The sequence below is a fragment of the Crotalus tigris genome, unplaced genomic scaffold (genome assembly GCF_016545835.1).
Source record: "Crotalus tigris isolate CLP2741 ecotype Arizona unplaced genomic scaffold, ASM1654583v1 scf7180000018125.1543573, whole genome shotgun sequence".
Classification (NCBI taxonomy): domain Eukaryota; kingdom Metazoa; phylum Chordata; class Lepidosauria; order Squamata; family Viperidae; genus Crotalus; species Crotalus tigris.
In genome coordinates, this window is record NW_024096837.1 from 609,543 (window position 1) to 753,721 (window position 144,179).

The following is a 144,179-nucleotide window of genomic DNA, read 5'->3' on the forward strand; positions in this document are numbered from 1 at the left end:
GACAATTGCCCTTATATCTAAAATCCCAAATGGAAAATACAATCTTCAGAACATATGTTGTAGGTACAAATGCTAGCTGACTGTGAAAAAGACAGTCTTGCTTTCTTCTACTGGAAAGGATATATTTTTATACAGTAATAGTGACCAGCTATGACTGGTCTTTTAATGCTTATTTCTAGGTAGCCTGAATGGCATCATTTGTATATAAAAAGTGAGGTAAGTTGAGAAAAACTCAAGGCATGCAAAAGTAGAAAATCCTGAAAAAAAAAAAGTAGGAATACCTTCTCAAAATAGCTGAATGAAAACTTATTGCATAAGAAAATAGGTGATGAAAGGAGATACTATAAGTAATAATAATTGGATAATTGAAATGGCAATACCAGGAAAAGAAAAAGTATTGGAGATCACAAATTATCAAGATCTGAAAATTGAAGTTGAAGGATTAGGGCGTAAACTGACAATGCTGGTCCCAGTGGTTATTAGCCCACTAAATGCCATACCAAAAAGCCTTGGATGACAGAAAAATCTGCACATTGACAACATTTCCATATGTCAATTATAAAAGGTCACACTGCTTGGATCTGCACATACAGTACTATATGCTATGCTAATACATTATGACATCCTAGGTTCTTGGGAAGAACTCAGTGCATGTAAAGGCAGCTGTGGCTTCTTATTGTCGTGAACAGATAACAGTGATGGTGAATAAAATGCCAAATCCAATCTAAGCGTCTGACTGACTGTATGGCCAACCATAATAATATAGAGATTGATGGAAGGTGGCATGAATGACTCATTTGCTGAAGGATTGAATGCATTTTGCCCCTATCACAGTATCTTTTATGCTGCTCTGATAAGATTATTCTTATAGAACAGTAAGTATATAAAGGTCTTTAAGTACCCAATTACTTACTATGGTGGACGGTTCAAAGCCCCAATATTGCGCTGTGTCAAATACATATTAAAAATTATGAAGATTATGGTTATGCCTTAGTATTTGGTGCTAAAAATGACAACTGGAAGGGAAAGTAAATATAAAGAAAGCAACCTGGGGTAACATGAATTTTGCATCAGGTGACTGATAACCAACACTTTGCATGTGTGAATAAGTCATCACAGAAATAACTTATCACTTCAATCACATTGTTTGTCAATAGCTAATTCACACACAGCTTCTCATAAATCAAATACAAAAAAAAAATCAAATGTGAGAACTAGTACTCAGTTACAAAGGGAGGAAGTTTTATGCACACAAAAAGGCCATCATACCCCATTTGCCCTGAATACTAGTATTTCATAAATGTCTCAGTACTGACCTTGAAGTCAGTCCTAACAGTAATTAAGGTCTGCCTTGTATTATAGAAACTGATTATCATCTTCAGAAGGCCCATTCTAAATGACACCTGTGCCAAGGCATGAAGTGGACATTTTCAGTGGTAGTATTCTCATGTATGGCTGGCACTATCTTTAACTTTTGATAGTCAGGCAAAGATATCTTTATTTTTCTTGGCATTCTGATTAATGTCTTCTTTTTCAAACGGGTGAGGAAGTATGGCCCCTTTATGACCAGTGGATCAACTCCCAGAATTGTTCATGGCTGGCTCAGGAATTTTGGGAGTTGAAGTCAACAGGTCATAAAGGGGCCATAATTCCCCATCCTCATTTTAAAACATATTTGCTGGTTAGAAATTTTTAAACTACTCTGACTTCTGTTTTATTATTGTTACTGTTTTATTACTTTAGTGGAATATGTTTTGTATATTTTACTTGTGCAGGTTATTTTTGGTAATGTGAATATATTGTAAGTTTCCCTGAAGAAGTCTAGTTTAGAAGGAATGCATACAGATTTTAAGCATACATTTTGATACAATATGAGCAAAGATACCACTATTTGCGGTGTATATTTGGATTAACTTTGTAAGATTTGTTCAAATAGATGGTGTTCAAATGTCATGCCTCATTTTCTAAGACGTATTTGCATTAGTATTCTGGAAAACATTTTCATGTTTGAGCAATTTGATCAAAATATACTATGATTTGAAAGCAGGGTATTTAACCTCAAATTTAATGCATTTTTAGTTCCAAATATTTTACTTGTACAATCCATTATTGTGAATCACATTTTTTAAGGATTCTTTTTCTGACATCAACATTGAATAACAAGTAGCATTCCTGCTGTGAAAGAGCAGGGGCTTAATTTGTGACAGGATTTTTTCATAAAAACTATTTAGTTGAAATCCTGAAAAGTAAGCAACAAGGAATATGCATAAGATTCAGATTATTTTGTATATTGCTTATCATAGAGCTCTCTCTTAATATATCTTCTAAAGCCAAGTACAAACTTCAAGTAACTTTGACCTCTTTATGACACTTTTTGCAAGTCTAAATTCAGGGAATTTCAGATTAGTTTCATTATACAACTCCCTCTCCTTTTGTAATAATGCTTAAAACTATCACTTGAATTGTGGTATCATTATTGGAAGACTAATGTTCTTACTATAAGAATTTGGGGACTCTTTAGATTTGCTGACAAGGCTACTTATTTATTCTGTGTATTACAGTTGCTTGCATTCCACATATTCCATAGATAGAAGGTGGTTTACAACATTTGAACAAGTATAACATCCTACACCATAAACATTTCATTAAAAACACAAACATCTAAAACAAACCCTCTGATATTATATGATACAGCTTGGCTTTTTCAAAACATTCATTCATATTACTCTAATTTAGAGATGCTGCTTCAACTTTCTGCTTCTTGAAATAACAGCAGCCAATATTCTCAGCAGCTTTTGCCAGGAAGTAGGAATTGTATTCAACCTAGGGAGCATATTAACACACAGCAGTTCCCCATAGATGTGGGTGGGTGAAGAGAACTTTTTGCATTATGGTAATGGTGTGGGATCCTTTTGTAATGTTGAGTGAGTGCTAGGTTACCAGAACAGAGCAAACATAGTGAAGTATTTCAAACATTGCACATTTGCTATCAAGGCAAGTATTTTTCAGTAGGCAAAAATATGATAATCAGTTGTATTATCACAACTAGTCAGTGCATTTGGGAGTTACATTAAATTTAAAATTCTGCAACACATGTATTCACAAAATGAAACTATCTGTATTACTGATCTTTAGATAATGGGTTTTGAACTATATTGCTTGAAAATGTTTCTGGAAATTAATAAACTTCATTTTAAATGGATAGGAAGAAACATACAGCAATCACAGTTCTGCCTATAATTTGTATAGAATGTGAAAATTATTAGAAATTATGGAACTAATTAATTTTACAAATCTCCAGACATTTTAAAAAGTGCTAAATATTTGTCAGAAAGGAAAAAAAATGCTTGAAAACACTGCAATTCAAAACCAAGCTGATATTAATATAAAATCTGCATAACAATCGTACTTTTTTTTTAGAAGACTAAGCAATATTACAATATACAAAAGGAAGACAAAAGAGTGAGAAATACTGCCTAAAGTTGTTAGAGGCAAGCAATAAGATATAAGAAAATGAAATATAAATGTAGTTTATACTTAAATTTTTACTAAACTCCTTATACTATACTATTCTGTTCTTGCAAATGTATTCCCTTTTCAGGTTTTCCGTAAGCTGCTTAAGACCTGGCTTTTCCGGCAGGCCTGGGTTTATAAAATCTGACCCCTGGATGACTGTTCTTGTACTGTTTGTTTTGTTACGTTTTATGGTGTTTTTATTGTTAGCCGCCCAGAGTCCTCCGGGAGTGGGGCAGCTTATAAATTTTAAAAATAAAATAAAATAAATAAAATAAATAACTTTCTTGTATGTTTCTCTTAATATAACCAACTCACTTCCACATAACAAAATGGAAAAAGCATGGATGATCTTATAAAGCAACTAGATTCTTTTGATGCACATTCATTTCTTCTATAGTCTTTAAGCAGTTGTTCCCATTTTCTTTGTCACAAGTTATATGAAAAAGTAAGTTTACTCCATTGAACTTTTTGTCCTTTACAACATATTTCAGCATACGGATATTTGATTTTCATTTCAACACCATAATAAAGGAAATATAACTGCACCACTTAATTTTTATAATCCATTGTGTAATTTAAATAAATGTAGATGCAAATTTTGTATGTAGGAAAAGTAAGTACTGCACAGCCCTGCATTTATCATTACCTCAGATCCCTAAAATTTGAATTAGGTGTACCAGATCAGAAGCAAATGATTCGAACATTGTTGGAGAAGATCCAGGAGGAATCTGTCTATTAAAACCTCGGACATTTTGTTTGATTTTTCTGTTTGTGTTCTACTGTGCCTCGATCAAAAAAGCTCTCTGAGGCTTTGGAAAGAAGACTAGAGAGGTTTATGAGTTTGGGAAAGGATTTAAAAAGATCATCAAACAACAATAATTGATTCTAGTGTCTGGAAGATCACCCATAAGTGCAGAAGATTTGTAAGTACTGTCAACTCTCACTGGCCAGGTCCAGCAAATTCAGTCCAAGAGCAGAATGCAAGATGCTGAAAAAACTCCAAAATTTCATTATGTCACCTATAAATAGCTGTCACCAGTAATGATATCAAAGTGCACAAATCTACTATTGGCAAGAAGCTGCACAAATTAAATGTACATGAGAGGTGTGTCAAGATGAAACTTTTGATGTCCATAAAGAACATCAAGGCAAGATTAAAATGCTCATCAACACCTAGGCAGAGACCAGGACTTGTGAAACAATGTGCTCTGGCTAGATAAGACAAAGATACAGTTATTTGGCCACAGTACCAGAAGACCAGTTTGGTGAAAACCAAAGATTTCATCAGAAGAGCCAGATACCAAATGTAAGGCATGGTGGTGGAAATCTTATGGTTTGGGGTTGCTTGGCTGCATCAGAATCTGGGCCACTTACCATGGGAGAATCCACTATGAATCCCTCATTGTACCAGAGGATGCTTGAGGATAATGTGATACCATCTATCAGAAGATTGAAGTTCAACTGAAGATTGAAACTTACAGACCTGGCAATGTGACAAAGATGCCAAACATTCTAGTAAATCTGATAGTGAGATGGGTGGCATATAAAATAAATAAACAAACAAATAAGTAAATACATAACATACATACATAACTCTGGATAGTATACAAAAATTTCAACATTAATTTTAAATTACACAGTCATATAAAGGAAAAAATAAGAACAAATAAAAAATGCTTGTTTTCTTTCACCCTAATTGGAGTATATCATACTACTATCACCATGAAATCACATCTTCAGTGAAATTACAGTTTCCTCTTTCTTTTAGTTTCACAAAGTTTCTTTTCTTTCACTGTATTTAATAAGCCATGCTCTAACTGCTAGCATGACTTTTTTCATCCCATCTTTCTACTTGATTAGAGATTTTAGTTTACAACAAATAGTGTCTGTATGCATAGAATAAAAATAGATTTTTAATGGCATAACACCAGCATTTTTCAAAACTGTCAGGAACTACCCTCCTACATTAGCATGGAATGCTACAATTGCCATGTGCATCTCTATATTTGGTAACCTACTTTACTCCTTTTTTCTCTTACTAAGAAGCAAATAGATAACTAATTCAGCCTTTAGAAGACTGAAGAAAAAAATATCTAGTTAAAGTTGAATATTTTTTCCCTGAAAATATTGCCCTCTGCTGGTTTTTCTTTTTTTTAATTTAGAACAGACATATTTTAATAACTCTTATGTTGCAGAATGACATCAGGCTTAATCAGTTTTATTGGAAGGTGACAAAATAATTTATGAAAATTTTGAAAATGCTAAATTCTTCCACGTTTTGGTTTGTTTAGGATGTTATATTTAGGTACTTCCATATTTTACTTATGCTCTGAAGTGCTACTACAGATTGGCCTGGGGTTATGATTGCAGTTGGGACCGAGAACTCCATTACTGAGCAACATAATTGTAAAGTGTGGTCACATGACCACATCATGTAGCAATTCCAGGAAGATCAGTTGCTATTGTTAAACAGGAACCATGCAGATCATTAAGCATTCAGTTCATCTGACTGAAACTTCCAAAGTTGTAGTCATGTTGCCTGGATTGCTCTCACATGGCCAAGGGGTCACTGCATCAGCTAGAACTCTGAGGACCCTAACTAACCCTAACACTAACCAGGTGTATTGAGTAGCAAGGAAGGTGCAAATTATCTCACTGTAGAAAATACTTTCAAAGAAAGAGATTTCAAAGTGAATATCATTGGAAGTTTCTCAGTTTTAGGTCTGAGGTCTGAACTGAATAAATGGAAGACTCAGAAGTGGAAAGTTGCATTTTCATTTCAAGTGGTTTTGTACAGATTTTTTTTTCAATGGTGTCTTGATAATTATTATATATATTATAGGTACTCATGGGGAAAGGCAATGAATATAGCTCAATTACTCAACAGTGTCATAAAGTCAGGTCAACCCTTAGCAATGGCAAAGATAGACTTTCTGTAGGATGATTTGTTCTCAACCTAGTCCCTCAGGTGTTTCAATGGTGCACCCATCACTCCTGTAATCACACCTGTCCACCTTGCTGGTTGTCCTCTTTTTTTTCCTTCTAAATTTCCCAGTATTAGCACCTTGACCAGAAAAAACTAGGGTTTGCATAAGGCATATGAAGTATGATCATTTGAGCCTGGTCATTTGTACCTCAAGTGAGAACTTTGGGTTGAATTGTTTGATGATCTGTTTTCTTAGCTAGATTACGTTATTTAAACTATGTGGTAAAAATGCATTACTTCAATGAGCCAGGAGCCCTGGAGGTGCAGTGGTTAGAATACAATATTGCAGCAATCTCTGCTCCCATCTTGGAGTTTGATCCTGACAGGGTTCAAGGTTTGACTTAGCCTCCCATCCTTCTGAGGTTGGTAAAATGAGGACCCAAATTGTTGGAGGTAATATATGCTGACATTGTAAACTTCCCAGAGTGCTGTAAAGCATTATGGGGTGATACTGTGTTTCTCTGAAAATAAGACCTGGTCTTATATATTTTTTTTGATCAAAAGACCCATTAGGGCTTATTTTGGGGGGATGTCTGGAGGGGCTTTCTTCGGTCCCAGCTGCCCCACTTTGCCCCGCAGATTACCTGCCCTGCGGCAGCTGCCTCTTCTCCACCAACTTTTCCGTAGCTTGCACGTCTGGCAGGCGGAGGGAGGCGGAAGAGGAGGTTTGTGTCACCCAGTCCTTTGACTGCCTCCGCTTGTCCGCGCGGCTCTCCTCACATGAAGGCGCATTCCACTGGCACTGCCCTCACTCCCAAGTGTCTGCCCCTGGGAAACCCTGTAAGCCATTGCGGCCGTGGGCAAGCAGATGGTGGGAGGGAGCAGGCAGGCAGCTTTGGTGGGTGTCTGGCAGGTGGAGGAAGGTGGCAGGGAGGCTTGTCTTGCCTGGTCACAGTGCAAGCCATAGAAGAGTTGGTGGAGAAGGAGGAGGCTGCTGCCGCCAGGTAGGTGATCTACAGAGTGAAGCAGAGGTGGCCGGGACTGAAGAAAGCCTGTCCAGCAGCAGACATGGCTATTGCGCAGCGGTGGCAGAGCCTTTCACCATCACTCCCTCCTGGCTCTGAAACATTGGAGAGGGACTGGATAAGGTGACCAAGCCTTCCCTGACCATCCTCTGTAGCATGGCAGTCTGGCTCGGGAGTAAAAGGGAAGAGGCAAGTGGGCAGCCAGGTCATTGAACGGGCTAGGGGAGGTCGTTGAGCAGGGAGTCACCTGATTGCGGGGGTCCTGAGGTACTCCCACCTGCCTTGCCTCACCTCGTGGCAGCACTGGTGTGATGTGCTCTCTCCTGCCCCGTTGTGGCAGTCAGCAACCAGATGGTGGGATGGCTTTTAACTAGGGCTTATTTTGGGGGTAGGACTTACATTAGGTGCACGCCAAAAAATCAGGCTAGGGCTTATTTTCTGGGTGGATTTTGTTTTCAGGAAAACACGTATATAAGTCTAAGTGCTATAACTATTCTGTCTTAATTCCTCCCCCAAAGCAGAGTGCACACTGTACTCTTATCAGAAAGACTGGAAATTAACATTTGGAAGGCCTTTTCTGTAACAAAGCAGCTTTCAGCATTTTCTAAAAACTTAAAATATATAAATTGTAAGACTATAGCAGGAAGCATTTATGTATCTAAATTATATAACTGTGTGCAAAATGTTAAGTCCCTTTATTTATCAATCAGAAAGTGGAGAATGTAGTATATGTCTTCCCATCTTCTTCTACTAAGCAATGTCTTGAAAACTGGTTGAATCAAAAGCATTTATTGCTACAAAAATATTGCTATTTTATTCTATCCATTATCTGTACTTACCTCAAGTGCGTAGATTAAATGAACCACAAGCACAGAAATTGTTTCAGAATTGCACTCCTCATGATTCAAACTTTCTGTTGCTTGTAGGAGGAAGCTAACAATGATTAAAAACTATGACTGCTTCTTTTATATTCAATGACTGCTTTTGTTTTTATTACATCACTGCTTTTACAGTGCATTTATATATCTGGCATTTTTAAATACACTGTTAATTTCTCTTGAGGTTACTCTTCTGAGGTCTTAGACATATATTTATTTTTAAACCATTTATAAGGCAAGAAGTGTCCTCTCTTTTTATTGAACCAGTTCTACCACATATTAAAACAAGCAAAACTTGCATAAGATAATTAAATTTAGCATGGTACAATATTTGGCCTGTGAGGTATAGGAGTTAAGTTTTAGTCTTGAGTGTCATATTAAAGCCATTTTGGTTGGGCAGCAATCTGAACTTGAAGGAAGAAAGGGAATATGGAGCACTTGGATACATTTCCATAGCACCTTAAAGAAACTACAGCTTTTTCTGCAGCAGCTTAGGAAAAGCCAAATTTAATATACACCTGCTGATAGGTATATGTTTGGTCCAAATGCTCCACATCACCATTAAAATGTTAATCATGCCCATCTCTGTTAACCATCCTTTCCCCATTCCTTGAAGAAAAGACAATTTTTAAAATAAAAATTTTAAACCTCATTATATTTGAATTGTGATGACTGCATTTGAAACAAAAATATGTTTAGAACAGCTAAATATTTTGAAAATATTGCAAATGGAAATAATTCTATCATTTCAAAATTTCCTTGTCCTGAAATGATAAATGGAGAAGATCAGGAAGTGCTGACATAAATAAGTTTATGGCAGGCAAATAATATAGTGAAATGTTAATACTCTACTCCGGATGACAGTAGCGCATAGCAACTCTTCAGAATATACCCTCTATTGGTAGTTCCATGTATGTGCAAGCACACAGAAAAATGTTCTAATGGTGATAATAGACACACATCCAGTAATGCACAATTTACTTTGAAATCTTTTAATAAGTCACCTAATTCTGATAAAAGAAATTTTACAACAATAATGCAGGGAGAGAGATATAACCTCTGAAGTTTATTTTAGAGCAAAATTAAATACCAATATAAGTCATAGACTGCTTGTTCCAGCAATTAGAAAATGAGATTGATGTAAAGAAATCAGGAAAAATAGCAAATGTATCTAGCAAAAGCATGGTTTAAAGAGTGTCAGATGACTTATACAAATAAGGCTAGATTTATTTTTTGACAAGGTTTCTACAGTACTTGATGCTGATCTTGTAAATTCTCTACAATATTGTTAAAATTCTCAGTCAAGTGTTATATTCCAGGAGAGATTATTTTTTCCTAAACCTCAGTACAGTACTTTAAAAAAAGACAAAAACAAATACGAGCTTTTATAGTTAGAAATAAACACTGGCACTAAGTAAAAGAAACACTGAATCATAAAGTAGCTGAACCACATTTTTGTCTGTGTCTTGTGCAAGAGAAGCTTGTTTGGCTACTTGATGATTCAAGATAGTATGCTAGCCTAATACTGGGTCAATTGAAACAAACTACAGTTAAGAACCCTAGACAAATGTGTGATGCAATGAACTTCTTTACCCAAGTAATCACAATGAAGGAAAGACAAAAATTGTGTTCTTTTCATTTCATCTGATGGTGGTTGAAACAAAACGGGTTTTTTTAATAACTAAATGCATTGAAAATTGGTACAAGGAAAATATTGTACAGCCTCCCTGTACAATAATCACTTCCATATGGCAAAGTCCCCCTTAGTGTTATTTTCTTTACAGCTTATGTTTATTGTGGAAATTGGAATAACATTCACTTCTCTAAATACCAATCCAGAAAATGGGCACTTTATACAGGTAGTTCTTCCGACTTACAACCACAAACAAGCCCAACATTTCTGTTGCTAAGTGAGACATCTGTTAAGTGAATCACTTCAGTTAAGTTAGTAACACGGTTAAGTAAATCTGCTTTCCTCACTGACCTTGCTGGTTAGGTCACAAAAGGGGAATCACATGACACTCCAACCATCATAAATATGAGTCAGTTGCCAAATATCTGAACTTTGATAACGTGAGCACGGGGATGCTGCAATGTGAAACACAAATGGTCATAAGTCACTTTTTTCAATGCCGTTGTAACTTCAGACGGTCACTAAACCAACTGTATTTGGGGATAAATCACAGAATTTAAGACTTGTCACTGGATCGCTGGTAATCAGGATGGTGAAATGATGTGACCGAAACCCGAGACCTCTTCTCCCTCCCTCCCCTCTCCCCTTTCAGCCAAAAACGCTCCGAATGTCTCCAGGTTCCACCTGCCGCGTTGCTCGCCGCTTTTAACGCGGCCCCGGCAGATGCGGTTCCGCCGCTTCCTCTTCAGCGCGAACTGGTTTTCCTGGGCGAGGAAAAGGGAAGGAGGAGCCGCCGCATTTGAGCCGTGCGCCGCCGCTTTATGTCCTGTTCCCTTGGCTGAGAGTTACAGTTGCTGGGGGTACTTGTCCTACCCAATCCGGGGCCGCCTTCTTTGCAGCCTATGGTCGGAGAGATTGGATCAGCCGCGATAGGCGTGGATTCCTTTTTCGACTTCCTGTCATGCTTTCTCTTGCTCTTGGGTTGCATCATTTCTAGCCGGTCGCGGGGTGCAGCTGCTGCTAGGCCTAGAGGCAGGTGAGGCGATTGGTGTCTCTACTGGAGGAGCATTTGGGAAAGCAGGCAGGGAGAGGGGGCGTGGGCGGGGAAGGGGGCAGCGGCGGCGGCAGTCTTTTTCTTTATCTGTGCCGTCTGTTAAGAAGCCCCTTGTCGCGCAAGGTAGATTGAAAACTGCTGATGAGCCGTTGTGCTATGGGGCGCTGGCCGAATTTCTAGAAAAAAATCGAACACTCTCTTCATACAGTTGAAGAAAAGCTGAAATTTCATTCGTTATTGAGAATCCAATAGAGTACAGTAGTGACCTTCTGCTAAATCAATTCCTAAATTCTTTATTCATGCCGATTGGAAATTATGGGAATTAAATTCTGACATATTAGATTGCGGGAAAAGTGGTGCAAGGGGTTAATGGATACACCTACACCCAGGAACACCCACACTCATCCGAACCTACACACAAAATGTCAAATGTTCCACTAAAGTACAAAATGCTTAACTTATTGTATTGTATTAGATTAGATTAATATATTTAAAATGTGCCTTGTGGTTACTGAATACTGTTGACTCAGTACAGTGTTTCAGTTGGTACAAATGGGCCAAAAATAAATACTCTGGCATATGCATGGAGTTTGATATTTTAGCAGCCTCCATAGCCCGGTCATTGTTACATTGCTTTCCTGTTACAGGTGCAGTTCTTTACTGCAGCAAGAATAGTGAATCACTTAGAGCTGTGCCTGTGTGTGTTGGGTTTTTTTGTTTTTGTTTTGTTTTTTCAGGAAGGGAAAAACATATTTTCAGTAAGCAACATGAGGATATTTGAGACCAAACCAGTAGATCTAAAAACTATAATGAAGGGATGCTGTGGGAAGAATATCATGTTTGCTTTGATATGCAGTGCTAAAGTCATTGCAAATGTTCAATAAAACAGGAAATTTCCATTACTCGTTTGTGATATGTTTGGCATTCAACTTGAATACCTGGCTTATTTGTTTTCTAAGAAATTGGAATATGAAGTCAGCCTTTGATTTTTGCTACCAATTTCTGGCAAATTTGAAAGTGACAGGCCTGGAATTCTAGTTTGCATGAAATAATTAAAAAAAAAAAAAGTGCTTAAGATTTCCTGGTTTTATTTAGTATTGAAACATGCAGCTGATGCCTGGACTTGTTCTTGTTATTGGGGGGTCATGATGTAGAAGTGAGTGGACCTAGCTAATTTTCAGTATGTACTGTCATGCTAGAAAGCATGTGAACAACTTGAGTATTCATGTGGGGGAAACCTATGGCAGTTTTATTTGGCCTTATATGTTGTTATCTGAATGTTGGTGTTAAACAGTGACAAATCATATCAGCATCTTAGCAACACATGTGGATGGAACTCTAGAGGTGCATAGAATCATTAGATGGGCAGATTGTTGCTTATAGGTGTGTTCCTACTCACTAGAACAGGGCTTTTCAACCTTTTCACCCATTGTACCACTTTTAGGATATGGCAACATCCGAGTACCACCAAGTCGCCTAGCAAGGTGTCAAAAACTTGATGACCCCTCCAAACCCAAAAAAGGAAAAAAGTGATAAAGTACAGGTAGTCCTCGACATACAATAGTTCACTTAGTGACTGTTCGAAGTTACAATGGCACTGAAAAAAGTGCCTCCCAGGCCACAGCTGAGTAAGACACCTGCCTGCCCACCCGGCGGTGCTCTTCCTCCTGTCCGAGGTTTTCATTATTGTGAGCATTTCTGTTGAGGATTGGCAGCGGGGTTGGGGTGGGAGGTGTTTGGTTTTTATTCCCCCCATCTGATGGGTGGTTGCAGCATGTTTTGGTCAATTCACATGACCCTGGGACACTGTGACCGTCATAAATATGAATCAGTTGCCAAGCATCTGAATGTAAATCACAAGACTCTGGAGATGCAACACTCCAGCTGATTGGCGCTTCCTCTGGGCTCAGCAGAAGCACCAGGATCAGTGCTGCTTTCCAGCTGATTGGCGCTTCTTGAGAGCTCAGCAGAAGCACAAGGATCAGTGCTGAGCTCCAGCTGGATCCTGGCGCTGATCCTGGCACTTCCACTGAGCCCTGACAGCCCTGCAGCTCCAGCCATCTCTCGCTCAGGCTTGTGCGGTGCTGCCACCGGTTCAGCTCATTCTCCCCCCCCCCACTACCACTTTTCTAGGATGATCGCGTACCACTTGCCAGATGCCAATGTACCACAGGTGGTACCCGTACCACTGGTTGCAATGCCCTGCACTAGAAAAGCCAAGTTGGAGTGATTATGCAGCATTTATCAATACATTTGTTTATTCATAACTACTGATTTTGAATGGAATGGTGCATATTTACAATGAATAATGCTGGCTTTGTATTATAGTACATGCAGATAGATTGCCAGCAGAGTCCTTGTAACAGATTCAGTATTGTTGTTTTAAAAACTTTACTCCAGTTTTTTTGCTTATAATATATAACCAGAACGCTATTACTTGCTAGCTCACTTTGGGAACTGCAGCCCTAAACATTACAGGAGAAAGGTAATAAGAAAGAATGTATAGTCAGTAATTAATTCCATATACAGTAGGGCCTAATTCTGATTAGACATTTTCTGTGATGCAGCTGTTCGAAATACATTTCTGAATTATTGTAAATTTACTTGATGATATGCAGCAATTGGAGATATTTTAACTTTTTAAATATTGCTTTGTTTCGTGTAGGAAGAGGATGATTCAGCAAGTTCCAGAGAACATAAACTTTCCAGAAGAAGAAGAGAAAATACTGCAGCTTTGGAACACACTTAATTGCTTTCAAGAATGTCTCAAACAGTCCAAAAATAGACCTAGGTAAGACAGTACATTCCTAGATTCCCATAACTTTTATAAACAGACCACAGCTAATATCTTTCTTCATAGCTATTTTCTTTTGAAGCTTAATATCTGAATTTGTGTGATACAACTCAAATATTTTTTTTTTGGCTCTCAAATTAAAAACCTAAAAACTTCTTCAAAATAATAATAAAAAAGCTGATTAAATTGTGAAAGATGTCTGCTTCTAAATATGTGCTATGTATTTTTATTTTTTTTTGCTTCTTAGGTTTACCTTCTATGATGGTCCACCATTTGCCACAGGGCTTCCACATTATGGCCACATACTTGCAGGAACCATTAAAGACATAGTAACTAGATTTGCTCATCAAAGTGGGTTTCACGTTGACAGAAGATTTGGCTGGGATTGCCATGGTTTGCCTGTGGTATGTTTAACATCTTTGTTTCTATATATTATTCTTTTAGTTATCTATTGTCATCTGATTCAAGCTTTGTAACTACACTGATAGAGATCATTGATCTGACTTGTTTTCATCACAGAAAGGCTGACTTAATTGCCTTGGTGTCAGTTCAATCTCTATAAAAATAGCAAAGGCAATCCTACTTTCTGGAGCCAGTTCAGTCAGAGTTTGAGTCCTCATTCTGATAATAATTTTGTAGGTTGGAAAAAATAAATCTTTTAAAGGACTACTTTGAAATTTGTTTACAATTAGTGCTTCAATTTGTTCCTCAAAAATAACTTCGGAAGGATCAGCTACATCCACTGCTTCATAATAGGGCTTTTATGACCTTGTGGAGTTCTTGGTGTTCTCTGAGCTTGGTTGTTTGCTTGCAGACATTTCGTTACCAGACTGGGTAACATTTTCACTGCTTTTATGACTTTTAATATTCCTTTACATTACTCTCCTATCCATCATGCCCAGCCCTTACTATCTGTTCCTGATACTTTACCAACTTTCTGCTTACATTTAGGGGCATCTGTAAGGAATTTAGGGAAAGTTCAGGTGAAGGAATGGGAATCCATTCCACCCATGATTTGTATTCTGCTTAAGTCTGCTTATTTCAGATAGAATCTTCCCACCTAATGCATAAAGGATATCTGATCAGAGAGTACCCAAAAGCGAGCTCCCTTTGTAGAAGCATTTGGTCTCTTTCTCATTTTGAAACCCTGTGCATACCTGGCTATTTTGGAAGGCCTCTGAAGATTAGTGGAATGTCTGCGGAATAAGATACTGCATGTTGAATGTTGTAGTGTGGGTTGATGTATCATATTTATAATACTAGGTTGAGTTTATTAATATTACAATTAATATACTGTTTCCGCATTTTATATATTGTTGACTAGAGGTAACTTTAAAAATCAGATTGAAGCAATATAAATATCTTTGTTAATGATGTGTAAAATTTAATAATTTAATAATAATTTAATGATCTAGAAATAATAAACATGAAAACCCATTGCAGGACATTGTTACAATATGTTTGTTATTACAGTGCAAAGATCACTCTTAAAGGTCTTTGGATTGAAAAATAAAATGTTATTGATTTTGTAGTTATTTCAGCTTTGTCAAATTGCTATGCAGTCTGAACTTAGCTTAGTCTTTTATACAAGCTATGTGCTAGGTGACCTGTGTGTTTGCAGCCTTTTTTTTTTTTTTGCAAAAAATGGTAAAATTATTTTGTTTATACTTAGCAGGTTTTACTGTCTCTCTGACATCTGTATGTCTGTCCATCCATCCATCCATCCTTATCTATATTAATTCTGTCTGTGTCTGTCTGTCTATCTGATTATTCTGTTTTTCGTTCAAGAAATCATGCTTTTCATTTCTTTAGGAGTATGAAATTGACAAAGCACTAGGCATCAAAGGACCAGAAGATGTTGCAAAAATGGGGATCGCAGAATACAACCGCAATTGTCGAGGAATTGTGATGAGGTATTCCCAAGAATGGAGAGTAAGTAAGAAGATTACAGGTTTTTTTCTATTCTTTATCCTAGTTTAGATGTTGATTAGCTGATTCAAAAAGCATAGCTTAAATTGGATGGATTGTTAATGTTGAATAGGAGACTGATTATTTTTGTAGTCCTCCCTGTTTTAAAAAGCTAATCATAAGCTGCTAAATTTTAAACTGTGCAGGCACGTCTGCAGGCACACACCACACAGACACACACAGATACACACACACACACACAGAGGAGAGAGGAGAGAGAGAGAAAAACATCAAAAACCTCTGGTTGCATAGAATTATCCAGTTGTTAAAAATCCATGTTCAGTTTCTTTTTTTTAATTTTTTTTATTTTTAAACCAGCAAAACAAAACAAAATATAACACACATACACACACAGTATATACTCCTCCCCTTTGTTTTAACAGCGATTTCGTAACGGTAATCTTCTATATTTACATTCCCCCCCCCTTATTCTTCTTTAGAATATTTGTCCTTGTTGCCCCGTTGTTTCTTATTTGCATTTTTCTTCCTTCATACTTCATACTAAGAGTGATACATATTATTATTATTATACTTTATTATATACACATTTTCACTTCTGACCTTTCCACATTTATTCTCCTCTATTATTTCTAGTCTCCAACCAGTCATACCACTTGTTCCATATTAGATAGTACTCTGTGTCTTCCTTTTCTTTTATCTCTTTTGTTAATTTGTCCATCTCAACACAGTCCAGGATTTTTCTTATCACTTCTTCCTCTGATGGTATATTCTCATTTTTCCAGAACTGTGCATATGCTATTCTTGCTGCCATTGTTATATGTAAAATTAAATACCGTATTTCTTTACTATGTTTTCTGTTTAAAAGACCCAGCAAAAAGATCTCTGGTTTCCAGTCTATGGGTTGGTCTATTATTTCTTCGATCCATCTTCTTATTATAGTCCAGTATTTTTTCGTAACTGGGCATGTCCACCATAAATGATAATATGTTCCATGTACTTTTTTACATTTCCAACATGTTGGTGAATTGTTCCGGAACATCTTGGCAAGCTTTGCTGGTGGAAGATGCCATCTGTAAAATATCTTCAACTGGTTTTTCTTGAATGCTGCTGACATAGTCAATTTTATGCTTATTTCCCATATTTTTTCCCATTTCTCCAATTCTGTATTATATCCAAAAAATTTTGCCCATCTAATCATTGTGTCTTTGACAATCTCATCTTCCATTTTATATCTCAATAGATATTTGTATAAATTGCTAATTAATTTCTGTTCCATGTATAATTTTATCCAATTCTTGCAGCTCTTTTTGTATTTCATATAATTTTTGTCCTCTGTATATTTAGATTGAATTTGTGTAAATGTCCACCAGTCAATCTCTCTGCCTATATCTTATTCCATTTCTTGTTTTGTTTTCAGATTTCCCTGTTCATTTACTAATTCCTTGTATCTAATTATCTTATTTATATCCAGTAGGTTTGGGTATTTCAGAGCTTCTTTTGGGAATAACCACATTGGAATTCTTATATAATGTTTTTGTTTTATTTTTTCCCAAGTCTGTAGCAATGCATTCCTAATCCATGTTCAGTTTCATTGAGTTCTGATTGTTGGGTATTAATTATTATGGCATCAGAATGCTTTTTGTAATAGTTTCAGCACGACAAGAGCATTGGGCACCATTCTATTCCTCTCTCAAGAATTATGCTGCAATATAGCATGATTCTGCAAACTCTGCATACCTTGTGGAATTTGTTTTTTAACATTTCAAAACAAAGTTGTTCCTGAAAATATTTTCGTTTTACCACCAAAGAAAATTGGTCTCCCCTCTTTTCTTTAACAGAAACAAACAAAAAGTAATTATGCATACATGCTATGTCCATGCTGTGTTGAGCTGTGATGTGGGTTGTATTTAATGTCTTTTCAGACCAGTGTTACAAGGCTTGGGCGGTGGATTGATTTTGACAATGATTATAAAACTCTTTATCCAGAATTCATGGAGTCTGTCTGGTAAGTATTGTTTAACTTCTTGAACTCTTTATGCTGTATTTATGTGTCTTTTAAAGCCAAATTCCTCCATCAGCCATGTTCTGGAATAGGTTGCTTGATAGCTTCTCCTTTAAGGGGAAGTACAATTAGCAGAAGCAGTCCTGTGAATTCAGATAATTGGGTAATAGAGAAAGGAGGGGTTATTTTCCCATATGATTCCTGTTCAAGGAGCACGTGGCAGTCATAGTTGCTAGAATTGGATATGTCTAGTTTAATGAAGAGAAGGACGAGGGGGGACATGCCACAAAGAAGAGGGAGTCAAGCTATTTTCCAAAGCGCCTGAGGGCAGGACAAGAAGCAAAGGATGGAAACTAATCAAGGAGAGAAGCAACCTAGAACTACGGAGAAACTTCCTGACAGTTAGAACAATTAACCAGTGGAACAACCTGCCTCCAGAAGCTGTAAATGTTCCAACACTGGAAGTTTTTAAGAAGAGACTGGACAGCCATTTGTCTGAAATGGTATAGGGTTTCTTGCCTGAGCAGGGGGTTGGACTAGATGACCTCCAAGGTCCCTTCCAACATTATTATTATTATTATTATTATTATTATTATTATTATTATTATTATTATTATTACTATTATTATTTTTGTTTTGTTTTGTTTTGTTGTTGTTGTTTTAGAGAGCCTTTGCACAACTTTGTGTTGTGTACCACTTGTACTCTTTCCTGGATCATGAGGCCCTATGCTCATTCACTCATGCCCTAGTTATCTCTTGTTTGTATTATTGTAATGTGTTCTACATGGGGCTACCCTTGAAGAGTATTTACAAGCTACAATTCATACAGAAAGCAGCGGTGTGAACAGTTTTGGAGGCCCCCTAGAGTAATACCACTGTTACACAAGCTACATTGGCTGCTAGTTTGCTTCCAGGATCTGGGGCTCAGCTGATGTTGCTGTATACCATGGTCACATGTTTGCCATTTGCATCCTCCTTTGCCAGCTTCCTACAAGCAAAGTCAATGGGGAAGCCAAATAGTAACCACATAATATCCTCATTAGTGACCTGCGGTGATCTGCTTAACAACAATAACAATAACGATGACCTACAAGGTCCCTTCCAACTATTATTATTATTATTATTATTATTATTATTATTATTATTATTATTATTATGGCTGTCACGAAGCAACACAGTCACATGCTATGTTTTATGATCATATTGCTTAGTGTTGGAAATTCCAGTCTCAATTGCTGTAGTTAACTGAGAACTAGAAATTAGAACCAAAGAAGGGCACATATAACACCTCAGCTCCACAAACCGCACTGGGTTTGCTTCTGAGTCCAAAGTGTTGGTCATTACCTATAAAGCCCTATATGGCATAGGCCAGGTTACCTATCGAACCGGCTTTGTCCCATTACATCAGTCTGACCCACTGTTTCAGGTAGGGAAGGAATGTTTCAGACCCCGTCAGTCAGAGAATTCAGACTCGCAGGTCAAGGAAGACAACTTTTTTGCTGCTGCTGCTCCTGCTTTGTACAACAAGTTGCCCTCAGGTATGAGGAAAGGCCCCAATCTCTTAGCTTTCCGTAAAGAGGTCAAAATCTGTCTGTGTAGCCTTGCCTGGGGGACACGGGCCCACACAACCATAGGGCTCTTTGGCCCCATGAGTCCCTCTGCCTGCCTGTATTAACAACTCTCTCCTCATCCTGGTTCTCTCCATCTTGCAATTTTATAATGGTTTGCCCTTTTAAATTTTTAATCTTAAATTATTCGATTTTCAGTGTTTTATTGTATTGATTAAATTGTACACCTCCCAGAGCCTCTCTGTGAGGGAAATAGGTGGTTACGAAATTTAATATATAAACCAACAAATTAGTTGGAAATTGAAACAAATAAGAAGGCAATGGCAAACCTCCAAAAATGCTGCCAAGAAAACTGCAGGGGATAGGCACAAAGCACAAAGAGAGAGAGAGAGAGAGAGAGAGAGAGAGAGAGAGAGAGAGAGAGAGAGAGAGAGGGAGAGGGAGAGAGAGAGAGAGAGAGAGAGAGAGAGAGAGAGAGAGAGAGAGAGAGAGAGAGAGAAAGAAACAGTTGAATTACCTTTCTGTGGTTGGCAGTCATCATCATTAGCAGCTCTGTTTATTAAATAAAATCTGAATAATAAATGCAAAGAAATATTTAATCCAACACTTATTAAAAGTGGTTTATGCAGATTTTTTTTGTCATTTTTATGTAATAAAAGCCATATTTCTGGCTTACCTAACATAATTTTAAACTGGGAGCCTCTTAACAATGTGCTCTGCTGCCTTAAATTTGGCCAGGTAATCTTTACCATTAATTCATTCTAGGCTGGCTACAGAGGGCAGATGGGAATAGGCTTTTCTGCTTAAGAAGAACAAGCCAAAAGAAGAAAAGGTAGCAGAAAACAAATTATAAGGGTGAAATGAAAATTGAGATATGAATGGCAAAGCACCAATTCTGCAAAGGAATGTGATAGGACTCATGGTGACCTATGAAGAAAATTGAAATAGGCATGGACCTGAGAACATTTCCACTCAAGGCTGTAGAATTAGTTCGAAAGAATGAGGAAAAACTTTTATGGTTGAAAAAAAGGCACTTTTTCTTAAGATAACAGAACCAACCTAAAAACAAAGTCCTTCCTGACCATAGCAGCAATCATGTCATTGTAAGATGAGAAATGTTGCTGTGACATCTTGTTCATAGTACTCATACTTTCATTTAACATGATATTTCAAAATTGTTAAACCTGTGTTAGATTTATATACTACTTTTTCATCAGAAATTCCGGGTAGCATACAATAACACACCTTCCCCTCAACTTTTCCCCATAAGAATCTTGTGAAATCATTTGGACTGAGAGAGGATGGCCTGATCCAAAGTAATCTAGAGAGTTTCCAAGGCTCACCTGGATCCATCTGAACCCATTATTTCCTCACTTCTAGTCTAGTGCCTTCTCTACTACATTACCCTGGCTCTTACATACCCAATATTATGATTGTTCTTTCTGGGGCCTGGAAAATATGGCACCGAAGATACCATATAAATACTGATCTGAAAGATGCAGTTTTTAAATAAAATCTTCACATTAAATCTGTTGAGAAAGAAACTTTTTCTTGGAAGAGATTATGAGTTTGGCTTCTGTACTTTATTATTTCTTTTGAGCTGACAAATCTCTATTTTTGAATTCTTCAATTATGTTATTTTTGTAGGTGGGTTTTCAAACAGCTGTATGACAAAGGATTGGTATACCGAGGAGTTAAAGTTATGCCCTTCTCAACTGCATGTAATACACCCCTTTCCAACTTTGAGTCTCACCAGAATTATAAGGTACAGTGCTTTATATATTGAATGTAACAAATATAAGTTTGAAAATATTCAATAGTCTTTTAAGGATGGAAAGTATATTCATTCCTATTTAATAGACTGGTAAAAGCATTATTTATATAAGATAAGATAACCTTTGTTGTTATTTTTTTTACTGCGGGCACAATGGCACACCTCAAAAATGAAATTTAGTTGCCTGCTCTCAAAGTGAAACACATACATGATACACATCTAAACATACTATATATAACATATGTATAGACCACACCCCTACATATACATAACAAATAAATATTAAATACTGTCCATCTTGAATATATAACGGAAGGAGGAAGCTTGAGAGTTCACAATGTTAATGCTGTACGGAATGAAACTATGGCTGAATCTGGATGTTCTGCCATGGATACCAATATATTATATATTATATTAACAACTGACTGTCATTGTTTGAAGGTACTTCAACATAGCACCTTTAGATATTTGATGTCTAGCTTAAAAGAGCTAGATAAACCATCGGGGCTCTCCTGATAGGTAAGCAATACTGAAGAAAATTTCATCAGTTTTATCTTAGGTAAGGTGTGGTTTTAGATTCTAAACCAGTGACTGTTGTGTCAATTGTGTCCTCACCTAAAGACTGATTCAAATTATTCCAGCTATTCTTTTAATGCAAAGCCTTTGTATTTTCCCATATTCTGAATTTTGGTTTCTTAATAAATTGTTTTTATTTGTTTTGTTCAATATGTTGTATCTGTTGGGTTTTTTATTGTGATTTTGAGAACCTTTAATTAAGTTAAAAGTATTGATAGCAGTCTTGTGTGTGAGAACCATTGTGCCTGACTTTTTTTTTTTAAAAAAAATTGAATGGGAATACAGGTATGGCATATTCAAACCAAAATGCCAATGTTTAGCTGCACCTTTATTTAAAACAATGCCTCAGGGTGCCCCAGAGGCCTTATTAGAGAACATTATTAAAGTGCTGCAACCCAGTGATTTGTTTAGAAGTATGCCTATTCATTTATGAAGAAATAAAGATAAATGTAAGGTGAACAGAAAGAGTATAACAAGCTAAAACGGGTGCTAGAAAACATGTTTTACAACTGGTTGTGAGAAGCTGCCTGTCGTGACAGCCATTTTGTGAATTTGAACTGTCCGCTCATGGTAGATCTGCCTTTCTTCAGATGGAAGTTGTCTACAAATATTCATAACATGCATATCTGTTCACCTTACATTTATCTTTATTTCTTCCCAGTGGTTGGGAATATCTTATTCTATGATTTTTTTTACTATGTCTGTATGTATAACTTTTATGTATAACTTATATAAACTTCTATTTGCCTTTTCTATCTCACTTTTTTTATCACTCACAGCTCACAGCTTTTCTTGACGCAAAGAGCAGAGAAAGTAAAGTCCTTTTCTCCTCTGCCTAAGTTACAATTGCTCCAATTTTGCTGCCAGCCCGCATTCTCTAGGCTTTTTTGGCTAGGTGTTGGTTGCCTCCATCCTGAACTGTTATTGGGATGTTGGCATTTCTCAATTTCTGGCTAAGAGAGGGGAAAATTGGGTATAGAAACTCTTGGCTGGCTTTTGGTACTTCTGTAGAAGTTGGCATGGATGCCAGGCTCTGCTTGTCTGCTCATTTGGGGGTTATCTGTACTTCTGTCCCAGCTCTTGTTTCTTTATGTGCCTGTGCTGCTTGCTCTGGTCTCATCCCTTAGCAAGCTGAATGTATCTTTTGATATGTTCAGGTCTCCCCTACAACTTTTGCTGGCAAAAGTTGACTATTCCTCTTCTCTCTCAACATATGAGATACACAGCATCTCCTTCTGACATACCCACCTCCAGATCTGGAAGGCTTTTCTTGTAATAAGTGGAGAACAGGCAGAGACCAGCTAACTCAGCAAGTCCTGGAGGGAAAGAAAAGAAAAATGAAACATGAAACCGCTGGGTGAGATCATTCGGCGACACGGGGTGAGGTATCATCAGTATGCGGATGATACCCAATTATACATTTCCACCCCGTGTCCTTTCAGTGAAGCAGTCGACGTGATGTGCCGGTGCCTGGAAGATGTGAGGGTCTGGATGGGGGTGAACAGGCTTAGACTCAACCCTGACAAGACCGAGTGGCTCTGGGTCCTGCCTCCCAAAGGCCAACTGGATGGTCCATCTTTAGTCCTGGGGGGGGGCAAATTTACCTCCCTCAGTGCAGGCACGCAACTTGGGTGTCCTCCTGGACTCGCAGCTAAATCTGGAACAACATCTATCGGCTGTGGCCAGGGGGACCTTTGCACAGGTTCGCCTAGTGCACCAGTTGCGGCCTTATTTGGACCGGGAGGCTTTACTCCCAGTCACTCATGCCCTTGTCACCTCAAGACTGGATTACTGTAACGCGCTCTACATGGGGCTACCCTTGAAGAGCGTTCGGAGACTGCAGTTGGTTCAGAACGCAGTCGCAAGAGCGATTGTGGGGGCGCCAAGGTACGCCCACGTGTCACCTATCCTCCGCGAGCTGCACTGGCTTCCTGTGGGTCTCCGGATGCAATTCAAGGTGTTGGTTATCACCTTTAAAGCCCTTCATAGCATAGGGCCAGGTTACTTACAGGACCGCATTCTGCCGCACAGCTCCCAGAGACCAGTGAGGTCCCATCGGCCAGACAATGTCGGCTGGCGGGCCCTCGGGGAAGGGCCTTTTCTGTGGTGGCTCCGACCTGGTGGAATCAACTTCCCCCCCGAGGTTCGGACTACTCCCACCCTGCCAGCCTTTAAGAAGGCTGTTAAAACCCTCCTGTTCCGGCAGGCCTGGGGCTGATGTCCCCGGGGGGGCGGGGTATGATTGGACTCGCGGTATGACTGCTTTATTTTATTGTTTTATCATTGTTTTAACTTTGTACGCCGCCCTGAGTCCTTTGGGATTGGGCGGCATATAAACACTGAAAATAAAATAAATAAATAATAATAAAAAAGGGAAGAAAGGGCTCACCTGATTGCTGCCAGGTTTTTCTTCCATGAAATTGCAAAAGGAGTTATTTAGCAAGCTTGTGATGTGTTTGACCTTCCCAAAATGAGTTATTCAGTACCTTCTCGTTTTTTCCCCCTCAAAGCGGCTTTTGTTTGAATACAATGTGCACAAATGACTATTGTCTTATTTTGACACACTCTGTGTTCTTGAAAACTGGCTTATTTTGGAAAGAGACATGTGAAGAGAAAAAATACTATAGCTCATAGATACACTACAAAAGCGGCCTTTATTGTGCAGTATGCCCAATAAATGCCCAACAATACTTGGTTTTTTTCTTAAATCAATCAAAGTAGCGGGCAGCATACCGCATTGCTGAGAAGCACATACAATTGGAAATCATATAACAATCAGAAAAATATATTGGTGTCTTGGTTGTTGATTTTGCTTTGAGCTCACAGAAACCTCTTAAGGAAATCCTGAACTCTGCCATGAATAGCTTCAGTTTCAAATACAATTTCTCAAATTAACATACAAAGAGTTAGTTTGGTATAATGATTAAGGTGCCAGTGTAGAAACCAGGAGATGTGAGTTCTAGTTCTGCATAGGCATAAAAGCCGTCTGAGTGACTTTGGGGCCAGTCACTCTTATCCCAACTCGCCTCACAGGGTTATTGTGGGGAAAATAGGAGGAAGGAGGAGTATTATGTATATTCACTGCCTTGAGTTAGTTATAAAAATCAAGGTGAGATAAAAAAAAATAAAATAAAATGATGTACAGCCAGAATCAGGAAGAATCAGCAAGATGACAAAATTCAAAGGAGAAAAGGACTTCTTTTTTTTTTTTAAAGTGTGGAAGAAGGAATTTCAGCAACAGCTGCCGAAGAACCTACTTTTCAGAAACCATTGCATGTGCAGAAGTTGAAGCCATGATGTAACGTGCATGCCCTTCCTTTAATGTCATGTGAAAATATGATGCTTATCCCTTGTTTGGTAAATGTTTTAAAGAAGCCATGGCTTGTTGCAACCAAATGCATTTACCTTAGATATTTTTATTATTATTATTAAATGTATTTGCTGCCCATCTCACAGTTTAAGGTGATCTGAGCAGCCTACGTGTTAACTGCAGCTTGCAAGCCTGAGAAAAGTCACAGCTGCTTTAAAGGAATTGCAGACAAGTGAGAGTTTTGCATTTTTCATGCAATGAACATTTTTGCCTTTGTAGAGCTCCAGTGCTTTTATTTTGGCCACATTTAAGATCTGATATAAATGATAGAGATGCTGGACAAATTTGGATTTTGGCCAAATGTTTTTTCCTCTGCCAGTTTTACTTGTTGGTATTGGTACAGAGATTTTAATTTGAAGAATTTTTAATTATTGTGATTAGGAGAAACATACTCTCGATTTCTCAGTGTTGCATTAAATCAGGGGTGTCAAACTGCCGGCCCGTGGCCTGGATGCGTCATCTGGAAGCCATGCCCACTCCATTGCTGGCAATGGCAAAATAGTCCTGATATGTCTTGCGATGTCACGTGATGTTGCGAGTTTGACATGTCTGCATTAGATCAAGAACAGAAAACATGCAATTTGCAAAAGGAGAACATTGTTGCTTTTGTAATAAACTTATTCACTTATTTATACCTATACGTATATGCCACCTACTTTGAAACACTTGAGTCAGATTATAAGAAAGGAAGGAAATACAAATATATAAACAACTAACATATACAGTATACAACTAATAACAAAAATCTATAAGAAACACCTACCACATAAGATTGCAAATTGCTGGAAGACATGCTATTCTAGCTAATCTCATGGCAAGAAATAAGAAAGTATTTCTTAATTCTTTTGTTGATCTGTTATAGGATTTATGGGATTAAAAAAAAACTGGTGGATTTGCAGCTCAAGTTGGTAATTTAAAAATAAAAAGAAAATGCGTGAAAGAAATGTATTAGAAAAAGTAGTAGACCTTCAAAGCAAGAGTTTGGGGTTTTATTATATCTTGGTATATGATCTACATTCATTTTGAGGTGGGGTTTTGGGTTATATGCTTTTCTTGACATTTCAGGAATTCAGAAAATGTTTTCCAAACCCCAATTCTAATTGCTAGGGACTCTGAAATAGTAGGAAGTGTTTACAAAATTATTTGAATAATAATGGATCAGTTTTTGATTCAGGATTAAACACAAAAAATGCTTGCAAAAATCTATTTTAGATACATAGGAATAGTCACTGATTTTGAAACTACGCATTAAGATTTCTTGGATTTATGTTGTAGATCAGATTTAAATCAATGCAAACTTCTATGCCTGTAACTTAAATTATTATTTTTGCTTCCAGTTTGAAAATTCTGTCAATATTTAGACAATTAACATAGAAGGTTTTTATTTTACCACAGAGCCATCGATTGAATGCACTTTTTAAAATTTTGTTTGCCTTTGATGTGATTCATGAATAGTCATGAATAATGAAAATATTATTGATTGTAACAATACCTTTTTCTTTGTTATTTTCTGAAGTACAAAAAACTTTTTTTTTTCTGTTTGGCTTCACCTTTTCCAAATTTTTATATTGAAGGATGTTCAAGATCCCTCGGTTATTGTCACTTTTCCATTGGAAGATGATGAAAACATCTCTCTTGTTGCTTGGACAACAACTCCATGGACTCTGCCTAGCAACTTAGCCCTGTGTGTTAATCCAGATTTGCAGTATGTGAAAGTGAAAGGCAAGTGTAAAACATGAGATGGCATATAATTATTGGTTTCTTCTAGTATATACAAATGATATCTTTACTTGAAAAAATATCCTACTTAGTTCAATGGATGTTGATCATCAAGTAAGAGAGTATAAGATTCTAGATGCTGTATTAAGGGCAGTAGCTTAACAATCCAGTGGAATGTGGAATTTTGAAATATATTACACTTAAAAATTACAGTATAGTTGTTTCAAGTTTGAAATGGACTGTTCCAACCTTACCAGCATTCAGATGCTATGCTGACTATTCTGGAAATACTCTAAACTAGAAATGGCCCTGTTTCTAATTTGAGATAGGTGTTTCAAACTTAAAATATGGTTGTTTTGAGTTTGGAACACCTGGAATGATTGGAACAGCCCTGGGATATTTCTAATAAAGTCAGTATTACTATTTAAATCCATTGATTTTAAAATGTTTTTCGTCCTTTCTTTCATGGATGGCTGTACTCCATCAAAGGATATAGTTACTGTTTGACAGGAGGAAAGGCTGTTTATAGGCACATAAATAAGTAGCTAACTTCAAGACTGATTGACTTTATATATTTGCTCTGCATTCTTCATTTAACACTCTTTCTCTGAGGAACTGCTAGCTGATAATCATAATAAACCTAAGAAAAGTAGAAAATTAGTAATAGTTATATAAAGTGGTTTCCTTCAACACATTCTGATTGACCTGTTCATTCAGATGGCATTGTGATGACACAAAGGGAGAAAAGAACTTTGACTTCTTGTCAAGTACGGTTATTTTTTTGTCCATTAAATGCATTGAACAAAACAGTGAATAGCTGATACTCAACATTTTCCTTTGCTGAATCCTGTAATTCATTTTTATGGATAATTTCAAGTACATGGAAATTATAACTCAAGAATAAGCAGAAAAAAATAAACCTCCCATAATCAGTTTTAGAATGCATATAATTGAGGAATCTAGACATACAAGTGTTGAGGACAGTTTCAAATTGCAAAAATGAGAAAAAGTGTTCGTATTTGAAGAGCAATGCTTGTATTATAGAAATTTAAAGCATTTCACTTTTAAGCTTTGGTCAAAGTTGGCCAAGTTTAAGGCCACTCCCCTGTTCTTTTATACTTGGAGGAAATACCATCAATTTCTACAGGTGGAAATACCTAATTAGCCTTGGTTAATCTTGAAAACTACTGCAGAGTTGAATCTGGTTAATACTTGGATGGGTGACCACCAGAGGGCCAGAAATGGATTTCTAAAAATATTTCAGAGGAAACATAGCAAATCACTTGTGTCCTCTTGCCAATTACTGCATGAATTGAGCTTGCTTCAAAGGAAACTAAGAATATAGTAAAGCAATCATAGGGAATAATTAAAAAAATATTCAGTTCTCAGATCAGCTGTTATCTTGGCTTTCTTGAGTTTACATCTGAAATTTTCTTGTCCTACTTTTCTTTGTTGCTTGAATCCCACCAATAGTCTGGCTTTCTCAACTGCTAATTCTTCATCGTATTTCAAGCACATCCTATATAAGTGCTCCCTAGAAGTGTTAATATAATTTCAATATTTTTAAAGCAATGTTTTTCAAACATCAATTTTAAGATGTGTGGACTTCAGCTCTCAGCATGCTGGTTAGGTAATTCTGGGAATTGAGGTCCACACCTTAAAACTGGCAAATTTGAAAAACATTGATTTAAAGGAAACAGGTTTTCCTGATAAATACACATTCAGTGATTTCAATGTACTGCATTGCATTCAGAGTGTTGCTATACCTTGACTTCTATCCAGTGGCTTTTCTGAAGGGAGGAAACAACAAGGACTCAATCCTGGTTAATGAATTAAAGAAGTCACCAACAAAAGCCTCATTCATGTGCTGCAGGCATGTAGAGAAAGCCATTGTTAAGGTTCATTATGTCAGATGTCATGGCTGATTTGTATATCGGCCCTAAATAGTGGTTTTTGATTAAGGAATAGCTAATACACCATTCACAGCTTTTAATATCAAACTATACCACAGTAGTGTTTCTTTTTCCAAAACTGGCTGCATTGATTGTATTTAGTCAACTGTGTATCAAAGATGAGCTACTTTTTAGCAACAAATTCGAATTTGAAAACATGGTTTGAAGGTATTACTCATATTAACCATGACATATAGAACTATCTTGGATTATTTCTGCTTTAGTCCTCCCAGCCAACTTCTCAGTTCATAGAGGTGAAGACAAGGGTAGCTAAACATAAAAGAAAAACAAACTAGGTATTGTCTGAACAAGCAAGATAAACTTAAAGTTTTTGGTCATACCTGAAATAGAATAAAGATAAATTCTTGCTTAAGTTTAAATACAAATAAAATCCTGATGTCAGTATTTACACTTCCATTTTTTTTGTTGCCAGTCTGGGATTTAGTAGTATTCCATTATTAACATTAACATTGCAAATTTATATTGCTATTTCTATTATAGTGTGGAAACTGAATCTTTATCATTTTTTTCCAGACCAAAATACTGGGAAAAAATTCATATTGATGGAAGCTAGATTGGCATCTGTCTACAAATCTGAAAGTGAATATGAAGTACTTGACAGGCAAGCCAATAGATATTATATGCTTTTTAAATCGTGCAATTTAAAATAATTGCTATGAAAAAGGCAAGAGAAGCAAAAAGTAATGTTTTACCTGCTCTGTAATGAAAGTACATGTATGTTCTGTATTCTCTCAAAGGATTTGATATTCAGAATTGAGTTTGCATTAACTTGGAAATTTTATCTGTAGCAAAGTGCTGACTTCACTTTATGTGTCTGCTATCAATCGTGTTAAAGTGTTGAAATTTCTTTTGGAAACGAAATAGGAACTGTAGTGTCTGCAGCAGCAATTAAACTTGTTGCTTTCATCAAATCCTGGTACTTGCTCTTACAGATGGATCAGATTTCAGCATGTGATTAATCTCTGTCATTCTGAACCATCTCTCCCCCCCCCCCCATGCAGGTCAGATGCTGCTGAATATAGTTGAAGGGATCTACAGTTTTGATTCTATCTTCAATTCTCTTGTGGATCTATCTTGTTCTCTTTGGGACAACGTTTCTTTTAACCCTAACTCTAACCCTAACCCTAATCTTAATGAAGGAGTCTTAGGTACTATCTATTAAAGCAAAGTGAAACACCCCCTGCTTGTAAAGAATAACAACGGCACTATTCAGTTTTTCCTTCCCAGTTATTCTTTTCTGGTATTTACAAGACAAAATTGGGATGTAATCTAATTTTTAAAAAAAGGAAAAAAAGAATAAAAGGAAATCTGCATCAAACAGAGCTCTGAGTTTCCTCTATCTGCCATCTTCGTTCTTTTTTTGCTTTGTATTGTTTTCTTGTGTTAATGTTTTTAGCAGTTGTTAACGGTTATACTGAGAACATATCAATTTAATAACTAAGTAAATGTTAAAAAATGCTACTAAGTTATCTGCTAAAAGTACTGCACTCATATTTCATTTTTGGATTTCACAAATATTTAAATGAGCTAAAGAGCAGTTATTTTACTTTAAAGCATGTATCTGTTTTATATGTGTATGTATATGTATATGTGGATATATAAATGTCCATTTTATTATAATTCTTATTTGATGGTTTGATGTTCTCTTTTTGCAGAAAAGCATTTATAAATAATGGAAAGACTTAAAAGTTGTAAACGACAACTAATTTGACATTCTGTATTTCAGGTTTCCTGGAGTTACACTAAAAGGAAAGAAATACAAGCCTCTTTTCAATTATTTTATAAAGGTAAAGTACTTTAATGGTTAATCATTTGCTATTTCTAATGACATAGCTAAATATCTAGAAGAACCCATATTTAAAAAAAAGCTAGAATTACATTTGCAGCAAGGAAGAGACAGAGAGAGATGAAGAAATCAGGATCTTGACATTCTGTAATATTTTCACATCTTTTCCATATTGTTATTTTCTACATTTTGAAAACTCCTGAATTTTTCTTCCAGTGCAGAGAAAATGGTGCTTTTTCTGTAGTGACTGACAACTATGTGAAGGAAGAAGAAGGTACAGGAGTTGTACATCAAGCTCCTTACTTTGGTGCTGTAAGTTTAGAATTGCTGATGACTTTATTGTAGCTCTCCTTCTGGTACTTCCTTATTGAGATTCAGAATTTCTTTTTGAACTATTAAATTCTAACATGTTCTGTACAACTCTTTTCTATCTTGTACTGATACTGTACAAAAAGTATCCATATTTATATTAGATAAATATATGCTTATATGTCATTGAGACTCAGCCTCTTTTAAGAAATGCTTGTGGTTGGGACTTTCATTATGAGTGACTCGGGATCTATACTCCTTGTTGATTACTAGGAACCAAGTAGCAATGGGATGTGTAAAGAAATAGGGTGGATGTAATGCTGGAAGCGGGGAAAGAAAGAGAAGAGGACAACTAACAGCATGATGGATAGTCAGTTGCAGTGGTAATTGGTGCATAATTGGAATATCTGAAGGATCAGATCATCAGAAAATCTTACGTTGTTGCTAGGAATCAACAGCTGCTTGTGAGACATTTAATCAGTCACTCAGTTAATCAATTTTGTATTACCTGGTACATAGGCCACGGGTGGATTTTTGGTAGAGGGCATTTGCATAGAATAATATAGAATGTAACTGTTGATCTGCTGTGTATTTTCAAATACAATGGTCAGATGCTGTACCCTGTGTGCCTTACATATGCATGTCACGAAGGGAAAAATGCCTGGGATATTTAGAAGGGATGTTTCTTATTCTCTTGATACATAGAAAGCTATCTTAAATTAGTTTATCTAGTTTTATCACTGAGCTCTTGGTTCTGCTTTTTAAATAGCGCTGGGAACCCAGGTCAGCTTTGTTATTATTAATCCATTCCAGAATATAGGTATAATGAAAATCTCAGGATCGTTTAATGCATTTTTTGAAAACTATGCTTTTACATAGTAAGCTAAAACTAAGCAAAATATAAAATGTTTCAGTGTAAACAGTTGTGGCTTCATTAAAAAAAAAAACTTGTGACAAGTTACTGACACATCAAGTCACCATTTGACACTGCACCGGAAAAGTGATAAATGTGCATGTGGAATCAATTCTTGGTATAATTAAATATTAAATATATAGAACAAAACAAAAAACATTTTGGTTCTACAAAATAATTTCACAATGTAAATACAACATTACCTATGAGAGTATTGGAGAATTTAGTTAGCATTCTGAACTATAAAAGTCTTATCTCAAAAGCCAAAACCAAAAATCTCAGTTATTTTGTATTCCTTTAATCTTATAGGATGATTATAGAGTCTGCATGGATTTTAATATTATTCAGAAGGATTCAGTGCCTGTTTGTCCTGTTGATGCTTCAGGATGTTTCACAGCAGAAGTGACAGACTTTTCTGGACAGTACGTCAAGGTTAGTGATCCTGAATAAGTTAGGAATTTTGCTTGAAAAATTCATCTATAATCTTCTGTGTTTTCATATTTAGGTTTCATATCCTAGTTCCGTTCTAAATGACCAGGTCTTGGAGTCTCTTGCTCTTGAGACAAACTACCAGATCTATCTGCTATGCAACAATAGTTTCATAAATGATCCTGTACATTTACAAAATTTGCACATAATGTTTCTTTTTGGCCTAGTGGGATGTTTAAATTCATTCACAGTGATGTCAATGATTTTAAACCATTATATAGCATGTATGAGCCCAAACACTTTGTGAGGAAATAGTTGGGTGAGATATAGTTCAGTTTACCTGCCTTCAAAAAGTTGAATCAGTTTTAAAGTGTCTGTTTTTCAGAATTTGATTTTTTCAACATAGTACTATCTTTCAATAAGTCTCAGAAATACTGCGTATTACAGTGGAAATAGCTACCAATTTACAAATTACTTTTTTCTGTGAGATACCTTGGCTTGATGTTAAACTTAACAACTTGTTTTGTTAGGATGCTGATAAAAATATAATCAAAGTGCTAAAGGAACATGGAAGATTGGTTCATATCAGCACTTTTAAGCACAGCTATCCTTTCTGCTGGAGGTAAGAAATTTTAATGCAACACTAGCATCCTGCCTAATCACATATTTTTTGAAAAAAAAAATACTACTTTATTCTTATTCAAAAAATAAAAATTGTTTTCAAATACATGTATCCATTTGCAGGTAGAATACTAGTATAGTGTGCATGAAATGGAATGTGTGCTTTATCTCAACTTCGGATGGGGGAAATACCTTTGAGTCAATTTGCAATAGTGGTGAATATAAGCTCAGGTGTAGGATGAAGGTGAAGGTTTGTTCTCCAAGCTTGTGGGTTGAGTCAGTATTGACTCCTGGTGCCTGCCTGGACGATCCCTCCAGTTTTCTTGAAAAGGTTTTTCAGAAGTCATTTGCCATTGCTTGCTTCTTAGAGCTGAAAGTGAGGCCAATGTTATCCAACTAGCCTGATGCCTTAACCCAGGCATGTCAAACTCGCAATGTCACATGATGTCGCATAAAGTATCGTGACTTTTTCCCAATGTTGACAATGGGATGGGTGCAGTCTCAGCATGATGCATCCGGCCCGTGGGTCAGCAGTTTGACATGCCTGCCTTAACCCCTACATCCAACTGGCTCTCTTATAGTTTTATCTTAAATTGGCTACAAAATATTGCATTTCAGAGATGCCAACAGGTTTTGGGCCAGCTATAGTCTAGGCAAAGGAAAACCTAGAATGATTTAATAATAATAATAAAGTTGGGACCTTGGAGGTCATCTAGTCCAACTTCCTGCTCAGGCCGGAAACCCTATAGCATTTCAGACAAATGTGTTTATTCTTGCTTTAGCTGAAACAAAACAATCAGTTTTGAAATACCCATTTCCTATATGAAACAGAATCTTGACTGCAAAAATCTGGATGATCACATGACAGCAGCAGAGATACAAATAAAATAAAATAAAATAAAAATCAATTATTTCCAACCATTTAATGGTCATCTGGAATTTTACAGTCAGTTGATTTTAATAGCTGGAGATAAATAAACCAGAGATCATGTAAATTCTTAAATTCAAAGAATATCATCCAAACATACAATTATATAAAGTCTTTTTATACATTTAAAGTTAGATTTTTTTTTTAAAAAAATTAAAATTAAAATTGTTTTTTTAAAAATAAAGCTGGTCTCGGTCTAAACATTATGATTATTTTGGGGTTCTCATATTGCTTCAGGTTTCAAAATACTTTGAAAATACTAAACTTTCTGAATTTAATGGCATAAAAATATTGAAATGAGATCCTGATGAATAAAGCAGAGACACCATCTCCACCTGCAAACTAAACACATGGAATCTAATTTTTTACAGCGCAAATCTGATAGTGTTTGCTGTTGCCTTTTGTAGTAGACCAATCAGGGAAATACAGATATACAACCTTGGCCACTTTAGGACTTGTGGACTTCACCTCCCAGAATTCCTCAGCCAGCATGATAAATTCTGGAGTTGAAGTCCACAAGTCATAAAATAGCCAAGGTTGGGGACCCCTGTACTAACTGAAAGGAGCATGAGGGAAGGATAGATAAGCTGGCTCTGTGTTTTTGATTTCTAACACAAGAGCTAACCCTTTCAGTCAGTTACCTTCTCCAAGGCATGAGGGCTTCCTGGTAGAAAACATTACATTAATTCCAGTTATTAAAGGATAATTTTAATAAATGGTAAAAATAAAACAAACTTCCTCTTCTAAAACTACGTTCTGTGTGCTTAAACTTAGCCTTATAGATATGCTGTCTCCCTCCATCTTGGTATTTAAGGACTTTTCATTTTATCCTGGTTGATTGACAAAACAAAACAAAAAAAACCCGTGCAATTTCTTCTTTCTGGTACAATAGAAAAAAAAAGAGCTGCTGATGCCTAAGAGAGAAGAGGTCCTGCAAAAATAAAATAAAAAAAACTATTACTCCCTCCCTTCACAGCTTCCAGCACTGATGTTCTAAATGTAAATTGCATGTACATTCTCAATACTCAGTGGCATACCGAGGAAAAGAACAGTGATGAGTCATGCACACACTCTTGCTGATCAAAACAACTCTTCTTTTTCTATTTGCATTACTAAAGAAAAGTGCAGAAAACAGAATCAGGGAAAAAAAACAGGTTCTTTGTAGTCTTTGTAGCACAATGTACCATAGAAAGCCACAGTGAGCCCATCGAGCTGAACAGGACAACTGGTGTAGATTTTCACATTTTTAAATTTATTCTGATTCCTCCACAAACAAAAGAGCACAACATACACAATGAAAACAGATGAATAGAGACATTAAAGTCAAACATGCTTACTGTGTTAATGATGGCTCGGTCAATGTACAGTAGATGTGCATGGGCATTCTGTGCCTCTGAAGGTTACCTTTTCACTTCATCAATATCCTGAATCTAGGCATCCAAAGGAAACAAGACTATGCATGTGCATGGCACAAATACTGTAAACCAACAGACTGACCAAATTAACAGATGCTGGAATTTTTGCAATTGTATCACTTGCGTGCACACACAGAAACTTTTAATGTACTGTTGCTCTCCTTGGGTTTCCTATTTAACATTATCATGAAACCGCTGGGTGAGATCATCTTGTCAGCATGGGGTCAAGTATGATCAGCATGTATCTCAGCTCTGACTCTCAAGTAATGCCTTTGAGGCATTTTTCTCCAGTGTCTAGAGATTATGTGGGTCTGGATATGGAAGAATAGGATTTGCTGTGAGTTTTAATGTGAGGTTTCCACCCCCCTTCTCCCAAAAAAATCTAATGGATTTTTCATCATTGATTCTGAATGGGGTACCACTCCTGCAGGGAGAGTTGGAGTGCAATTTGGGTGTTGTCCTGGACATGTGGTTTCTGTTCACAAAAGCCGTGGCTAGGAAAACATTTGTAATACAGCTTGTGTACCAGTTTTGCCTAGATCAGGAGGTACAGCTCATGGTCAGGCATGCCTTAGTCCCCTCTCATTTGGGCTATTGTCACATATTCTACATAGGCCTGGCTTTAAAGAGCATTTGGAAGCCTCAGCTGGCCTGGTGTGCAGTGAAATGTGCTGCCTAGGGCATCTATGAGCTGCACTGGCTTTCAAAGAGGTTAGGGCAATTATTTAGATAATTATTTTGTTCTATCATCTGCTTGATGCCCAGAATTCCTTTGAGGATGCGTGTCCTTATAAATATGCTAAAAGAATAAATATTTGCTTTGGAGGTGTGTGCACTATTGGTGTATCAGGGTCACCATTGTCACTGTATGCAATGGATTTCTTGCCTTCAATTCTTGGACTGCTAAAAGAGGGAAATAGTCTGACTGCCTAAAGTGTCAATGTGACCATTTCTTGCTTGCTTACCATCTCCTCTCCCCATCACTGTCCCTTTCTCTTATCCTTAGACAGACACAAAATGATTATCAGAATGACTGCAGAGCCAGTTCTATTAGTGGGGAGGTTTGAACAATCTTGTTGGTGGGATAGAATGCAAAATTAAACATTCCAATGATGAGGAACTGAAAAGAAGGACAGGAAAAGCTGGGTTTTTCTAACTCATCCCCAATTTAGTTTACTCATATTTTTCTCTTTGCAAGGTTCATTCTTTTGCCTGCAATATTTATTGCTTCTGCTTCCAGTATACAAGTTTCATTACTCATTTAAAAAAAGGTTCAGAATTATTCATGAGACAAGAGGCAACTTAAGAGCTTTTTGTCATTCATGCCCACCTAGTAATAACATGTAATGCGAATGGAACTGAAGATAATCATGGGCAAGACATAGAAAACTGGGAAACTGAGGTCGGTATATGCGTTGCAATAAAATTAAGACAGCTGTAGCTAAATATATTTGTCTGCAAGGTATAAAAATACATGAATAATATTTCTAAGGTTAGTATAAAACCTTTTGATAGATTTCACTAAAAGAGTATCTGATGATGTACTAAAACATTTTTATATCAGCAATTTAGTTAGATTTGGGTGCAACAGATTCAATAACATTCCATTCAAAATCACTTGGAGTCTATCCATTAACTTTTAGATGGAAACCAAATACGGTCATTCAGACTGCAGGATAATTAAAAAAAAACCACCTTGTTTTGTCTATTCAATTTCTTTCAGGTCAGATACACCTCTGATATACAAAGCAGTTCCAAGCTGGTTTGTTCGTGTGGAACACATGGTGGAAAAATTGCTGGAAAACAACTCTCAATGTTATTGGTACTGTGATCTATTCTTTTTTTTCTGTTTAACAATGAATTGCTGAAATATCTAGTTAATCTAAAGTCTGGTTGCAGTCAGATACCCGTTTAAAGATATATTGCCAGTGGTTCATTATGATAAGCTCACAAAGTACCCAGATGTCATTCTTTGGTTTTTAGCTCATGTTTTATTTCCTTTCATCTTGTTTTTCTGCCTTAATTAGTATAATGTGTTCTAAGTCATAAAAATCTTTTAACAAAATCACAGTTCTCCAAAGGTGATGACATTACACCAGGCTTTATTCTTTTAAGGTCTGAGGATAATTCTGTGTTGGCATGGTGTTCATTGATTTCCCCCACCCTGATATTCTTATGAGTGTGCTTTTTAATTGTTTTTTAGCAGGAATTTTAAAAGGGTTTAAGTGATGCATTTTGGTATCGGTTCTCTGTCCTTCATTCCTTTTAAATTTCCTACATAGATTAGAAATAATATCTGTACAGACTTAATATATCCATCAACATGCATTATTTATTTTTAAAACTATTCACGTATTGACAAAACTGATTCTGAAGAAGGAAAGCGGTGCATTAATCAATAGATAATGCTGAGTTCATAAAGGCCACCCTATAGCTCTTCAAAGATGGTTCCTGTGAGAGATTGTCGGGAGAGTAGAGAAAGACTGGACATAAAGATAAATGAAAGATTTGGTCAGTTTCATAATATCACCTTGATATTCTGATGAATGCTAGGATGTTAAGAATTGCTTTATAGTGTGATGGATGGTACATAACTTTAATAAATGGTCATATTCCCCCAAATAAATAGGCATTTGACATTTCTGAAGTCAGTCTTATTTAAAAAGAATTAGAATGAGTTTCAGGTTTAGACAACATCTAAGGCAGTGATGGCGAACCTTTTAGAGACTGAGTGCCCAAACTGCAACCCAAAACCCACTTACGCATCACCGGGTGCCGGGTGGGTGTAGCCCATTGGGTGGCTGTGGCTGCGGTGGTAACTGGGTGGGACTAAAAAGTTCAATCAATCAATTCCAACTTTGCAAGATCTTTTTTTCCCTGCGAGAAGTTGAAATTGACTGATTGATTGAACCTTTTTTTTTTTTTTTTGCACACGGCGGCAGAGGCCTAAAGTGAAAAGGTTTTATAAAACCCAGCTGAAGGCCTAGGACTGGGGCAACAGCGCGCATGCCCACAGAGAGGGCTCTGAGTGCCGCCTCTGGCACCCGTGCATAGGTTCGCCACCACTGATCTAAGGTAATAGTTTCCCTTGACCAGTCATGTCCATCTCTGGAGGGGGGGTGCTCATCTCTGTTTCTTAGCTGGAGTGAGCTAGCATTGTCCAAAGACTTTTCTGTGGTCATGTGGCCAGGATGACTATACACAAAAATGCATGGAATGGCTGTTACCTTCCCACCAAAGTGGTACCTATTTATCTACTTGCATTTTGCATACTTTCAAATTGCTAGGTTGGTGGGAGCTGGGGCAAGTAATGGAGCGCACCCTGTCATGCAGCACTCAGGTCTAGAATCCAGCCTATTAGCTTTAACTGCTGAGCCACCATGGCTCCAGACAACAATTACAATACCACAAACCATTTTTTGTTCTGGAAGATTTATGTTTTGGGAAATAAGGAACCTTCCCCCCAAAATCCAAATTGGAACATTGTGGGAGAAAAAAACAACATAGGTTCTAGGGAATGCTTGGACATTCTGAGTCTGCAATCTGCACACAGTGAATCAACATTCATGCGTTAAGTTAATAGGGAGGGTTTTTCTCTCTCCCCAAAATACTTTCATGATATTGCATCCTGTGGAACAATATAAAACTTGCTTTCTTCCCCTCCCTTTTTTTTACATGGCAGTCAGTGGCATGGGAATGTAATATGTGTATATTACCAAGTGAATTTAAACTTTGCCTTATTTTAATTTTGTGCAGTTGAATTCTTGACTTGGGAAAGCCCAGTAGGATGTCTTTTAACAAGCTTTGTAAAAATCTATCTTTGTTTTGACAATTCATAATTTAATAAAAAAAGTGTACGCTATTCATCAAAAATATGAGAAATAAATAAAGGCAGTAGTTTTACTGACTAGAACTTGTTCAGTGATATCTTGCTGTTCAAATCTTATAGCATAATGCTTGTTTTGGATCTGGAAAAATAATGGAAGAAGATCAAATTGCAGTTTCTTTATGCTTCATGACATTAAGGAAGAAGGATTTTTTTATATAAACTTTTTATTCAGCTAAATTTAAATAAATCCTTTGTGTCAACTTTTACTCACTAGCTTATGATAAAGATGAACGACTAAGATTTTATAAAGTATCCATAGAAAATAAAGCCTTTCATACTGACTGCAGTGCTAATGTGCTAACGGGAAAAATAATAGTACTAAACTATCTTGTATGTTAATTGGCATCTATGTCACATTTTAAGGTTTGAAAATATTCTCTGTTGGCAAGTGATATTTTTGTCATTAAGGCCTTAATTAATGAGCATCTATTTTTATGAGATATGTACAATTATATCTATTTGGTTATGATTTGGGAGCTACTTTGATCAGAAAAGACTAATTTCCACATTTTAATTTTAATATGATATTTTTAGATGTGTTTTATGTTTAAACATTCATTTTAAATGTGTGTATATTGATGTTTGGACTAGATGTCATCACATTTTTTGTGAATGCTCAAAATGTCTACAATTTGTTCCACTTTGGCACCATGTAAAGATACAAGGCTATTGTCTGTTAATTCAGTCAAGATGCTTGAGTAATTTGCTGTGTTCTAAATATAAAAACTCTGGAGGACGAAAGACTTCTGGATTTTGTCAATCTTTGGAATTTATTATGATACTTGCATTGACTATAGAATAATTACTGATTGTTGGGACTTAATGTCTCTTAGAATCCTTTTTATTCCTTATAGGCGTTTTTCTCTGAGGAACTAGGCTGAATATGATTTGGCAAATTTTATAACATAATTAAATTGCTAATTAGCTTTTAATGAGATAACTTAATACTAATATATTTTTGAACTGACATATTTTAAAATTTAGGAATAATTGATCTTAAACTATGACAAACTATGAACTTCTGATCATTTAAAAATGAATAAATGTAAGTTCTAGTAATAAGCTACTGCATTGTTATAAAATTATTTTTATATTGATTTAGGAATTTGTTAACTAAAATCAAGATTCCAATTAACTACTAACTAGAAGGAACAAAGTGCAACTTGTCTGTAATCTTAAGTTAAATAGAACTGTCAAAGAGAAAGAACCAAAAATAATTTCTTTAAAATGGTGAGTTTAAGCAATTCGAATAAACACATTGGAATATATAAAATGAGAAATGATATACAAATGCTTTACATAAATAGTGCTTATTTTATAAATGACACATCTCTGAAGTTCTGTTTCCTTATCCATAAGAACAACTGTGCCTACAATTCTAAAATTTTAAGGAAGACATTGATGGAGCAAGGCAACAAACAGATAAATTTGGGTTAAGCCCATACAAAGATAGAGACTTATGAAACAACTAAGACTGGCATCTCCTAAGTCACAAAAAGATAAAAGAGGAAGAAAAGGTTATTCAGACTTGCAAGGTTCCATTACTATAGCCACTCTAATCAGAATAATTTTAGGTTTATGCAGCATCTTGTCTACCATGAAGGACTGAGAGATTTTCAGCCTAGTGCCCACGGGCTCTGAGATATCTCAATAGCCAACAGTATGGCTGCCCACTCTCGTTTTAAAAGTTTCTTGTAATTTTTTCTTAAAATGAAGCTACCATTCTCCAGAGCAAAGTGTCATCTCCAGTATTTTTCTCTCCAAAAATGCCTGTGAGTTAATAGTTATTCTTAGAAAACAAAAATGACAACTGGTGGCAGTTCACTCCTTTACTTGAAATTGCGCCTTTCTTCCCAGAAAAGAAAAGCTAAGCATAAATTGAAGCTGCCAAAGGGCTTGGAAAAAAAAAAGACAAAAAGGGACAGGCACTTTAGTTGACCTACTGATTAATGGGTGTTTTTCCATTGGATCTGCTGTCCATTAGAATCATTTTGTGAAAGGGCAAACTTCTCCAATAGCATCTGTTTGGGAGAGTTGTTATAAAATGTTCTCAGCTTCCTAGATGTGCCATTATCTGAGAAAGGTTAGAGTTCTGTAATGTGATTTATTTAAATTGGGCTTCCTGTATTTTTAGCCAACATGCCTCCCTTTAATGCAGTTTAAATGTATGTACCTCCTCTAAAAATCCAAAGACCAAAATGAACACAAACCAGGAAAAAAATACAGTGAAACTTTGGGAAAAGTGGATTTATTGTAACAACGTACAACTAAAATGTTCTTCACACCTTGGATTCTGTTGGCACCTCCTTAAGGTCCAAAATAAGTTGTAAGTGATGAGTTGACTAATAGGGACCCCACCAACTGAGTGCAGATTGAACTGGACAGATTTTATGTTCCAATACTTTAGAACTGATTATACTGTTCCAAAAGGACACTTTGTAAGCAAGCCATAACAAGACTGTAAAACTAGATGGCAGTATATAATAATTACTTTTCTAAAGTATCTCCTGGTGGGATATAAAACCAGAAGTGCTCATAAATTCTTTATATATGTCCCCACAGGGCTAAGAAACTTGCAAAATTTGATCAGTAAATATAAGTCCTTTTTTAAAACTGTTTTCTTGTTTGGTTGGCTAATTATTGTAAAAAGTAAACTATACAGTAACCATAATTATTTGATAAGGTAATTTTTTTTGTTTAATCTATTGTATTCTGTATAAATGTGACTCATATTTCATTATACTTATCTACACAAAGTCTGTGTCTAAAGGCAATCTGCTTGTGAGTGACAACTACAATCGGGTCTTCAATCCATTGAATAAATGGAGCCATATATTTATCTTTCCAATGCTACAATGTCAGATTTTTATCCATAGTAAGGGTACAGCAAATCAGTTTACATTGTCTAGTTGTCAAATTTCATATACTAGGTATATAATTCAAAAACATATCTGATTCCTGGCAGGTTTACAAGTGGGCCAGACTTTGAGATTTCCCAAGAGTTCTTGTGAGTTTATGATCCTTCTGGGATTTCATGTTGTAGGCTCCGGAGCTTCTTATTTTAAGATCCAAATGGTATTTGGAAAAAGGGAGAAAAGATATAAGAGAGAGTTGAATGGTTGTCACTGTCAGTCTTGTATGCAGGGATTCTCTTGCTCATTATTATAAGGGTTTGCCTGTCCATTTCTCCTATTTGCATGTCTTCTGAAACATTTTTTGCCCATACAGTATATAATATATATATTAAAGGTTGCTCAGGGTTGAACTAGTGCAGGGGTGTCAAACTGCCGGCTCACGGGCTCAATGTGTCACAATGAAACTGCGCCCACCTGATTGCCGGCGATGGGGAAAAAAGCTCCGATATGTCGCGCGGTGTTACTTGGCATCGTGAGTTTGACATGTCTGAACTAGTGCGTTCATGGTGTTTTCTGGGTTTGGTTGTTTTCCTGCAGGTATTTCATTATCAGGCTAGGTAACATTTTGTATCAGAAGAGTTTGGTCTCATGCTAGTTGCTTCTGACATTGTTTGATCTAGCCCTTAAAAGTCAAGGTAATATTCCTGGGTATGGTGAGAGAGAGATGAAAGACCTGGAAAAATATATTCAGTGAGTTAGTAGGTGGCTAAGTTGATGCAGCTTGTTAAACCAGGTTAACAAAATACAGTGGCTACATTCATTTAATGGCTGTGCCCAAACAAAACCATGTTACTACGGTTAATAGCCATGATATGATGGCCAGGTTCATACCATGCAATCACACCATGCTGCACTGCAAACTACACAGCCTTATTTCAGTTTAGTCTAGTATGTAGTGGATGAACGAGATGGAAAGAATCAAATTATTCATGTGATTTCATTACGTCTGAGAATAACTGATAGAAGTTACTATAATAATTGTATAAATCAGGGTTTATAGATAAGAATACCACACGTGAAATGCAGGTTGGAAGGTTTCATGGATGATACCCAGCTGTACTTTTTCTTATTAAACCTCGCTATGGCAGTGGATATATGCGTCAATAATTTGAAATTGGTAATAGACTAGATCAGCCCTTACAAGCGATAATCAACCTCTATTGAAAGATCTAGCCCTAAATTTTAAAGCACAATTGATTTTTTTAAAAAAGCTCTGTTAAGATAGAACAGATGCATGTTCTAAGAGAGCCCTTTGGGATGGGTGAAACAAGTTGCATTTTGAAAATGCTCTAGAAACTTTAGCTGGCTGAAAATGAGTCTGGAAAAATAATTAGCTGGGAATGGCTGTAATAATCATGTCATGGTGTGGATTTTCATTGGGTTTTTTTTTTTGATGCTGGTGGGACTTTGTATCCAGGTATGTCTTTGTATATTAAATCCCTTTTGATTGTTTCTAGAGAACAGCCTACATGGTTGCTGGGAGTTGAAAACAGCTTGATAATACATAATCAATTGATCAGAGAATAGCAATCTATTCTTTACAGTGCCTGATGGGGAATTTCTCTATGTTTTATGTTGCAGCTGTTCAAGAGTTTTCTCTTTGAGCAGGGTATACAATTGCTATATATTTTGCTTAATATTTTTGTGTTGTACTCAATGCTTGATTTAAAAAATAAGGATGTTCAAACTCTGAAAAAATATAAACCATGTTGTGAAATAATATATAATTTTGCTTATATTGTTTCCTTTCTGAATTTGTACTTAGCAAATTGAATTGGAATATTTTTATATACTCAAAAAGGAAGATGCCACCCATCCATATCTTGAAGTAGAAAGCTATTGTATGAAACAGCAAGGTTGCAAAGTTCATTTTTCACATTAGTGGTGTGCTCATTTACTCTTTTATCCTAATTCATTATTCCATTTGTGATTTTAAACATTCTCCTAAGGACAGCATTAAGAGTGCAACTGTAATAAGTTCATGCTCTAAAATCTTTGAAGACAATTACATTCTCTTAGGGCATGAATATGGTCAGAAACCTGATTTTTTAAATTGCTTGAATCATCTAATACAATTATATGCGTGCAGATAGACATGCACACACCTACCAACAGAATTTTAATATTTAATATACGTACAGCTCCTAACCTAAATTCTATAGAAAAATCAAGAAAATGTGCAGCATTTTAAACCCTTATTTTATAAAATGAAATGTCGAATGAATTCTTGTCCAAGAAAACTAAATATTACTATTTAATATTATTTGAATATATATTCATTGAATATATTCATATAATATTCATTGAAAAATGGGGTTTTTTAAGAGATAAAAATAAACATTCAGGCATGCATTAAGAAACTTGCATAGGGTCACTGAGCAGGTTACAGAACAAGATCACGCTTACCAATGAAAAAAATGAGATGTACAAGAACAACAAATAGGGCATTGGAATAATGCTTCTTAGGGGCCAGAATCAAGATTGGCAATGTCCTAAAGCAAGGAGATACTGGGAACAGATAAGGAGATGGTTACAGGAGATAACAGGAGAACAAATTGAATTTAAAGCTGAATTATTTTTATTAGGAATAATTAATCAAAAGATAAAGAAGCAACTCCAATATATTATTGTACACATAGTAAGAGCAGCACGTATTGTCTATGTGCAGTGCTGGAAACTTGAAAATATACCAGCTAATGATATGATTATCCATAAGATATTAGAACAGCGGTTCTCAACCTGTGGGTCGCGACCCCATTTGGGGTCGAACGACCATTTCACGGGGGTCGCCAAACAACGCGATCCGCCATTTTTTTCTCAGCCAGCGCAGGGGCGGCACCGCGCATGCGCGCCGCACAGGGGGTGGCGCAGGGGGCGGCACCGCACATGCGCACCGCACAGGGGGTGGCGCCACGCATGTGCGCTGCGCAGGGGGCCGCCGCGCAGGGGGGCCGCCGCGCACGCGCGCCACGCAGGGGCAGCACATGGGGCAGCGCCATGCATGCGTGCCGCACAAGGAGGCGCCGTCGCGCATGCGTGCCGCGCAGGGGGCGCTGCCGCGCATGCGCGCCGCCTGCTCATGACCGGGGTCGCCGGTCTAAAAAGATTGAGAAGCACTGTATTAGAATGTGCTGGGATGTATAAGCTTACGCTAGAAATGAAAGGCAAGGAAGAAACAGAATTTTATGAGGTATGAGATAAGTGGTATAATTAGTTAGAACAGAGAAATAAAAATGTATAGCAACAAATGTAAATAACTGTAAGAGATACATGACACAGTACTGTTAAAAAAATAAAAAATGTTTATCGTTTTGTAAATTGGAAAAATGAAATATATTTTTTTTTAAAAAAAGAAACTAGGATAGGCCACTGAGTAGATTATACCAACGAAAAAATGATATGTACAAGAACAACAAATAGGGCATTGGAATAATGCTCCTTAGGGGCCAGAATCAAGGTTGGTAGAAATGTAAGTCTTAATGGCTGAGGATGTTGGGATGAGATTTCATTAGGAGTAGGAGAGAAGATTTCTCCTGACAGTTAACTATGGTTTAAATGAGCAGAAAATGTCAATCAACCCGGTTGAGAATGTACACATAACCATGCATAAATAAGAATTTTTTTGTTTTAAATGATTAGGGTTCCTGACTTTGTGAGAGAGAAGCGGTTTGGCAACTGGTTGAGAGATGCACGGGACTGGGCTATTTCACGAAATCGTTATTGGGGAACACCTATTCCTTTGTGGGTCAGTGATGATTTTGAAGAGGTATGTAAAAAAGGCTATACAAGAACGAACTTTAGTATGATCTTTAGGTTATCCTTATGAACTAAATAACTTGATTTTATATTTTATATTTATATTTTATATATTTTACATTTTATATATTTTATATAAGTATAAATATACTTTATATTTCTTGCTCGTGTTCAGAGATGAGATTCCTGTTGATTTGTATTAGTATAAATTGTTTGGACTTGAAGGACCCATTTTATAAAGATAGGCAATCGAACTGTAAGTGGCTTTTGGGGCCCTTAATTTCTGAGTCTTGCCTGAGGATAGGCTCTTTTGCAACAGGAGATTTCTGCTAATATCTTAGCCAGCCTTTGTCAATGCAGACTGTCAGTACAGGTAGTTCTCGAGTCCTTGAGCCTAAAATTACTATTGCTAACAAGACATTTGTTAAGTGAATTTTGCCCCATTTTATGACTTTATTTGCCACAGTTGTTAAGTGAATCACTGCAGTTGATAAGTAGCTTGATTGTTAAGTGAATCTAGTTTCCCCATTGACCTTGCTTGTCAGAGAATTGCAAAAGGTGATCACATGACTCTGGGACACTGCAACTGTCAAAGATATGAGTCAGTTGATAAGCATCTGAATTTTGTTCACATGAGTGTGGGGATGCTGCAGGAGTCGTAAGTGTGAAAAACGGTCATAAGTCACATTTTTCAGTGCTGTTGTGACTTTGAACGGTCACTAAATGAACCGTTGTAAGTCTAGGATTACCTGTATAATTCTCGTTTAAAGGATGCAGCATTGGATTTTTAAAAATGATGTTTTCAGATTTAAAATTAAACACACATTTAAAACATACTGGTGTTAAACTGATGACATCAGTTCCTATTTTGCAATCATTGCTTTTGCTTTAAATTTAGAGAACTTTTTATTTTTTAAAAAATCAATAAATATGCAATATATTGAATGTTGACAGGTGGTTTGTATTGGGTCTGTAGCAGAACTGGAAGAACTATCAGGAGTGAAAATCACTGATCTCCACAGAGAAAGGTTAGTGATTATTGTAGAAGCAAGTAAAGATTCATCAAGTTTATCACTTGTTCATTTTGAATCATTATTTAAAAAAAAACCCCACAACCTTCACTACGGAACATATATGGACCATCATGTATGACTCACCCTTGGTGTGTCCTTTTATCAGTTTGGATGTACTGGTGGAGAAAGTGTTTCAAGTGTTTGAAAATAATCGTTCTCGTGCTCTTGTACAGTACAAATGAATAAGAATTTGTAGGGAGATGGGCAAGATTAAAAACTTTCCCCCTTCCTCCAGAAGTTACGTCTGCACTGCTTCCTTCTTGCTAATTACAGTCTTACTGGTGTTGGAATTGCTGCTGTCACTATAGAAGAAAAGTTAGTATCCGTATCAGTGGACGAGAGTGGAAGGTTTGGACTCCCTTTCCATAGGTTTTCCATAAATTGGTATTGTAGGAGGAAGAAGCAGCTTTTGTCTACTCCCATGGTTATTTGATAATAAGGGATGTGGAAAAGTAAGTTTATAGATTCAAAAAACAACTGTATGCTGTGATTGCATCTACCTGTCCTTCGTCTTATGTGGTCCTTATTACCAACCATTCAGAGGGGACAATATGGCCTTCCTCCCAAAAATGGTTGCCTGCTTCTGTTTTAGATCAGCCGAGTCAATATTGGGTAGCATATAGTAATTAGCTGCTGCAGTAGTGGATTCCTTCACTGGGCAGTGGATGAGACCAGATCATCTGAAAAATGCCTTCCAAACTCTTGCACTCTATGATTAATTCATTGCCAGTCTACAACACTTGCATGAAGTCTGCTTCTACCTTCAAATAAATTCAAACAAGCAGAGTGCGAGAAATGCTTAGAATTGCACCTCAAAAATAAATATTTCAATCTTTGGCTATTTTTCTGACAAAACCTGTATAATAATATCCTGATAGTGGACCACTCATAATTATTATTGGATGACAGATTGATTCTGGGCCTGAGTTGAACTGTGTAAGATTGCACAGGGGAGAACTTCTCATGAAATATAAAAAGAGACGATTCAGTGAGAAGCATTGTTTATTTCTAGTATGAATGAGCTAGCATGGTAACTTTCAGTGATCATTCCTGTTCAAGCCTCACAAACAGGAATGAATTGGTGTGTTGCAACAAAAGTCATATTAAGAAAAAGTCTTAAGGGTTGAAATCTGGGGATAAATTCATAGCTCAGAAAGTCAAAAGGAACTAGGAACTTGAAGCTAGCACAATACAGATCAGGAAAGAGAGAATTTGACAAAGAGCAAACCTAAAAGGAGTCATCCTATTGCAAGAAGCCCTAGCCTTGATTGATTAAGGAAGTTGATGCTTTTTCCTCTTAAGGAGTCCCACAAACTCTGCTGCTCAGCTCTTTTCAAGTGTTGCCTTGCATTAGGGCTGACTTTACGGATTGTCATGCCATTATTTATTTATTTATTAAAATTAAATAACACGGTTTTCAATGAATTGATTCACAGCTTTTTTCCGCAAAAACAAACATCAACAGTATGAATAATACAATATCTGTGTTAATTGAAACAATAAAACCATCGAAACTGACAGTATCTGTACACTAGAGAAAAATGTTATGAGAAAGTTCTACTGAGGGCTACATTACTACTTTTGAAATAAATATCAGTTACTGGATTATTACTATTTTTTTCTTTAGTGTTGATCACATAACTATCCCTTCATGCTGTGGCAAAGGTGTCTTACATCGTGTTTCAGAAGTGTTCGACTGCTGGTTTGAAAGTGGAAGTATGCCTTATGCCCAAGTCCATTATCCGTTTGAGAATAAGAGAGAATTTGAAGAAACATTTCCTGCTGATTTCATAGCTGAAGGCATTGACCAAACCAGAGGATGGTAACAGTTTTATTATTTATTCCACACAAGACTTTATAAATGTAGTAGAGAATTCTTATCTTAAAATAGCACTGCTTCGATCCTGAATCTAAGACAACATTTTCAAAAGGAAGTATAAATAAATAAATAATAATATAAATAATAATATCAAAACATCTGTGGTGTAAACACCAATTGCATTGACAAAATCACTGGTCAGTTGCAAAAAGCAGCTTTGTAGCTTAACTTAATAATAATAATAAAGTTGGAAGAGACCTTGGAGGTCATCTAGTCCAGTGATGGCGAAACTTTTAGAGACTGAATGCCCAAAAACTGGCCCCGCCCCTGCCCACCCCCGCTCTGCCCCCCCCATCCCTCGCCCTGCCTGCCCACAGGACCACTCACCGCCTCCAAGGCCCGCCGCAGATCACCCAGGCAGCCCAGTAGCGCTATGGCGGCTACACCCTCTGCCCGCGCCCTGCAGCATCAACTGCATGATGGGGTGTGAGGGCAGAGTCTTGTCTATGCTGCTTAGCTGCCATGTCCTTGGCTGCGCTGCTCCGTGTGGGCCATGCTCGAGGGCGAGTCTCCTTCAGGGGGGCTGCTGGAGAGGAGGGGGTCGGGGAGGCAAGGCTCGGGCAACGGCACGTGTGGCCACAGAGAGGGCTCCGAGTGCATGCCATAGATTCGCCACCACTGATTAGTCCAACCCCCTGCTTAGGCAGGAAACCCTATACCATTCCACTTCTTGCAACAATATATTTAACACCATCACACAACATCTACCTTTCCCAGGTCCTTGTGAAAACTAAGTAAAAATGAATAAAAATGTCAAATCCAGTCTTAACATCTGTTTGAGACATTTAATTAAAATAAAATACATACAATGAATTGGTTTGACATCTGGCTTTATCAGTCTTGTCTCATTTAAAGATTACTATAAGAAAAACCTTTCTCCTTCCAACAGAAACAGGAAAGAGGAGAAAAGGAAATCATGTGATGGGTTAGACCAGGGGTAGACAGTCTTGGCTCTTTTATGACTCGTAGACCAACTCCCAGAATTCCATGGCTCAGGAGTTCTGGGAGTTGAAGTCCACAAGTCATAAAAGAGCCAAGGTTGCCTACCCCTGGGTTAGATAAACTGATAGAAAAAAGAAGAAAATAAAATTGAAGATGAGTTTAGGGGAGGAGATAAGAGGACAAGTATTGAAAATAAAAGAGAAATCTTATCTACACATTACAAAGGTTACATTTAACTAGGCAAGCAACAAGAATTAATTTCACCCCTCTCAAGTTGGCTGTCTATACGGGCACCGTTGTTTAGACCATTTGCATTTCCCACTAATTTGTTTCTTTAAAAAAAAGTATCTTCTTTCTGAGCCAAAGTAAACAGCCTGCCTCAGTCATGGTAATATGGTGGATAGGGATTGTTTTTTAATTTATTTACAATTTATAGGCTGCCTGACTCCCAATAATTCTGGGCAGTTTAAAAATATAAAATACAAAAAAGCATGATGAATGGTCCCCAAAACAACATATAACTAAAGAAATCCAATAGGCTGAACTTCACTTTGCCTCAGAGCTAGGAGAATATGGTAGTTATAGTTTTATTATCTTCCTGCCTAGCATCAGTGGCATTTGGATGAAGCCATCTGGATCTCTGGGTGAATATTATTCCAGATGGCAGACAAGCTTCCTGACTCACATAAGATGGGTAGAATACAATAGTTTAAATATATAAATATATAAATATTATTTATAGTGAACGTATACAAATGTTTCATCCATGTATATTGGAAGCCAGTAATTGGAAAATAATAATTCAAGTTCATATTTTGGGCAACGAAGAGTTAGATTATTCTTAATATCTCCATGCTTTCAAATGTACGATAAAGAATTGGCTTGACTTAATTAAAATTATAAGTTTACAAAAATGTAAGTATATTATTTGTCAAAAACTGGCCTAGAGTCAGCTAGTATCATTTCCCCCCCCAGGTTTTACACTTTGCTGGTGTTATCGTCAGCGCTCTTTGGAAAGCCTCCTTTCAAAAATGTAATTGTAAATGGCCTAGTTCTTGCCAGGCAAGTATAATAATATTTTTTGTTCCTTATTAAATTTCTGCTGCCTACGTTGAAAGTTTTTCTATGGGTAATCCTTGGGGTCATTATTATTATTTATTAACTTTGTTTCTGCCTATCTTGCTGCAAGGCGATTGTGAGCGGCTTACAACATTAAGCTAAAATCATATGTACATATATACAAATGTATAAAATCCAATAAAATTGTAATGAAAATGCAAATTATAACTAAAACTAAAAGATGGGGAGGAAAGGAGCAGCATTTAAGGAGGAGGGAGGGGGGAACTGCTGTTAGTTGATCAACCATCTCCAGGATGGTATCTCCCCCCCCCTTGGGGCCTCAAGCTGATTGGCAGAGCCAGGTCTTCAGGCTCTTGCAAAAGGTCAAGAGGGTGGGAGTCATAAACTATGTATTCACTGGGCTCCTCAGACTGAAGTAACAGTTCCTTCAGAAAGGATTCAAGTTCAACTATAATTTCAGAGGGGTAAAATAAACTGAAAATAAAATTGGTAATGACACTATTAAATATGGATTGCCAAAGTAATGGTTTTTTTTTTCCATCTGTAGTTTGCAGCACATTATCAACGTTTAAAATAGAGATGCTTCTTGTCTTTTGCCAAATGTTGAACAGATTTCTCATGGGTGGTTGAATTTATGTGAAAACTGCTAAAAAGGTGTGTTTTGTTACATTTCCTATGTTTAATCCCTTCTAGTGATGGGCAAAAGATGAGCAAACGAAAGAAGAATTACCCAGATCCAACAAAAATTGTAAATTCTTATGGAGCTGATGCACTGAGGTACGAATATGCTGGTCTTCTCTTCTTGTTCTCATTAATTTCTGTGAGTCTCTGATGCCCTCAGGATGTATTGGGCTAGCATGGCTAACAGCCACGTTGGCTGGTAATAATTCTTTATTTTTAAAAATATAAGTTTACAGTAGTAGAAAATTAGAAAAAAATACACAAAATTATCTTGAGGATTGTAGATTGCATGTTGTTGATGCACCGAGATGAATCAGTTGACTGAACACAGGATAGCTGGGTCAGCTCTGCCAAGTGAACACGACTAGTAAGTTTATCTTCTGAATCAATGATATGCCTTGGTATCTTAGCTATTAAGAATATTTTGAATCTTAGCTAAAATTTGTCTTCATAGTAATCTTCCATAATTATGTTAGCTGGAAATTCTGGGAGTGTGTCTGGAAAAAATCAAGCTGGGGAAAGCTTTGTCTGAAAATATGAAAAAAATACTTGAAAAGAGTGAAATGAATGAAAGTGAGTTGAGAACGAAGTCTTTTCAAATGTATTTCTAAAGTTGCATTCAGCAGATAAAATAGGATTGCAATTAATAAAATATCAGTCTATCAGGCTGCTCTATGAATGCTGATATTTTTTTATGTCGCTAGGTTTTGTGAAAAAGGCTTGCAATTAGATTAACGCCATTGATTAAGGCTGCCATTTTAATAGGGAACATTGCATGTTAACAAAGTTGCTAAGCAACATCAACCTATCTTTCCTGGGTATGAGTTAAAGAATTGTCAGAATGTTAAAGTACAGATGTTTAAAGTGGCTGCTGAACATAAGATAGCAGAAAAAAAAATTCTCTATATTTCTATTTGCTTCTATAGGTTATATCTTATCAATTCTCCAGTGGTAAGAGCAGAAAATCTAAGATTCAAGGAAGAAGGTGTAAGAGATGTGCTGAAAGATGTCTTCCTCCCCTGGTATAACGCATATCGCTTTCTGATTCAGAATGTTGTCATTCTGCAACTCAAGGTATAAAACTTTCATATATAGCCAATGAATGCACATTGGGGGATGTTTCTGGCATTATTAAAGGGAATTTTTAAATACTATCTGCTTTCCATATTTAATGATTTCTACTACTACTACTACTACTACTACTACTACCATCATCATCATCATCATCATCATCATGTTTATATTCCCTTTGGCTCCCAGAGGCTTTGGGCAGTTTTCTTCACTTATTTTCATCAAACCACACTCAATATTCATCAGCACGGTGTTAAAATTAAATGGAAATGTAGTTTAGCTTTGCTCTTATTGGAACCATTGTCACAGTGATTAGAATATCAGACATGGTATATGGAGATCTACATTTAGATCCACCCAGTTGTAAAACCAACATTATATACTTGAGTCTGGGACTATTGCTTTTAATAGTCTGTTCTGTTTTAAACATTTTATGTCAGATGCTAAGGATGAGTTCTTAATAGTGGTAACTGTGGTGATCTCTGTTGGGGCATAGCAGAATACTTGTTCAAATTTTCAAATATATCTAATTAAAAAAGTGAATGAGAAGTTAACAGAGCAAAGCACCAAGTCCCCAATGCCACTTGTATGTCTAAGAAGAACTCTTGGCCAGGAACATAAATTAAATAACAATGAAGGCTAGTTAGAAAATGAAAAACCAGTAAAGAATTGTAAAATCACTGAACGCATGAGTTTGAAGATCCCAAAAAGTCACTTAATGCATTACTTTCTTCATTGAATGGTGGTAGGAAGGAATACATGTTAGAGTATATCTATGCATCTGATGAAGTGGGATCCAGTTCATGTAAACTTATTTGTTAGTTGGAAATAACTAAAATATGTTAGTTGGAATAGGTACTACCAGACTTGGTTTTATTACTCTGTGCAGGAATCCACAAAACCCAACCTGACATGGCCATCTAGTCTCCAGCTGAGAGCCTCCAGAAGTGAGAGTTAAAATGTCTTCTAATATTCTATAATACTAATTTTTTTCTTTTAATTTTAATCTGATGGTGAACAGAACAGAACAGAACAGAATAGAATAGAATAGAATAGAATAGAATAGAATAGAATAGAATAACAGAGTTGGAAGGGATCTTGGAGTAATCTAGTCCAACCCCCTGCTTAGGCAGGAAACCCTATACCATTTCAGACAAGTGGCTGTCCAGTCTCTTCTTAAAAACCTCCATGTATCGTTGGGTACCGGGTGGGCGTGATCCATTGGGTGGGTGTGGCCCATTGAGTAGGCATGGCTGTGGTGGTAATGGCAGACTGGGGTGGGACTAAAAAGTTCAATCAATCAATTCCAACTTTGCGAGATCTTTTTTTTCCCGTGAGAAGTTGAAATTGATTGATTGAACCTTTTTTTTTTTGCACACGGGGGAGGTCTAAAGCGAAAAGATTTTATAAAACCCAGCTGAAGGCCTAGGACTGGGACAATGGCATGTGTGCCCAAAGAGAGGGCTCTGTGTGCCACCTGTGGCACACGTGCCATAGGTTCGCCACCACGGCCCTATACCATTTCAGACAAATGGTTGTCCAATCTCGTCTTAAAAACTTCCAGTGTTGGAGCATTCACAGCTTCTGGAGTCAGGTTGTTCCACTGATTAAGCGTTCTAACTGTCAGGAAATTTCTTGTCTTGCTCTCAGTTCAACAGATATTTAAGTCCCCTTTCTCCTGCATGGGACCATTTTTTTTTAGATTTTTATAGACAGCCATCTAGCCTTCTTTTCTTAAGCATGCCCACTTCTTTTATTATTCCTAATATGACTTGGTTTTTAGACCCTTTAAAGGGAGTCCTCAACTTACAATCACAACATTTCCGTTGCTAAGCAAGGTAGTTCTGAAGTGAGTTTATAAACCAATTTGTATAGGTTCCTGATGTTTTTTTTTCATCACCAAAATGTTGAAAGCATACGGTACCTGCAATGATCTAAATAATAGAAGCACCCCTGAGAGCAGGACATCAGAAGTGGTACTTTGGATTTAAAAGTAGTTCATTCGGTTGCTTGAGAGTATGGCTTTGGAATAATTGTTTTTAGGCTGTAACCTTATGCACAGATATAATAAAGTATTGTAGGATTTAAATTTAAACTTACTTGTGGCCTAGATTGGTTAAATATAATAATACACCAAGGTCTTCAGAAGTTTCTGAAACTTCATGATCCAAATTTGGAGGGCCGAAATTTTTGTATATCTACTGAATTTAAACCCCTTTCTTTATCAAATTCCTTAATTGATATACTTTTGCCATCTTTGAAATAGCATAGCTTTATAATATCTTTTGTAATAACCAGTGAGATGAATTTAGTTTTAAAAACTATCATAAAGGAAAATTATTGTCATGATGAGAAGCCAACAAGACATGTAAATGGCAAATTGCTCCTCATCCCACCAATATCATAGGTATATGTTCTCTGCCCCTGGGATCAATCTTTGGAATTTAATAGCAACAGCAGCAGCAACAACAACAACTACTGTTTATATCTATCAGAAAGAAATGAAATATAGGCTTCACTGTATTCAACAACTTGGTTGACGATTCCTGGTATAATGAATGTTTGTGTCTGTTGCAAAATTTAATCTATTCTCTCAGCTACTATTACATTTCAGAAAATTCATTGTACAGAGAAACTAACAGATGTTTATTTGGTAGGGAATATTTTATCACAGATATATTCTCAAATACATAGTATTGCTTGTGGGAAATTGATCATTTGAGCAGCTTGTAGTTATACACCTCTTACAATATCTGAGCTTTCAAAATAACTTTGGAGACCTTGCAATAAAGGCAGCAGATTTCAAAAAGTAGAAAACAAAATTGCTTTACTTTTTTAGCAGTCACCTTTACAGCCAGATCTTCAGAGTTTTATAATTAACCAGCTATTTCTGAGTTTCCCCAGGCACTGTTCATAATACAGCAGCTCAGTTTGCCCTAATATTTTACTTTTTTTTCTTTTATTAAATTACTGAACTATATTTTGCCACCAAAATTCTGGTCTCATTATAGTTGTGCTCATTGCCTAGAAAATGTATTTGTATAAATGATTTGCTTTGGCAATTATGCCACTAAAATAATTTATTTATGAATAAATGTTATAGTGGGAGTGAAAAGTCCTTAAATAAGAACCTTGAGAGGATCTATTTCTCATGAAACCAGTTTTAAAAGTCTCTAGATTTATTAATCTAATATGATATCCTTGCCAAACTATTTGAACTGATGGTACCATATAGAAAATTTTATTCTCCTAGCATGGCATGATTGTATAATTTTTAAGGTAAACCGTGCTTTTGAATGTCATTCAAGGGATATCTTTTATTCTCAGATATACAGGATATCTGCAGTTGTTTGCATATAGAAGAACTTGTCCCAAGAACAGTGAAATTTCTTACTGGCTCTACTTGAGTTGCAAGAATCAGGAATCACATTTTTATGTATATTTGTTGCAAAAATCTGTGCCAGTTTTCAACCCTTGGCTAAGCCCCCAAAAATTCTAATTAAGAATATTTTCCATGCAACAAAACTATATTTCTTGGTTTATTTTTTTATCCATGTTTATAGAAAGATGCGAAGGAATTCCTTTACAACGAGAATACAATTATAGAAAGCAACAACATCATGGACAAATGGATCCTTTCCTTCACACAATCACTGATTCAGTTCTTCAGGGCTGAGATGGCAGGTGCGTACATGTTCTCTGTGTTTCAGCAACAAATTAGCCTGGTGATTTGTATGCCTGTTCAGTCTGGTTATGCCTAAGAATATACAAGTTTGTTGAATGTTGAATGAAATTGTGCAGTTTTTTTTTTTGGGGGGGGGGGATATTGTATCAGTCACATGCAGAAAGTAGAAATCCATCCCAAAATGTGATTTGCTGCTGAAATAATTATTTCTGCCTTTTGCTTAATCACAAAAGTCTTACTGATTAAAGTCTTACTAACAGTGGTGTGTGTGTGTTTGTGTGTGTGTGTGTGTGTGTGTGTGTGTGTATCTGTGAGTATCCCTTCATTGCAACATAGATATCAATAAAGAAACTGCAAATGCTTTGGTTTCGGCAGGAACTCAGGGGAATATTTTCCCAGAGACTGCACAAGCAAAAATTAGCTTTGGGTATGTAACCATATCTATTATGATAGTTAATGCAAGTATGAATCTGGGATTGGGAGCAGATTTGTAAAGTTAAATTTAAAAAATAGCTTCCTACATTTTAATTTTTTTGTCACAAAATGGTTGCAGTATTAACCAAACTATTCTATGAGAAAAAGAGACTGAAATGAAAAAGAAAACTATTATACATTTTTTCCCTTTAATTTTTAGCCTACAGACTGTACACAGTAGTTCCTCGACTGGTTAAGTTTGTAGACATTCTAACCAACTGGTATGTCAGAATGAATCGTAGGAGGTTAAAGGTAAATTAAATGTTTTCACAATTCATGACATTTTTAAAATTTGAGTTGCTTTCATGTTGCTTCATTTAGAGAAATAATAAATCCAAGTGGCTTAAAAAAACAGATACTTTTGATGGAATTAATATTTTATTCAAAACTGATTGCTATTTGCTTAAAATATATGAGCAAATCAAATCAAATAAATAAAAATATCTAATTACTCTCTTGTCTCTAAATGGGCAGGGTGAGAATGGAACAGAAGACTGTATTATGGCCTTGGAAACCTTATTCAGTGTCCTCTACTCCATGTGCAGACTTATGGTGAGAATATATTATAATCTTCTTTAATTCTAATATTAGCTTAGATAGAGGAGGTTGTAGCCATAGCTACCATACATATATATTCAGTGATTCTGATGGAATATGGTTTATGGTTATATGACCAAATTTGTTTTTTTAAGAATTGCATTTTTTTTAAAAAAAATGCACTCTTCCTAAGCAGAGCATTATTAATAATTTCCCTTTTGTAGTCAAGCTAATATTCAATATAGATAATTCTAAAGTTAATAATTCATTTGCACATCAGCCACATTTGACTCCCAGCTTGTTGTTAACTTGTTGTTCTTAAAATTGAGTTTTATTTAAACACTATGACTGGTAACAATTGAATGCAGAGCTATACTACAATCTAAATACGCTGTGCTAAAAGGAAACTAAATAGCAAAGAAAAGAGAAGGGAAACAAGAAAGGAAAAATAATGGTTATTAGAAGTCACTGGAGAACAAGAACAAATTGCATTTGTACTTCTAACATCCACAGGAGAAACGGCAATTGTGCAAAAGATTTCTGAGAGGGAAAGGTTTTGCTGTTATTTTCTCTTTCCTTTTAGTGGGAATGTAGCTGTATGATTGTGTGTGTGTATGTGTGTGTGTGTAGATAGGTAGGTAGGTAGGTAGGTAGGTAGGTAGGTAGGTAGGTATGGAATAGCTCTGGACATCTTGTTAGGCAATTGAAGGCCTCTGCAGGAAATATTGTGGCTCTCCAACATAAAGTGGAAGTTAGAGGACCAGTCCTCCTCTAGTCTATCTTAGCTGATACAAAACAGAAGAAATGTACATCCTGCTCTTACTGATTTCTCAGGATGATTGCTTGCAGAGCAGTTGTAGAGAACCAGGTACTATCAGATAATCTATAACATTTTCTGTTCTCATGTTGTTCATTAGATTGCTTTATGTTATACTGAGACTTGGAGTCCAGGCACTGGATGGAGGAAAGATAATGTAATATATCTCCATCTGTCTTACGGTTTCTGATAGTACACGACTATCTTCTTTCTATTGTGTAAATTCTATTTGCATTCAGTGTAGAAATGACATAGATGAGATTTAGTAACCATCTCAGTAAAATTTATAATCAGTCAAGAATTTAGAATATGCAGCATAATGCGAGATAAGACAATATTGTCATTTCAGGCACCTTATACTCCGTTTATTACCGAACTAATGTACCAGAATTTGAAGACTCTTATCGATCCTACTTGTGTTCAGGAGAAGAATACTGATAGCATTCACTACCTCATGCTTCCTCAAGTTAGGTGAGCAACTGTGCAATTATCAGCTTGGTTTAGTGTTTAACTTGCATTCATTCTGTACTGTTGAAATTCTGTGCATTTGTCACTGATAATCTGAAAAAAACTTTGAGGCCTTTTAATTCTTTTGAAATAAATCATTGCAAAAGACACTACCTTAACAGTTGTAGTAATAATATAGGGCAGCGGTTCTCAACCTGTGGGCCGCGATCCCATTTGGGGTCGAACAACCATTTCATGGGGGTCACCAAACAACGCAGTCTGCCATTTTCCCCCCTTTTCCTTAGCTGTGCTAATAGACTCTATTCAAGAGACTCTATTCTATTGGCGTTCGAAAGCCAATAGAACAGACTCTCTTGAATAGAGTCTAATTCTATTGGCTTTCAAAAGCCAATAGGAATTGTCCAGGCTGTCTCTGCCCTACTGAGCTCGCCAAAAGTCCCAATCTGCAAACGGTGCTGCAAGTTGTCTGCAGCTAAGGCGAGCTTTCTGGATGTTTCCACCCCTCCCTGCTGAGCAACTGCTAAATGTAAGTAAAAGAGGGCCAGGGGTGGGAGGTGGGAGGCCGGTGGGCGCAGGGAGGGTTGCTGGCACGCGCGGGGCCTGGCGGGTGGCTTCCCTCCCTTGAGCTGGGCCAGCTGGTGGTCGCCCTGCGTCCTCTCTGCCGCATGCCATGGCCACCGAGGAGCGCCTGGACCTGCCTGCCACCGCACCAAACGTGCCGTGGCCAAGGTAAGGCTAGCAGGGCAGCGGCGGGCGCAGGGAGGGTTGCTGGCACGCGTGGGGCCCAGTGGGTGTCTTACCTCCCTTGGGCTGGGCCACCAGCTGGCCCAGCCAGTGGTCGGCCTGCGCCGTCGCTGCTGCTTGCCAGCTACACTTTGGCCGGCGCAGAGAGCGGCATCACGCATGCGCGGCACTCCTGAGCCGAGGCGGTTGCTGGGCGATGGCCCGCGTGCAGCCGTAGGAGAAGAGGCGGAGCATGCGCACCTCCTCCTGCCCCCGCCCGCAGGGAAATACAGGTAGTCCTCGACTTACGACCACATGGTTGGGGTCACGGCATTAGGAAGGTTGAGAACACTGATATAGGCAATCTTGGGGGACAGATTTTAGGATAGGATTCATCTAGTTTTTACTTTTGGTATTTCCTGCATCAGCTGTGCAACTTAGTGCTAACAGATTGAATAAAATGCAATGTTGGTTGATTAATTATTTTTAAAGTTTAAATGCTTTATTGCATTTTTATCAATGTATAGTATATAAATCATTGACAATTCATTTTGATTGGCAGAAGACAGTTTCAGTTAATCAAATAATCCAGTATGGTAAATTATAGAAGATATATTGCAGGGCTGTAGTCAAGAACGACTAAGAAAATGAAAAATAAATATGTTAACACTAACCCTAATCTTTTATTGATTACATCTTCCATATTCAATCCTGATGACTATAATGGATATAGTGCCTATATTGTGGGGAAATGTTAAAAAAATAAGGACTTTATAAAATAAGGCTCAAAGCATCAGTTTAGAGAAGGTGAAAACATTGACAGTACCTGGCAGCTTGGCTTATTCATTCTTCTAGCTCTAGTAGTTGTCCTTTGGGACCTGTATAGAAGTCAACCAGCAAAACTAGTTGCCTTGAAAGGTGAGGCTGAGCTACGTCGATGGCCAAGCGTTATTATGCTTGGTCGAAATATTTAGTCTTTATTTGTCATTTTTAATCCACCTATCAAGTTCCACCCCTGGGATAGACAGACGTTTTTTGTCTGATGGTGGTAAAAGTGTTGTCACAGGTTGTTAGCAGTTTCAAGTAAAGCTGTTTGGAAAAATTGCCTGAAACTTTGATCCTTGTTTCATTGGGAAAAAGGATTTATTTGATTTGGATGTGTCTCATTCTTGCTTGTGCTATTTGTTTTGCATGTCTGAGTCATTAATGAAAGCTACTAAAGGAATTTCTCAAGATAGTAAAAGGATCTTATTGAAAAGAAAAATTTCTTCTTTTAATATTGTGGATTTTAAAAGCATAAAAATATGGTGATGGCTGCCACACCGTATGTAGCTTGTGCTGTGTAGCTTGTTTAAATGCCTTTGAAATATTATTGTGTAATGTGTATTACTGGTAGAAAGCTCCATGGTTATTTATAGAGTAGTAAGTTAATTTGTGGAGTTCCAATTGCCTTGTTTTTTCAATAAATGATGCCTAATATTATTACCATTCATGAAAATAATTAAAAAATACTGTACATTGACTTCCTTTGACTTTTATTTTCAATAGAAAATTTGTAATAAAGTAAGGGTCCTCCCTTCTCTAGAGTTTATAATGATAATTGGATATATATTAGAAATGAACATCCCATTTCTCTTCATCTCCACATTTAATAATGACTTGTCTGTAAAATCTTGGTTCTGAGCATGTAAATCTTTATTTTACTTTTGCAATGTCTTTATTTTGTTGTTTATTTTTTTCTGTGCTATTTGAATGAGGAATATATCCAATTTATAGCAATTACTTAATGTACATACAGGCAGTCCTTGACTTACAAGAGTTCATTTAGTGACTGTTCAAACTTACAATGGCACTGAAAAAAGAGACTTATACTGTTTTCCACACATATGACCATGGTCACATGATCAAAATTCAGACACTTCGCAAGTGGTCCGTATTTATGATGGTTGCAGTGTCCTAGGGTCATGTGATTAGCTTTTGCGAACTTGTGACAAGCAAAGTCAATGGGGAAGCCAAATTCACTTAACAACCATGTTATTAACCTAACCACTGCAATAATTCACTGAACAACTGTGGCAAGAAAAATCGTAAAATGGGGCAAACTCACTTAACAAATGTTTCACTGAACAACATAAATTTTGGGCTCAGTTGTGGTCTTAAATTAAGGACTACCTGTATATACTTGGAGAATGAGTGGTCTTATATTTAGTGATTTTGATTTATTGCCTTAATGTCTGATTTTTTTAAATATTACTTTTTCAGTTTGTTTGTACTATTTTAGTCCTATGTGTTCTTAGTTTCTGGAACTCTGCATGTATTGAGATAAAAAAATTGTTTGCTCTTTCAATCTAGAGAAGACCTGATCGACAAAAACATAGAAAGTGCTGTTTCTCGGATGCAGTCCGTTATTGAGCTTGGACGTGTAATCAGAGATAGGAAAACCATTCCAGTAAAAGTAAGATGTTCTCTATTTTCAGAAGTAAATCAATGAGCTCCAGAAAGTGGATTATATAGAAATACATTAAATAGCCAACATGGCATTTTGCAGCGCTCCTCAATTTTTTTTCTTTGGGACTGAAGTTCTTGAATTTGATTTTAGTATCCGTTGAAAGAAGTGGTGATCATCCATCAGGATTCTCAGGCACTGGAAGACATCAAGTCCTTGGAAAAGTATATACTTGAGGTAAGATGAACAAGTATATCAAAAACTCTCTCATCTCTGTTCAAACGATCAGCAACTGTTAAATGCTTTGTCTGTATTGCACAGATGCTAGAAGTCCAGCTTTAAAATACATAGATTCATGATAATTAAAGAATTATCTATACAGCATGTCCAAAATAATAAATCTTATCTGTTGAAACGTTTGCTGGATCAAAAGGAGGAATATGTCTTAATCAACTGTAACCTGACTTTGTTTAGATTAAAATAGATGGTTGAAAACAGAGAGAAAATGTCAAATCTTGATTAAGGAGCAATTAGCAGTGTTGACTAGAAATTTCGTATAACATGAATCTAAATTAGAATTTTCTTTTCCAAAGAGAATGGATTAAAAATAATTCTGTTTCAAGACAGAACAATATGTCTCATGGGAAGAGCCCTTGTTTGTAACAGTATTGTTGAAAGTGGTTGCTAATTTTCTGTCCAAGATTAAGATTCTGGTATTAATCTGTGAAGCCCTAAATAGTTTGAAAAAACAATACGTGAGATAACTCCTTTTCACAAATAAATCAGCCTGACTATTCTGATCTTCATCAAAAGTCCTGGTGATTATGCCATATGGCGTAGTTCTTAATGTGGTATTGGTCAGGAAGAGGGCTTTTTCAGTTATATCATTGAAAATGTTGTTTCCTCAAAACATATATGTACTGATCTTACTAGCACTAGGTTCATTATATTAACATTCTTATTTATGGTAACATTTGAGATGGTACTAACAAATCAGTTACGGTTATTATATTGAATTATATTGAATTTTGAATACTATACAATTGCTGGAGTTGCTCATGAATAGGCAGTATATACAGTGGTGCTTAAAAGTTTTTGAATCCTTTTGAATTTCCAATATTTTTGCATACTATGACCTAAAATGTTACCTGTTTTCACACAAGTCCTTAATTAAACAAATGAGTCACAAACATTTTACTTGTTTATTTATTTATTAAGAAAATGATCCAAAGCTACACATATTTGTGTGTGGCAAAAGTATGTGAAGTATGGACTTTGCGTGTTCTTGATCACTGTCTTCCTGCATGACCCACTTTCTCTTGAGCTTCAATTCTAGGACAAATACCTTGACATTTTCCTGTAGAATTTGCTAGTAGAATTCTAGAATTCATAGTTCCATCAATAATAGCAAGCCTTTCTGGTTCAGATACAGCGAAGCAGCCCAAGCCATGATGCTACTACCATGTGTCATAGATGAGATAAAGTTCTCATGCTGGAATGCAGGGTTGCCTAACACATTCAACTCCAAAATTTCTATTTTGGTTTCAGCTGTCCACAGAACTTTCTTGCAAAGAAAGTTTTTGGCTTATCTATGTGATCTTTCAGAAACTGTAGATGGGCAGAATATTGCTTTTGGAGAGTAGTGACTTCCAACCTTGCCATATTGTTATGCTTTGTTCTCCTAATTGTGGTCTCCTGGACACTGCTACTTACTAATGTAAGAACAGTCTTTAGTTCTTTAACATTACTCTGGGGTTCTTTGAGACCTCCTGGATTATTGCATACTTTGCTGATATTATGATCTTGGTTAATTGATAATTCCTGGGAATAGTAACAATAGTGTTGAATTGCCTGTACTTGTAGACTGCCTATCTAACAGTGGACTAGTGAAGTCCAAACCTTTGGAAATAGTTTTATAACCTTTTCCAGCCTGATAAGTATCATCAACTGTTTTTTGAAGGTTCTCAGAAATCTCCTTTAGTCAAGCCATGAAACACTAACACCTATATGCAGTGCTTTTTTTCTAAAAAAAAAAAAAGGTGCCGGAACTCATACACATCATACAACCAGCCTTGCCTACCCTACAAGGTTCCATCCAAAAAAAGGTGCCGGAACTCTGTTCTGGGCATTCTATGAGAAAAAAAGCCCTGCCTATATGTATTGTGAAGATCAGCTCCTTGATTGAAACACCTGACTCTAATTTCTACTTCAAATGAATTGATAATCCTAGAGGTTCACATAACTTTTGCCATACAAGATATATATATAACTTTGAAGCAGAGGTCACATTTAGGTGGAAATATTGAAAATTCAAAAGGGTTCACAAACTTTTAAACACATATGTGTGTGTATGCATATGTATATGTGTGTGTAGATTTCAGAAGTTCTGCAGAAATTTAAAGGGACAGAATTCACCAAGAAATATTGTGAATTTTAAGCTAAGCATTCCAAACATCTGCTTATAAACTGATGTTTTGCTTTGGAAAGTAAGCCAGTTGAGACTTTATCTCTTTTAGAAATTTGAATGTAGTCCACCAGATAGAGTGACCTTCTGTGGCTTTGTGTATTAAATTCTTAAAGGTCATAAAAGTCATAGATGCTCTCTATAGTATTGTTTATACATTTGCTTGGCCAGACAGAGGATCTCCTAACAGCAGCAGCATTTCAGCATAAGTATGCTGGAACAACTTTGGGATATAAAATAGGAAATGCAGTATATTTAACAGACAGCTCCATTTGTAATAAATAGAGTCTATCAATTCTGTTTCACTAGGCTGAATTAAATATCATATTCTAATATTGTACTGTATATAAACACATATTTAATTAAAGCTTAGTTGTAGAAGACTTAGTTATTAAGGCAACTAATTACTTTCTATATGATTGTTGCCTTTCCAAAGTGACTAAAGACTGTACAACTGGAAAAAGGGAGATCTTGTCTAATAGAGGGATGATTAGTATAAGCAAAGTTTAATTCCAAAATTAAAGTGGAAGTAGGTATACATCAGAATGTTTGGATAATATTTTGTAAATGTTTTTCTGGTATTGAATAGTTTGAGACTTCCTTCCTTTCTTTAACTATAATCACACAGGGTTAGAATTACATACAGACAAATCTATGTAATAGATAGTTGTTTGATATTCTTGTCTTGTCTTTTCTATACAACATTTGTTGCTATTGGAAAATCTTAATAATATATTTTTCATTGTTCTTTTTATTTCCTTGGGGGGTTATGTTCATTTTTTAAAATATGAAGGAACTTAATGTCCGCAAAGTGACTTTATCAACTGATAAAGATAAGTACGGAATCCGTTTGAGAGCAGAACCTGATCATATGGTTCTCGGGAAGCGACTTAAGGGTGCCTTTAAATCTGTAATGGCTGCTATCAAAGAATTGCCAAGTGAGCTGTTGGAAGAATTTCAGAAGACAGGTTGGTAATCATTCAGCATTGTTATAAAACTGTGATGTGGCAGAAGAATGTTCATGCTTGGATTGCAAACCAACCTATATAGCTTCTTGAATATATTATAACGTACTAATAGATTGGGAGTATTTAAAAGCTACAGTATTCCTTTTTATGTAACAACTTGGCTGCTCTCCTTGGAGTGGGATACTCAGGCCCTGTCATTAAGGGCATTAATTTAAAAAAAAAATGAATAGAGAGAGCCTGCACATTGTTAGTGCTTTTAACAAATAAAATTCTAAAAGGAGACCTACCAAAATAGAAACATCCAAATATGGGAGTGCAAAAGCATGCCAAGTTTAGCAGGCATTGTTAAAAAGAATTTAGGAGTAATGGGATAGGTTTGCCTCATAAATGTAAGCTTAAATACAGAATAAGAGAATAACAGAATAACTGAGTTGGAAGGGACCTTGGAGGTCTTCTTAACATTAGTGTTATTGATTTTCCAGTATAGGTAATCCTTGAGTCTTACAACCTGGATCTCACAGGTTCTAACAGTCCAACCTCCTCTGTGCTCATATGACTGAATTGTAAGTGCTCGGCAGCACACTTGCACTTACAGCGCTTGCAGTGTCCTGCAGTCACATGATCGCAGTTTTACAATGCTATTGCCAAAACCCGACACTTATTCCTTGTTTTGGCAAAATCGCACCCATAGTGAACCATTGGTTTTCTTAATGAATGCAGTGTTCACTTTACAACTACTGTATATTTACTTTATGGCTGCCACTTTCGCTTAACAACCACTGCAAAAAAAAGTCAAATTGGTCAGGCACTTTATTGACTTGTTTTACGACTGTCATGACATATGACTGTAATGGGCAGTCTCCATTAGTATCATATGTCAAGGGCTACCGGTTTCCTGATTGAGGCCTATCTAATGTTGAGTAAAACAAAGTATTTGGATGAAAAAAAGTGCACTGTTTATTAGAAGGAGAAGCACAAAGTCAGAAAGGCATATTGATAGGTATGTTTATCTTTCAAATGAAAGAGAGAATAATTAAAGATTATTTTGAAATCGAATCACCATGTTTTAGCATACAATACAGAATTATTTTGTTTAAATAAATTAGGCACAATTGTTGTAGAAGGGCATGAACTGCATGAGGAAGATCTCCGTCTGATGTACACCTTTGACCAGACTGTAGGGGGATATGGCCAGTTTGAAGCACGTTCTGATTCTCAGGTATTGAATATAAAAAGTGTTGAATCTATATACTCTTTTTGTTAATGCTGCTTTTTGCAAATTATTGTCTCTTACATTGCAGTGTAGAATTCATTTCTGAATAGCTGACTTAAGATAACAGCATGAAAAAGTTTCGTGCTTTTTAAAGTTAATGTAGGACTTTAGGGAAGCAGGCAACTTTCCTACCACATTGTATGGGTTCTTGATATTGTTATTTTAATAGCAATTTCAGAAATATAAAAATGAGGCTCATCATATATAGTTCTAAGATAGAGAGGAAGAGTATCACTCAAAAATGGCTAAAAGTAAGGAAACAGTGTTTCACTTTTTTAATATTAACTGTATGATGGGGGAAATGTGGAAGTCCTTTTTCTCTAGGAAGCAGTCTGCACAGATCAGTGTCCTGGTCCATTACTGTGAGGCATGCATTTTCTATCTCTACAGTTTTGTTAGTCTTATGCCACTGTGGCCCATGTAGTGAGATGTTTAGTAAATGCTGATCTGTGTTGCTCCATTGTAGAAAATAGGTGCTACTACAGTGCTGTAATAAGGTCAAAATAATGAAATATAAAAGTACAAATGGCACTTCACTTGCTAAAGAGAGTTCCTAGGGCAAGTACTAAAGAGAGAGGGAGCCAGAAACAAGCAGAAAATAAACTATAGCAGAAATGGATGCAAAAATAAAACATGTTTATTTTAAATAAAATACATTTTATTTTAAATAAAATAAACATTGATTTTTTTATTTAAATAAAATAAGACACCATTCCATCTCTTAAAATGAAATATAAAGCATTTTGAAAAAATCAAATATCATAGTTGACATCAAAGAGATGTCAGGTAGGCTTGCTTGATGGGCATTCAGTGAATGCAATGCCACAAATGAAGGCTCTGCCTTGAAGCGATCTGCCTAACTTCATTTGGCAGAGGCGTCAGAAGAGTACAGGAAGTACAGTATAGAAGTATGGCATTTGGGTCAGGGAGTGACACATTTTTGAGACTTTGCCTTTGCATGTTGGTCACTGCATAATATAACTAGAAAAAATGTTTTAGACACTGTTCTTGACACTACCATCATTTCCAGGAACAAAGTGGAAATCACTATATGTTGTATATAGTATGTTTTAAGTGTGTGTTATGTATGTGTACACTTTTGAGAGGAAGCAACTAAATTTCATTTTTAATGTGTGCCATTGTGCCCACAGGAAAAAATGACAATAAAGGTTATCATCATCATCATCATCATCATCATTTGATAGCTATTTTGTAACCCAAAAGAGAAGAATAATGAATTTGAAATTTTAGAAACATTTCAAAGATACTACAAGATACTGAACATGAGTCTAATTAGGTGTGTGCAATACTAGCCATTTTTCCTTGTAACTGTATCCACCAAGGATTTTCCAGAAGTGATCTGGAGTTGTAGCCCTTTTAAAAAGCAATGAAGAATAAATAATGAACAATTAACTATGGTTTATAATTAACTCTAATTTATTAAAACACCATTTTTTTAATGATAGAAGATATAATGTAAAGTTTTGTTCAATTTTTTTGCTGTATTTATCACCAGGTTTTAGTTCTTCTAGATGTTACTCCTGATCAGTCTATGGTTGATGAAGGTGTTGCACGTGAAGTAATAAATCGCATCCAAAAACTTCGAAAGAAGGTAAGTAAATCTGGGGAGGATAACAAATAAAGAAATTTTTCCTAAAAATGTCTCTGGGGTCATATTCCTTGATTCCTTTTATTATTAACAAAACAATATTCTTTATGATTAAACTAACCCTAATCTTCAAATGTATATCTTAGGGGGGACATTTAGGTTATAGAACCCCAATTCCTACTTTGTGCAGAGATCCATATTACAGCATCTCTGTCTAGCCTTTGCTTGAACATATCTGGTGTTCTCACCACCCTCTTCTTTGGGTAATTGGTTCCATTATCGCATTGCTCTTACCTCTGGGAATTTTTTCTAATATTCAAACAAATTCTGCCTTCTCATATCTTAAATTCATTATTCTTTATTCAGCGTTTTGAGATCATGTAGAACAGGTCTAGATCATGCCCATTTTTGTTTTAGGTCCTTGAAAAATGCTATCATATTCTTCTTAATTTTCCTCAGTTTTAACATTCCCACTTATTTCAGTTGTTTCTTCAGACTATATAGTTTCTAATTGCTCTTTTCTGAATTGATCCAGTTTGTATGAATCTTCTTCTCACAAGATTGTTCAAAATTGGACAATACTGTTTGTGAGGGCCAGTAGGTACACAAATAAACACCGCTGTTAATTTTCATGCTTTGAAAATTATACTGATATGAAAACTCGTAATTCCCCAAAATACCCAAAGCCTGGGTTTTCTGTAAGAAATTGTGGTTTTTATTGCTTTCTTTCTCTTTTGCCTGTTGGAACATTATTCCTCCTCAAGAGCAGAATCGGCCCAACCCCTTGAGCCTTTTGTAAAGTCTTAAAGACTTTGGTTTTGATACCAGAATTATGGGTCAGGAGGTTGGGCTGAGCCAGCCCATTTCTTATGTTAATTGTGATTGTTGGATCTGTTTTTACCACAACTGCTTTTTTATGTTCATTTTTTTGAGTTTTGCTTTTTTCTGCTTGTATGTTTTTAACACAGTTAGCTACCCAGAATTACGAACATGAGATGGTCATATAAATTGAAGTAATAAATAAGACTCCCTGTCCTAAATCTTTTCCTGAACTTTTCTATGGAATTAATTATTGTTTAAGATATTTATCAAAAACTAATTTGTATACATAGATTGATTGTACTATTGTTTGCCTTTATTTTATGTTAGGAGTGATTTTTTAAAATAAAAAATAGCAAATAATAGATGTTGAACTAGAACTCCCAGAATCCTAAACCATAGGCCATTAGGAATTTAAGTTAAGCACCTTCTGAGATCTAAAGGTTACTTACTCTGATTTTGATTCTAATCCTGTTTGTAGCAACTAATCTTAAGTAAATTTGGTAATACTTACAGAATTACTCAGACCAAAAGTATTAATGAATATTAATGTATAAAACATAAATTATCTGAATGATGAGTTTTTGATTTAGATTAGAATTTGCAATTTTTGAGCTTTTAAACTAAAAACAGTGAATTTGAATGTCTGCCACTGGTCAATATGGATTGGGTTGAATTTCCCTGCTGTAAGAAACAAATCCCAGCCCCTTCCATGCCATAGCATGAATGTCTGTTTAATGCAGTGTTTCTCAACCTTGACAATTTTAAGGCATGTGGACTTCAACTCCCAGAATTCCACAGCCAGCATTTTACCCAGCAATGCTGGTTGTGGAATTCTGGGAGTAGAAGTTCACATGCCTTAAAATTGTCAAGGTTGAGAAACACTGGTTTAATGCATAAATGTTATTCATAGCTGAAGGTACTGTGTGGAACTGTATTTGATATTACTTGCACCTGAATCGAAAAGTGAAATGTAAATTATGTTAAAAATCAGAAAGATTGATTTAAAGAATATTACCTAAAACAATTTGATCCAGACAGCTTGCTGTGTTGATTAATGTTGTTTATGATCAAGCCAGCAACCTTGAAATTAATTGGGAAGTAAAAAGAGCATTAAGCAAAAAAATATTTCCTTAAACTTCAGAAGCCTGCAGTTTTCTTATCTTATGTGATAATGATCGTACATTTTGCTTGTTTCCTTGTAAAAACATATATAATTGTTGATAAATCAGCTGTAATACTGGGGGGGGGAATCAAATCATTAGTCCAGTTATAACAACAGAAAGCTGTGAAAAGAAATAAGTCAATATTTTAAATATCAAAAGAATGTGTTGAAGGGAAATAACTTTGTGCTTGATGGGGTTGGAACGCATCATGGAGAACAGATGGCAATAAAAGGAGAGAATAGAACAGAGGAGAAAAATTGAATATGACATAGGTAATTGTGCATGAAGGTGACTTCTCTCATTGTTTTAAGATGACAGCTCTATAAATAAGAGTAACCTCTAAAACACAAAGTAAGTGTAGCACTCCCAAATAACTTTCATTAATTTTGTTAGTACTTGAATCTGAACTTTGTTTATTAACCATAAATTCATGAAATGCTTTTTCCTGTGAAGGCCAATGATACACGGCAAACCATTTATTTTCATTTTACCCAGCAAAGGATGAGTCAGTTATGTGTATGGTGGAGCATGATTAGAAAGAAAACTTGTGACAGTTTAGGCATTTAGATATTTTTCTTTGTAAATCACACTGATAGGCACAGTTTTGTTGCTTTTTGATACTTTTAATACATTAATTTCTGACAGAGAATTTATTACAAAAATTGGCCATAAGGTAATATTTGATAGTCACTAGTGTTACTAATTTTATTTCAGCGCAATCTGGTTCCTACAGATGAAATTACAGTATATTATCAGGCATCTCCAGAAGGTGATTATCTTGATATTGTTATTAAGAAACATACAGATTTTATTTTTGCCACAATAAAAGCTGATTTGAAGCCATATCCAGTGTCTTCCTTGGAGGAAGTGCTTATTCAAGAAAAAACTCAGGTAAATACAAATATAATCCTTTACCAAACATTCACCTTCACTGTGATCTAAATATTGCACTCTCCATATTTAATGTTTGTTGGACTAGACTATTCATATAGTATAACAAGTTTTAAATTCATGAAGTCAGTGAATCTGAATTCTTTCAAAAGTGTTACACAGCTACAGTTGTAGAAAGCTTTTTTAAAAGAGTATGAGACATACAATAACCAATAATATTTGCAATATAAAGATTGCATGTTTAATCAAGTATATTCCCATATGAATTTTAGTTTTAAATCTTGACATTCTGGTTTTATACTATATGAATTCACATTTTTCTGAATGTCTTCATTTTGATAGATTTGGTGTTGTGGTACAGGCATTAGATTTGCAAGATATTAGTGCAATAATTCTCATGACAAATTTAGATTCATATCAGACTAAACAACTGTTAGAAGATATATTACAAAACCATCAAAAGATAACTAATTCAACAATAGTTTCTTTTTCCCTCCAAAATGGTTTTAAACAGTTTGAACACTTTTGAATGGTGTTATCAGTCAATTGGCTGACTTTTAAAATAGGATTTGATAACCATTTTAAAGTTGTTGTTGATAGGCTTTTATGTCTAGATATCAGTTAATTTGAATTTACTACATTCAACCTGAAACTATGTATAAAGAAATGTGACAGAATTCTACTAGAGAAAGAAGGGAATGGAAAATTAAGACTGGTTAGAAGTTCAGAAGACAGAAAAAAACCTTGATGAAAACACAAGATTGTAGAACAGTTTATGGAAGAATCTGATTCATAAACAATGGACAAAACCTTGCAAATCACAGTAAATCACACTAAATCTGTGATCTTTTTTGGATCAGTTCAAAAGCAAATAGCAGATCATAGTACATAGTCGATCATACAAAATCAAAATATGGGTACTTATGACTCCTTAAGGAGATACTAGAAAATTCAAAATATGTTGTACAAAAAGTTGTGTCTTTAAGAAGCAAGGATCTAATATTTTACAAAGAATAATTGGGGCTGCTCTTTCTTGTAGCATGGAAAAATTAAAGTCATAAAATGTTTGTGTTCAGTCAGTATGCAGAGTAGTTTTTCACATTGTGATTCTAGAGAATTATCTGATTACATTGAGATCCAGTTATCTATTAAGTGCACAGAACAGACACATAACATTTTTGGCATGTTTTATTTCAAGCCAGTCTGATTGGGATGTATCTTAGCACAACTGAAATAATAAAATTCTGTGATTGTTTCTGGTTTTCTTGGGAGGGGGCAAGATGGCTGTATCTTGCTCTCCCTTCATTTCCTTTTCCATTTAACCTAACCCCCATTTTTTTCTGTGGTTTCCCTATCTCTGTCTAACAGTGACACATATAGTCTCACGGGTGTACTTTATGTTGCCACTATCACTACCAAAGTGCCTATATCTAGGCCATTGACTCTGCCCAAACATAGCATATCCAGTCTGCCTACCACATATCACTGTACTGCCATGGATACTCAAGTGTCTGATACGCAAGTGCTATTTCCATGTGCATTTTAAATTTGGGTATAGAATAAATGCATGTGCCTCAGAATCCCACCTTATTGGGATTATTGTAGTCATAGGATAAACAGTGCATAGAATGTTTGCGCATTCTTGTCACAGAATGTGTCAATTTTAAAGGTTGCATGGGCTGGCTTTCTATAATTTTTGGCATCGTAGTTGCAGTATAACTTGGAAAACCAGATTACGGAAAGTGAATATGTATTTAAAATGAGAAGAAATTGATGTAACCTTTCATGGGTATGAATAAGATTATAATCTTATATGAAAGGTACATATATATATATATAGTTCAAGACCAAACAACAAATCAAATAATGTGCAAAATGCAAATAAGCCGGACAGTAATTTACATTAAGTGGGAAATAGACTGTCTCTAATGATAGATATTTTGCTGCTGTCTATGAATAAGATTTACATTCATTTTATAGGGAATATTAATTAGTGCTTGGTAAGATAAAATACATTTTATATTAATTTAATAGTTTAGATACAGATAGTTGACCTAAATGCGATAAATTAGTTCTTCAGAACAGTCAAGAATTAATCTTAATAACTTGATCATCATTACTATCAAAATTATTATAAACTTTATCTGCCACCCATCTCACAGTTTGAAGCAACTCTGAGTGCTTTGATAAACTTCTATTTTATCAAAGTAGTCAAACGTTCACCATAACTATGACGGCATTCTAGGGAAAAAAATGATATATCAGAAGATGAGTTTATTTCACCCCCTCCAACCACCAGTTTTTTTTACTAGGAAATTGTAAGATAAGTAATTGCTGACTGGTAACCTTCCACTTAGTCATTGAGTTTAATTTTTTTATTAACGTTAACATTTCAATTTGTAATTGCAAGTCTTACAGCAGTGGTGGCGAATTTATGGCACGGGTGCCAGAGGCAGCACTCAGAGCCCTCTCTGTGGGCATGCGCACCATTGCCCCAGTTTTAGGCCTTCAGCTGGGTTTTATAAAACCTTTTCGCTTTAAGCCTCTGCTGCCATGTGCAAAAAAAAAAAAAAGGTTCAATCAATCAGTCAATTTCAACTTCTCGCGGGGAAAAAAAAAAGATCTTGCAAAGTTGGAATTGATTGATTGAACTTTTTAGTCCCACCCAGTCTGCTATTACCACCACAGCCACGCCCACCCAATGGGCCACGCCCACCCAATGGGCCACACCCACCCAACAGGCCACACCCATCCAGCACCAAACGATGCATAAGTGGGTTTTGGGTTGCAGTTTGGGCACTTGGTCTCTAAAAGGTTCGCCATCACTGTCTTATAGTGATCAACTCGTAAAAGTCTCAAGGAGGCTAGTGAGATTTAAAAAAAATATAACAATTAAAATAGAATAGCTGGGGCCATACCAGGAAGAAAATAAGCCAAATATTTTCTTAACATAATAGTGGATACCAAACATTCTTGCCTGGTCCTAAGGAAAGTATCTGTGTTGTGAAATCTGTCCTCTATCTACATGTATTACTCCTTTATTTCCCACTGAAATAAACTTGATATTTGTACTATATTTCTAGTTCGTATGCTGGTTTAGAAGGTGCAAATGTGTTTTTAATATGCTATATACTAGTTCTAGAGAAGTACTCTGCCCAGTTATTTTTATGACATTTTAATATGCATCTATTGACACTGTGGGTTCCTGGCAGTATTTCCAAATTGTAACAGCTTGGAGAGGAAAGTGTGTGTAAGTCTTGTCTTAGAAGAATAATTTAGAAAATGTAACTGCTGTTTGTTTAGCTGAAGGGATCAGAACTGGAAATTACAATAGCCAAAAGAGCTGTACACCATTGTACGGAGCCAGCATGCGCTTATGTCACTCTGAACATCTGCATTAATGGTAAAGAACAAGGTACGTCTGTATTAATCTACTTTTTAATTTATCATTCTCGCCTTTTAATGGCTGCTACAAAGCGTGATGGAGGCTCTATGCTGGTGTAGCTAGAACTATTTGTACTACTTGTAAAATTGCTAAGTAAAATGGATGCAGCTAATAGTTAAACATGATTGTGAAAAATATATGATCTTTGTAACATCAAGTTGATTTTGGAGAATCTTGAAAACTAAGCAGGATCAGGATTTGCCTGGGAGATTACCCAAGAAATTAGACCGGGAACTTAAAAAAATTAAACATCCTGGAAGAAGGCAATGACAAACTACTTTTATGCTATTAGAAAAAAAAAACACTACATGAATATATTCAAGAAGTAACCAGATATCAAATTGCAGTATCTGAGAGCCTATTGGAGAAATATGCAATGAGTCTGTGTAACAAATGGCAATGAAAATTACTGTACATCATTCTCAATTCTGTATTTTTAGGAATTAGCCATGCAGTATTGCATCTGATATGGTTTACTTTAGAACTGATACTAACCTGGCATTGTTCCAATCATTTCTTTGGTTACTTGAAATGAGGTTTACAGATCTTTGGAGCCTAATCTACATTTGAAATATTTGAACTTTCTTTTTTTAAGATTTACAAATGTATTTAAGACAGTGGTTCTCAACCTTTTTAATGCTGCGATCCCCAACCGGTTGTAAGTCGAGGACTACTCAACCGGTCGTAAGTCGAGGACTAAACCGGTCGTAAGTCGAGGACTGCCCAACCAGTCGTAAGTCGAGGACTTTCCCTGACCAGAAGCGCCACGCATGCGTGGTGCTGCCCCCTGCGCCGGCTGAGGCGTAGCTGGCAAGGGGCAGTGATGGCGCAGGGCGACCACTGGCTGGGCCACCAGCTGGCCCAGCCCAAGGGAGGTAAGGCACTCGCCGGGCCCCATGCGCACCAGCAACCCTCGCTGCGCCCGCCGGCCTCCCACCTCTCACCCTTGGCCCTCTTTTACTTACATTTTTAGTAGTTGCTCAGCAGGGAGGGGTGAAAACTTCCAGACAGCTCGCCTTCGTTGCAGACAACTTGCAGCACTGTTTGCAGAATGGGACTTTTGGTGGGTTCAGCAGGGCAGAGACAGCCTGGACAATTCCTATTGGCTTTTGAAAGCCAATAGAATTAGACTCTATTCAAGAGAGTCTATTCTATTGGCTTTCAAAAGCCAATAGAATAAAAGGGAGTAGCACAGCTAAGGAAAAGGGGAAAAAAATGGCAGACTGCGTTGTTTGGCGACCCCCGTGAAATGGTCGTTCAACCCCAAATAGGGTTGCGACCCACAGGTTGAGAACCGCTGATTTAAGATTTAAATTATTTGAATATTGTGGCTGGTTCCTTATTCTAAAAATTTAAAAATGGAGGATTACTTTTTATTTTTTTATTAATATAATTAAGATGTAGCTACTTAACTGATTCAGAATAAGAGGAAAGAAATTGTGATCTTTTTATTAATACTGAGGATATATTTCAGTATAAATACAGCAAACTTGATAATAGAAGTGTATATCATATTCATTTAAATTCAGAGTTGAACCGGTAATTTAATTGTTTCAAAAAAAACAACTAGAAGGCACATATTTAAAGAATGCTTACTCCCAAAAATTTTGCATCTCACCTTTAGTACCATATATGCCGGCGTATAAGAAGACCTCCGGAAGCGCTAAACTCAGCGCCAAAGACGGGAGTCGTCTTATACGCCGAGTCGTCTTATACGCCGGAAATACTGGTAGTTTCCGGCATATAAGACGACGTTCTAGGAATGCGGCTCGGCAACAAAGACGGGAGTCGTCTTATACGCCGGGTCGCCTAATACGCCGGCATATACGGTAATTCAAAAGGCTGTTTACTAATGGGTTCCTCTATGCTTATTGTTCCTTGTAAAATATGGAAAATAAATTGGAACAATTAGAAATCCAACTCAGAAGACAAATGTGATTTGATAGGTGTTACTGAAACCTGATGAGATATTACTCATATTGTAATACTGGAAGGAGGAAACTACAGATAGTTTCCAGAAGCTGCAAGAACAGTGCAGAAATTTTTGAAGCTTAGAATGAGTTGAAGCTTATGAGAGATACACAAATTTCATTCTGGTTTATTAAGATAAGGATATAGCTGTTTATGGATTTTCCTTGGTGGCTATGGAGAGTTAAAGAAATTTCAGTTTCCTGAGCCTGATGGGTTTGTGCCAATGTGCTCAGTCAAGTCAAACTGAACTATTTTGTGTCAAATTTATAGAAATACACAATTGAAGGAGCCCATCAGGGAAAATTTGGTCAGGACAAAAATCAGATGAAGAGATCCATGACTGATGATTAGATAGATGACTAGATGATGATGTTATCTAGTTGGGTAACAAAATGTCTGCAAGAAACAACCAAGCTCACAGAGCACTAGGGATTCCATAGATGACTTTGAGCTTCTGTTAATCATATCCAGTAAAGGCCTAACCACTGCCCTTTTTCCTGTAATAATAAATCTGATATTCTGTGTCCTGTACTCTGGAATGATGTAAAATAGATTTTCTTCTTCTTCTTGGTGACTTCCTTTCATGTATTTGATGAGTATCCTCTCTTCAAGGACATTTATTTGTTCAATTTTTCCACCTAAGACTTATTTTCTAACCACCTCACCATTCTAGTTTACTTGAATCATTTTTGAAATGTGATGCCCTAAATGATGCACAATATTGCATAATTCATAATTGGAATTATGATTAAATGGAATGGAATTTAAGGACTATATTTTTGTTGATACACTCTAAAATTTTAATTCCATTTTGTTAAAGCTAGATCACACTGCTGAAATTATTTTGTATTTGTCATGAACTACTATTGCAAGATCATTTTCATGAATGTAATTGTTGGGTGAAGTACTTCTGAATTTTTGTACTGTTGTACCTTTGATTTCTTTTCCCTGAGTGAAAAAAATTGCATTTGACTGTTTTCTCTAATATAGCATAACTCTTTTGGATTTTATATCTATCTTCTTTATATTAACTGGCCTACCCAATTTTATGCCATCTGCAAATTTGATTAAGGTTATTTCAAGTGATGAATAAATTTGTTGAAGAGTGTAGAGTCAGGACCAAGCATTATAAAACCCCCTCAATACCTCTTACGATCCCGTGAGGAGTCATTAAAGAGCATTATTTTGCTACAAGTTTCAAGCAGCCACCTAATTCTCATGGCTTCCTACTCACATTAGCTTGTTATTAATCAGAATATTACAAAATATTTTACCAAATGCTAGGGTGGAATCAAAGGATCCAAAAGAACTAAACAGTTCTTTTGGTATTGCTGCACATACCTATTGTTAACTGATGAAGAAAACAAAATTAGATTATTAGTATTTCTGATATATATTTCTCTCTTTAGATGGTATGGTGTTGCTGGAAAATCCAAAGGGAGACAATAAATTAGACTTCACCAAACTTGTTAATACTATTGCGTGCATTTTTGGTCTTGAAAAATCAAAAGTAGCAATTTATAGTGGAAAACAAGGTAAGTAGAATTTCAGAATGATAGATTCCGTACCCGAAGTGTGTCATTTTTTTTTTAAAAAATTGCAAATAGGTCTGTTTCACAATTTGCTTTTTACCAAGTCTGACAAAAAAAATTGTACACTCTTGAAATAGATGTATATGCTATAAAAAACCAATTATGCTAATTGTTTTAATATATTTTATTGATTTTTTACAATAGCAATCTTTAGTGCTTAATAAACAGAGTGTTGTCTGGGTTCATATAATTAAAAACAATAATAATTTCTATAATTCCATAATCAATATATTAATTAATAATATATTTCCTTGATCTTCTCTTTTTTCAGTAGTATTCTCCTTTGTTAACATTAAACAAATGTTGGATATAAACATTTTTCTTGTGTTTGTACAAATAACAATAACATCAACATATAACATCTTTTCTGGTTGGCTTATGTTTCAATTGTATTTCTAAAAGTCATCTTATTAAGTCACAATGTGTCCTGTTTTCAGTATTCTTTTTTAAGCTTATTTTCCCCTAAGTATTCAACCATTCTTATCAGTCATAATTTTCTCAAAATTAATTACCTTTAAATAGCCAAACTTTTCATTCACATACACCATCCCAATATTTTTACATTTCATATATTATAAAAGGTGCTATACTACTTATATATCGTATCCTTCTTACTGTAGGGCCCCTTTATATTTAAAATTTATCTATTCTTTTAACTTATTCAAACAAGTATTTAATCATATAGTACTCCATTTGGTAAGTCGAATCAAATCTCTTGAATCTAACTCTAGCCTTTTGCCAGGTAGTTTTCCGAGCCAGGGAATTCTTCCTGTATTTTTGTGAGTGTTGTTGGGATTGGGAAAGACAAGTTAAGTAGAATGTATGTTTTTTATCTTCCAAACTCTAATGATTCTTCTGGCAACTCTGTAATCCATTTCTTATCCTCAAGTTTGTTTTGAAGTCCTGAAAGATAAAATATCTTTTCCATTTTCATTGTTGTGGCAAAATCTTGCAGATTTTCTTTTGTTTGTATTAAGCTGTAGTTCTCTTCATTCGTACTTCCATATTTGGGTCACTTTTCTCTGATTTATGTTCTGTTATCTGATTCGTTTGTTCATTCTTTATCGTCGTTTTCTGAGAGTTTTTTAATTGTAAATTTAGGTCAATTAATGTTATTAATGTCATCAAAGTTGTTTTAATCTCATCATGGTTTGAAACAATTGTCATTTGAATCTGTCGCAGCATTGCATATATTTACTCCTGGAAAGTATTTGCCTTATCTTGGAGTGTTGCTCCTGCAAATCTCTGATGTTCCAGGTTGGTGCCTTCAGAAGGGAATATTAGGTTTGGTTTCCTGTCACTTTTAGATAGGTATGCTACATCCATTTTGTCTCCTTCCTCAAGATAGTCTTTCACCATAGTCTCTATGATTAGCCTTGTTAAATCAGCCAATCATAAAATCCAAACAACCAAATCTTATATAGTTCTTATCTTTATATATGGTTTTTGTAATCCAATGTGTTTCCAATTGTCAAAGCACCATTGAAAGCATTTTATAACAGTTCTTCTGTTTAGGGGTCTTACAATTATCAACCAGCCAAAATTGCAATCCAGAATGTTTAGCCACCTAAGAGCTTTCCAGTAAATCCCCCCCCCAGAAGATTAGCCAAAAGTCAAGGTTTTTCTTTCTTTGCAAACAATTCTTAAGCTTAGAAATCAAGCTCAGTAAGTATTTATAATCCCAGAAGGTCAGCAGTTTTTAAAACAAATGTGGTTTTCACTCTGTAGTAGATGGCCCAGTGTATTTTCTTTCCTCTGTTCCCAGCTGTTCTTTATTTGGCTAAAAGTCTCTGAGGCTCAAAGGAACAAGTTTTTCTCTATTTCTGGGCATCTTGCCAATTTCTGAGTCAATGCAGCTGTAGCTTTATGCTCTAATCCTCCACTAGATGTCAGTAGCTATTCATTTTCCAACTTTTAAGACGAATTATTTTTTTCTTATAATTTCATCAATACTCTTTCAGATGTGGAATCTTTTTTTTATTATTATTAATTTTTTTTTAAATTTTACAATAAAATTCCCTTCCCCAAACCTTCCCAACCCACCCCAATACCCTCCCCCCATCTTCCCAGAGCTGAATACAGGCTTAATTAAAACTTAAAAGAAAAAATTTAAACACCAATAAACCATAAACAAATTTGATTATAGTCATTAAACAAATTATAAAATACTTTAACACCAATATATATAGAAAACAGAAAGAGGAAAAAAAAAAGAAACAAGAAGAAGAAGAAAAAGAAAAAAAAGGTAATAATAATTATACTTCTAATTATACTTCTAAATAATATCTTAAACTTTAAATATAAATTATTCAAAAACTAAATAATATTTTTTTATATCGTACTTATATTGTATGAAATGTATCCATCTTTTCCACACCAAAAAGTACTTCTCTTGCGATTGCTCTTTCAAGAAAGCCGAAATCTTTGCCATTTCCGCTAAGTAGGAAACTTTAAAAAACCATTCTTGCAAGGTAGGCAAAGATTCCTTCTTCCAACACTGCCCTATTAACAACCTAGCCGCTGTAATTAAATTTAACATTAATATAGTCTCTTTGTTATCACAATCCGAAACAATACCCAGCAAAAACAGTTGTGGGGTAAATTTTATCCTTCTTTTAAAAATTCTTTGAATATTCCACCATATCTTAATCCAAAAAGCTTTTATGTTTTTACATGACCACCAAATATGATAATAAGTAGCATCCAAGCAACCACATCTCCAACATTTAGGCTGCAGGTTTGAATACATGCGAGACATTTTCTGTGGGTCAAGGTGCCATCTATAAAACATTTTATAAAAATTTTCCCGTAAATTTTGGGCTTGTGTAAATTTAACATTCCTCACCCAAATAATCTCCCAAGTATCTAATGGAATTGGTTCATCAAAGTTTTGTGCCCATTTAACCATACAATCTTTAACTAATTCTGCTTCTGAATCCAATTCCACTAACACCCCATAAATTCTTTTGATGTGGGTTCGACTTTGATCTCTAATTTGTTTTAACAAATTCTCATCCTGTCTAAGCAGACCCACAGATGTGGAATCTTAACAGTTTTCATAATTTTCAGATTTATCTAGACTACAGTATTATTAACTTCATTTCAATATATTTTTATCCCCCATAAACATTAATTCATTGCTTCTCTCTATGGAAGGGTGGGGATATAGTCCCCTCCCTTCTCACTTTCGGAGGATTTTTTGCTTCTTGGGGATCTTTTCCAGGAAATCAGTTACAAAATAGGAGAGAGAAGATCAATATTCTCACCCAGTTCCAAGCACGCTATTCACAGTTGTTCTGGTTAGTGTTTTTATATGCTAGCTGTTTTCATGATAAATTTGATGTATGTTAGATAGAATGCCTCTTAGAGTGCCATTTGTTTGTTGCTTCTACCCAGAAATAAAATGAGTTTGAATTTAAGGGAGTTCCTCATTACAAAGAAAGATTAAAGAGAAAAGCCTATTTTGCCTCTGTTTCTATAAACTGTCAGTCTAAGAGAGCTCTTTTGTCTTAGAATCAATTCATTTTAAAAGCAAATTATTTTTCAATCACTATGGAAAATAAATTATGAGAGTATTTCAAATTTTGATAACATTGGGATGCTTATTTATTGCTATAATTTCTAGCGTTGTCTCTTGGGGAAGTTTTCACTTTGTCCTGGTGACAAAGAACATTTTTTTAAGTCTTTTTATTGATTTAATGTTGACACTATTTTTTCTCTTCAAATCAATTGTTTCTCCCAGCAACTGTATAGTCACATAGTAAATCAGATTGCCTCTGATGATAGACAAAGCATAAAATGAAAATAGTGCCTAGTTGTCTGGTATAAACATGGCAAAGTCTTTTTTTGACTGCCAACATTTTTGGATTATCTGACTTTTTTTTTAAAAAAAAAAGCTATCTATCTTGCTTATAATTCTTGTTTATGCAAACAAAAGTAGGGCACAGGAAACATGGCAGTTAATAGACACTTAAACTTTTATGACTTGTGTCAGCTTACCACAACGGTGTGAACAAATTAAAATAAGAATTGACATGTCAAGTGGGGAAAAGGGACATCACAACTTTTATCAAGTTGATGTTACTATCCTTGATTTGCAGGAGAAAAACACATACAGGTAGTCCTCGAGTTACGACCACAATTGAGTGCAAAATTTATGTTGCTAAGTGAAACATTTGTTAAGATGTCCCATTTTACGAATTTTCTTGCCACAGTTAAGTGAATCATAGCATTAGTTAAATTAGCAACATGATTGTTAAGTGAATCTGGCTTCCCCATTGACTTTGATGATCACATGATCCAGGACACTGCAACCGTCATAACTATGGGTCAGTTGCCAAGCACCTGAATTTTGATCATGTGACCGTAGGGATGCTGCAAGTGTGAAAAATGATCATAAGTCATTTTTTTCAGTGCCTTTGTTACTTGGAACAGTCATTAAATATAAGACGAGGACTATCTGTATACAAGTAGTCCTCGTTATGACTGTAATGGAACCTTCCCATTGCAGTTGCAAGTCATGATGGTCATTAAGCATGGCACCCATGTGATCACATCACTTAATGACCCCCAGTCTTCTCTCCCCAATGCAGTCTAATAAGGGATTCCATCCACTCTAACTGAAAGGCTGGGAGAACAGCCAGGTCTTTTAGGCTTTCCAGAATACATCAAGATGGGATTTGTCCAAATTTTGGAGGAGGGAGGGATCCTCATTTCAGAGGTTAGGCAATATGATAGAGAATATGTGCTTCCTGTTTATCAAAATGTGATAATGTTTGATTGAGGGGGCCTGTAGCATGCCCACTTTTTTGACTCTTACTGGGCAGTCCCTCAGATAAGGAGGTCCATGCTGTGTGGGTTTTATAGGTGATCACACCATCCTTGAATCACACTTGGAAGCATATTGTAAGCAGTGTAGCTCATGAAGGAAAGGAATCATGTGGGCAAGCTAAAGCAGGCCCACCAGGGCTGGTGCTGCATCATTCTGGATCAAGTTTGGTTTCCAAGTGGTCTTCATGTGAAGTGGATTGCGGGGATTGAGCCCTGAGGTGACAAAAACATGATTGACTATATAGGGAATATTGGAGATTGGATGGAAATCATTCAGGTCTGTTGATCTGCAACAGCTGCTTGAGAAGAAGATGCACCTTTTCTTGTTGGTTGGAAACATTTTGCTGCTTTTTACTGTAGTACAGATTCAGTAGATTCAGTAGATTTTTCCTGAGAAAACTGAACAAGCCAGGCAGGGCCAGAATCTAATAAGAAATGACTGGGTTAGCAATCTCAAGAGTGAGAAAATATAACCCCTGATGTGGTCTCTTGCTCATGTTCAGCTAGATTCATTCTTTGTCTCCTTCCAGTGATGCTCTAGGAGTTTCTTCTGGCCTTTCATCCTGAGTTCCTCTGGGATCAACACACAATGAGATGCCAGAGAAAAGCAATCCTGTATAAGATTTCTCCCACCTGCCCATAAGGACTCAGGAAAACCAGTCCTCAGGGCCTTGGGAAGAACTCCATGGTCCCTCTAAAATCCTACTGGATCCCTCAGTTGCCTGGTTTGGACTGATCTAATTCTCCCCAGAAGCTGATCAGATGCCTAGATGAATGAAAGGAATAGACCTTTTCCAGTAATATTCAAAGACGTCGTGGCTATGATCCTAGAGCAGCATAAATGTACCATAACTGGAGATCATTGATAATGTTACCATCTGCAGCATCATATACAAGAAGCAGCACCAGAGATAGTTTGAGACAAACAAATACTTTCTAATACGGCCTGTAGTTATAGGTATCAATCTAGAATTGTGTTTCTCAACCTTGGCAATTTTAAGATGCATGGAGTTCAATAGTCTGTTTATCTCATTATAATTTCTGTAGCAATATATTATCCATTGCCGACTTGCTGGGCCTGTCGCAACTTCACCAGAGCCCCTTTGGCCAGGTCATTTCAGGGTGACCCTGGATGGCCTTCATGGTTGTCATAGTGGTCCTGTGGCATAAGGCACACCATACTTCGCAACCCCTTACTTTGTTTTGTTACTACCTTTCACAGCATGGATGTGGGGTTGGACTTTGATAGGTATTGGGACCATTGGGACAGGTGTTGGGACAGCTTGCTCCACTCCTACAACATAAGACAATATCAATCAGTACAAAGAAGCATCTCATACAAAACATATTTATCCCCACACTATGTTACCAGTGCCAATCATGGACACTTACAACAAAACATAAATGAAACTTAGTTACTATGGGAATGAGATTTTTGAAGAAAGCTGCTGGAGTGACCAAAAGAGATAAAATCAGAAATGAGATCATAAGAGAAAGAATTGGCATAGAACCAATCTTAAACTACATACAAAAGCAGCATATAAAGTGGTTTGCTCACCTGGAGAGGATGTCGTGGAATTCCATGCCGTAAGAGCCATATACAAAATGAGGTTAAAGAACATGAGGCAGACCCAAAAGAGGATGGAGAGACAACATCAAACCATTAACAATGGTTGAGGCTGCCAGAAGAGTAAGAACCAGAACTTTGTATCTCCCTCAACACTCAAAATGGTAAAACAGGAAGTAAATAACAACAACAACAACAACAACAACTAGGAACTGCTTCCATCCTGCGACGATATCTGTAATACCATCAAACATCCACATCTGCCTATCCCAGGTCCTGGGTAAGGACTCGATAGGTAGACAAAATGCCAAATCCATTCTGAACATCTGGCTGACTGTGTGATGATCCATCATCATCATCATAATAATAATAATAATAATAATAATAAGATGGACTTCAACCTGCAGAATTCTCCAGCCAGTAGTCCACATATCTTAATGTTGCCAAAGCTGAGAAACACTGATCTGGAAATATTCAGGCCAGTTCAATACTATGCAATACAAATCGTCACTGTTCATGTTTCTAGCTTGGATGTAAATCTTCAAGAAATATATTCTAGAAAGAAAAGTTCAGTTCATGTGTGCAGTGTAATGATATTGCTCAAAGTTTGTTTTTAACAACCTTTTTTTTTTCAGAAGTAAAAAAACAATCAGATTTGCTGAATCTTAGTGGAAAGAAGCTTCACGTAACTGCAGGGCCATTGCCAGTTATACAAAATCTTGATGACTTTTTATGTGAATATATCAATTTGCAACTTGTGAATGCAAAACCACAAGGTATGTCATATACAATGCTAATTGTCTTATGATAGATCATTTTATTAACATTTGAAACTTTGGACTTTTTCTGAAGTCTAGCTTGACTTACCAGATGTAGATATGGGATTGCTTTCTTTGTAAAGAAAGAAAAAAAAAATCCTCCTTATAGGGTACAAGGTAAATTGTGTGAATTGTGAATTGCTAAAAATTAAGACCATTCATTTTCTCCAGAGTGTCTAAATGGAATGGTGGGAACCCTTCTTATGGAAAATCCTGTTGGTCAAAATGGATTAACGTATCAAGGGCTTCTGCATGAAACAGGAAAAATGTTTGGACTCAGAAGCAGGAGGCTAAAATTGTTCTTGGATGAAGCGTTGACAAAAGGTAAGTACATAAATTGAGAAAACAACTATGTTGTTAGTGTATTAAATTATAGCCTGCTTAGCTTCTAAGATGAGATCTTAAGTTAAGGCCAGCCTATATTTTCTCTTTAAAATGTAAAGTTACAACAGCCTTTTTCCTATTTAAAAAATAGGCCAGAAATATTACTTAAAGGGGATTGTATCATATGATGTAGAGTCTTTTAACTTCATTCTAAACAGTGGATCCAATCTAGACTAAGGATTCCATTTTTTTTATTATACCTAAATGGCACCCTCCCTAGATGAATTTAATTAATTGCTACTTATTACAGATAATATAGCTTTTGACTTAGTATTTGACTTACAGTAATCCTGAAATTCTCAGATTTGTGTGTTTTAACATCATAATATAAAATAAGAAATCTTTAAACTATAAAGGGCAATAATACATAATATTAACATTTATACTATTAGTATTGTTCTGTGGAGTCCTTAGTGCCCTCTGAGCATGTTTGCTTGCAATTTTTTCATTGCCTGACTAGGTAAGATTATGAGTGCTGGTGAGTATGGGAGTTTGCTCCTTGTTTAATAGCTTGCCTTGCCAGTCTTACAAGGATGTGGTTTTTTTCTTGGCAATTCCTTGATTTGATTCTTTGATTTGGTTGTTTGTCTAGTGTTAATCTCTGTTTATGTAGGTGATGACTGCTGGAGAGGATGTGTTCTGGTCTTTTTGTTTCCTTCTTAGCTTTTTTCTTGTTTCTTTTGAATGGTATGTAAATGTGGTTTATCTTTATGTGTCTATTGAAGGCTGATTTGTCTGAATACCAAACTTCCATGAATTCTAGGAACAATCTTCTGTCTGTTGGTCCTATAAGGCATGATGTAGACTCCTTAATCTCACAACATATGGACAGATGGGAAACTGTGAGCATCCTAGACTAAATCCAAAAATGCTAGGAAATTCTTGGAAGCTTGGTGTTCAGCCATCACTGACTCATATTGCTTCATTAGTTCTGTTTCTGTTCTATTAGTATTGTTCTGTATGGTAATGTTGCCAAAATATTAGTAATTAAATTGTAATATTATCCAGAGAAAAGAAAGAGGATTCATGGAATTTTAAACAGAACTTAAAAGTAGATCAGAAAATGCTTCTGTTGCAGATTATTATTATTGCCTTTTATTTTATTATCTTATTAAAACATAACTGAAAAAGAAGACATTATAGATTTATGTAAGATTTCATCCAATCCCAATTCTGTAGAGATTCTTATCAAGCAAAGCCATTGCCTAAAGTCTGAAGCAGCATTTTGCCTGCTTCGTAAATCTGAAAAAGATGATGTTTTGGTTTTATATTACTTTAATAGTTGTAATTTAGTAGTAATTTTATAATTTACTTGCTATTAAGATTATGTTGCTAATATGGAATGATCAAGTGTTAAATGTTTATATACATGCTGCATTAAATTCTAAAATGCTTTGTTTTGGTATTGCCCTAATTTCTAGGGTTTCTGGGGACATAGTATTCTTGATTTAGCATGTGTAATCTGGTTTAAATTAGAAACATTAAAACCCAGCATTATATTGAAAGAGGTTGAGAACGCTAACAAAAGGATAGATATAACTTGTGATGCATTTTACATGAGTATCTTTTTAAAAGATTTCATAACATTTTTGAACCATAACAACCCATATCACAAATGTTCTAATAAATGAGGAAAACTTTTACAGTATTGTGGATTGAATATCATTTATAAAGTGAAGGAATGACAGATTAGCGATTTGCAGAAATGGTCTCTACTAGCAACTAAATATAGGTTCAGTCCTGACAAATTCTGCTTGCCACTATTTTAGCTAGCAAGCAAAAAGTGAGAGATCACCTCTAGTCTTTTCATGAGTACTTCCTTACTCCGATTGCTCACTGAATTTAGAGGGCAGATTGTTCAAGTATGAATAATTAACACAGAATTTTAGGGAGCTTGATGTATGTGTGAAGAGATGGAGCAAGTCCTGGGAAAGATAATTTCAGCACCATAATTGCTATTTATGTCTTTCCCCAAAGCCCAGCCCAAAGGGAGCCTGAGCCTGCCCATAACCTACTTAAAGATTGTTCTAATTTTAGATATTCTTGCATAGATACATACCATTTAAGTATATTTGTCATATTGACATTTTTGTGAATGGTTTAGGCAGGAGATCTCTTTAACTGTAGCATCATAGATAATAAAAACAGTATCTTCCCAGTAATATGATAGAGGAGACATAATAAGCAGTATTTAGAAAATTGTTAATAATGATAGAGTTCCACTGATGTTCTCCTCCCCTCCCCTCCCCCTCCCCTTGCCCCCTCTCCCTTGTTGAGTTTCCAAGAATTATAACATAATGTTCTTGGCACATCTATTCTGGATTGATAGACATTTGCATTGCAAATAAGAGATAAAATGGGAAAGATACAACATTATATCGTGTGTGGGAGGGGAGAGGATCTTAAATATTTAACAGCTCATAACTTGAATGCTCATATCAATCATGTGATAAACTTGTAAGCATATGTTATTTCAGACTGTGATTTAGAAAGCAGAAGCAAATTTAACACATGAAATTTGGTTTAACAAATAAAATGTTGACATGTTTTATGCTGGGCTGACCTTGAGGGTAACTCAGAAGCTGCCCTTAGTTCAAAATTCAGCCACCCAACTCTGCCAAGAGGAAGCAGGTTTAACAGTGTAACAACCTATGGCATTGAGGTCATGGCGTGAATTACCAATCAACTTCCAAAACCAATTTACCTCTATTTTTACCTTTACCTTTTCAATACCTGAGAAAATATTACTTCCTGCTGTGTCTGTTTTGATAGGAAAATTAGCTTTATGCATGGAAAAATTGGGAGTCTTAGGAAAAATTGGTGATGGTTCCTGGGTCTTTTTTATATTGTAGGATGAAAATAACTGTTCTTCATAGCAGATAGATTTCTGTGTCGTTGCTATCATTATAAAAGAAGCAGTATGATGTAATTTATCTGATGTAGATGCTGTGTCTACTCAGTATGACAGAACTTTAAAGCACAGTGAAATAAATGTCAAAATGCCCAGCTTTGCTTTATGAAGCAATTGCACATGTCCTGCAATGCAAATTATTTGTAACCCTGAATGCTGTAGGTTCCCCCCCTCCAACTTTCCTACATTCTAACTACAATTTTTGGATATACTTACATAAAAGCTAGTCTTACTTAACTACTGCAGTGCTATTACTGTTACTCAGTCTCAGCTAATTTCTTGAGTAAACATTTTAATATCTGCATAGTATAAACACCAAATTAGCTGAATATAATTGACACAGCACATTTTGTATAGTTTATTTTTTTTAAAGTTTACTTTTAACTGTCAAGCTACTTGCAACCCTTTGTGAACAAACTATGTTCTTCCATTAATTGCTTACTTTAAAAGAGAATCCAATATAAAATTAATCTTGTAATCCTAGAACAGCAAATCTATTAAACACAGTAAAATGGGATAAACATAAATATATGAGGTATTTCTCCATTTTCCCATCCCAAATCTATTGATAATCTGCTGTGAGTAGTGAGTATATGTACTTATACGTGAAATAATGAAGGTCTAAGGAGCCTTTTGAAGATCTCTGTTAATTATGATTGGTTATAAAAGAGCATATTCTTTAGTCTGTGGTCAAGCTGCAGTACTTGATTTTCTTCAAGTTTTAGTAATTCACAGAGGTTAAGATGAGACTTTCACTATTAGAATTAAGAGGAAGGTTTATTGTCTGAGATATGATTAAACAAATTTAGCTGCAATACAGAGGACAAGCTATTTGTGAAAGCTGTAGGAGGTACCGGTATTTGCTGCAAACTTTTCTTAATGCCTTAACTATATTTTGAATAGTGACTGGGAGCCAACTAGAATTTGCTCCAGGTCTTGCAGGATAGGTGTAACCCTTCAGCAAATTTCCTTGTAACTGCAGTCTGATGAAGCAGGTTGTCCAAAGAGGCTTCAGAAGAAGCTTTGTTCAGAACTCAGGGCAATAATAACTTCCTGTCCTAGTTCATAATTTGTTTAATAATATAACATAGCCTGTCTGTTATCCAGAGAATTTTTATAGCAGATTAGATCTGTAAAATAAGCAAAGTGTAGCCAGGTAACAAATAATAATCTAATTTAGAAATACAGTAATCATTGCTAGCTGATGCTTCATTCCTAGACCAGCATTATTCATGTACTTCCCATCCTTAAGGCTATGAAGGGAATGGCCCAAATTCGTGACCCAAAAAATGACTATTGTTTAACTCCTGGAGTATATACCGTTACTTTATAGTGACTTTGACTGCAGTAGATAGATTTTTCTGTATTAGATGGTTTCATTACTGTCTGCAAACCTTCTATAGTAAAGTAGTTCCTGGTAAGGGGTTAAAAGATCCGTGGAGACCAGATACCAAGCTTGACAATTGTGGTAACAGTGCCGAAAGATAGGCAGTTAGGGGAGAAATAGAGTGATTCAGTTATGGACATTTAATCCTGAATGTGAGAATGAAAGCTAGGTATTAGAGCGCAGATAGCAATATCAAAAGCATTTAGACTTATATACTGCCCCATAGTGCTTTACAGCATTCTCTAGGTGGTTTACATAGTCAGCAAATTGCCCACAACAATCTGGGTCATCATTTTACTGATTCAGAAGGATGGAAGGCTGAGTCACCTTTGAGCTGCTCAGGATCAAGCTCCATGCTATGGAGAGAGCTTGCCTGCAGTACAACATTCTAACTACTGTGCCACCAGGGCAGAGATTAATGCCATGAGATAACACGGGCATTCTAAAACTGGTGTGCATGACACAGAGGGTCCTTTGACTATGTAAGATAGCTTTCCCATCTCTGGACTATTGAAATAATCCCTTGCACATCCTAATTATCCTAATGTAACTAAATCAGGTTACCTAACCTAACCTACACCAATACAAGGTTAGTTCTTTGGACATAATTAAGCCATGTAATTCAAGTATTAAATAAAACTGAATAAAGCTATGTGCTGCCCACATGTTGGTGACAAAGCCCTTCAGATGTTTCAGTTTCCCCCAGCAATTACATTTAATCTGATAAACAACACAATGGGAGGGGAGAGCAGAGTGTTATTTAGAAAAGAATCCACAAAGTTATATATGAGGCATAATAAAATCAGAAGTGTAGTTGCTAATAATGCTGTTAATGTTTTTTCTTCTCTTTTTAGAGGTTACAAAGGAGACTTCCATGAAGGTCTTAAATACAAAGACTCTGTATGTTCTTGTTATACCAACAACAGCTGAATGTTAATTGAATTCATTATCAATGGCGATGCAGAGTAGACTGATTTCCATGAAGAACCCCAGTTTGAAGTTGAGATATTTTCACCAAGAATCCTCACATTCTGTAAGATCAGTGCATGTGTAATATGCTGCTTTAAGTTGAATATAGTTAATTTTCATGAAGTTATGTTATAAAAGCTATGCAGAGTAATAGTCTCAGAAATTTGGAAGGATCTATGCAGTAAGAAACTGAGAATACGTCAGTGTTGCTGTTCTCTACTTGTTCAATATGGAAAGCCCATCTATAGTCCCCCCCCCCCAATGTTGATGGTCCTGCATTATTCAGATTGTTAGATTGACTTTAAACTGAATGAAATAAGAATACTTTGGCATTTATTTAGTGTATCTAATGTCCCTAATTTTGAACAATAAATTACTTTATCTAGAAAACTGCCTTGGTTTTGCTTTAAGGTGCCAAAAAAGAAACAAGAGTGGGAAAAAGGAAAGAGAAAAGAGATGGAAGAAGAAACCACAAAAGAAATAAAAATATAGGGAATTGTGCAACCTAATTTTTGAAGGTATTGTTAGATCTTTACCACATGAAAAATATTTTTAATTGTTTTCATGACATAAATAACCAATTCATAAATACAAATCATACAATTTCACATCCAGGATGATAAATCTGGTGTCATTCTGGTGGCTGTCTGGTTGTTTGTAAAGAATAAACATTTGTGATACTTCTTCATGCTTTAAAAATCTATGAATCTTCATAGTGATAAATTCTAAGCTTTTGATATATAATTAAGCTGTTTACATCTTTAAATCATATTCAAACCATATTGAAATGATTTATAATCATATGCATATTAACAAAAATGGAGCAATAGTGGGACATGCCTCTAACATGTGTAAAAATAAATATCTATTATATTCCAACTGGGATTATCTCAGAATGCAAATTTATCATATGAATAATTATAGCAAAATTATACCCTCATCCTAATACCTTCCAAATATGTCTTGCTTTTTATTTAAGAAATAAGATGAATATTTACCTAAAAATAGACCCAAGCTTTACCTGATGCCAAAGAGATTTCATAATTTTTTAAATTCTGCATACAATATTTTATTGGTTTGATCTCTTGAATTCTATTCATGTAAAGTGAAAATATATGCCCACTAATGGAGTTGAGACTTGGGAAAATTAGAAAAAAATTAAGGTTTGTTGTTACCATAAAATGTCTTAATATCTTAACATTTTTGCTACAGACAATTTAACATCTTAACATAGAATGCTGTCAAATGTATAAAATTTGAAATAATCATAATTGCAACATTTATCTTTCCCACCAAATCAATGTGATTTTTAATCAACTGTGTCAATTTTAACAACGATTTAAAATGTGGATATTTATAGCCACAAATACAGTAAAAAAAATAAGATTCCTTGATGTAAATACACTGAGATATTTAAAATGATTCAAGAAATAATTGGTTTGTTGTGAGGCTAGAAACTGGGAGACCACCTTGGACATGATGTCCTTGGGTCAGACCCTCTCTCTCAGGCCTAGGAAAAAGGCAGTGGCAAACCATTTCCGAAAATCTTGCAAAGAAAATTGCAGTGACTTGTCTTGATAGCCTCCAAGAGACAGCACTGACTCCTAGGGATAAATATATTAGTAAGGAAACTTGCACAATATCAATACATTTTGTTGTTTTTGAGGCACATCATGGGACTATTGTGAGACTCTGGGGAGGAAGCAGAGGGGGAACACAATTTAGCTGAGAAAAGGCAGTCCAATTCAGATGATAGAACAGTGGCAAGAAAGAGACTCCCTTTTAATTAACTTACTACAGGTCTGGCTGAGGATAGAGTTTTTAAGATTATGTTTTTATCTCAGACCATTAAAATGCTTTTCTGGAGACTTCCAGTCCTGCGCGGTAGTGACTGGTCGCGGGCTTGCAGATCACCACACCCCTGCGGCCAACTTTTGTCCTGCCTGGAGACTCTGATGGGTCCAAGCTGCCCCAGAGAGGCGGTGAAGAAAGAAGGGTGCCCCAGTGACTCTGGAATGACGGCGGTCGTTCCGTTCGTCTTGGAGATCAGCCCAAGTTACTTGCAACCAGAGTCCAAAAGAACTAACCAGCACTACAGTAAACAGCGTGCTTGAAACTGGGTGAGGAATCTGATTTCCCCTTTTCTATTCTACACTTAATTTCCTGGAAAAGATACCCAAGAAGCAAAATACCTCCAAAAGTGAAGGAGGGGGACTTTGGCCTCATCCTTATACTAACAGAAGCGGCGAATTAAAATTTCTATGGAGGATCAAAATATATGATAGTGAAATAAATTTATAAACTTGAAAGCTAAAATTTAACTTTGGACAAGTTTAAGATTGTTGAATAGTTGATTCTCATTTTAAAGACCACTGTTCATATTGGAAACTAAATAGATGCTGACCACTAGTGATGAATGAAGATTATGACAGCTGTGATTTCCATAGAGAACTTACCAAAACCTGGGAAAAGCTAATCTGTGTGACCTTCAAAGCTTTAATAATAAAGAACAGCTGTGACCCCCCCCAAAAGAGTCAACAATCTGGGCTGCAGACAAAGAGAGAATTATAAACTTTAGAAAAAAAAATCTTTTTTGACCTCTTTGGATTATAAATATCTATTTAACCAGGACTCTAAAACTGTATTATTTCAAGGTTTGCAAAGACATTTTGGAGAAAAGGGGAAATTAACTAAACGTACTATGTGGATTATGGATTATAGAAACCAATTGTTAATGGATTTTTCTTTAGAAATGTAAACCCAGCAAACACACTGTTTACCAACTATTAAGTGATTTTATGTTTAAAAAGATCAATAAAATATATGGGGGAAAAATAAAATGCTTTTCTGAAATCTGTGTGGTGGTTCCTTCTTTGGCTTGCCACCTTGACAGATATTTTAAGAGTAAATGTTCTGTTTGTGTGATAAAACAGGCCAATAATCCCAAAAGTTAAAAATAAGAGGAGATAAAGGACATTGTTAATGCGTTCCATGAATCATCTTGAAAAATGAAGTAGAGTTCACATATTGATAGACTTATTAAAAAGATAAGAAATCATTCTTGAGGTTTGGTGTGGCACTCCTGAAAAGCACAGTTGTGCCTTCTACCACCTGGGATGGGGTGTCAGCTGTGGATTCAGCTCATCCAAACAACTATCACCGACTATCCAGTTTGACATTTAGGGGCACGAAGGTTCAATCTCATGTCAGCTTCTGCCATTCCTCGAGAAAGAAGACGATTGACTCAATCCTGATGAGACTTTTCTTCCACTCTAAATGTACAAACAATTCACCTTGGCAGATTGGGAATGACAGATTTCTCCAGGATTTTTCAGTAGTTTTTGATATGCTCAACCTCAAAACCTTTCTATATTTTCTGGGGAATGAAAGAGGTAGATAACCATGCGTGAGTGGTGCCAGTCCCTGAACCAGCAGTGTAGAAAATAGCTGTCTTTGGATTAAAGATGACTTAGAGATGTCAAATTCCCTGTGCCTTTTAATATTTACTTGGAAAACAGGGCAACCTTGTCAGAAGATTTGGGTTAAATAATTTCTATATGTTGTAGAATCTTGTGGTTCTTATGTATCATATAACATCAGCAAAAGAAACAGACGGGAAAGATGCATTGAAGCATTTTCTTACTGCTTATGGATGAATATGTTTATCAAATGTTTATTTGGACCTTGTATTTCAATATTTTTTAAAAATAATGCTTAATGGATAGCAATGTTAATAAAATTGCAATCTTGTTTAGATAGAACGTTTTCATTACATAAAAATTGAAGTGTTCCTTTTTCCAATGAAATCTTTTCTTGCAGATTAAGAGAGTTCAGGGTTACATTATTTATTAAGGCAAACCTGCTTCTTAGCTCCTTTCATACTATTCCTCCTATTGAAAGTACATAAAGGTAATGCAACAGAGCTACATGACTTTCTTTGAAATGATCAGTGGAGCCTATTTTAATGATTTTTAAGGAGACCCTAAACTTAAGATTTTAAATTGCTGCATTAACCCTACAGGGCTATTAACATGCAGAAGTGTTGTACTTTGAGCAGAAGTTCAGAGTATTGCTATATTGGAATGCCAGAGTTACCAGCAAAAAAAGAGAGCAGATAATCTGAAATGAAAACTGTTTCTAATTCAAAATATGTGTGATAATACCATGTTCCAAAAATAACATCATCACAAATCACACATACTGTATTCTGCCTGGTAGAATGAATACCTTAAATGGACCCAATCCCATCATCTTCCAATTTATATTCAGTACAAAATATATCTAAACTTGGCTTCCCAGATTTTTCACCCTAGATACATAGCTGGATGCTCTGCAAATGAAAAATAGTACATCTGTTTCATATTGTTCCCATAACCTTTTTCACTGAAGTGTGAACTGATGAGGATACGATTATATTTCTGGAACTATAGAAACAAACAAACAAAAAAGTAATGGCACACATCTGAAATCAGAATGAACTGAAGGAAACTTTTCTAATACAGCACTGAAACTCTTGCATATCAGATACTGGGGGCCTTTCCTGCTCTGTATTTCACAAGTAGAAAAATGCATAATATTAAATTGTAAAGTTAACGAACAGCAAATGTTCTCAAATGAAACGTTTTATACACACACACACACACACACACACACACAAAACCAAGTTTCATTTGATGTAATGTAAACGGTAAATAGAATGTTAAATCTGGAGCAAGGCAGGCCTTGAGATGGCTGATGAAGCAAGGAGTCTTGAGATGCAATTGGGTTTATTTATTAGATTTCTTTAGAAATCTATTCCATTTTTATTATTTTTATGAAAAACTCAAAGTGGCAAACTTGCGTGATATTTCTTCCTCCTCTTCCCCAGAACAACAACCCTGTGAGGTGAGTTGGGCTAAGAAAAAGCGACTGGCCAAAAGTCACCCAGCCAGCTTTCATGCCAAAGGCAAGACAGAGCAACCCACAATCTCCTGATTTCTAGCCTGGTGCCTTAACCATTGGATCAAATTGGCTCTAGTTGTAATTGCAGTTGTAGTTCTGAATTGTTTAGTGTTAATTTGCATTTTTCAGATAACAATTCAAAATATACTTATCTGTTGCACTTTTATAGTATTTGTAAAATAATATATATGTATACATACGTACTTCTACGTATATGAATTACCAATGATGAAGCACTTGGACAGAATCAAATTTAATGACCGAGTAATAGAATTTGACACAGATCAGCAATAAGTGTTTTCTTTTTTGCTTACAACTTGTATCGTAGTATTAAGTTATTATAGTTGACATTACAGTATGACAGTCAGCAGTGGTTTCACACTTACTCAAATTTACAAATCTGTTACACAGTAGTAAGATATACAAGGCAGAAATAATGATTGTTGAGTTGAGAAATTAGGGGAGATATTGAAGTCCCACAGCATGAAAAATGTAGCTAAATTGGGGTTTGGAGAAAGGATTGGAAGTTTTTAATAGATCCTGTAACTATATGGACTATATTTGCTATGGAATATAATAATGGCTTCCCCTTTCTTCTATTTAGTAAATATTTTAAACATTGCTGTGCTGACAAAACATAACTTACCTTTTAAAAAGGGCAAAGAATAGAATAACACTCATCTAAATTTTATTTAGCTGTTACTTCTTCTTCTTTGACCTTGAGACGGTATTCCTTTTTGAAGCCTATAGAAATGGCTGCTGGCTGCTTTTTTTTTTTTTTAAGGGAAAGATATTGCTGTATTGCTTTGACTTCCATTAATAACTCTTTGACCCTTTGCTATAGGTAAGAGGTAGAAATACTAAAATTCAGAAAAGAAATAATAACTGGAAAAAAAGTGATCTCTACCTACTACGTTTATGTGTGCTGCTGTAGCTATAATGCAATAGCTATCCATTCTTCCCCCCCCTCGTAGCCCCAGCTCCGTAATAGAATATAACACTGTCGAGCAATAAAATAGGCTCTGAGGCTGGCATTGCTAGCTAAAGAAAAATGAGAGCACTTTTCATCAGATGTGAAAATAGAATTTAATGATTCCCTCCTCCTATTGTGTTTTCTCTGCATGATTTTCTTCACCCTGGGACTAAATAGAGTAGAACCAGTAGATTTGAAAAGGGGTTACAGAAAATAGACACATTATTTATAATGTTCAGGTAGAGATCTATGCAGATTTTGCAAATAGGGAAAATATCCTTAACGCTAATTGGCATAGGTGCTCCTTTGATAATGAGGTGTAAAATTACTCACGATTTTGGTACTCCCTTATGTATATATTTTTGGACATTTGGAAATGCTGGATTTTGAGATTTTTCCAATTCTCTTGATTGAAAGAATGGTTAGTTTAAAGCCATGTGCTATGTTGTGATTTTCTATGCTCTAGGAATAATTCCAGTCATTGGTGTATAAGACCCTGGTATATGATTTGCCAAAAGATATTCAAAGAATAGATTAACCTGCTTTTTTTAGGGAGAGAATTTCATAACATTTCCAGAGGGAGGTGAGCCCCCCCTAGGTCTTGAGTATATATGTAGTGGTCTAAAGAGAGATGAATTGCATCACCTGGGATTAGGCAATACTATTCCATTTCTTTATTAAAAAACGATGGATGGTATTTCCAAGTATGCCCCTCAAGAACTGAACCAGCATTACTAATATTCTTTCAGTGGCAGTTTGAAGTTGGGTTAGGGAAGTGATGAGGGCTACACTCATCATGCAAAATTCTGCTTTTTAGGCTAAACAGTTTGGTTTAAGTCACCTGATGCAGTCTCCAATTAGTGTATAATTATAACAAAGGTACAATAGGAAGAAATAATGCCATTGGGAATATTACTTTAAAATTAATGACTAACCAAGAAAGTACTATACATTAGTCAACCTAAGCATCACATTAAAAAGTTGGGGATCTGCAATTATAGCACGGAAAATTGAAGAACTTTTACAAACTGAAAGTTTTATGGAGGTAGAAATTCCTCTTCCTTCTATTATGACAATAATAAGGGGATTACTTTACAAGACATTAATCTACTAGTATAATAATGTAACAATTTAATAATTTTCCACAGCAGAAATGAACTGTAGCTTCCTAAAAATGTAAAAAGGTCATAGTTTTAGTACGTATGTACAAATCCTTCAGCTCTTAAAGCTGGACTGGGGAAGAGGCAACTTCAAGACCACAGTCATTTCTTTTGGAGTAGTCTAGCAGAGTAAATATGGATTCATACATTTGCTAAGTTATTGTTTGCTTAATACTGGTTTAGTGAAACCACTGGCTGGGATCACACAATTGGCTTTATAACAAGTATGTATGAGGATGAATCACATGACATCACAGACAGACAGACAGACACACACCACAAAACCAGCCTGTTGCTTTACAGAAGTACCTTGGCAGCAGCAGTCCTAAACTGGATCCTTGATTTACAAGAAATTGTGAATTAGTCCTTTATCCCTGGATAAGCCCAGGTTACCCCATTGTGTAAAAACCACTGGCCTAAGCTAATGCAACAGCAAAGGTTTCTTTCTGAATGATCCCAGATAAATCAGGTGTGACAACTAAAAATGAACTTATTGGCTCCACCTTTGAAAGGAGTTTCCCAAAGTGTGTTATAGTCTCAGAAGAGCCAAGCCTGACCTCTTCTTTGAAGCAGCTGAACTTGCTCAGAAAGAGTCCTGGGATACTTGCATTTTTTTTTCCAGAAATAGTCCTCCTATTATACAAGATCAACACTCTCTGAGATGAAATAAAATCTTTTCCATGGATGACATACTATAAATGTCCTTCTCTTTTTAAAAATGAGGTGGGGGACCATTGGCATACTGGATCTAAACATTCCAGAGAAATTCATTGGATACTATAATTGTTGGAATGGTGATTAAAACTTTGCATATCTCCATAAGGTTTGTTATGCTGATTCTTTCTGCATGGCCCATTCCCAATTACTGATTCCTGCAGAGTTTAGGGGTTTGGATTGTTGGTCGATATCAGGGGTGTCAAACTGCTGGTCCGTGGGCCGGATGCATCATAGCGAAACCGCGCCCACCCCATTGCTGGCAATGGCAAAAAAAATGACATTGCGAGTTTGACACCCCTGGTCTATATGGTCTCTTCCAATTTAATTATTCTATGGTAAATGGTAGGTTTTCCTGTTTTAAAACAGAAGTTAGCTGTTTAAGGCAGAATATTGGGCCTCTTTCAGCCAGTAACAAAAACATTGCAGAAATAGATTTGTAAATAAATAGTTTTAGATGTAGCAAAATTATGAAGTCATTATAAAAGATTTCCAGTGTCCACTGCTTATCAAATGCAAGCTTTAGTTAAAAGAAACATTGTGCAAATTACCTGGTCCTCATTGTCCTGCCCACTATATTTAAAGAGCTAGAAGCACTTCTGTTTTGGGCAGGACAGTTTCCATCTGTTCCTATTTTGATAACAGCTTGATCTAGTATCAAGTTGTTTACTTTTGAGAGTGTGAGTACTAATTTTCACACTGAGTAGCAGAATCCATGGGGAAATTCCAGATTCAGTCCCAAACATCTGCAGCCTGTGATATATTGTGGATAGTCTCCACCACTCAGGATTGACAGCCCTGGGCAGGATAGCTTAATATTCTAATCTGCAATAATGTAGTCATCTATATCCCAAATTGATCCCATGAGGGGTTGTTGTGAATATGTAATATCATATTTGGCAAGAAAAGTGGATAACTTGATAGTTGAATTCTCTCTTTCTTTCTTGAATGTCTCCTACTTTTTACGGTGATGGAAATATTTTATGTCCTGCTTAATATTTTGATTGATTTATTAGATTTTTATCCTGTGCTTATTTGTATAAGCAACATGGTGAAAGTAAATAATACTTCCTTCCTTACTCAAATTTTCCATACAACATCAATCCTGTGATCCTGCAAAAAAAAAAAAAAAAAGATCCTAAAAATGATATGTATAAACGTTTGATTACTAAGCCAGGTATTTTGGAAAGTAATGTTAAATGAACCTTAGAAAAGATTGCTACAACAAAGTGTAAGAAATGATGAAATTTCAGCCTGTTGAATTACTACAAGTTGATGAGGTTAAAGTGCTACTTGCAGATTCTACACAGTATGAATACACAATGTGGCCAAGGAAATATCTATTTATATTTCAATAACATATAAAGGCATTGCTAAATAATGGTTAAATTAATGAACTATTTCATTTATCTCATATGCTACCAAGATAATGCTTGAGTTTTTGCAGTCTAGAATAAATGGATAACAAATGACTAATGTAAAGTTGTATTCAGAAGAGACAGGGAGACCTCAGATCACATTGCTAACAAATTTGGGATAATGAAAAAGGCCCTGAGGCACCACTCTGAATCACTGGGCCACCATAGAACATTTTAATTTTTGAGGGAAAGACAGCAATACTCGACATCTGATTGACTCCATGCACACTAGGTTGCCATGAAAAAATACTGAAACACTAAGGCACCAGGAACTGAAATTGTGTGTACATTTTCCAGAACAGTTATGCAGTTGGGCCACCTTACCTATTTGGTAAATGGCAGCTTAGATATTATGGCAGCAGATGGCTTCATCTAAGTATACACCTTAAAGGTGTTCATACTCCCCAAAGCTCTTGATAGACTAACCCAACATTTGGCCATCTTATTGGTTTCTTTTTGTTAGTTTTAATCATTTTTCCCCACTTAGCTTAAACACCTAGGCACAATTGTAGAACTTCTACTGCTACAGAGCTTGAACCTCCAAAGAATATCATGGACAGTAAAGATAATAAACTGATGGATTATTGAACAAATCAACCCAGAGTTCTCACTTGAGCACAAATGACCAGGCTCAAATTATCATACTTTGAACACATTACACAAAGACCCAGCTCTGGAAAAGGTGGAAGGGAAAGAGAAGAAGAAGGTGACCACCAGCAAGATGGATGGACTCAGTTACAGTGGGAATGAATGCATCATTAGGAAATCTGAAAGAGTGGATAGATCATTGTGCAATTTGTTTTAATTGAATAATGCACTAAATTCTTATAGATCTACTATAACAATTAGGATCAGCAACAGTCATTAAGCAAAGCAGTCACTAACTGTAGCTGTGACTGGGCTTACGACCTTGCTTCAGCTTTCCTTTGTTTAAAGACCTGCAAAACTCATAAAAGTGAGGATTAGTCACAAAATTTCTTTTTCATCATTGTAAATGCAAATGGTTGCTAAGTGAGATAGTTATTAAATAAGGACTACCTATATTTGATTGCTTTGTGTTAGCTAAGTTTGTTCTTTGTACCACATTGTCAGCTGATTGCTTTTTTAGTCTTAAATGTTAGTTAATAAATTAATTATGAAACAGATTCATTTTTGGATTTCTGGGATGCACAAACCTGTTTAGTAATCTGCAGTTTAAAGATGCCAACAGAATGGGTCCCATGGCAAACTGCAGTGTGTAATACAAGCTAACGAGTGGAACTGATGAAAAATATTTGGTCCTATGGTGACAGGAAGAGCCTGATGTATAAACTTATTGAGCTGTAATTCCTTCCACCTTGGAGAATTTTTGAGGAAAAAGTTTATCCTTATCTAAAGCTTTTCCAGTTACGAGCTTGGCACAGCAGTTGTTAAGTTACACTGCTAGGAAGGAGTGCATTATTAACTACATGTGGTGTCTCTTCTGAAGCAAAATGTAGAATGTCACATAGATTTTGTGAGCTAAAGCTCTAAATATAGTAGTGTGCCTCCCAAAGTTTTACTAGATGAAATGGAAGAGGAGTTCTACAGAACAAACATGGCCCTAGTTGGGAATAAGCATATTCCAGTCAACATGCTCTATGCTATGTTTTTATTCAAAGATAACCATCTTCTCTCCTGGTTAGCCAAAGTATTCCTATCCTTGACTCTGGGAGGGGCAGAGGATTGTCTGTGAAGCATTTTTCTAAAAGTAGTTCTGCAACCTCTGAAAGGTCCTTTATGGAAATTCAGATCAAGATATAAGGAAAGCTCAGCCAGGGGTCATGACAAGATCTATTGCAATTCCTGGCTGCATATATGAATTCAGGAGCATATAGATATGATGCACATCCATACCATCATGTTTGCCCTGATTTGGCAATCAGTGTCTTAAATTTGATGATACTAGGATAAAGGTGATGCTATTCAGTGTAGGGATTATACACACACAAAACAACATCTAGCCTGCAGATAAAAACCAACAATGCAACATAAAAATAATAAGGCTACTAAAGTGCTTTTGCAGCTGTGATGAAAAATGGAATAACTACTGAGAAACTTTCCTGAATCTTTTTTTTTTTGTTAAAACCATCACTTTTTGAAAAAAGTTAAGAAAGTGACATAGATAAATAAGAAACTTAATATGATGTTTCTAATTTTATTCTTCACCTGTTCTGTTCTTGAAGAAGATGTGTCTCTAGTTATCTTAGGATTTGTCCTCTATTAAAAATGCTATATATTGAATATAATTATAGTGTTTATGTAACTGGTGAAAGCTGTCTTATTTTAGTGTTCTTTGGTTGCAATTAATCCCCATATTTCTCTGCTAATTAGAGGCCATGAATGTCCACAAAAGACAAGAATAAAATTGCTTGCAAATGAATTAATATTCAAAATAGTATCTACATAGACCCAGTAAGTTTTTTGACAGTCCCCAATATAACCATTAAGAACAAATTAGTAAAGTGTAATACAATTAAATTACAGAATAATAAAAACAACAACATGCTCTCCACAAACTCCCAAACTCATGGTGTCATTTCATCTTCAAAGCTTCTTTAAAAATGTTTTTTTTATTAGATATTTCAAAATCTCAATCTGCCATTCTTTTAGAGTGATATTTGTTCATTTTTCACAGAAAAATGTTCTGGCATCTGCTACTGCATTCAAGGCCGATTTGTATATTTGTGAAAATGAAGAGTTTCAGAAATATTTTAACAAAAAAAAAATGCAGGTTGAAAGAATTCAATTTGTTTCATTCTATTTGTAAATCATTTCCCTAAATTGGAATTAGGCTTTACAGAACAGCATTACCACCAAAATGAAAAGTGATTCAATCTGATTTTCATAATTCCAGCAATCTTTAGCAACATTCTCTAAATGCTTCATCGGGACATTGATAGCAAGCATCTCCTATACTAATTATGTACAATTGAATATTGGTGGATGAACTCTGCAGCTTAGGTATATAACGTAAGAATGCTGTCGCTGCACTTTTTTTTAAATATAAGCAACCAGTGTTGAAAAACTCATAGTTTTTCTGTGATATTTTCTCTGTTGCTTTGTTTCTCTCTCTCTCTCTCTGTGTTTGCATATAATTTATATTTTTGATTGATCCCATGAACTAGAAAAAAATGCTGTGACTACTCTGAGGTAGAATTCCCAATGATGAAAAGACTTTGTGAGAGAAATTAAGAGGCTGCTCCTATTTTTTTCTCTGCACTTTTGCAGAATGAAATAAAGTGTCTGTGTTCCTTCTCATCTCAGGTTGCTTTGGATGACCAGCACTGCAGAAGCTCATTATTGTGGGGAAGATAATTTCTATTGTTCACTGGTAGATTTTCTTTCACCAACTGCATAATGCTGAGGATCTCGTTACTATTGCCATAGCAGGCAATTGTATCTCTTCAGCAGATGAATTTAATAAAGCTTTTTCTGTAGGATTTGATTTTTATTCATTTTTCAAATAAAGACCATGTTGGACAGAAATTGTATTTCTTTAAGTTAGCATAATATGCAGGTGCATGATTCCCACAGACCAACTGACTTATGTAAAAGGATATTTTGACACTTTTTTCTTTTCTTATCTGATTTCTCTTTACATACTGTGTTTCCCGAAAAAATAAGACCAGGTCTTATATCTTTTTTTGGACCCAAACACCTATTAGGTCTTATTTTCAAGGAATGTCTTACAGCAGGCAGCAAGTGCATGGGGGCTGATGGGGCCTGTGCATGGGGTGGAGATGCAGAGCTTCAAAGTGCAGCGGTGATTGGGCCAAACTTGGAGCATGAGGGTGGACCAACTAAAGGTATGAGAGACTTCAGGAGGGGGGGCAAGCCATCCCTTCCCATGCCAGGCCAGCCCTTGCAGCTCTGAGGTGTCCATGCTGGGTGGCGGCAGGAAGGGTGCTGAGGTGGGGACAGCCAGGCCGAATGCTTCTCCAGGCAGAGTGGGGAGTCTTTGCCCCAGGGATGCTGGGAGCCTGGCCCAGCCCACCCAAGATGTGAGCGGGGAGGTGGCAGCCCAGGGCCAAAGCACTGGTGGAGCCCTGGAGGGCTGGGGAGGGTGCTGAAGTCAGCAGGTGTTCTGCCTGCAGCACCATGCTGGTTGCCTCTTCCCTGCCAGAGCTGGAATGCCGCCACATTTCAGTAAATGTCAGCCTTCCCTCTGGCAGACCTGGGCAGCTGCTGGAGAGAGATAGGCCTGTTTCAGTGCCTGGCGCCCTTGCGGGGGTTTGCCTTGCCCCCTGCTTTCTAGTTCTGTCACGTTTCTCTGCCACTGCAGACTACAGAGCTTGCCCACTACTGCCCAGATACCTTCGCTTCCCCAAGCACTTCTTCGCTAACCTGCTTTTCAGCTCTCGTGAAGTTGGAAGGTCTGGTTGAGCTTTTTTTTTTTGTCCCATAAACTTCTTTTGTTTCCCTCCACGTGGCGGCAGAGAAAGGCGATAGAGAAACACAATGGAGAAACGTGATGGAGAAATACGATGGAGGGAAGGTCGGCATACCAGGGGAAGGGGCAGCTGGCATGGGCGCTGCAGGCAGGATGTTTGCTTGCTTCAGCACTCTTCCTAACCCTCCGGGGCTCTGCTGCTATGGTGGCTGTGTGGTCAGAGCTGCAAAGAGAGCCAGGAGGCTGAAAGTGCCAGCAGTCTGGCTTAGAAGGAGAGTGAAAGGGAAGAGATAGGAAGGACTTTAACTAGGGTTTATTTTTGGTGTAAGGCTTATATTACGCCCACCCCCAAAAATTAAAATAGGGCTTATTTTCAGGGAAACACGGTAGTAATCTTGCCCCTGCATTTGGAAATCTTAAGGAACTAAGATCTAAAAGATGAATTTAGAAAAGTCAATATAATGAAGCTGAACTATCATGTACCTGAATCTTTAAATTTTCCACACTACAAAATCCATGTTATATTTAAATTCTAATCCTTGTTATTAGTATTTCAACTATTATTACATACCATTACACAATTTTTTACCCCAGGACTTTTTGGGTTACAAAAATAATGTGCGGCAGATATACATTCTACTATATTTTATTTTCATTAAAAATGGATCTAGACCTTATGATTGGTTCCAGTTGTTCTCCAGACCAGATCTTTGAGCTTTCCAAATGGCCCAAGATGGCTGGTTTGTTTCCAGAAGACTGGATAGATGGGCCTGTGGCCTGATTTAGAAGAGCTTCTCTGATTGTAAGTTGCCCAGAATCACTTTATACAGTATAGTGAGATGGGAAGTATATAAATTAAACCAACAAACTGTTCTTAAATGCCTACTGGAAATTGGTTTGAAAGAATATGGACTATAACTGGGAAAATCCTAGGAACCTCAGAATAAATAGAATAAAAGAGTTGTAAGAGACCTTGGAGGTCTTCTAGTCCACCCCCTGCTCAAGCAGGAGACCCTATACCATTTCAGACAAATGGTTGTCCAATCCCTTCTTAAAATTCTCCAGTAATGGAGCATCCACACACTTCTAATGGCAAGCCATTCCACTAGTTAATTGTTCTCATTGTTGGGAAATTTCTCCTTTGTTCTAGGTTGCTTCTCTCCCTGATTAGTTTCCATCCATTGCTTCTTGTCCTGACGTCAAGGGCTTTGGAGAACAGGTTGACCCCCTCTTCCTTGTGACATCCCCTCAAATATTGGAACACTGCTATCATGTCAGCCCTGGTCCTTCTTTTCACTAGATTAGACATACCCAATTCCAAATATATAGCCTCCAAATATAGTCATTAATATAGTAACAGGACCTTTCCTGCGATTTTTTTAAATAAGTGTGAGTTATGTAGACAGAAATAAAATGTGCACAGTTGTATATTGGTATGACATACAATCTGTAAATCTGGAAGCAAAATAGAAAAGAATCGATTTAAGTTAATTTTGTCCCATTTTATGATTTTCTTACCACAGCTATTAAATGAATCACTGCAGTTTTTAAATTACTAACATAGTTGTTAAGTGAATCTAGCATCCCCTTTGACTTTGCTTGTCAGAAAGTCACAAAAGATGATCATATGACCCCCTAGGACACTGCACTGTAAAAAATGTGAGCCAGTGGCCAAGTGTCTGAATTTTGATCACCTGCCCATGGGGATGCTGCAACAGTCATAAGCGTGAAAAATGGTCATAAGTCACTTTTTCAGTGCTGTTGTAACTTTGAATGGTCACTAAATGAATGGTTGTTAGTTGAGGACTACTTGTAACTAAATAAATAATCAAGTTTTCACTACTTACTCTACCTTTAAAAAAAAATAGTTGCAGTTTTTTTTTTTTTGGCCAGTTTTTTCCCTCCTTTTTCCTTTCTTTTCAAATAGTATTCTTCTCACCTTCTGATAGATTTCTTTGGGACCCATCAAAACAGGAATTTATGAAAAGTTTTTCTAACTGTATGGTGACTGCTGGATATGGTTATGAAGCTATGCAGCTACACTACGGTTGCCTCTGCCATTTTGTGGAAAATGTCTATACTTCATCTTCAAAAAAAATATAAAATCTTATAGTACTGATGACCTCAAAGATTTATTGTGGAGGCTCTGCTCCTTTTTGTTCCTCCTCAGGAAGCCTTATTCTTTCATATGTTTGATCATTCTGATTTTGATAATTTTTAGTTTGATAGGCTTCTAATTATTGTGCTCCAGTTCTGAATCCCGCTGGCTTCCTTCCACTTTCTAAATAGAAGGATAGTTTAAAGATGTTCTGCTGTCTAGAGACAACCCAAAAGGGAGTTGGTATAGAAAGAAAGTGTGTTCTTTCTGAACTCAGTGATTTATGGGAACGAGGAAGAACTTTCATGATCTCCCATGCCAGGAAGTGTTGGTAGGAAGAGGTAAAAAAAAAAAAAGTCACATGCGCAACAAAATAAAAAAAAAATGAGTGGAGCTTCAATGACACAGCTGTAGCCTCCATCTTGACTTTTTAGATTCTAACTAGGGATGCCTTGGAAGATGGACTATTCAGCATGTCTTATGATTTTTCTCATTGTGTATGAAAAAAAAATACCTTAACATGTACATTTTCAGCACTTCAGATAGGCCACAAACATATTCCACAAGGACTACTGAAACTCTATTGTTGCATGGTATAATAACTGAATCTAGGAAGCCAGGAAAAGGTTCTCTCTTCTAATTCTCATATAAAGATGTGGCAATCTTGAGTCTCTTCCTCACTTTGGGTCTAAGCTGGGGTTTACCTAACTGCTAACATTTTCAGGGCTAACTCTACACTCCTGTACAACATGAAATATTATGTGGTTATAAAGTTAATATGCAAAACTGTTGGTAAATTTTAAATAAATTATAACTATGCTAATTTAATATGATATATTTATCATTATTTTACCTCAGTGTTGTACAGTATGGATCATTCTGACCATAACCATTTATGGAATACATGGTATATAAATAAATCAACAAGGACTACTTAATTTTCTCAAAATGGCAAGCTGATAAATATCATTATGACACAACTATTATTCCGGTTCAGACATCACAATGGCCTAATAATCAAATGACAAAGATCAATGTAACTTTTTACAGTGTTATCTCAGCATATTGCACTAATATTAATTTATGCATGATATTTTGCATAAAGGTCTCAGATATCATTGGATTCTAGTAAAATAAATCAAACCATATTAAAGAAAATTGGTAAGTTTTCAATTTGTTTAAAAAAGTCTATGACTTTTTCTGATGCATGAATGATGATGTGACTGTAATAGTAAGTTAACTGCACGGAATCAGATTAGAGGTTAAAAAGTAACTTTTATTACCAGTCATAACATTTTAAACAATCAATACCTAACTTTATTTTTAGTCCAACCAAATAATAAAGCTCCCCTATTAATTAGAACTTTAAAAAGATTTACAGCTATCACTCCTCCTACAAAAAATGTTTTCCTTACAGCAAATACACCTGCTATTTTAAAGGGTAAAAAGATTTTAAAAATCACATAATTAGTCTTGCAAATTAAATGTAATATTTTTAACATATTAGAGTTATGTAAATATGGTTTTAAAATAAAGCAATTACTTAACAGTAAACTGGAAAAAAAAAGAAAACATTCCTATCACTGCATGGGATTTTCTTAAAATCTATATTTAAAGTTGATGCTAATTTCACTAGTTATTTTTTAAAGTAACTTTTAAAATTACTTTTGGAGACTAAAATGGTTGTGCACTTTTAAAAAATGGAGGGAAATCCTATTATATATATTGCATTTAATCCTGTGAGGCCATTCTGTTTTGAATAGCATTACAGGTATGGAAAGAGTTAAAAAAAGTATTGTTATGCAAATATATGTTTGATGTAGCCTGGTGGTTTGAATCTAACATATGATCATTCTAAGGACCGTATTAAAAAAATGAATAAGCGAGTTGAGTATAGATTTGTTTTCTGAATTTTCCTTGTTTCTGTTGTGACTTGTATATACCTTGGGAAATCCTATTGTTTAAACTCATTATATGAGATTTACATTTTGTTTTACTCTCTGCTTCTGGCTATTAAACTGATTATCAACCCATGTCAATCAAACTTACTATTAATCCATATCACACATACTAAAGCATTTTTAAAAATGCTTCATTTGCCAAATTCACTGGTTACATGGCTTTAAAAAGGTCTTTGTCAAAAGCCTTTGGAAATTGTAAAGACCGATATTTAATGGATCATCTCTGTCAGGATTGTCTATGGTGATTCTCAAACTTACAGGGCATAGTTGTCTCAAAGGTGCCTTTCAAAAAGGCAACTGGACTTTGCTTTTTCCCCTTGAAAACATTTTGCTTCTCATTCAAGAAGCTCCCAGAACTGAAAAAGCTTCTTGGATGAGAAGCAAAACATTTTCAAGGAAACCCCCCCAAGAAAGTCCAGTTGTCTTTTGGAAAAGAACCTTTGGGACTGTGTCAGGATTGAGGCAGGATGATGCCCTACCCCAGTGATGGCGAACCTTTTAGACACTGAGTGCCCAAAACCTGCCCCGCCCCACCGCTGTCTCCACTCCACCCTCTGCCCCACCCACCCATAGGGCCACCTACTTTCTCCATGGCCCTCCACAGATCGCCCAGGTGGCCCTGCAGTGCAATGGCAGCCACGCCCTCTGCCTGCACCCCGCAGCATCATCTGCCTGGGGGTGACTCTCCTCTAGGGGGGCTGCTGGTGAGGAGGGGGCTATGGGGGAGGTGGGGTTGGGGCTACAGTGCGCGTGCCCACAGAGAAGGTTCTGCGTGCTGCCTTTGGCACGCATGCCATAGATTCGCCACCACTGCCCTACCCTATGGAAAGTTGTACAGGCCCTATTTGGCAACTGCTAACAGAGAATAAAGTTGTATAACCAATGAATTTAATAAGAATGCCACCAAATTGCAAATATATAATTATGTATATATTATATATATATAAGTTGAAGTCCACACATTTTATAGTTGCCAAGTTTGAAAAAAAAAACTATTCTGGAAGATAATCTCTTTAATTTTCCTTTTCAACTATTTCGCCTTTTCTTAGTTCATTTGTTTTTGGAAAGCATTTTTTCTTTTCAAAGTCAAATGGAGCTGTGATAGATTTCCTTGGCAATTTTCCAATTATATAAAATTAAATTAAATTTCCCTTGGGTCAGTGTTTCCTATCAATTTAATAACAATCAAATATTGTGCTAGATCTTAAGTGCCACTGAGAATTAAGAAACAGGTGCAGTGAAATGTGATCCTAATCAGTGATTAGGAGGAGGAGCCAATTCTATTTGGCAATAAAGAATTCAGAAAGAACAGACGTTTACATCTTCTCTTTGTACCTCTTTCAGCCTATTTTGACTGTTGCTGTGTCTTGCATCGCCTGACCTACTGTTAATAAAATGTGTCTGTATTTAACAGCAAAAAAAAAAAATTATTGTCTCTTTCTCTTGCATTTTTCTCTTCTCAACATAGATAGACATGAAGCTGCTCTGTTTTATATTTACTAATACATTTATCCTTCCTTCATATATAATTAATATTAGCAAGTCTTTACTGCTATCTAGGTCAACATACAGAACAGGTCAACAATATTATGAACATTTTGCCTTTTCAGGAGGATCTCTGCAAATTAATTCTTCAGTATTCTTTTAGTATGATCCACATCCTCTAAGAAGGTCTCTTTCTGCACTCAGTTCTCCATTTTTATGCGAAAAAGCGAAGGACTTTGGGCTCTGCATATACTGTTTTTCTGTTAAATTGTCTCCATTAAGGCTGCTAGTGCAGAGGTCACCAACCTTTCTCAGTTGGCGGACCAGAGGGAAAGGGAGGGGAAAGCATTTTACATGTGTGTGCACGTGTGCATACACGGGGCCGCAAGCACGTGTGTGACGCAAATGGGGCAGGGCTAGCACCCGCGTGATACTCACTACCCCTGCCTTATTCTTGTGTGGTGCCTGTTTTCGCGCTCTAAAGTCTGGCGGCATCCCGTTTTCACGCCCTGAAACACAGCGGCATCCCACATTTGTGCCCCATGGCACTGCGGCAGCCCATTTTCGCAGCATGACAGCATCCCATTTTCATGCTCTGAGGCATGGTGGCGTCCTGTTTTTGCATCCCAAGGTGTGGCAACGGCCCATTTTCACAGCCTGAGGCACGGCGGCATCCCATTTTCACACCCTGCAGCACATCATCATTTTCACACCCTGCAGCACATCATCATCCCATTTTTACGCCCTGAGGCAATGGTGCTAGCGCGAGTGGGGGTGTGAGCATGCACACATGCCTGCACTAGCCAGCCTGTCCCACAGTCTGGTGGCCAGCAGGCCACGGCCCACTCCCAGGCCATGGCCCACAGGTTGGGGACCCTTGTGCTAGGAGAGAGTCTCAGGTTAGTTTATAAAGAACAAATATCTGATTTCCTTTTCATTTAGGCAGCTCTATACCAATTTTTTTTGTGGCCCAGACATTCTGAGAATTTAGTCCTTTGAACTCTTCTTAAGACAGAAACACATACTGAATAATTCTAATTTATATGAACCTATCAATTCCCAAACTACTTCTGATGCCTTTCTGATTTCATTTGTCATTTCTACAACACCCTGAAATTTTAATCTAAGTAACAATACATATCTTCTAGCTTTTTCTTTTCCTGTCCTTGGCTAGTATTAAGAGCAGGATTAGAACAGGAATAGTGGTATCTCTGCTGAATTTTTGAGTAATTGTGTCAATTGAGGAAATGATAAATTCATAGATATAAGGAAATCAAATAATGTCCCTGACTGTACTTTGGAAAACATGTTTTATAGTTTAGCATGCTATGAACTCAATCTATGTGATTTATTCAATAAAGCCTTGTTAAATTGTGATTTAAGGTTACATTCTACATATACTAGACACAGATTAGATCTCTGAAAGAAGCAAACTGAACCCTGGAACAATCATACGATACTTTCCATTCTGTCGTGGTTTAGGTTTCTTCTGCTCCAATGATATTGTCTCTGATCCAGGCCCCTATTAAGAAACCTTTAAATGAGATAGGAATGAGATAGGAACATTAGTATTCCAATTCTCTTTCCATTGCTTCACACAGGAGTCAATGTTCTCTACAACCAGAGAGTATGTAGTTCAATTGTGAAAAGCACCATTAATATTGTTGAATGGAGTAAATCAGGGAAGTTGTGCTGTACATGAAATAACTGAATTAGAGAAATGAGACTTGGAGACTTTTTTATATAAATATTGATCCTTGAGAAAGGATTGTGGATAAACAATTGGGGATGAAATGAAGGACTGTTTATCTTCTTATATAAAATTGTTACATTCTGTAAACTATGTCATTTTCTCCTTTCTCTACTCTCATTCTTGAATTGTTTCTCTTGAATGCCTAGCTTCTTACAAGTAACACCTTGAAAGAGTAAAATAAATTGTTATAGTTGTGAGTTTAAATGGTACTTCCTATTCAGATCATATCTTCCTAGGATATTTAAAGTGTTAACCAACTATCCCAATTAGTTTTTCACTATATACTGTTGCATTTACATTTGTACTGAGTCAGTTTTATGAAATGAGAATTCTTTCTGTATTCATTTCTAAAAGAGGTAACAATTAAAGAAAGTATGCGATGATATTCTGACATGTTTCCCAATACTGAAGTATTTACAGTATAAGCTTCCTAGTTTTGATAGTGAGGTAGGAGATCAGTTGATTATTTTAAATTTATATTCCATCACAACTGTAATCAAAAAGAAAATCTGCATAAAATTCATGTACTATAAAGAGAGTGATCCTTATAGCTGCAGGACATTACATAATTATGTGATAACTTTAATCACATGTTTAACAAGATGTTAATCCATATTGATATAGGCCATTAAAATACTGTAATGCGGATGGGACAATTTTGAAAAGTTTTAACAGATCAGTTGATATGTATGTTGCTTTATTCTGTTGCTAAGTGAAGCTGTTTTACTATATGGGTAGAATGTTCTCCTCTGCAATAAATCAATTTTTTTCCTAATATGGTATCTGACACAAGTGCTACTCAGCTGGGGTTTTGTTCCTTTCTTTTCTTGTCTTTTGGCAGGGAACATGTGCAGCCATATCCAGTCCTTCAGTTTGTTTTTAACCACTGAATGTTCCTAAATGTTTTCACTGCCTCATCTTTCAAAAAGATCACATAGAATTCCTGTAAATGATATTCTTTCAAAACTATAAACCATTCACTAAAATAATCTATGCCACTGCAAATTCTTCACAGGAGAAATTGGTTATTTTTTTTCTTTTTGCAGGACCTCAGTAATGGTTTATTGATAATCTGTTATAGAAATATGCTGCATGGCTAATTGATACACTGAAGCTGTGGACATGTTCCTGGTTTATGGGTCCTTAAAACAGAACACTTCCAGTGTTCTTGGGAGATTGGCCAAGGTGGACTGCATTTGCTCCCTACATCAACTGCTGTCCCTATTCTTTATCTCCCTGGCTTTTAAAAAATCCTTTTTTTTGAAAGGTACAAAGTTGAAAAATAAACAGAAAAAGATAATTTGAAAAGGAAAAAATCACAGGAAGGAGAAAGGGTAAAAGTGCAGAGAAGAAAAAAAGTAAGAAAGAGAGAAAAAGAATGACTTCCCATTTTCTTTAGTACAGAGATAGATAAAAAACACACCAACTCTAGGGTTAAAATTTGTCTATATTATTTCTATAGTTCTATATAATGCTAATCTTCAAATCCCCAAGTCAACTTTTCATTTCTTTCAGTTTCTCACAAAAAAAATCAAAAAGTGATTTCCAAAAGTAAATAAAATTTATCAATTTTGCCATGCCCATCAATTCTACCAGCTTCACCCTCCATTCTTCAGTTGTGAAGCCAAAGATATTTCAGAATTCCTGATAATCAGAAAGTAATTTCTCAAGCCCAATGGCCACCAAAAATACTAAATGCTACTTACTTATTTATATCATATTTGATCTCATTGCAATCAAAATAACTCACAGCACCTTATAGTCTGTATAACAAATAAAATTAACTGAGATTAAAACTAATCTCAAACATAATAATAATAAGTGTGACTGTATCAGCTCCCCCAAACAACAAAATCACTAGAGACAGTAAAAACAAAGAAGATAAAACTAGCCTCACCTTATCATACTGCATTTGTGTTTTGCTTAGTTATTAGTTTAACTAAGGATCAAATGCAGAAAGATGTGTGAGATTGCAATTACTATTGCAATTTGTATTTATTAAATGTACTGTATATCCTGGCTTTCTTTCAGGAGCTCAAATCCGTGCACACTGTGCTCCCAACTCTTCTTTTTCTACTCATAGCATCAGACCTGTGAAATAGGCTGGCTAAGAGAGACCCATTAGCTCAGAAATGGGCAACTATGGCCTCTTTATGACTTGTAGACTTCAACTCCCAGAATTCCTGAGCCAGCATGATTGGCTCAGGAATTCTGGGAGTTGAAGTTCACAGATCACAAAGAGGCCATAGCACCCCCCCCCCGCATTAGCTCAAAGTCACCCAGGGAATTCCCATGGCTAGAAATCTGGATCTCCCCACTGTGTCCAACATTTAATTATTACACTATAGTGGCTTTTATTTAAAATATTTTTAGAGAATCAAAATAAACAAAGATAAAATGAATTTAAACATTGCCAGGCTTATATTTAGGAGAGATTCTAAAGATAATTTCAGAAAATTGCATACAAAAGCAAAGTAAAGCATTTTTATGTATCTGTAAAGTGATTACAACCTTGGACTAGAACAAGCAACATTTTTGCAGGAAATGCAAATACTCTGGTTTTACCAGAGTAAAACCAGATAAAATCTCATAGATAAAAAGTATGGTATATGTTGGATATTATCTTAGTTAGGCAATAACTGGTTCTATCCATCTATTTTCCTGCTGTCACTGAGTTGCAGTGGAGAGTCAATCATTTATCCAAATATTCATATGTGCTTCATTAAGCAAAATTAATCTGCTTCTGTTGCCAAGCATAGAAGATCTATTATAGTGCTTATTTCTTCTCAATTCCCTTTGATCCCACACTTAATTGTAAGGGGGCAGGTTGTTTTTTTGCAATCAGTAAAAGTGCATTTATTCCAAGCTGCATTGCTGGTTTCTCATCACAATGGGTCCTCTTGCAAGAACAGAAGATATTTGAGAGGCACAGACTTGATCCTGACCCAGAGGGAATGCATAGGCTTAGCATTAGGAGCCAGCATGACACCCAAGGAAGACATGAAGGCTGAGTACAACAAAATAACTGGTCATCAGTAACTAGACCAAACCAGCTAGATCACAATCCATGCATACTGTATAAGCTTTCATGGACCACAGGCCCTTCATCACACACATGGAATATTGCCTTGATTCCTGATAAATATTTGTTCATTTTTCATTTGAAAATAAAATTTGAATGAATGTAAATGTATTTGAATGGGATCTGATCACAATTTTATCGCTTGATCAGTTAAATTTCCTCAATAAAAATGGGTTGCTGTCATAAGAGTCTCACTCAGTATATGGTTAGTTCATTTTCATTATTTTAGTAAATTCTTTTAAAATAAGGAAGCTACTTATTCAGGCATTTGTCATTGCTGCCTACCAGGACAAGGATATTATAAAAAAGTACTACAGTAGAAAATAGATTCATCTTTCAACCTAGAGAATGGAAAGTAGGAGTAAAGGAATAGGATGTGGAAGCCGTCTGTTAGAGGATGGCCAGAATTATGTTACAAAATACCACAGAAGTATATGTTAGTGGGAAATATGAAAAGGGTGATATGATGAAGTGAAAGAGGCTGCGAGAGGAAAAAAACAGAGAATGATTGCTGCAAAATGAAGATAAAATTATTATACAATGGGTATTTAGAGACAATAGGTTACAAAGCACATTGTCTAAATAGAGCAAAGAAATGTTAAGATTTAAAGAATCAGAGAAAATATGGAGATATTTTGATAAAAATAAAAGCTGATTTAGAAGCGAGGGTAAACAAGAAGCATCTAGTAAAATGAAAAGAATTAAAAATAAAAGTGATGAAATTTTTGGGAAACAGACTGAACTAAGAGAAGGCTGAAAGGACTATTTTAGGGATCTGGGAATGAGAGAAGAACTGAAATGAATATTTACATTGGTCAGAGTCCAAGAAAAAAATATTGGAAAGGAAGCTACATGCTGTGAATTCACAAAATGTTATAATTGGATAAATGTTAAAATATGGATGAGATGTATTCTAAACAGCATTGATCTCTTTACACTTTTGTACCAGCTTATAAGTCCCCCCCCCCAAAGCCCTATGGTCTAACTTGGTCAATTTATGGAGCTTTCACAGGTGTTCTTAAAAAGTTCAGAAATGAGGGACAAGACACCATTGAATGGTGATTTAACTGAAAGCCTGATAATCACTGCAGGGCTTCAATTCATTCTACTTTTTCCTTTAAAAAGTGCAGAACTACTGATGGCTCTGTAGAAGGATGGATTAACCCTCTTTAGGTCCCGTCCCCCCCCCAGGGGTAATGATGTTGCCTTCAAAAGAGAGTGGACGAATCACTAGGAATTTCCATTCCTGAGATCAAGTTGATAGGATAATCGTAACGATGATGGAGTAACAAAAATTGGACTGCCTCTTGTTCTCTGAACACATCTATGAAAACAGTGTCTTTTGGGGTTAAGCCGTGTATTATCTCTTACTGCCCCTGGATGCCTGGAATAGAAACTGGAATGCATCCTTTGCAGCGAAGGAATTTGATGCTCATTGGACTGTTAGACCAATGATTTAAGATTCTGAGTTCCATGCCATACAATGCCCACTTAGGTCATGAGGAAGGGAGAAACTAGATAAAACTTTTCCACTGTTAAGTCTATTAACAGACAGAGATAAGTCAGGTCATGTAATATGAATAGGAATTTCAATTTGCTAATTTGCCAGGATTTTATCTGCTAGACCTTTCTGGAACTGATCTATTAGAGCAACTGTATTTCCGCTTAAGTCTTGGGTCTTATCTAAAAGTAATTTATATAGTTTGCCACTGAGCTATGTCCTTAATGTAACTTTCTGAGATGGCATTAGGTAGTTTTTTTTTCAGAAGGCTTTGTTACAGCAACAGAATAGTTCTTTTTGCAGATGGTCCAGACAGACTAATAATGAAGCTATTTTTGATCTGATCAGTGGAAACATCTTCAGGACAAAGGCTCATATATAGGTTGTCATGTTCCGGGAATACTGGAAACTGGTCAAAGGATCCATCCCTTTTTTAGAAACAGTGATTGGATATTTAGGATGATGAGGAGATAGTTGGAGCAGTTGGCTGGTTTTGGTGTAATTGCAAGGCATCGATTTTTGTGTGGATTTGGAGAGCTGATTTGTCCATTTTGCATTTTCAGTTTGCAGTCCTTCATCCTGACCAATGAGGCCAAAAAAGCAGCTTTTTAATTGAGGACAGGGATTGGAAAGAACCTATCTTCCACAAACACAAAGTAAGGCAATTACAAGTCGGAGAGCTTTGATTAGCCTGTTGTAAATCTTTCACTGGTAGTTGCACAGAGCTAAGAGCCAGTAATTTAAACAAAACTTTGGAGAGTTTAAAGAGAAATTTCTTGCCTTATAAATTATGCTTGGGTCACAAACTGCTAGCTTGGATAGTTCAGAGGCAGCAATGTTGATGAGAATCTAAGACAATTTGTAGGTCAAACAAGGGAGCCAGTCCATAGAAGCCAGCCTCAGAGCCAAAGTGAAAGTCTGTTCACAAGTCAGAAGAGGAGGGCCTTGAACGCTAGAGAAATACAACTCAGAAGTAGGAATCTGCTTCTAACAAGAGAAGGGGCTGAACCATGAACTTATATCACTTCAGTTACTGATTGCACTTAATACTGGGAGCATTCTCCTCTTTGAGACCCATGCCAGCCTCTCCTGCTTGGCCCTCTTTAGTTGGCAGTCTGATTTAGGACTTGGTACTTTCCCAAACCCAGGCTCTGACTCTTGATCATTGAACTGGTGACAGCTGGAGTGAATCAAATCCATTATTTGCAGATGGCTGAGGGCTTGCTGCTTTTTGACCTGCAAGCTGGGAATCTAATTCTCTTCAGACTCAAAGTCAGAAGAGTTAAAAAAACAAACACTGCCTCTTAAATATCCAGACTCATTTAACTAATGAAAGGCCAGTAGGAAACAGGCCCAGAGACAGTTGTGATGATCTAGTTCAGTGGTTGTCAACCTTTTTAATGCCGTGACCCCCAACCGGTTGTAAGTCAAGGACTACTCAACCGGTCGTAAGTCGAGGACTACTCAACTGGTGCAGCACCGTTTGCAGAATGGGACTTTTGGCGGGCTCAGCAGGGCAGAGACAGCCTGGACAATTCCTATTGGCTTTTGAAAGCCAATAGAATCAGACTCTATTCAAGAGAGTCTATTCTATTGGCTTTCAAAAGCCAATAGAATAAAAGGGAGTAGCACAGCTAAGGAAAAGGGGGAAAAAATGGCAGACTGCGTTGTTTGGGGACCCCAGTGAAATGGTCGTTCGACCCCAAATGGGGTCCCGACCCACAGGTTGAGAACCACTGATCTAGTTCCTTATTTGCTTTTTATCATTTGTTCTGATGTTTAGAGGTACAAAGAGATCTCCACCATACATATTAGTGCTGACAAAATATTTTGGATTTTTAACCAACTATTAGATGTGAATGACCTAGAGGCCTTCAAAGATGACCCTATGTTTTACTTCCCTTCTGTGCAAAGTGAATATGAAACAATTCATGCAAGTACATTGGCAGGTGAGTGGCAGTGAAGGCATTCATAGATTGTCTTCAAACTGCTATTTGGAAATTGGGGAATTGGAAATGGTGGCATTCTGGAAGTCTGCCTTTCTTGTGGCCAATATGTTCCCTTCAGAAATTCACCAGATGATTAAGAAAATTTTTGAACTGGTACTAGAAGAAAAGAATTACAAGACTATTGCAGAAGAAATATTATTGCATTCATACAAGGCTTTTCTGGATCGATTATCCAAGATAATTAATAGTTGCGAACTTAATGCAAAGTATAATGCTAAACTACTTTAATTAAGGAGCCAACTTTATTCTCAGCTCCCAGAACAATGAATGTGCATTCTTTTTGCTTGTAACTGACAGCAGATGTATTTTCTCAGGTTAGAACCATGATTTCTAGGCAATTCATGATGCTTGTGGGATTTTTCTGAGCCAGTGGTAATAATATTGAGCTAAATTAGAAAACCAATGTTGTCTTGTTTCCTCTCTTAGGATTACAATTGCTGTCATATGATGACAGAAAGAACTAATATTTCACATTGCTACCCTTCTCTGTTGGGTACAGTTGATTCAAAATTTTCAGCACACTGAAAGTTAACTAAAAAAAAATCACTTGTAGGTATTATTTCTATATCACTTTTATTAGGGTAAATTATTATTTTGTCTTCACTGTTAAACTTGAACTGCAAATGTCTGTCAGACTGGATTACAATTGTTTTCTTAATTACAATGCTTTCTAAGAGAACATTATAGGAACCACAAATGAGTGCCAGTCATTTAAAGTGTAAGCATATTCCCTTTTAACCTTTGAATGCCTTCCAATAATCACACAATGAACAACTGTCACAAATGACCTTCTCCAGATGTTTCCACAAGAGAGACATTTAGAATAACTTATCTAACTAGTAAATAATTAGGAAGGAATAGGTTGGCTTTTAAAAATATTTTATAAAATATTCATATCTATGTTTTTTAAATGTAAAGATGCAACAATATGAATTAACAGTCTATTATAAAACAGTTGATTTGTCATGGTTCTGAGCATATTTCTTAAATTTTGCCTGGATTTCATTCCTCTTTCTAATATTTTTTAGTTCTGAGAAGGAAACAAGAGGGTGAAAAGAGCCAATAAAAGTTAAACCTCTGCATAGATCTTCAATAATGTCCAGCAGATACATATCTGAATTTGGGAGAATCTCATTTGAAAAAATTAAAAATCTTCCAAAATGAATTGCAGAGCTCCAAAGCAAATTTGGATCCTCTGGAGGGATAAAGAGAGAATTCAGGAGAGGCACAGGTACAATGTATCTGTAGGAATGTATACCTTTTTTTTCATTTTTTTCCATAAATGAAAAATCACAGGAGGAAATAAAATGAAGCTAGAAGGAAGTAGCTAAATATAAATGATTTGTCTAATTTCTAAGGCAGGGAGCAACATATTCAGAAGATTCCTTTTAGCTTCCAATATATCCTTTCAGGATGAATACAGAAAGAAAAGAACAGAAGAGGAAAGGAAAAAATATCCATATTTTCATTGCGTTTTGTGACTGTGGCAACTGTGTCCATGAGGATTTCAGAAATAGCCTGAGAATGACTATTAAACATGGATGGGGTTTTTTTGTGCTGTTTTCATCAACCTCCAAACTTTCTGTCTCTGGAATTTCATTAAATCTCCAGACTTTTCTCTTTGGCAGCTGAAACAGAATTAGAGAATAAAGAACAATATTTTTGCTGTAGATTAAGCATGCTGCCAACATATAATAGGAAGCTTTCTTTTTTCTTCTGTTCGATTCTGTCTGATTCTTGGAAACTACTAGCCAAATCCCTATAGTTTTCTTGGCAAAGTTTTTCAGAAGTGGTTTGCCCTTGGCTCCTTCCTGACTGGCCAAGGCTGGCTTTGTGCCTAGGGCAGAACTTGAACTCACAATCTCCCAGTTTCTAGCCTGGTGCCTTGACCGCTACACCAAACTGCCTCCCACCAGGAAGTTAGGAATAAGTTAAAAGAAACTGGTTCTTTAATTGGGTGATTCATTATTCATTTTCTATAGTGAGGCCAAGAACCATTATTGCAATCTTTGTTACATCTTCTTTAACTATTTATGGTCTAGTAATGAGCTAGGCTTTGTATTTTAAATATAAAAGTACTAAGAATGTTCCCTCAATGGCAATTTACTGGAAGTAAGTACTCTCATATAGTTGGGCTTCTCTAATGACCAAGAGCTATTTTTATTACATAATCAAGTGAGATGTTGCTAAAAATATGGGTCAAGGATAGCCTCCAAAGGATGGATTCTTGCAGAAATAAGTTTTCTGATGGATTTACAAAGTAGGTTTTTAGAGTTGCACCAAATACTAGCCTGACACTCTGTGTCCATCAGACATCAGGGGAAAAAAAAGAGTCTCCAGGAGGATGCAAATAGGATTTTGAAGGTCATCGACAATTACAGCACATGAATTATCTATCCTATTTATTTTCAAATTAATTACCAATAAGAAAATAAACAAAAATCCAGATGGATTAAAACCATGAAGTCATCAAGACAATCTCAACAAATGGAATTTTCTATAAAACATGTTTTTCTATTTGTAAACCAATTCCCATATTTGCTAAAATGTATATTTCCTCATTTATTTATTTATTTATTTATTTTTCATACCAAAAAGTTTAGATTTTTCACTATAATAAAATTAAAATCCTTAAAATAAGATTAAAAACCATATATTAATATTGTTTTTAACAATTACCATATAAATGTTTGGAAAATTACATGTATATGTTCTAGCTTAAAAAATCTATAATTGTTTATAAAACAACCAAGGGATTTGTTTACGAACCATTTCCTACACGCTCATAAATTATTTACATTGTTTATTTCCTCTAGGGTTATGAATCATTTCATACTTCTGAAAAGTATCAACCTATTTTTCTAATGTGGACTTCTTTTTTCATATCCATAAAATTGGGTAAAGGAAAAAAAAACTATATATGTATCAATGTTCAATACATTTATTTAAAAAGAAGGGGAAATGACTCCCTCTCTCCTAGATTTTAAGCTGTTTTGTACCAGTTTTCTATGTAGCAAATTACCATCTTTTCATTGGGCTGGACAATACTAATCCTCCTAGTATACTATTAACTGAAACTTTCCTTAGGTATATGCATATTTCCTGAATCAGTGATTTTTGATGCAAAGTCATCAACTTTTACATCAGTTTTAACAAATTGTCTCAGTTTGAAGCTGCTTGCCAAGGAGATGCCCGATTTATTTTAGAAAGAAATCAATCAGTATTTTAAAATCCCTTTTCACTCTCTCTTTCTCTCCCACACACAAACATATACTCATCTTGTGAATAATTTCTCTAACAGGTCACCATTTAAATTGTATGGGTCTCCATTATGCCAGAAGGTAGAGAAAATAGTAAATTAGACTGATGATATTTCAAGATCATCAGCTGTGGTGAAAATTGGCTCCAGATAAATCTCCTTTGCTTTGTCTTGATGCTGATTCAGAGGTGATAAAGAATGGAAAGGCAGATCTATCAAATACAGGATTCCAGCAGAAGTAAATCTAATAGCAGCTTTCTTTATTAGTGAAAGATATTTCCCATGGAACTGTGACCTCCTTCTATGCTGATCCAATTTGCAGATGATGCTAAACTGGCAGGAATAGTCAACACCCCAGAAGACAGGTTCAGGATCCAAAAAGATCTTGACAAACTTGAACAATGGGCCCTATCCAACAAAATGAATTTTAACGTGGAGAAAAGCAAAGTTTTACATTTAGGTGAGACCTGATTCAAAAATAACTGTGAGAGGGATCTTGGAGTCCTAGTGGACGATCACTTGACTATGAGCCAGTACTGTGCAGTAGCAGGCAAAAAAGCTAATACAATCCTGGTTGTATAAACAAAGGCATAGAATCAAGATCGCATGAAGTATTAGTACCGCTTTATAAAAATCCTAGTAAGACCACACCTGGAATACTGTAACCAGTTTTGGTCACCATACTATAAAGAAGATGTTGAGACTTTGGAAAAAGTTCAGAGAAGAGCAGCTAAAATGGTCAAAGGCCGGGAGAGTAAAACATAGCAGGATTTGGGTTTGGCTAGTCTAAATAAAAGAAGAAATAGGGGTGATATGATTGCAGTATTCCAGTATTTGAGGGGCTGCCACAAAGAAGCGGGTTTCAGGCTATTCTCCAAAGCACAGGACAAGAAACAATGATTGGAAACTGACCAAAGAGAGAAGCAACCTGGAATTAAAGAGAAACTTCCTAATAGTGAGGACAATGAACTAGTGGAACAACTTGCCTTCAGAAATTGTGGGCGCTCTATCACTGAAGGTTTTAAAGAAGAGACTAGACAGTCTCTTGTCTGAAATGGTATAGGTTCTCCTGCTTGAGCAAGGGGCTGGACTAGAAGACCTCCAAAGTCCCTTCCAGCTTCTATTCTATTCTATTCTATTCTATTCTATTCTATTCTATTCTATTCTATTCTATTGTCAAATACTATACAGGTAGTCCTTAACTTACGACTGTAGTTGAGCTTGGCAATTACAGTCATAAGTTGTAATGGCCATAAAGTGAGTTGTGACATGACTAAATCTGATTTTACAAACTTTTTATTTTGTTAAGCGAACATGGAAATTATAAAGCAACCACTGTGGTTGTAAAGCAAGCAGTTCACATGTATTTGTTTTGGGTGGGGGGCTGTTGTAACTTTGAATGGTTGCTAAGTGAGGAGTACCTGTAGGTGGTTAAATGGACATAATAAATCAAAATAAAAGCTGTAATCAATAACCATGTGTCAAGCTATTTTCCAGGGTGCCTGAAGGCAGGACAAGAAGCAATGGGTGGAAAATAAGAAAGGAGAGAAGCAACCTAGAACTAAGAAGAAACTTCCTGACAGTTAGAACAATTAACCAGTGGAACAACCTGCCTCCAGAAGCGGTGAATGCTCCAACACTGGAGGTTTTTAAGAAGAGACTGGACAGCCATTTGTCCAAAATGGTATAGGGTTTCCTGCCTGAGCAGCAGGTTGGACTAGATGACCTCCAAGGTCCCTTCCAACTTTACTATTACTATTATCGATCATCGCACAGTCAGCCAGATGTTCAGACTGGATTTGGCATTTTGTCTACCTATCGAGTCCTTACCCAGGACCTGGGATAGGCAGATGTGGATGTTTGATGGTATTACAGATATCGTCGCAGGATGGAAGCAGTTCCTAATAAGGCCGCCTTTTGCAATTGACTAATAGCAAATTTGTCAATGCCAATGGTGTTCAAGTGGTGCTCCAGTTGTTTTGGGATTGCACCCAAGGAGCCTATCACTATTGGTACTACCCTTGCTTGCTTTTGCCACAGTCTTTCTATTTCTATTTGTAGGTCTTTGTATTTGTTATCTTCTCCAGTTCTTTCTCTTCTATTCTGCTATCTCCAGGCACTGCCACGTCCACTATCCAGACTTTTTTGTCTTTCTTATCGACAATTGTTAAGTCTGGGGTGTTATGTTGCAGGTGCTTGTCTGTTTGAATTCGGAAGTCCCAGAGCAGTTTAATTTTATCATTTTCTATGACTTTCTCTATTTTATGATCCCACCAGTTTTTGCTTACAGGCAAATGATATTTTTTGCAGATCTTCCAATGCACCATTGTTGCTACTTTGTCATGCCGCTGCTTGTAATCAGTTTGTGCAATCTTCTTGCAACAGCTTACCAAGTGGTCCACTGTTTCTTCAGCTTCTTTGCATAGGCGGCACTTACGGTCTGTTGCTGTCTTCTCAATTGTGACTTTGTATGCATTTGTCCTTAAGGCTTGGTCTTGTGCAGCCAGAATTAGTCCCTCGGTCTCTTTCTTCAATTTTCCTGCTCTTAGCCATTGCCAGGTTTTATTATTATCTGCTTTCCCAGCTATTTTTTTAATGTATTGACCATGTAGTGCTTTGTCTTCCCATGCCTCTATTCTGTTCTTCATTTGGTCTTTCTTGTAGGCCAGTTTGGTCTCGCCAGTAGTTAGTAAGCCTTCCTGATATACTAATTTCAGTGCATCTTCATCATTGTTCTTCAGATATTCTTCGAAAGCCATTTTTTCTTCTTCAACCATCTGATGTACTTGTAGCATTCCACGCCCACCTATTTGCCTTGGTAGATAAAGTCTATCAATGTCACTGCGTGGATGAAAGGCATGATTCATTGTCATTATTTTCTGGTCTGCCTATCCATTGCTTTTAGTTCTGCTTGAGTCCAGTCCACTATTCCAGCTGTGTACCTAATGACTGGGATTGCCCAGGTGTTGATTGCCTTTATGGTATTTCCTCCATTGAGTTTGGATTTTAAGATCTTCTTCACTCTCTTGATGTATTCACCTCTAATCTTTTTCTTGACTTCAGTGTGCTTGATGTTGTCAGCTTGAAGGATACCCAATTATTTGTAGTACTCTTCCTCATCCAGACTCTTAATGTTATTTTCGTGGGGCATCTTGATTCCTTCAGTTTTCACTATTTGTCCTTGTTTGATAGTAAGTGTGGCACATTTGTCCAAGCCAAACTCCGTTACAATATCTTGGCTATATATACGGACAGTGTTGAGCAGCGATTCTATTTCAGATGATGTTTTTCCATACAGCTTCAGATCATCCATATAAAGGAGGTGGGATAGTCTGGCAGATGTTTTTGATGTTTGATAGCCATGTCCTGAGTTATTCAGTATTGTTGACAGAGGAAACAGTGCAATGACAAATAGTAATGGTGATAATGAATCTCCTTGAAATATTCCTCTCTTGATATTAACCTCTCCCAGCTTCTCACCATTGATCTGCAACTGTGTCTTCCATTGTGCCATCGATCTTTGCACAAATTTTCTGATGTTTCTACTGACTCCTGTTATTTCTAGGCACTTTATTATCCAGTCATGTGGCAGAGAGTCAAATGCCTTTTTGTAGTCAATCCATGCCACATTCAGGTTGGTCTTCCTTCTCTTGCAGTTTTCCAAGATCATTTTGTCTATTAGGAGTTGATCTTTTGTTCCTCTGCTATTGGGGCGGTTTCCTTTCTGCTCAGGTGGAAAGAGATTGTTTTCAACTAGATGCTGTTGTACTGCATCAGCTACCACACCAGTTAATAATTTGAAAGTTGTTGGTAAGCAGGTAATTGGCCTGTAGTTGCCTGGTGTTGCCCCTTTTGCTGGATTTTTTATTATTAGGTAGGTTTTCCCAGTTGTTAGCCACTTTTCAATTTCTCCTCCTTGTAGTATATTGTTGAACTGCTTGGAAATGAGTGGGTGTATAACAGTTAGATGTTTCAACCAAAACCCATGCAGTTCATCTTCACCTGGTGCTGACCAATTTTTGATTTTCCTTGCTCTTTTTTCTACCATTTTTGTTGTTATTACTAGTTCTTTCATTTCAACTTCTGTTTTATTTGCATCCACCTCTTTTAACCAAGCCGCATCCTTGTTGTATTTCTTTGGGTTATCCCATATCTGCTTCCAGAACTGCACTGTTTCTTCCTTGTCAGGTACTGACTGATTCCTTGCAGTTTCTCCATTGATGGATTGGTAGAAACGTTTCTGATTGGATTGAAATTGGAGGTTCTGCCTATAGTTTGCAATTCGAGCTTCATATCTACTGATTTTCCTGGCTATAGCTGTTATTTGTTGCTTTATTATTTCCAGTGCTTCCTTGATCTTCCTTGTTTCTAAGTGGTATTTCTTGATTAGGTATTCTTTGGTCTTCTTGTTCTTCAGCTTCTTTTCTTTCATCTGTTCTAGCTTGCTTGCATGTGATCTTAACTTGCTGATCTTATTTTCTAGTCTAACCTTCCATTTTTCTGGTGCACTGTTTGTTTGTTTTTCTTCTTTGTTGATTTTGCATCCCAGGTATTCTGTTATAACTGCAGCTGTGCTGTACATTAGTTGGTTTGTTTCTTGCAGTGAATTGGTGCTTATACTTGATATTGCAATATTTGCATCTTTTAATGCTTGTGCTAGCTGTTTCTTTGGAACAAGCTTCAATGCAGGTAGCCTTATTCTGTTGTTTTTGTGCTGTTCTAGATGCTCAGTTATTCTTTGTTTCAATTCTTTTATTTCTTTAGTTAGAGGGTTTTGTTCTTCCTGAGGTAGAGGTGCCTGGTTTCCAAATGAGAACAGTTGTATATCTCTGCTAGATTCCTTCACTGCCAACTCCCCCTGGTTTGCCTCTACATTCTGAATTACTTCTGGTAAGGCTTTGATTTCTTTGCCCTGGGTAAACCTTTGCAGTTCGTCCAATTCTGTTTCTGTGAATACTTTATTTCGTGTTATAAATCGGCGTTGATCTGCTAGTCTCTGTTCTGTTATTTCTGATTCTGGATGTTGTTCTTTCCAGAACTGGTGCATTCGTTTTAGATATCCTCTTCTTGTTGGACTTGATTTGTAGTAACAGATCATTATTTCTTTGTTTTCCATCACTGTGTATCTGCGACGGGTAAACACCTTTTCTTCCAGTAGTTCTGCAGCTGCTGGCCCTGGTTGCTCAGCCAACAGTCCTGAGTCCTGTAACCCATTTTTCACCAGATATCCAGGAACTCCAATATCTAGCGCGGACCTTGTTAACCCGGGCGACGTCCGAGCCGGTATGGCATTCTGCAATTTACGTCTCACCATATTTTTTATGGGAGAGACATTCTTTGTCTGACTCCTCTGATGAGACCTGTCCAGTATGGTTGAACCTCTGGCATAGCTCTCCTCTTCCTCAGAGTACACAAGCCCCACAACCACGTCATTATTATTATTATTATTATTATTATTATACAATGAAAACAATATATTAAAAATATTTGATAATGCACACAAGGCAGTAAAATAATCATTTAGTTTTCAGTGCATGTGGTAAGCTAACAGAGAGTTAACATAAAGAGTTAACAATCTAGAGGTAAACACAGAGGCTTGAAGTTGTTAACAGTATAAAGGCTTATGCAGAGACCTTGGGCTACAATGGTCAAAGATTGTAGGAAAAGTTGGAAAGCAAATGGATAAAGCAAAGTTATTTGGAGTGGTTTTGCAGGGATTGAATCTGTGAGGAAATCTTAGGAGTTCATGGATCAGTTGTAACAAATCAATGTTTACCTGTCCTTGTCTGCTGATTTGAGGTATGAAGAAAGCTAGTTTAGCTCCTTTGGGGGAACAGGAGAGAGAGAGAGAGAGAGAAAGAGAGAGAGAGAGAGCGAGAGAGAGAGAGAGAGAGAGAGAGAGAGAGAGAGAGAGAGAGAGAGAGAGAGAGAGAGAGAGAGAGAGAGAGAGAGAGAGAGAGAGGACTCCACAATAACTTACTTGCTTTGAGGTACAAGCATTGCTAATTCAGGTATGTCCACTCCAAGCTTCTGATTTGATTAATGCATTTTCCTCCAGGTATGAACAAAGGGGACTCCCAGTCTAATTCTTTGTTTTCCAAAAACAATCCAGGAAAGGACAATGAATAATTATATAGCTACTTCTACAGATATCATTAGTTTACCAAACTGACAGTGTGAATGAAGCATCAAGAGAGATGTTTGTATAGACTTTCATAGTCATGCAGTTACATTGGGGTCTCCAATATTCTTTGATATATTGTTTTCATTGGTTATTAATTATAGATTTTATTTGGATTTATTATGTGTTTAATAAAGTGTTTAACTGGAGTAGAGGGAGGCCCTCCCTTATTGGATTCCAAAGAGAAAACAATATAGTTGCTGTTATATGTAATGTATAGCCTTATCTTCTTTCAACAAAATTTGTAAAAGGAACTCTGGAAAAGTCTTGTGTTCAATGGAAGTGTGGTGGTTAATAATTTGATTCAGTCCTTCTGGGCTTTATAAAGACATTAAAGCTGAGCCAAATTAGGAAGTACAATTTAAGAAAGAGGAAAGCAACTCTTGTAACAATAAAATAGAACTTACTCTAGTTTAGCATCCTTTGGGAATATTAATTATCCTTTCTTGCATTCTGCTAAAAAGGATTTCATCTTGGAGATGTCCTGTGCTCAAGTGTAAACTAGGCTATTTAGATCCTAATGTTGTTTGCTAAAAAGTCTGTTAACATTAGCAAACCCAATCTTAATGATTCATTAGAATTTCCAATAGTTAACGCTGGAGTTGAAGAGTCATTTATATCTTCAGTTTTTTCACCTCCCAGCATAATCTATTTCTTCTCTATGGGAGTGTCATTTATTGTCAATAGGTAAGATTATTGATCCATGAAGGCAAATTCTTTAGTTGGGGTTAGTCCAGTTTCCACCAGCTCTGTCGTAAACATACAGTGAGGCCCTAATAACCAGTCATGAGATGACTTCACCTTATAGGGTCTTCCTTTGTGCAATTGAGCCATAGGGTCTCAAGAAGACAAGTGAGAAGGTGACGGTTTTTGTTGGAGGGCTAAATGTCTGTGACTTTGACTTGGCTTCCTCCCTCTTTATAATTTTCTGCTACTCCAGTCTCTGGCTCTAATCCTAGGCAACAAAAGCAATCTCTTGTGACAACCATTTTAACTATTTAAATAATGACAACCCTCCTTCTCATTATATTCTTATTCTTTCATCCTCCTGCAATAGGTTCTCTCAGCTTTACTAACTAGCTGCCTATATTAAAGTTGGGAGAGCAACACTAAGTTTTGTGAAATAAGTCACATGGAAGTTTATTTTAGCTTACTTTTACATCAATGGAGCTGTAATTTAATCAATATTTTTTTAATCCATGGATTTGCATTTGCTTTTACGTGTGTATGTTTGTGTGCATGCGCACACACTCCCTCACTCCCACACACCATAATATTTCCTCCAGCTGTTCAATAGAAGACAGCCAAAATGCCATTCAAATAAAGACTCTGCTGGCCCTGCAGTCATAAGTAATCTCTCACTTCATGGAAAATAAATTGTTAGTGATAGGAAACTATTTGCAGTAATACATATACAAAAACATGAAATCACAGTTCCCAAGTCTTTAGCTCTCTTGCCTTTCATTTTATAGGGTTCTTCTAAACAACTTAGAATTATTTGTAACTCTATTATGGTTTGTCACACAATCAGCCAGAATGTAGACTGGATTTGACATTTTTATCAATCTATCAAGTCCTTTGCAAGGGCCTGGGGTAGACAGATGTTGATGTTTGATGGTGTTAGAGGTATTGTTGTAGGATATAAGCTGTTTGGAGTAAAGCTGTCTTTTGCAATTGTCTGATGTGAATTTGTCAATGCCAATGCTGTTCCATTTGCTTTGGGATTACACCCAAAGTACCTTTTACTATTGGTATTACCTTTGCTTTCTTTTGCCATAGTCATTTTATTTCTATTTGCAGTTTTTTGTATTTAGTGATATTCTCCAGTACTTCCTTTTCTATTCTGTAGTCTCTAGATTCTGCAACATTCACTAGCCAGACTTTTTTGTTTTTCTTACTGACAATTGTTAAATCTGGGATGTTATGTGTCAGGTACTTCTCTGTTTGAATTCTAAAGTCTCAGAGCACTTTAGTGGCTTCATTTTCTATTTCATATCTAATACTTCTTCCTCCTCCTATTTTTCCCACAAGAACAACCCTGTGAGGTGAATTGGGCTAAGAGAGGCATGAAGCTGGTCTTCATATCTAAAAGAAGCCTAGAAATTACAGCATATTGGTTCTTATCCTTGGAACTTACAGCATCCTTGGTTTAATCACTATCCCAAACTGGCTCTTTATGTGATAAGAAGTCATTCATTAAACAATTGGGAATTTTCAAGCTGCTTTACCACTTCCTGCTGTGCCATATATAGGCTGTAATGGTGAAAAGATTGTATTTCAATAGTTTTGCCACCAGAAGGAATGGAGCAAAGGGAAGATATCCAAAATAATACAGAAATAGGACACTGAGATTCATGGCAGCAGGGAGAGAGCTCAGGAGCCAGGAATCAGAATGAAGCAAGAATTTAGAACAAAGGACCAGCCACAGTCCCTACAAAGGTACATTTTTAAAGGAAAATACACCTTGTTTTCACTACAAAACACAATGCACAAATACAGGCAACCTCTACTCCCATTCGCACTCTGCACTCATTGCCTAGATTTAAAAAAAACAGCAGATATTGTGTATTCAGACAGAACCAGAGGTTATCCTGATGCAGAGAGGCACCAGCTGTTGTGATGAGAAGCAAGGCACCCACATATTGACCTGGATAGGCTTGTTCCTCTTTTTCCCTGGATTCTGAGAATTTCATCACAAGATATGCCCATTATTTGTCTTTTAGTCCTAGGATTAAAATATTTTACACAAACATCAATTTGGGATTTATAATACTATGCTGCGTGTTAAAGTTAACACTGATAAAGAAAACAAACATCCTCTGGCTCAACACAGATAAATCCCATTTTGTGGATTTGAGATGATCCAGATTTGCTCCCGCAACTGCAGTGCAAAATGTGCAATCTTATTCGTATTATTCAGAAGCAAATGTTATTGTGCTCCCTGAAGCCGGGGCAGCAATCTCATTCAGTCTTACCTGTAGAGAAGTTTAGTTTAGCTTAGCTTAGTTTTTCAATTTATAAGGTCACTCATCTCAATGAGGGACTCTGGGTGGTGAACAGAATTAAAACAGAATGAAAACAATAATAAACATTATTAAAAATTAAAAATACAGGCAGCTGAAAAACAACAGCAGATTCACGAAGTTAATTTCCCCAAAATCTTTATGAGTAGCCATGGAAAGCAGTCAATAGCATTGCATTCTATCTTTCCGCAAAATGAGAAACAGACTAGCATTTCCCCTAGAGTTGGAAAAAGAGGGAAGATAAGAATTCTTTGCTTGACCTTGAAGCCCCAGCACAGTGCAGAATGTCTGTTCCAAACTGGATGCTGGGGCTTATTTTGATTCCAGATGGACTGAATGTTTCAACAGCAAAGTACCAAAATGATATGTGCTAATTTTCCTCTTCACCTAGAAGCCTAATGGGTCAAGTTTTTCCTATGTATGCATTCTGACCTCCAAAGCTAAATACAAGATAATCCTATTCCTCTTTTATTATTAAACTTTGCTCACTGCCTTCACCAAAGGACATTGCAACACTCACTCTCTCAAGGATAGAGAGCTAAATATCTTAGATGTGCAGCAGATATATTTTCTGTTTTGCATTTGCTTACTTATTTATTCATTACATTTATATCCTCTATTTCCTCTAGGCACTCAAGGTGACCTACATACTGGTACTCCCAGTATGCCTGGCTTAAATTTACCATATGAGCTTACACAATTGAAGGTGGATTTGAACCTCAGTCTTTTTGCTCAATCTCCCTGCACTTTCTCCATTACCCCATACAGGTTAATTAGATGCTTATAGTAATTTGGTCTTAAATAGATGTTTGAATCTATCTCTGTATGATTTAAGAGCAAGTTTTGTTTTCTGTTTCCTTTATGGTTTAGTTTTAGTCAACAACCACCCTCATCCAATCATTACAACAGATGAATGATTTTAGAAAGCAAAGGACGAGAAGAAAGAATTTATTAAGTGTCAGTAAAAATTCAGTTATCTCTGTAGCATGACTTGTGTATATTTTCCCTAATATGTTTGCACAACCTATTTTTATTGTTTATTACTCAACAAAATGTTTTATTTGTTAAATGAAATGTGATGTGCTATGCATATTGAGTATTGCCTTCATGGAATATCTTTTCTCAGTAGAACTGTATAGATAGTCCAATGGAGGAATTCTAGCTGTGTTATCATTCCCTTTTTTAAAATCAACATTAATTCTTGTGAAATATATGCCTCATGTGTTAATCTGCTGCATGTATTAATCTTCTCCCTGCTCTATTGCTCAGCATCTGCCACTACCAAATTACTTAGATGTCTGTCACAAAATTAAGCCTAAACTACGAGGAAGAATTATTTGAAGGCTTGACATTTTTTTTGCATCTGGAGAATATAATGGCCTCCTCAGAGAGCAAAACTGGTGGAAGGAAGCTCAGGAGATAGATGTGAGATGAAATAATAATAATAATAATAATAATAATAATAATAATAATAGAGAAAGTCATAGAAAATGATAAAATTAAACTGCTCTGGGACTTCAGAATTCAAACAGACAAGCACCTGCAACACAACACCCCAGACTTAACAATTGTCGATAAGAAAGACAAAAAAGTCTGGATAGTGGACGTGGCAGTGCCTGGAGATAGCAGAATAGAAGAGAAAGAATTGGAGAAAATAACAAAATACAAAGACCTACAAATAGAAATAGAAAGACTGTGGCAAAAGCAAGCAAGGGTAGTACCAATAGTCATAGGCTCCTTAGGTGCAATCCCAAAACAACTGGAGCACCACTTGAAAACCATTGGCATTGACAAATTCGCTATTAGTCAATTGCAAAAGGCGGCCTTATTAGGAACTGCTTCCATCCTGCGACGATATCGGTAATACCATCAAACATCCACATCTGCCTATCCCAGGTCCTGGGTAAGGACTCGATAGGTAGACAAAATGCCAAATCCAGTCTGAACATATGGCTGACTGTGCGATGATCGATAATAATAGTAATAATAATAATAATTGGAGGTAATCAAGTCCAACCCCCTGCTCAGGCAGGTAACCATTTTGGACAAATTGCTGTCCAGTTTCTTCTTAAAAACTTCCAGTGTTGGAGCATTCACCGCTTCTGGAGGCAGGTTGTTCCACTGGTTAATTGTTCTAACTGTCAGGAAGTTTCTCCTTAGTTCTAGGTTGCTTCTCTCCTTGATCAGTTTCCATCTGTTGCTTCTTGTCCTGACTTCAGGCATTTTGGAAAATAGCTTGACTCCCTCTTCTTTGTGGCAGCCCCTGAGATATTGGAACACTGCTATCAGTCCTTAGTCATGATTGCTGCTAGCACTGAAACAAAAAAACCAATTGCCCTTTCAATCAGCTTTTGTAGCTGGAGATGAAGGGATGCCCTTTTATCATTCATCTTAGGTTGTAATATATATGGGGCTAAATGGGTACAACCTTGTTACCTTGTATTCAATTTTTCTGTGAGTAAACATTTAAATATGTGTGTTTTTTATGTATAGTGCAGATTTATATTCTGCCTTTTCACCACATGTTGGCAATAAGGTAAGAAATTAAAACAAAAAACTATTTTTATGGTGATTCAGTTTTGTTGCTTCACTCACAGTACCAATCTATGCATATCTGTTCGGCTTAATAGGATTTCCTCCCAGGTAAATGAGTATAGGGGTTATAGTTTACTGAACTCAAGTGATAAGAGATAACAGCTTAAGTCTCTTTCTCTCTCTGAATTACAGAAAATAAATAACTATTTCATCAACCATAAGGGCACTATCCAACCAAGGGCCAAACCCAGTGATGTGAATTTTATAAATAAGTGAGATTTATTTATCAGAAACACTGATTATAGGGATAGGCTCCTCTAGCACTATGAGTAGAATCCAACAGCATAGAATTTGTATGTGATGAAAAGAAGAAAAGTAACTTCAAATGAGAAATCTCTTAGAAAAAAGAGGGTCACAAAGCAAATTCTTAGCTTTCTATCAGCATCTACTTTCCCTTTATGGTCAGGTGACACTGAAGAGTTTGGATTTGTACTTCCAGCTGTAAGAATATAAATAATACAACAATTTTTAAAAGGCAGTCAAGATAAGGACAGAGAAGCCAATCAAAACACTTGTGAGAAAACAATTTTCACATGATACTAAATGGATAGCAAAGCGTGTGGTACTGCTGATGCACCATATCAGAAATGTCTTTCTCAATTATGGGCACATGTCATTTAGCAGGAACTTTGAAAAGGACATTACAGCACTTCAATTGAGAGGATACTAAAGTATCAATCACTCACAGCTCTCCTATCCTATCAATACCAATCTGTTAGGTGTAGATATAACCACAGTGCTCCTATCTCTTCATATACTGTATGATATTCACTATTATTAAGCACCAATTTGAAACTAGTAAAAGGTGCCATGAACACTTATGCTAAATTATCCATAATATTGCTGATGCCTGAAATAGAAAAGCAACTTGCTCTGAAAATTCTGGCACAAATTAATCTGTCTGATTTGATGATTATTAATATAGCAATTAATATATGCCTGTCAGAACTCACTATTTTTATTAATTTTGGAATAGAACTTTCCTCTTTTAATTACCTCCATTATAAGAAAGTAATTGTCATAGTTAATGTATCTCCAATGTTCTGAATTTTATTCATCCTCCTGAGTCTTAGGCGCTCAAGTTGTTATATCTTAGTTCAATACATATCAACTTACTCTGATATTGTTAGTTTGTGTCTTGTGAGTTGTGTGAATACAGCTGGTAAAACTTGGAACCGAATCTGGATCTACTCAAGCCTTGCCTGGCTCTGTTACAGTACCGTTAAATCAGCATTTCTCAAACTGTGGCTGATTCAGTTTTGTGTAGGAGTCTTGTGTAGGAGACTCTGTGACCCTCCATATTCCTCCTTATTTTTCTCACACTGAATGACGAAAACAGAGCTATAACAAGTGAACTGCAGGCATCAGAGATAGATAAAAAGATAGATGTTACTATATAACAATGGATGAATGTTAGGATGAGAATCAATGTCCCCATTCTAAAATCATAGTAAGTTTCTTTCAGGGACAATTTAGTGAATGGTTCAGTGATTTTAGCCCTCTCAAGTGGATGAGTGGTTGGGGGAGACATTTGAGAATCTCACAATCCTGGTTTTCATTCCCACATTGATAATTATAGAGGAAATAGCTCAACAAAAACAAGTTTCCTCTTATTTTCTCACTTTCTTTGATTTGCCATGACAGAGGCGTGCCCATAGTGGTCTCTATCTAGCCAAGAAGAAATATTTGGCATTACTAACGTTTCAGGAGCTTTTACTTGACACCCAAGTCTCGCTTTCACCAGCGTTACCCCTTGTCCCTTGGTGGGAGACAAAACTGCATTCGGTCCCCTTAGTTTTTAAAGTTAGCAGTGTTTGAAATGATATAAAACGTGCGTAAAACCCGTTGCACCTTCTCGGGGGCATAATGTTATGTTCGACACCCGGCCCGGCATTAACAGAAAGGCTGAGCCCCGGTTAATCGCTTCCTCAAATGCCAGGTCCATTTGTGGTTTTTCTCTTCCCGCTTTCCCTAGCGGGGCTGGCAAGAGCAGGCATCTTCGTGAGAAAGCTCTCGGTTTCGTGTCGCCGCCGCTGCTGCTGCTGCAGCAGCAGGATTCCCTCCCTTCTCCCCCCCCCCCCGTTCCCCTCCGGCTTTTGCACATTCCCAGATCGGCTGGGGAATGCCAGGGCGCAGGAAGAGAGGTACAGCAGCAGGGGGAGAGCTTGGAACAGCTGCCCAAAGGTTCCGCGCGCGCTAGTGGAATCCCCGGGTGTTGCTGGTGCCGCTGCTGCTGCCGCCGCCGCCGCCCCCTGCGAAGCACAGAGCGGCTCTTCTTATCCTGCGAGGCTTCTGGCTAACCAGCTGCCGCCGCCACCGCGCGCCTTCCCTGCCTCAGCCACTCCGCGCTTCCAAGGACTGCCTCCGAGGCGAGAGCTGGACTTCTGAGGCGCGTTACTTCCCACAGTCCTCAACCCAGGTAAGAGAAGGGGAACTTCCCGCCTGGCTTCCAGCCCGCAACGGTTAAAGGGGGCCGTTGGGTTTGGGAGCTTGGTGGGGACGCGCGTCAGCGTGTGCGTCCGCCTCCTCGGGGCCACTTTGGCCAAAGCGCCGAGGCAGCCAGTCACTGGTATAGCAGGTGGTGGGACCTGCCGCCTTTGCTGCAGGTTTTTTTTCTGGAAGGTGCCACTGCCGCTGTCCGGAGGTGACCTTGAGCTGCTCCGTGCGGAGCCGGTGGGGCTGTGACGCTCGGAGGGGGCGCGTTTGGGAGTAAGAGGCGCGGGGATTGGTCTCGGGACTGGCTTTCTCCGTGGGGGGGGGGAACGAGGCAAAGAGATCAGAGGCTGGAGGAAGAGAAGGGCCAGGCAGTGTGGGGGGACTGGGGAAAGGTGGTCTGAAGGACCGGCCGAAGCTGCCCTCTAAATGGGCTGGCCCGGAGGTTCTGCGGAACGAGCCGGTTTAGGCATTGGGTATGCGTCCAATCTTCCCCTCAATTCCTGTATTCAAAACATACAAACACATCCGAACATCTTGTGCTAGGAACAGATGACAGAGGTCTGTCATATCATTCGGTGGGGGAAAAAAATCCACCGCTCTCCGTTTTTGCCCATCAAAGTCTGGAGAATACGGAAGAGGGGAAAAAAAACCCCTTCTTGGGACTGCACCATGGAGCCTACCATCAGCACTGTTGCGGCTAAGTCAAGGCTGACCTTAATTTTAAGGATGCTTTGAACAAAATGTCCGTATGTAACATCTTTCCTCATGGTTTTGTAGCTGATTGGGTAAACTTTAACATTATGTATCAGTTCAACAAAAAGACATTTTAGAAGATTAACCCCAAGAGTGGATTAAGCAGAGGTAAAGTAATGCGTGCGTGTACACACACACACATACAGACACACACAGACACACAGACACACACACACACACACACACACACACACACACAGTGAAAGAGAATGAAACCACATTTTTAAAAATAGTGTTTGAAAAACTATTTCAATCTGACATTTTTTGGTTCTGGTAAGCAAATCAAGAATGGAATTGTTACAAGTGTATAAGGTCAAGGACAAAGTAAAACTTTTTATAATGGGTATGAGAATCTGTTCTTTATTTCATAACAGAATTCTACGGAACATATTAAAGAACATAAAGAACACAAACATTAAAGAAGCATCTATTTTTAAAGTAGCAAAGTAGGCAATAATCTGTCACTGTAAAAAGTACACTGTCCAACAGGCTGCCTGCAAATGTGATTTGTAGACAAACCTTTCTCAAAGGATCTAGAACAGGGGTAGGCAATCTTGGCTCTTTTATGATTTGTGGACTTCAACTCCCAGAATTTCCCAGCCAGCCATGCTGGCTCAGGAATTCTGGGAATTGAGGTCCACGACTCATAAAAGAGCCAAGGTTACCAAACCCTGATCTAGAATATGGAATCCTTATGGAGTGGGGGGCATGTTGGGTGACCACACTGAAATCTCTCTTCAGAAGATATACAATTAACCAGAAAGCCTCACACTTGTAGGTCACCTCTCTCACAAGGACTTATGTGGATGTGGGAATACAGTAATATTTAAGATACTTTATTGCCTTAAAATAAACTATATGTCACTGAACTAAACATGAAATTCATATATTATCTCTCAGCCTCTGTATTTTATGCAGTTTATGTTTTTTTTTTCTCAAGTATGGTCCAATATTTAAACTATTGCTGAGTTTATAAATAAACAATTTTAACATTTACAGAAGCTGCACAAGAGATTGAATATTTCTCTTGGAAAACAACTGTGATTACTGTAGTTCCATGCTGTAGAAAATTTATAATACAGGGATGTGGGAATGATAGATACACAAATAAATTATAAAGAAGATTACTTACAAATAATTTCAAAACTAGAGCCATCATTTTATCTTTATATGCATCATTTTTCTGAAAAACAGGTTTCATTTTTCAGCACACTCTTACAATATTAATATAGCAATCTTGAAACAGCATTGAGATTAACAGTCTATTAAGAATTAAGTCTTATTTGATTCAATGAGACTTACTTCAAGGTAAGGGCACCTTGGATTACTGCCCAGAATTAGATTTATAAAATGGTACATTTATTGACATTCATTTTCAGTTACAGCATTTCTCAAGCATAATTTCCCTTTGTATGGTAGGGGCTGGTCATTCTCTCTCAGCCCTGGACAGGAAATAATGACAGGAGGGATTTGTCCAAGTAGTTCTCAGGAATAAAACAAACTGAGGCAAAAAAATGCCTCACCCCCACAAGCTATCAAAACAGAGAGACAGGTTGGTGTACTGGTTACGCACCAAGCTAACAAATAGGAAACCATGAGTTCTAGTCCTGCCTTAGGCATGAAACCAGCTGGGTAGCTTTGGGCCAGTCATTCTCTCTCTCAGTCTTAGGAAGGAGCCAATAGCAAAGTACTTCTGAAATCTTGCTGAGGAAACTGCAGGGACTTGTCCAGGCACTCACCAGGAGTTAAATATTGACTCAAAGGCACGCATAGATACATAGTATGAAAATATGTTCTTTGGCAAAAAGAACCACGAGGCTGAAGGTTTGTTCTCCAGGCTAGTGTGTTGGTTTCCGAATGTTTCTCCACTGTTACCTAGCAAAAACATTCAGAAACCAACCCACAAGCTCAGAGAACGAACCTTCACTCTCATCCTACACTCAAGCTACAGATATTCGCCACTATTGAAAAAACAATCGTCTTCTCCAGGCTGTATCCAATAGAGATACAGAATTATATAGAATTACTATCATTTTTGTTTCTTTTTTAGATTTAGAACAATTAGTCTTTTTGAATGCAGAACAATTAAGATGGTCTACACTGATGACTAGAAACCATTCTTTCCCCATGAAATGAAATAAAAGCTGAGTATAGATAATCTACCACTTGGGTAGTATGGAAAAGTTTTCTCATTTCTTCACTGTGCTACATTGGTATATAAAAACTCTGATTTGTTTTGAACTATTCTGTGGTTGCTGTGTCCACTCCTAACTACTGTCTAAGTTTGTTGCTATGTTATACAAGAATTAGTTTGTATTATCCATGCATGCATGGCCGCCTCATCTATCAACCCTACTGTTTGTTTAGAGAATAATATAGCTTATTTTACTCTCATAGTGTTAAAATGAAATCATACAATATCAAGTATTACAAAGAATTTTTAGGGGTATTGCTATATTGCACATGTAATCATTCACCTATTTGGAATTCTTAAACATAAAAGAAAAAGGTGTACCTCTAAAGCTCAATCTAATCATGAATATGAGCTTTTCTTTCACATCACATGAATTAATATTATACCAGATATATTACAATATCATTTCTGGAAAGGAATAAAAAAGCAAATTAAAATATGAATTCAATACCTGATTTTTTTAAAAAAAACCAAGCATGTCTTTGACATAGTATTTAAAATTTAAATAAGAAATTCATAAGGAAAAAAGCAGGGGAAAAGTTTACTTTTGTCATGAAATTTCATAGCCTGAAGAAGAATTCCTTCCAACAATAGCATCAGGAATGGATCATTAATTCAAATACTCATACAGATTTTTAATATGTGGCAAAATCCATGACTACATTTCAAAATTGTTGCCATTTAACATAGTATTAAATGGTCACGTGTTCTTCTTAAATGCTCAGACACTTGAAAATATGGTGATCTATTAACATTTATAATTGATATTTTGATTTTGTAGTTTTAGAGTTTTTAATAAAGCCAAGCTTCTTGATGACTTGGAAATTTACAAGAATGCTGGACTGTATTCAAATAGGATGAGAACAATCAAGATCTAAATAAATTTATTTTAGAGATTTAGAAATTTATCCTTCACAAAATTATTATTTTGAAATAACTGATGCTTTTAGAAGACAAGCATAATCTGATGATCTAGCAATTAGTTTCACCCTTGCTTAATTATTTTCTACTCTTTGAGAGACTTTGGACATTCTTGAAATTTCAGCTTTTTATAGAGAAGAGCCTCCAAAAGTGATAACATCTTCAGTTACATAGGAAGTGATAGGACTATTTATTAAGCAATATTAAATATTCTCCTTGTTACATAGGTTTCATTGGAGTCTGTTATTCCAAAACATTGCTCAGTTCTTGCCTACTAAAAATATGGCAAAAGTCATCAAATTCAATAATTAAATAACAGAATTAATATTGAAATTAAGTTCAAACTCTAATTGTATTTAACATGTAATTAATCTAGTTGATTATGTTTTCTTTGAAATGGCCAAATAGTGTTTGCCATCTCATATCATTAGTCAGAGTTATAAAGTGTTGACTACTCTATGATAGATAATGGCTTCAGGTCAGTTGTCAAAGATTATTAAAATAATCTGATATAATCTGATATATTGTCCCCAAAATGTTGATGCTTGGTCTCTGCCAGCTAGAAAAGATTGCAGAATTTCTTACAAAAATATAATAGCTATTAACATTTGTTTGAAAAAATGGAAAACATAACACGCGCAATTAATTTTCTCAGCCATTTTTGTCCCTGAGTCTGTATTTTAGGAATTTCAAATTTATTCAGCTTGGGTCAAATTTATCAAGTCTGATTTTTCTTTAATATAATTAACTTCAAATTAGAATGCATATATGAAAATAATTATGGTATGTTCCTGGACCTGAATTTTAGCTAATGAATAAGTATCAACATATATTTTATGTTTTGTTTTAATTACACATTGTTCATCCAGATTAGGTTAAGGTATAGCTTAATTAAATTATTTTGAAGATTTATTATAGCAACATTATGTTAAAATGAAAGAAAGTTTGCTAGCATTATCAGTAGAAAGGTAAAGTATTAATCACAATTATCACAAGAATTCATTTTAAATCTTTATTTAGAATTGTCCACAAAGGCACTTCATAAGGATTCAAAGCTCAAATTACACTATCTTTGTAATTTTCTAGATTTTATTGGTAGGGTTAAAGCGAGTTGGTACACTTTTCATAGAAATTAAACAGATTCACAATAATTCTTGCAGCCAGGTTTTTTCCCCATATTTCTAAAGTTATATAAATATGAATTTGATATAATGCTTGTTAATTGGTACATGAAAGTCTTGCATCTTAAAATACTTCATTTAAAATAACATTAAAATATTAAATTCTTTTAAATCTGATTACTATTTATTATCTAAATTTACAAAATTTTCTTAAGAGATTACCTTAGGAAAAAGAGTACTGCAGATGGGAATCTTATTCTGAAAAAAAAAACCAAAAACAGATTTAAAAGCTTCAAAGAGACTCCAGTTGAATGAACACACTAATAAAGGATGCTGGAGAATTACCATTTCAGTTCTAAGGATTCTGCACCCTAAATTCTAATCCTTGGCATTAAAACTCATTAAAGAAATCAGTGTAAATCTTGCTTCCTTAAACATGTTCTGCAGTCAAAGGGTATGGCAAATATAAATGATTTAAAACCATGTAGTTCTCCTTAAGGTTACACATGTGTTTGTGCATGCATCATATGTGATCCATCCTGTGATTTCAATACATTTTAATTGGATCAATTATAATTTACTTAATTTCATATAATTACTAAAATATATAACAATAATGGAATATGTGTGTCTCTGTGTATTTTTGTGCATACACATGGGCATGGCAATAAATGAATTTGTTATTCAGTTCAGTCTTTAGCTTGGGATACAATTACAGAGAATATAAAATATAGGTTCTTATTGTTTTTAGGCTGTCACAACTTTAAAAAGCTAATACTTTATATTAAGTTATATACATAGAGAGTCTCATGCTATTGCCTTTCAGGATAAGCAGTGTTATGCAAAGTTCAGAAAGAGAATAGTAAGCAAAAGAAATGGGAGGTAATATGAGAAATGGAAATATAGTGAAATCTAGTTTTACTAATACTATTCACTATGCCTTTCAGTACCTTTGTATCTGAGCAAACCATCCTTGTTTTTATCACGTCTATACAATAATTTATACATGGCTTTTTTCCTTCCTTGAAGTCTCCAGAAGAGGGAATTGAATTAAAAATAAAACTGATGAAATGATTTCAAAAGAAGGTGAAACAAGGGAATATTTTAGAGATTTGTATTGGAACAATAGAAATAGGGCAAAAGTAACACTGAAATGTTCTTGTGCAACTCCCAAACCCAGAAATGAGCAGAAGGTGTGAAGAACAGTGAGAAACAGGTGTAAACAGAATTCTTAATTCTTCAACATCCTTAGGCATTAAGATTAGGACAATGTGATGTTCTCTTAGTTACTTAATATATTAATAAATGTATACAGAATGTTTACAGATGTTTGGTTGAAGATGTGAATATAAGTTGAGAATGTTAGGTGGACAGTGTGATGCAATAAGTATGAATCTGAAAATTCGAAAACCAAGTTACTTGGTTGGTTTTCTCTTTTTAACAGGGGAAAAGAGTAAATGATTGCAAATGATATATAAATAGAAAAAGATATAACAAGCTGATCGTAAATATATATATATATTAGAAAAAGTTCATTTTCCTGAAGATAGGAAAATCAGTGACGAAAATGTCAAGATTTAATGCTTTCAAGCTGTATTCTATATATATTTGTGTGTTACATCTATACTAAATTATACAATCTTTTGATTGATTTTGGTTTAATATATATGAACTTAGCAACTCTGATTTGTAAATGACAGTTTATGATTTATTATTATGAATAAATAATAATATGATGTTTGTTTAAATAGATCACAGTTAAATAGATCACAGTTCATCCAAATCTTGAAGAAAGAAGGAGTTGAAAGTTGTGGGTCACTCTGCTGGGGTGTCAAACTGCTGGCCACGTCACATGATGCGGCGAGTTTGACACCCGTGCTCTATACAGGTGATGAACCTTCTAACATATCCCTGACCCCAAAGTTACTAATATCTTTCAGATGTATTTGTTTAAGTACCAGAACAGATAGTATTGTATAATGATTTGCAAAGGCTTCTTTTATGGTACCCCCCCCCCCAGTTCTTGTAGATTTAACAATGTAATGAATATTTTGTTAAACCATCTCTGTATAGAAACACAAAATAACTTGGAGATGTATTATGCTGAGGCCAGGCCTTAATTATGAAATTAATAGGTTGTTCTTGATAAACTGGATGACAGAAATAATATCTCTCACTTAGTAAGCTAGTACTAACTAAAACTATTTCAGTAATGCTAAAAGATTAATTTTGACTAATGTTTGCACAGTACAATCTGTGAGAACACAGCTTATTATATTGATTCCTTGTCTTTGCCCTTCTTCTTCCAAACTGTTCTTTTTCTTCTGAAGATACATTATACATTTCTAAATTCATATGAGGAAACAAATAAGCTTTTAAAAATAAATGTTTAAACAATATTTATTTAAATTGACACTTTCTTTTTTCCTGAGTCTGATAATAATAAATAGAAAAATGTTGTTTATGTATGGTATTAGCCAGCTAGGGATAAGTACTTTTAATCCTGTAGTTTAGAGCAAATAAGTAGATGTTAATAAACACATTTTGTTTATTTAACAAGTTTAAACTTTTGATTATGTTTTGATTTTGTTTTTCATTTGTTTTATTTTACTTTTACTGTTAATATTTTTCAATACCATCTTTAGTGAAATATAAGAGAAGAAACATTAACATTTATATTACTTTATTGTTAAATTCTTTTTAATTTAACTTATTTAACTTGATTCATATTAATAAACAGGAGACTATTTTCAAAGATTTGGTATAACATGAGTGATTTTATTCATCTAAGACAAGTATCTGAACCAAATGTATAAATAGATCTTTCCCAAAATGGGGGCATGTGTACACGTATATTTGTATGTATTATATGTCTGTATATGAAATGTATATATGAAGTGCAAAATATATACATAGGAGAACTTTTTATGGAATAGAAAATACCTTAGCTTTTAAAAAAATATAATCTACAGTTTTCATATAATAATTGTAGTTTTCTCTTTCCTGATTTTTGGCTCATTGGTCACATGTTTTGATTTCAATTCACATAGAATGTAAATGATCAAATCAATGAATGATTTTGTGCACAATTATGAAGTTATTATGTGATCTTTTGGCCTCATGACAGAGGCTAGCTCAGTTTTTAATGACAGTTATATTGTATTTCTTTCATTAAAGACTGAACGGCACATTTGAATTATGTTATAATTGTGGCCCTCATTCACAATCCCAGTTTGAAAATTGCACAGAATTTTGTTTTGCTTTTTAAGTTATGGGAAAGTAAAATGGGAGTAAAGAGGGCACAAATACATATAGTTGCTTTTCTCTAGGTTTGTACTTAGAGGCGGTCCTTTAACTGTAGTTGAGCCTGGTCATAAATCATAGTGTTGTTATGATGGAAATAAATATTGTAAACTGGCAAAAACATCAAACATTATGGTAACATCACCCTGAGATGTGGAAAACATCTAGAAAAGTGAGCTGGTTGCGAAGCACCCAAAATACAATCACGTGACTGTGGGGGAGGTGTGGCTGTTGTAATTTGAAAATCTG

General features: G+C 36.3%; 1 protein-coding gene and 1 non-coding gene across 2 annotated transcripts; both read left to right on the forward strand.

The window, feature by feature from the left end:
• Positions 1-10,860: 10,860 nt before the first annotated feature.
• Positions 10,861-91,028, forward strand: IARS1 (isoleucyl-tRNA synthetase 1). The gene is made up of 34 exons (XM_039348239.1): positions 10,861-11,014; positions 13,698-13,823; positions 14,074-14,230; positions 15,639-15,758; positions 17,678-17,760; positions 20,973-21,090; positions 26,620-26,767; positions 29,251-29,338; positions 30,464-30,524; positions 30,740-30,835; positions 32,055-32,177; positions 32,705-32,796; positions 36,862-36,960; positions 45,582-45,708; positions 46,653-46,726; positions 48,399-48,593; positions 50,568-50,654; positions 51,366-51,449; positions 52,280-52,427; positions 55,988-56,108; positions 56,744-56,835; positions 57,058-57,135; positions 58,287-58,408; positions 61,481-61,583; positions 61,728-61,811; positions 64,832-65,006; positions 66,113-66,225; positions 67,796-67,891; positions 70,588-70,764; positions 74,068-74,179; positions 77,590-77,715; positions 84,805-84,945; positions 85,159-85,311; positions 90,524-91,028. The coding sequence occupies exons 1-34, from the start codon at positions 10,881-10,883 to the stop codon at positions 90,604-90,606; spliced, it is 3,936 nt and encodes a 1,311-aa protein (XP_039204173.1). The 5' UTR covers positions 10,861-10,880; the 3' UTR covers positions 90,607-91,028.
• Positions 11,532-11,665, forward strand: LOC120310151. Its single transcript, XR_005557285.1, has one exon. It is a non-coding gene; the product is annotated as a small nucleolar RNA SNORA84 (small nucleolar RNA).
• Positions 91,029-144,179: the final 53,151 nt, after the last annotated feature.

What these genes read in the sequence shown, in the direction of transcription:
- IARS1 (XM_039348239.1), top strand. Translation starts at nt 10,881, where the DNA reads ATGGTCGGAGAGATTGGATCAGCCGCGATAGGCGTGGATTCCTTTTTC. An exon ending in TCAGTGATGATTTTGAAGAG is followed by an intron (nt 45,709 to 46,652) that starts GTATGTAAAAAA and finishes GAATGTTGACAG; the next exon opens with GTGGTTTGTATTGGGTCTGT. An exon ending in CTTCAGGGCTGAGATGGCAG is followed by an intron (nt 56,109 to 56,743) that starts GTGCGTACATGT and finishes TTTAATTTTTAG; the next exon opens with CCTACAGACTGTACACAGTA.